Source organism: Triticum aestivum, chromosome 1D (genome assembly GCF_018294505.1).
Source record: "Triticum aestivum cultivar Chinese Spring chromosome 1D, IWGSC CS RefSeq v2.1, whole genome shotgun sequence".
In the NCBI taxonomy this organism is placed as follows: Eukaryota; Viridiplantae; Streptophyta; class Magnoliopsida; order Poales; family Poaceae; genus Triticum; species Triticum aestivum.
The window spans coordinates 490,153,263-490,281,856 of record NC_057796.1 but is presented as its reverse complement, the minus strand read 5'-3'; the positions used below and the strand labels follow the sequence as shown (position 1 = coordinate 490,281,856).

At 45.5% G+C, this 128,594-nt stretch overlaps 3 protein-coding genes, 2 long non-coding RNA genes and 1 pseudogene across 7 annotated transcripts in view; 1 reads left to right on the top strand and 5 right to left on the bottom strand.

Annotated features, from left to right (window-relative positions):
- Positions 1 to 7,615: 7,615 nt before the first annotated feature.
- On the bottom strand, positions 7,616 to 8,324 carry LOC123178855 (calmodulin-like protein 3). The gene has a single exon (XM_044591508.1). The coding sequence runs from the start codon at positions 8,281 to 8,283 to the stop codon at positions 7,723 to 7,725; it is 561 nt and encodes a 186-aa protein (XP_044447443.1). The 5' UTR covers positions 8,284 to 8,324; the 3' UTR covers positions 7,616 to 7,722.
- A 23,217-nt stretch (positions 8,325 to 31,541) lies between these two features.
- On the bottom strand, positions 31,542 to 35,218 carry LOC123183361 (uncharacterized). The gene is made up of 3 exons (XR_006492502.1): positions 35,141 to 35,218; positions 34,867 to 35,032; positions 31,542 to 34,770 (listed from the first exon to the last, which is right to left on the bottom strand). It is a non-coding gene; the product is annotated as an uncharacterized lncRNA (long non-coding RNA).
- Positions 35,219 to 40,442: 5,224 nt separating this feature from the next.
- LOC123178830 (uncharacterized) lies at positions 40,443 to 41,490 on the bottom strand. 2 transcript variants are annotated; one of them, XM_044591504.1, is made up of 2 exons: positions 41,169 to 41,490; positions 40,443 to 40,848 (listed from the first exon to the last, which is right to left on the bottom strand). In XM_044591504.1, the coding sequence occupies exons 1-2, from the start codon at positions 41,397 to 41,399 to the stop codon at positions 40,600 to 40,602; spliced, it is 480 nt and encodes a 159-aa protein (XP_044447439.1). In that variant the 5' UTR covers positions 41,400 to 41,490; the 3' UTR covers positions 40,443 to 40,599. The 2 variants fall into 2 exon arrangements, with proteins under 2 accessions (XP_044447439.1, XP_044447440.1); XM_044591505.1 differs by having other exon boundaries at positions 40,443 to 40,845.
- Positions 41,491 to 66,409: 24,919 nt separating this feature from the next.
- LOC123178815 (probable esterase D14L) lies at positions 66,410 to 68,440 on the top strand. Its single transcript, XM_044591502.1, has 3 exons — positions 66,410 to 66,703; positions 66,782 to 67,017; positions 67,713 to 68,440. The coding sequence occupies exons 1-3, from the start codon at positions 66,500 to 66,502 to the stop codon at positions 68,275 to 68,277; spliced, it is 1,005 nt and encodes a 334-aa protein (XP_044447437.1). The 5' UTR covers positions 66,410 to 66,499; the 3' UTR covers positions 68,278 to 68,440.
- A 17,681-nt stretch (positions 68,441 to 86,121) lies between these two features.
- Positions 86,122 to 89,406, bottom strand: LOC123161486 (stachyose synthase-like; annotated as a pseudogene).
- A 36,941-nt stretch (positions 89,407 to 126,347) lies between these two features.
- LOC123183360 (uncharacterized) overlaps positions 126,348 to 128,594 on the bottom strand; it is a 3,606-nt gene continuing 1,359 nt past the window's right edge. For both annotated transcript variants that reach the window (XR_006492500.1, XR_006492501.1), the window contains exons 2-3: positions 128,449 to 128,547; positions 126,348 to 127,616 (exon numbers count right to left, since the gene is read on the bottom strand). This is a non-coding gene — a long non-coding RNA (uncharacterized lncRNA). The remainder of the gene's footprint in view (positions 127,617 to 128,448; positions 128,548 to 128,594) is intronic.

Genomic DNA, 128,594 nt, shown 5'->3' with positions numbered 1-128,594 from the left:
AGAGCTGCACGGCATGTTCTGGCCGGCATACCTGAACCTCTACTCCACTCTTATTTATGTATAAACATAAGATACGTATATACAATTTCAGGTGTGGGGTACAAAGTCAAAAAAAATACAGTATAAAAGCTGTTCAATTTATAAGTTAAGAATGGAAGAAGCTAGATTTTTTCTTCATAATTGTATATCAATATTCAACCAAAAGTTCCTTCCTGCAAACTTGATTTCAAACTATTAACACTTGGTTTAGATGATTTTGGGTCAACTGCTCTACCTCTCAAGGTGGCCTTGTATTCATATATATAACAAGGTTACATGTACATATACGAGTTGTATTCAGAGTACAAGTCATATATGAAGTCTAATACCCTCCCTCAATCTCAACCGTGTTACACAAGTTGGAATGCTGACAATGCTCAAAAAACAAAGGTAACGGCAATGGCTTGGTGAAGATGTCCGTAAGTTGGTCTTTAAAGGAGATGACCTTGCTCTGATGTAGATTATGTGCAACATGTTCTCTGACAAAGTGGTACTCAACTTCGATTGTTTTATCCGTGCATGAATTACCGGATTAGAAGAAAGGTATGTAGCACCAATGTTATCACACCGAAGAACCGGTGGCTGTCTTTGAGGTACTCACAACTGACGAAGCAGAGACTATATCCAAATAAGTTATGCGGTCGCATTGGCTACAACCTTGTACTCAACCTCTGTACTGCTGCCAGATACCATGGCATGCTTGCGAGCACTCCAGGCAATCAAGTTAGGACCAAGAAATACCACATATACCTTCGTGGATCGCCGATCATCAGCTTGCCTGCCCAGTCTGCATTTGAAAAAGCTGAAAGAACACGGGAGGGAGCAGGCCGAAGATGTAATCCATAATAGGCTATAAGGCGAACATAACGAAGAATGTGCTTGATAGCAGATCGATGTTAGTCTCGAGGTGCATGTAGGTACTAGCAAACACGGAGAGCACTGGCAAGAAGCGCATGCCAAACACGAAGAGCCTGCTTGCTTTAGACCATATAGTGCTTTGTCCAAGCGACAAAGGTGATGAGGATGATCTGGATCAATAAAACCTGGTGGCTGCCTCATGTAAACTTCCTTCTCTAACACACCATGAAGAAAGGCATTCTGGAAATCCAACTGTTGGAGAGACCAACCATGAGTAACTGCCAAGAATAGCAAGAGACGAATGGTGGTGGGCTTTGTTAGATGATATTGTATAGAGGTAGGAGAGGTGTTTTAAACTTGTATCTTTCTATCTCTTCTTCTATTGTAACCTCCCTGATCTCATGTAACGATCGTGATCGATCTCTCTCGATCTCTTGTAAGCCACGGCACACATATGATATAAATAGAGATGCGGCCCGAGCAAATGGTTCAATGCTTCCACCAAAGTTTACAGGCTTGACAACTGGACTGAATTTATCCTCGTAATCAAGACCATAGTGTTGCTTAAGACTTTTTGCAACCAGGCGTGCCTTCTAATGCTCAATGGAGCCATCAGAATGCTTCTTCACTTTAAATACCTATTTGGAATCAATGATATTAACACATCTAGGAGAAGGAACCAAATGCACTGTTTTATTGGGAAAGAGAGCACGATACTCTTATTCCATATATAGCAATCCGTCAGGTGGAATACTCATAGTAGCCTGATAATGACGGGTTCAGAGGTTGGATCCGAGATAGCATACAAGCTGCAAACCAGGCAACTATGCCATCAATACATTCCAACAGACAGACTATGCCACTCCGCAGGAGCGGGAGCGGGCGGTGGTGATGGTGCGCGAACAGGAGGTGGCATACGTCATGAGCGGCGCTGAAATCACCGGTGCAGATGGGACAGACGTGTCCATGACGCCCCCAGCAGCTGAGAATCCCACGGCAGGTCGCCTGCCGCCGTGACAGCTAGGACTCCCTCGCCTGGGCCACTAATACAAACACTAACAAACAAAACTCTGCAAGTTAGTTATACTTGTGTAACCATCTCCTTGAGAGTTTACTGAGTTCCCTCCCAACAGAGGCTATGGATTTCACATGAACTTTTCACATGAAGCAGTCATTAGAGTATCTAAAGCCGGACTTGGCAAATCCAGTGACCTATCACATCTCAAATAATCATTTCCACAACCGGATACCTCAATTATGAAATCTCAAATCCATACAATTACATGCAACGTGAAACTTAATCTAAACGACGTCTGACTCTGCCGTGCCCATGTCCGGCGGCCGGCTACCCCCCTCGCGTATTGCTCTAGTGGCCGGCGAGAGAGAGTAGGGCATGGGGTACACACCGGCTCACGGGACTCGATGCACCGCTATCTAGCATATATAATTGAAGTTATATATTTTCTATTTACATAAATGTGTATAATAATAATGGAAAAAAGAAAAACAGAGGTTGTCAGAGGCGATCGGTTCTTCTATCTCGTTGCTGGCCAGGCAACGCACTGCCCTTTTGCCGGGCTATAGTGGTAAGCCCTGAAAAAAATACAACATATGCTAGATCATCTTATCCAACCTGGCAAGCTCACATGCCTGATCATTTCCAGCTACAACAGTCGTACATAATTGCCAATGCTCAGGATCGAGAGCTTTGTCTTTCTTATAGCGGGATGGAAGTAGCTATCGCGTCAGGCGTAGATGGAGAAGGCTGGCCTATTAGCGGGATTCGTTTGCTATAGGTTTGCTCTATCTGGTTTTCTCTGATACTTTTTATTTTTTCTTTTCTTTTGTTTTTTCTTCGGTTCTTTTAATTTGTTCACCAATTTTATTCAGTTTTTCCTTTTCCCTTTGTTATAACTTATGTTTTCCTGATTTTTTGATTTCACTATTTTTTCTTTTCTTTCTTTCCTTTTGTTTCCTTCTGTTTTCTTCATTTTCCCTTGGTTTTCACCATTTTTTCTTTTCTTCTTTGTTCTTCTGTTTTCATTGATTTTCCCTAGTTTTCTTCACTTCTCTTTCTTTTTCAACGTTTTTCTCCGGGTTTCTCTCTTTCTTCTTATATGTATTTCTTTAGGTTTTCATCAGTTTTTCTTTGGTTTTAGAACCTTTTCGGTTGACCTTTTTTCTTTTCTATGTGTTGGTTTTATCATTTTCCCTCTATTTCCTATGTACATTTCTCATGTACATGTGAAACAATCTTTTTATACACGTGAAATATTTTTGAAATACACAACTAACATTTAAAAAAATAAATGTTCTTGATGTCCTTTTTCGTATGCATCAAGAAGATGTTTAACATTTTTCATACATTATTATAGGCATTTTTAAATACAAGGATTAACATGTTTGATGTCTCTTTTTCATAAATATTGTACATTTTTCACATATTTGTGAAACATTTATTTGATATACTTTTAACATTTGTTAAAACTCCAAGTGCATTTGTTAAAATTTCGATGCATGTGTAAATGTATCAATTGAACATTTGACTGTAGAATTATTGCAAAATGAAGAAGACTAAAGACATCATGTTTTTGAATTTCAAATTAATTGTGAATTTTGTATACTTGCAAGTTTTTAATGATATATCCTTTTGTTAAACTATATAACAGTATAAATTATGTTTCTATTTGTGGCAACAAAATGTGGATTTGCCTAATTCTCATCTAACACGTATACCATTTGACTAATCAAACAAAACAATCCACATGAATCTCCACATCAGATCAAATGGGTTAGGAGTAAGAGAAGACTTAGTTAATTTTCATCTAGACGAGAGCTATCCACACCAATATTATTATTTTTGTTTATTGGACCACCCTGTTTAAAATTCCTCGCCACGTCACTGCCCTACGTACCTCTCTATCAGCACATCTGAGAGACTGACCCAACATACCTTGAGATTGATTTAATCATCACAAACACTTCGTATAGTTGATGAAGTATACCATCAAAATAATACCATTGAAAAGCTTAAATAAATCCAAGAAATATGGGCATCTGTGCCAAGTCTTAACCGAATGGCTAGTATTGAAAATATGTTAGCTAAAATTTCTTGACAGAGCTCATTTATTCCACTCCAACTTACCTCCTAAGAGGTAAGAGCACTGAACAAATCTAGACTGTTTTTTTCTTTTGATTGGTGGGACCATGTTATTTTGCATGTGTGTCTCTCTTTCTCTCTCTCTCTCTCTCTCTCTCTCAATCATTTCCATAGTAATAACTAAATAAACAATAATTGACATGTTTCTTAGTTGTGTTCACTGTCCGAAACTTTCTTACCACTTTGATCAATATTACTTGTTTTAGATTTGTCTAAATACGGATGTATCTAGATATGTTTTAGTGTTAGATACATTTGTATTTAGAGAAAACTAAGACAAATAATATGTATCGGAGAGAGTAATTGCATCCAAAGGAAGGCATATCTTGCAACAACTTTATGAGTTCTTTGACGGCCACGTGCCATGTGGCTTTCACTAATTTCAATCTTCTCTTACTTAATTAAAAACACACTAGTTATGTCAGTTCGCTGGACTTTCACCCAACCATACACTTATTTCCTATTCCCTTCTCCATTTTGCTTTTCTTTCTACCACGCCTGATTTTTTACACTGCCTTTTTATGAAAACGCTTCAACTGCCCCCACCTCTTATTGATATATCGCATAGAATTATGTTTACTTTGATGTGTCAATATGTGTTTACCAACTAAAATTATATATTTAGTTAAAAAAATACATTTTACACAACACTTTAATATGGTCAAATCACACTAATAAGTGCAGGTAAATCATGGTCTAAACTACACGTCTCTTCTCTTCAATTTTACTTTTTTTAGAAACACCTGTAACTTTATTGATCATAACAATTACAGGTAAACCGATTTGGACCTAAGATCCAAGAAAATACAAAATAACTCCCATGACTAAGAATTACAATGAAATCTCTTGTAAACACCTTCTCCGCGATAGCAATCTTTACTCGAAGAGATACTCCAAAGACTTCGGTAAAGAGGCTGCAATTAAACTGGAGAAACAACGTTGTCACTCTTTCACCCGCACGAACGTTACCAATAATGGTTTTTGAAATCGCCTTGAGTTGCCCATCTTAAATAGATGGGAAGCCTTGACCGATGAACGTACTTGGGCCCGGGATGATCCCCTAGAAGCGCAGGCCGCCGAATCACTATATCTTCACCATGGTGTCGATGAAAGATTTCACCTCCGCAAAGAATCAAACCAACAAAAAAGCTTGAAAATAGCAATATAAACTTATCAGATCCGAATAATCGAATCCGCGAGGACGGAAAACTTTCTAACCTCATGGCATTGTCAAAAGACTGAGAGGAAGTTTATTCTCACAAAACTATGATGATCACTAGGCATTGACGAAGAACATAGAGGTCTTGAAGATCCGAGGTCCCCCCACCTCTTAGCGCCAAGATGGCAGTTGGAGGCGAGGGGACCAAAATTTCTCAGATGGCGGCGACAACGGCGGCACGAGAAACCCTGATTTTTCTCTCTCTATTCTATCCTACTTTAAAATGACGTAAAAGTTCTATCGTCCGCTCGCCCTTTGTTGAACCTTACTTACCCCCCCCCCCCCCCACCACCCACATCCATTCATTTTGAGTTTTTAACCTCCCACCACTGATTTTTCACACCAGTTTTTCATGAAAACCGCTTCAATTGGCTCACTTCTTATTGACTTATCTTATCTCTTCCTATCCCACTTAAAAAAATACGTAAGGTTCTGTTAGTCGTCCAACCTTACCTTCACTCACGCTCTCCCTTTGTTTTGATTTTTTCCCTCCCACTTCTGATTTTGTGCACCGGTTTCACACGAAAATCACTTCAACTGCCTCACCTCTTATTGACTGACCAAATCAAATAATATTTTCTTTGGTAAGCCACTAAATACTTACCCAATAAGTGTTTAACAAATACAATAATGCCCATGTTGTAACATACGTGCAATTATCTAGTAAATAAAATGGGTGCTAACACTTGCATGCGTACACCTACCTGACTCGTGTAAATATCATTTGATACATGTTTATTTCGTCCTAGTAATATAATTCACTACGAGTTTGAGTCGGATCAAATCCATCAAATATCTCTCCTACTTAAAAAAGACGCAAGGTCCTGTTGTCCGCTTGTTCTTCGTCCAACCTTATATGTTTAAGGGTGAGGAAATTCATTGAACACATTGTGGATCCAAAGGCGATGCAAACTAGAGGAAGTGGTGGCTGGTCGGGGAAGGTCCAGTGAGCTCGGGAAGTATAGTTGGGAGAGGTGGTCGGGTCAGCGTGTAGAGGCGGCCTGGCGAGGCGGCTAGGATTACGTGGCAGTGGGGCGAGATGCTGCGATGGCGGGGCTACAGAGAGTTGAGGCGGTGCGGCTGGTCGGGGAAGGTCCAGTGAGCTCGGGAAGTATAGTTGGGAGAGGTGGTCGGGTCAGCGTGTAGAGGCGGCCTGGCGAGGCGGCTAGGATTACGTGGCAGTGGGGCGAGATGCTGCGATGGCGGGGCTACAGAGAGTTGAGGCGGTGCGGCCGGGAGGTGGGGCAAGGCGGTGGACTGCCACCAATAAAGATTTGGGTCGTCTGCTGGGCCGCGGCTCGCCCACGGGCGTGGAGGTGGACGTGGTTCAGCTGTTGCCTCCTGCCAGTATGAGGGGAAAGTTATGGACGGCCCATTTCCCCTAGATAGAGGCGAGCTTGGGTTGATTATAAGTGGTCCTCTGATTTTTATTTCTCGTTTATGGGATATGTTGGAGCAGGTTTTTTGGCCCAACTCCCTCTATGCCAGTTTTTAGTCAGGGAAAGGGGATTTATTGAAGATGCTCTGATGGCACATTTTACTTCAAATATCGTTTGACACATGTTTCTTTTGTCCTAGTAAGACGATTGACCGTGAGTTTGAGTTTAATCACCTTCATCAAATATGTTGTGAAATCACAGGTTATGGGATGGCAGTACATAATAATTACCAGGTAGAAATTTCTTAATTTTCAGGCCAAAAGGTCGATTCATGTCCTACTGAAGTATCCATAACTTCATTTCCTTCTATTAATTTCTATACAGTCGATGCATGTAGAGCAAAGCTTTTCCATATAATGAATTGACACGTTTGGCATAACTGTTACCTTTCGTGCTCTTAGATAGTGACCTATAATTTCTCTTTTCCATTTCTTGTTGGACTGACATAGGGGGGCGGCAACATGCAGGTAAGCAAATGCATGTCCTTTTCTTGGTTTGTAAGCGCCGCATATACTCATGCACATTCACACATCATGCACCATGTGCCAAAGAACAGGAATTGGAATCCAAATTCTCTTCTATGTTTTTAATCCGCAGTTTACTTCTTTATTCACAACATAAACTACCCTTTTGCTTCATTAGATTTACCCTGCAAATTATCAATGCCAGATCACATCAATCTACGGCACTAGTTCTGACAGTGTTTTTTTACATAGCATCCCATACACTTGGAGGGGTAAATGGACAAAACCAAAGGCTATCGAGACAAACTCGAAACTTTAGAGAGTAAAACGTTGGCGTTTTCCTACTTTATGTATGAGCTGTTTGGTAGCGAGATGCAATGTTTGATACTTTACATATTTGCCAAATTGTTTGGCCCAAAATAGTGCGAACAAATAGTGAGGTCAAAACCTTAATTAAATGCCAAAAAGTTGCATACTGACACACATTGTTCATACAACTGTTTATAACGGCTTATTTTACACAAACAAAAACATTCTATTTAACTAAACGGCATTCTCCATCATCTTTCTAAACTCTATGAAGCTAATCTTACCATCTCCATCCTCATCGAAGGGGCGGATCATCCTCACACAGTCCTCATACATGGCCCCTTCTTTCAACCCAAGCCTCCTCATCACGTTCCACAACCCACCGGCGCATATGAACCCGTCCTCATCACGGTCGAAAACACAGAAGGCCTCCTCCAGCTCACCCTTGCTCGCTTGCTTACCGTCCAACAACTCATCTACGACACTAATTCCTTCACACCCTTGGTACCTCCAGCCGGTAAGACCTAGCCTCGCCGTGACAAATTCTATGTCACGAGATGTTAATCCTCCACCGCCAGTTACTTTCGCCGGCGATGCGGGGCTATCATCAAGCACCACAGAGTCGACGACGAGGGTGTCATCATGCGCTAGGTATTTTGTAAGTGTGTGCAAGAAGCTCCAGATCTTTTTGCTTACCAGGATGACATCTATGATCAATGGCCCCAAGATCAACATCAGGAGAGAAGACACCAGCGTGATTAGGACGTTTTGATCCATCATCACCATCGCCCACATGAAAAAAGAGAGAGAATGCAATCTATGTAGCTTGATATAGGCTGTGGTTTCAAATGGAACATTTTCCAGGCTCATAGGCATTGGCATGTATATATAGCCGGCCGGTCCATGACTACTTGGGATATGTATCATTGGAAGACCATTTCATCATCAATTGGGAGAAATTCATAGGAAGTTGGATATCTTATTTATTGTTCTTCTTGTCCTTTCCTGAGCACTATTTCACATATACCAGAGATGACTTCAGAAGGCTAAGGTTTGACCCTGTGAACGAAACTTCCTGGAAATCTCTTGACATATAGGATAGCACCAATGAAACTTCCTTGAAATTTCATGGCCTATAGGTCACCACCGAAAGTTGTTGGTTCATCACCTCCAACAAGAATGAGACGTTGGGAGTATTAATGCTACAAAACAAATGGCCATAGCATTTTTATGATATGGTGACATTATGAGCATCACAATATTTATTAATTAAGAATAAAATGTACTCCCTCTGTTCCTAAATATAAGTCTTTGTAGAAATTTCACTATAGACTACATACGGAGCAAAATGAGTGTATCTACACTTAAAATGCATCTATATACATCCGTATGTGGCTCATAATGAAATATTTACTGTTATGGCCGGTTTAGCTAGGCCCATAGGGCAGTAGTTAGGGGCTTGGCCCACAAGTTATCTTAGGTTAATTCTTATGCAAGTTATCTTAGGTTAATTCTTATGCAAGTTATCTAGGTTATAAATATAGGTTGTAAGACTCTTTTGGAATTAAGCAATAAGAAGAATATTATCTCTATTGCCTGGCTCCCAGAGGAGCCGGAACCCTAGCCGCCGCCGCCATCCTCCTTCCTCGCGACGGCGCCAACGCGCCGGAGCTCGCGTCCTCGCCCTCAACCTCCGCTGTTCTGCCCTTATAACCCAAGGAGTAGAGCCGGTAGGAACCCTAGTCCTACCAATTTGGTATCAGATACCTGGGTTTCGACCATGTCATCACCACCATCGCCGTCGCTGCCCCTTACCACCACCGCCGCCGCCGCGTCATCTCCGATCGCCACGGGGCCGCTGGCCCTTCCGTCGGCGCCGCTGGATCTCATCTCCGACGCGTCCACCGGCCTGCTGCCGCCCCCCGTCAGCACTATGCCACCAGCTCCATCGACTTTGCCGGCCCAATACTCCCGGGAGGCCATGGCCGGTGTCCTCAATGACCTGGTCGTCGCGGTCCAGGGCATCCGGCTTTACCTGGCCAGCCCGTACGGGCCGTCACCGCCGCTTCCGCCGCCCGTGCCCTCCGGACCGCCGGCTCTTCCGTGGTACGCGGTGCCCGCGGCCCTCGCCGGAGGCTACCCGACGCTACCGCCGCCGTCCGCTCCAGCGCCGGCCTGGCCGCAGTGGCCCGCGCCAGCGCCCGCGGCGCTACCCACGGCTGCCGCGCCCGCCCCAGCCCCGTGGCCGGTCTGGCCCGCGCCGGTTCCGTCCGCGCCGGCTGTGCCGGCCCACACGGCCGCGGCTGCTGCGCCCGCCCCAGCCCCGTGGCCGGTCTGGCCCGCGCCGGTTCCGTCCGCGCCGGCTGCGCCAGCCCACACGCCATCACCGCCACCCAGCGCCGACCTGAGTCAGGCCACTCCAGGCGGGCTCCCGATCCAGTAGGTGCGGTTTCCACCGTCGCCTTCTCCGATTCCTGCCTGTCTCACCGGGACATCGGCACCGCCAGTCTACACGGAGGCCGGGGACCCACCGGTACCCACGCTGCAGTCTGGGGCCTCGTCCGGCTCCGCGGGGGCCTATGACGGTCTCTCCACCGTTGACCGGGCGCCGTCATCATCACTGCAACGCACCGCCGAGCCGGTCGGCCATGGCGCGCCGACCCAGACGCCACCACGGTTCGCCAAGATCGACTTCGCCACTTACGACGGCACAGAGGACCCGCTTAACTGGCTCAACCAGTGCGAGCAGTTTTTCCGTGGACAGCGCACACTCGCGTCGGAGCGCACTTGGCTAGCATCCTACCACCTCCGCGGTGCAGCCCAGACCTGGTACTACGCCCTCGAGCAGGATGAGGGCGGCATGCCCCCTTGGGAGCGCTTCCGTGAGCTCTGCCTCCTTCGTTTTGGGTCCCCGATCCGCGGGAGCCGCCTGGCGGAGCTAGGCCGCCTTCCCTTCACCTCCACGGTTCAGGACTTCGCCGACCGTTTCCAGGCCCTGGCATGCCACGCGTCGGGCGTGACGGCGCAGCAGCGGGCCGACCTCTTTGTCGGTGGACTTCCGGATCACATCCGCGTGGACGTGGAGCTTCAGGGACCCCAGGATATCCAGACGGCCATGTACTATGCCCGCGCGTTCGAGCGCCGCGCGGTGGCCGTCCAGCGGGAGTCACCGTCCCGGGACACTGGGTCGCTACCCTGGCCAGATCCCGCTCCGGGTCGGCCTGTTCAGGCTTCAGCGGCACCCCTCGCCGCGACCGCGGCGCGCCCGTTCCACCGGCTCACCTCGGCCGAGCTACTCGAGCGTCGCCGCCAAGGGTTGTGCTTCAACTGCGACGAGCCCTACACGCTCGGCCACGCCTGCCCGCGACTCTTCTACCTGGAGGTTGCAGACTACATTCCGGAGGACGCCGTCGCCGCCGACCTTGCCGCCCCAGCTGTCGCGAAGGTGTTTGACGCTGGTTGATCATCTCGAGCAGTTCAGCAAGCGCTTCCCCACCTTACAGCTCGAGGACGAGCTGTTTGTGCAGGCGGGGAGAAGTGTTATGGCCGGTTTAGCTAGGCCCACAGGGCAGTAGTTAGGGGCTTGGCCCACAAGTTATCTTAGGTTAATTCTTATGCAAGTTATCTTAGGTTAATTCTTATGCAAGTTATCTAGGTTATAAATATAGGTTGTAAGACTCTTTTGGAATTAAGCAATAAGAAGAATATTATCTCTATTGCCCGGCTCCCAGAGGAGCCGGAACCCTAGCCGCCTCTAACTCTAGCCGCCGCCGCCATCCTCCTTCCTCGCGACGGCGCCAACGCCGGAGCTCGCGTCCTCGCCCTCAACCTCCGCTGTTCTGCCCTTATAACCTAAGGAGTGGAGCCTGTAGGGACCCTAGTCCTACCAATTACAAAAACTTATATTTAGGAATGGAGCGAGTAGTGATCATGATATCTTTTCAAGATATTCTTGGGCACCACTCACCCGGTCCACTTTATTTTTAGAATCCCCCAGTCCACCTGTAGAGGGTACAACTCCATTCCATCACAGAAGAAAAAGAAGTTTCTCCTTTTTGTGTGTGAGTGTGTGTGTGAAACTTGTAATTGCTCAGAAACAGGCCGGATGAAACTCGGTCCAACTTTTCGGCTCAATCGCAGTCTGCTACTTCCCACCCAATGTACAACAGATAACAGTGGATGTTCACTTTTCAGAGTCGTCAACCGCATGATTGACCCGCTTTCTGGCCGCCTTAAGTCCTTCAACGATTAATATTGAGTAGTTCATGGTGTGTGAAGGCCACCGTGTTGCTCCAACATAAATATACAAAATGAGATTTTTTTTAAATAAAAACGTACTTTTTAGTAATATTTATTATGCACGAAAAATTTCGAATTTTTTTCCCACATTCTCACCCACATTCTAGTAAGAATGTTTTGTTGAGCTGCCAAATTTGAAGTTCATATGCTGTTTTATATGGGAGAAACAAAAATGATAAAAGTACCTGCACGAATCGCGATGCAAAAATAAGTGGCTAGAAAAGGGGGTGTCCTAAAGGATGAGGATTTAGAGCTCTCGTGTGCTCCGCACCCCTATACGTACAATACCAGAAAAAAATACCAAGAAATTTAAAAAAAAATTGGGATTTGGGGATATCAAACGTGGGTACCCGATGTACTTCCGTCTGAAATTTGATGAAAAAATACCTGAAAACGTATTCGCGGCAAAAAGACAAATTTTTTTATGTATAGCAAAACATTGTTTGGGTACATTTTTTTCCGGGCAGTAATTCCTTCGCCACTGATACGTTTTTTGGTATTTTTTCACGAAATTCACATGGAAGTAGATTGGGAAACCAGGTTTGACATCCCGAAATTTTGGATTTTTTGATTTTCTGGGAATTTTTTATGAATATTTTTCGTATAGGGGTGCGGAGCACCTGAGAGCTCCTGTGTATTTTCCATGTCCTGAAGCCTATGCTCTACAATATGTTTATCAGGCCATCAGGGTTAGCATTGTACTTTCGGTGTGCTTCGTTAACTAGTTTTTTTTAGCCGATGCTCCTCAGTAACGATAGTGTATGACTGACAGAAACGTCTTATATTGCTTCTGCAGCTATCAATTTAACAAATAATGGACATTGAAGAAATATGCGAAGAAAAGCCCAATTCGTTGTTTAAGGATGCTCGCGTACTGATGCTGCAAGGTGATTATATTGAAGAGGGACTTCAACTTTCAGTTGGGATGTTGCATGACAATGGATGCCTGTTGTCGACTCGCTCTCAGGTTGGTTGGCAAGGACCGTACTTTCTTGTCCTGAACCTGATGGCACTCGTACATGTTTCTGCATATACACACAAGTCTTGAACTCAATAGAAGAGAAGAAAATAGAGAGAACTGACAAGGCAATAGCAGCATATAGGAAGGAAGGAATGCAGATTTAACAAGATGGCATTGTAGCCACAGCACTGGGCCGCAATAAGCGCAACTCACCAGATGGCTGAACTTAATCCCTCAAACCTTCTCCCTATCTCAAAAACACAAATGTTTTGAGGTATTAAAGTTTTCTTGAGCTAGCAGATCCCCTAAAACTTAAACCCCCATATTTATATTTGGCTCACACAATTCATCAAACGCGTACACTACAACATACACATAAGCAGTTATCGAGGAAACTAGCTCTAGCAAAATGCATTGGACAAGCTGGCCGTGCCCAAATTTACTTTTCTGAAACAAAGTAACCGTCGACCCAACTAGTTGCCAGGGAATGCACTGGATCTCTTTCAGTAAAAGCAGCAGGATCGCAGCCATGTGTAAGGATCAGTTTGAGTTCAATTCAATAGATGATGGCGAGGGCTTCCTTTCCCCTCGCGGGAAAAAGCTTAGAATCATGCTGGAGAGTTATGTTCAGGACGCTTATAGAGGATAGTCCAAAGCTTCATGCCTTGACGGATCGTCAAAGCACCGGAGAGGCGAATCCTTCACCTCCCGATGGATGGTTTCGACTCAAGGCTGAACGCAACGATTATACGCTTCGACTTGCAAGAGATCCAGAAGCATCTACTGGCGAAGCCGCTTGCCAAAGATCGCGTGCTGGAGGCGATCGGCAAGATCACATCTTCCTGGGCTGCTTAGAACAAGGGATCAGCTCCGACCGAAATACAGAGGTTGATGTCCCTTCTTGAGGGACTGTCAAAGATCCTCAATGGCAAGGCAGCCCCAACAGATGAACTGAGCGAGGATACTCTGAAACTTGCTGGCGAAGAAACTCGCCCTTTGGCACCGCAGCTTAAGGATGTATGCTTGAAAGCGGCAGAAAAAATGGATCTTTTTAACCAGGAGGGTCCGCCTTGGAGAAGCAGCTCTTAGGCTAGCCTTCAAATGGACCAAGAGCAAGAGGTGGAGAAGCTCAAAGTGCTCGTGGCAGAGGTGCGGAAGAAAGTAGAAGCGACTCGCGGCGCAACGGTGGAGCCAGTGCTGACCACGTCCAATCTTGATAACGCGGCGACGTGCGTCATGCACAGTTGAAACACAGGGTTTAGGGTTTTGCGTGGGTGGTTGACATCCAGCCTCAAGTCTCAATATATAGATGATCACAATTACAATTACATACGTATATAAATACATGTACAAGGACAATATACTAGACCCTACTTTACATGCCCCCTCAATCTGAACTACATACAAGATTCAGATTGGTTCTAAAACGGTCTAGCATCTGTCTAGTAGCGGGTTTAGTAAATACATCCGCTAACTGATCATCTGTAGAAATAAACCTGACTTCCAGTTCACAAGCAGCTACTCGTTCTCTCACAAAGTGGAAATCAATCTCAATGTGTTTGGTCCGAGCATGAAACACTGGATTCCCGTCAGGAGTGCGCTGCCGTGGGACTCCAAGTTCTGTGAGAACTGAGTCTATCCAAATGGCTTGAGCCGCGTCATTGGCCAATGCCTTATACTCTGCCTCGGTGCTTGATCTCGAGACTGTGGGTTGCTTCTTCGAGCTCCAAGATACAAGGTTAGGTCCAACAAATATAGCAAAACCACCAGTGGAGCGCCTATTGTTGGGGAACGTAGTAATTTCAAAAAAATTCCTACGCACACGCAAGATCATGGTGATGCATAGCAACGAGAGGGGAGAGTGTTGTCCATGTACCCTCGTAGACCGAAAGCGGAAGCGTTAGCACAACGCGGTTGATGTAGTCGTACGTCTTCACGATCCGACCGATCAAGTACCGAACGCACGGCACCTCCGAGTTTAGCACACGTTCAGCCCGATGACGTCCCTCGAACTCCGATCCAGCCGAGTGTTGAGGGAGAATTTCATCAGCACGACGGCGTGGTGACGATGATGATGTTCTACCGATGCAGGGCTTCGCCTAAGCACCGCTACAGTATTATCGAGGTGAACTATGGTGGAGGGGGGCACCGCACACGGCTAAAAGATCAACAGATCAATTGTTGTGTCTCTAGGGTGCCCCTGCCCCCGTATATAAAGGAGCAAGGGGGGGAGGTGCGGCCGGCCAGGAGGAGGCGTGCCAGGAGGAGTCCTACTCCCACCGGGAGTAGGACTCGCTCCCTTCCTTGTTGGATTAGGAGAAGGGCGAAGGAGGAAGAGGAGAAGAAGGAAAGGGGGGGCGCCCCCCCTCCTTGTCCAATTCGGACTAGAGGGGGACGGGGCGCGCGACTTGCCCTGGCCACCCCTCCTCTTCTCCACTAAGGCCCACTATGGCCCATTAAACCCCCGGGGGTTCCGGTAACCCCTCCGGTACTCCGGTAAAATCCCGATTTCACCCGGAACACTTCCGATATCCAAATATAGGCTTCCAATATATCAATCTTCATGTCTCGACCATTTCGAGACTCCTCGTCATGTTCGTGATCACATCCGGGACTCCGAACAACCTTCGGTACATCAAAACTCATAAACTCATAATATAACCGTCATCGAAACTTTAAGCGTGCGGACCCTACGGGTTCGAGAACTATGTAGACATGGCCGAGACACGTCTCCGGTCAATAACCAATAGGGGAACCTGGATGCTCATATTGGCTCCCACATATTCTACGAAGATCTTTATCGGTCAAACCGCATAACAACATACGTTGTTCCCTTTGTCATCGGTATGTTACTTGCCCGAGATTCGCTCGTCGGTATCTCAATACCTAGTTCAATCTCGTTACCGGCAAGTCTCTTTACTCGTTCCGTAATACATCATCCCACAACTAACTCATTAGTTGCAATGCTTGCAAGGCTTAAGTGATGTGCATTACCGAGTGGGCCCAGAGATACCTCTCCGACAATCAGAGTGACAAATCCTAATCTCGAAATATGCCAACCCAACAAGTACCTTCGGAGACACCTGTAGAGCACCTTTATAATCACCCAGTTATGTTGTGAGGTTTGGTAGCACACAAAGTGTTCCTCCGGTAAACGGGAGTTGCATAATCTCATAGTCATAGGAACATGTATAAGTCATGAAGAAAGCAATAGCAACATACTAAACGATCGAGTGCTAAGCTAACGGAATGGGTCAAGTCAATCACATCATTCTCCTAATGATGTGTTCCCGTTAATCAAATGGCAACTCATGTCAATGGCTAGGAAACATAACCATCTTTGATCAACGAGCTAGTCAAGTAGAGGCATACTAGTGACACTCTGTTTGTCTATGTATTCACACATGTATTATGTTTCCGGTTAATACAATTCTAGCATGAATAATAAACATTTATCATGATTTAAGGAAATAAATAATAACTTTATTATTGCCTCTAGGGCATATTTCCTTCAGTCTCCCACTTGCACTAGAGTCAATAATCTAGTTCACATCACCATGTGATTTAATACCAATAGCTCACATCACCATGTGATTAACACCCATAGTTCACATCGTCATGTGACCAACACCCAAAGGGTTTACTAGAGTCAATAATCTAGTTCACATTGCTATGTGATTAACACCCAAAGAGTACTAAGGTGTGATCATGTTTTGCTTGTGAGAGAGGTTTAGTCAACGGGTCTGCCACATTTAGATCCGTATGTATTTTGCAAATTTCTATGTAATCAATGCTCTGCACGGAGCTACTCTAGCCAGTTGCTCCCACTTTCAATATGTATCTAGATTGAGACTTAGAGTCATCTGGATCAGTGTCAAAATTTGCATCGACGTAACCCTTTACGACGAACCTTTTTGTGACCTCCATAATCGAGAAACATATCCTTATTCCACTAAGGATAATTTTGTCCGCTGTCCAGTGATCTACTCCTAGATCATTATTGTACTCCCTTGCCAAGATCAGTGTAGGGTATACAATAGATCTGATACACATCATGGCATACTTTATAGAACCTATGGCTGAGGCACAGGGAATGACTTTCAATCTCTTTCTATCTTCTTCCGTGGTCGGGTTTTAAGTCTTACTCAATTTCACACCTTGTAACACAGGCAAGAACTCTTTCTTTGACTGTTCCATTTTGAACTACTTCAAAATCTTGTCAAGGTACGTACTCATTGAAAAATCTTATCAAGCTTCTTGATCTATCTCTATAGATCTTGATGCTCAATATGTAAGCAGCTTCACCAAAGTCCTTCATTGAAAAACTCTTATTCAAACACTCTTTATGCTTTCCAGAAAATTCTACATCATTTCCGATTAACAATATGTCATTCATATATACTTATCAGAAATGCTGTAGTGCTCCCACTCACTTTCTTTTAAATACATGCTTCACCGCAAGTCTGTACAAAACTATATGCTTTGATCATTTTATCAAAGCGTATATTCCAACTCCGAGATGGTTTGCACCAGTCCATAGATGGATCGCTGGAGCTTTGCATATTTTGTTAGCACCTTTAGGATTGACAAAACCTTCTAGTTGCATCGTATACAACTTTTATTTAATAAATCCATTAAGGAATGCAGTTTTGTTTATCCATTTGCCAGATTTCATAAAATGCGGCAATTGCTAACATGATTCGGACAGACTTAAGCATAGATACGAGTGAGAAACTCTCATCATAGTCAACACCTTGAACTTGTCGAAAACCTTTTGCGACAATTCTAGCTTTGTAGATAGTAACACTACTATCAGCGTTCGTCTTCCTCTTGAAGATCCATTTAATCTCAATGGCTCGCCGATCATTGGGCAAGTCAATCAAAGTCCATACTTTGTTCTCATACATGGATCTCATCTCAGATTTCATGGCCTCAAGCCATTTCGCGGAATTTGGGCTCATCATCGCTTCCTCATAGTTCGTAGGTTCGTCATGGTCAAGTAACATGACCTCCAGAACATGATTACCGTACCACTCTGGTGCGGATCTTACTCTGGTTGACCTACGAGGTTCAGTAACAACTTGATCTGAAGTTCCATCATCATTAACTTCCTCACTAATTGGTATAGACGTCACAGGAACCGGTTTCTGTGATGAACTACTTTCCAATAAGGGAGCAGGTACGGTTACCTCATCAAGTTCTACTTTCCTCCCACTCACTTCTTTCGAGAGAAACTCCTTCTCTAGAAAGGATCCATTCTTAGCAACGAGTGTCTTGCCTTCGGATCTGTGATAGAAGGTGTACCCAACAGTCTCCTTTGGCTATCCTATGAAGACACATTTCTCCGATTTGGGTTCGAGCTTATCAGGTTGAAGCTTTTTCACATAAGCATCGCAGCCCCAAACTTTAAGAAATGACAACTTTGGTTTCTTGCCAAACCATAGTTCATAAGGCGTCGTCTCAACGGATTTCGATGGTGCCCTATTTAACGTGAATGTAGCTGTCTCTAATGCATAACCCCAAAACGATAGTGGTAGATCGGTAAGAGACATCATAGATTGCACTATATCTAATAAAGTACGGTTATGATGTTCGGACACACCATTACACTGTGGTGTTCCAGGTAGCATGAGTAGTGAAACTATTTCACATTGTTTTAACTGAAGGCCAAACTCGTAAATCAAATATTTTACCTCTGCGATCATATCGTAGAAACTTTTATTTTCTTGTTACGATGATTCTCCACTTCACTCTGAAATTCTTTGAACTTTTCAAATGTTTCAGACTTGTGTTTCATCAAGTAGATATACCCATATCTGCTCAAATCATTTGTGAAGGTCAGAAAATAACGATACTTGCCGTGAGCCTTAACACTCATCGGACCGCATACATCAGTATGTATTATTTCCAATAAGTCAGTTGCTCGCTCCATTGTTCCGGAGAACGGAGTCTTAGTCATCTTGCCCATGAGGCATGGTTCGCAAGCATCAAGTGATTCATAATCAAGTGATTCCAAAAGTCCATCAGTATGGAGTTTCTTCATGCGCTTTACACCAATATGACCTAAACGGCAGTGCCACAAATAAGTTGCACTATCATTATTAACTTTGCATCTTTTGGCTTCAGTATTTTGAAAATGTGTATCACCATGATCGAGATCCAACAAACCATTTTCATTGGGTGTATGACCATAGAAGGTTTTATTCATGTAAACAGAACAACAATTATTCTCTAATCTTACATGAATAATCGTATTGCAATAAACATGATCCAATCATATTCATGCTCAACACAAACACTAAATAACATTTATTTTAGGTTCAACACTAATCCCGAAAGTATAGGGAGTGTGCGATGATGATCATATCAATCTTGGAACCACTTCCAATACACATCATCACTTCACCCTTAACTAGTCTCTGTTCATTCTGCAACTCCCGATTCGAGTTACTACTCTTAGCAACTGAACCAGTATCAAATACCGAGGGGTTGCTATAAACACTAGTAAAGTACACATTAATAACATGTATATCGAATATAGCTTTGTTCACTTTGCCATCATTCTAATCCACCAAATACTTGGGGCAGTTCCGCTTCCAGTGACCAGTCCCTTTGCAGTAGAAGCACTCAGTTTCAGGCTTAGGTCTAGACTTGGGCTTTTTCAATTGAGCACCAACTGCTTGCCGTTCTTCTTAAAGTTCCCCTTTCTTCCCTTTGTCCCTTTACTTGAAACTAGTGGTCTTGTTAACCATCAACACTTGATGCTCTTTCTTGATTTCTACCTTCGTCGATTTCAGCATCGCGAAGAGCTCGGGAATTACTTTTGTCATCCCTTGCATATTATAGTTCATCACGAAGTTCTAATAACTTGGTGATAGTGACTAGAGAATTCTGTCAATTACTATCTTATCTGGAAGATTAACTCCCACTTGATTCAAGCAATTGTAGTACCCAGACAATCTGAGCACATGCTCACTGGTTGAGCTATTCTCCTCCATCTTGTAGGCAAAGTACTGTCAGAGGTCTCATACCTCTCGACACGGGCATGGGTATGAAATACCAATTTCAACTCTTGGAACATCTTATATGCTCCGTGGATTTCAAAACATTTTTGAAGTCCTGGTTCTAAGCCGTAAAGCACGGTGCACTTAACTATCAAGTAGTCATCATATCGAGCTTTTGTCAAAACGTTCATAACATTTGCATCTGCTCCTGCAATAGGGCTGTCACCTAGCGGTGCATCAAGGACATAATTCTTCTGTGCAGCAATGAGGATAAACCTCAGATCACGGATCCAATCCGCATCATTGCTACTAACATCTTTCAACTTAGTTTTCTCTAGGAACATATAAAAATTAAAACAGGGGAGCTAAACGCGAGCTATTGATCTACAATATAGATATGCTAATACTACCAGGACTAAGTTCATGATAAATTTAAGTTCAATTAATCATATTACTTAAGAACTCCCACTTAGATAGACATACCTCTAATCATCTAAGTGACCACGTGATCCAAATCAACTAAACCATAACCGATCATCACGTGAAATGGAGTAGTTTTCAATGGTGAACATCACCATGTTGATCATATCTACTATATGATTCACGCTCGACCTTTCGGTCTCAGTGTTCCGAGGCCATATCTGCATATGCTAGGCTCGTCAAGTTTAACCCGAGTATTCTGCGTGTGCAAAACTGGCTTGCACCCATTGTAGATGGACGTAGAGCTTATCACACCCGATCATCACGTGGTGTCTGGGCACGACGAACTTTGGCAACGGTGCATACTCAGGGAGAACACTTTTATCTTGAAATTTAGTGAGAGATCATCTTATAATGCTACGTTAATCAAAGCAAGATAAGATGCATAAAAGATAAACATCACATGCAATCAATATAAGTGATATGATATGGCCATCATCATCTTGTGCTTGTGATCTCCATCTCCGAAGCACCGTCGTGATCACCATCGTCACCGGCGTGACACCTTGATCTCCATCGTAGCATCGTTGTCGTCTCGCCAACTATTGCTTCTACGACTATCGCTACTGCTTAGTGATAAAGTAAAGCAATTACAGGGCGATTGCATTGCATACAATAAAGCGACAACCATATGGCTCCTACCAGTTGCCGATAACTCGGTTACAAAACATGATCATCTCATACAATAAAATATAGCATCATGCCTTGACCATATCACATCACAACATGCCCTGCAAAAACAAGTTAGACGTCCTCTACTTTGTTGTTGCAAGTTTTACGTGGCTGCTACGGGCTGAGCAAGAACCGTTCTTACCTACGCACCAAAACCACAACGATAGTTTGTCAAGTTGGTGATGTTTTAACCTTCGCATGGACCGGGCGTAGCCACACTCGGTTCAACTAAAGTTGGAGAAACTGACACCCGCCAGCCACTTGTGTGCAAAGCACGTCGGTAGAACCAGTCTCGCGTAAGCGTATGCGTAATGTCGGTTCGGGCCGCTTCATCCAACAATACCGCCGAACCAAAGTATGACATGCTGGTAAGCAGTATGACTTATATCGCCCACAACTCACTTGTGTTTAACTTGTGCATATGACATCTCCGCATAAAACCAGGCTCGGATGCCACTGTTGGGGAACGTAGTAATTTCAAAAAAATTCCTACGCACACGCAAGATCATGGTGATGCATAGCAACGAGAGGGGAGAGTGTTGTCCACGTACCCTCGTAGACCGAAAGCGGAAGCGTTAGCACAACGCGGTTGATGTAGTCGTACGTCTTCACGATCCGACCGATCAAGTACCGAATGCACGGCACCTCCGAGTTCAGCACACGTTCAGCCCGATGACGTCCCTCGAACTCCGATCCAGCCGAGTGTTGAGGGAGAGTTTCGTCAGCACGACGGCGTGGTGATGATGATGATGTTCTACCGACGCAGGGCTTCGCCTAAGCACCGCTACAGTATTATCGAGGTGAACTATGGTGGAGGGGGGCACCGCACACGGCTAAAAGATCAACAGATCAATTGTTGTGTCTCTAGGGTGCCCCCCTGCCCCCGTATATAAATGAGCAAGGGGGGGGGGGGTGCGGCCGCCCAGGAGGAGGCGCGCCAGGAGGAGTCCTACTCCCATCGGGAGTAGGATTCCCTCCCTTCCTTGTTGGATTAGGAGAAGGGGGGAAGGAGGAAGAGGAGAAGAAGGAAAGGGGGGCGCCGCCCCCCCTCCTTGTCCAATTCGGACTAGAGGGGGAGGGGGCGCGCGGCCTGCCCTGGCCGCCCCTCCTCTTCTCCACTAAGGCCCACTATGGCCCATTAAACCCCCGGGGGGTTCCGGTAACCCCTCCTGTACTCCGGTAAAATCCCGATTTCACCCGGAACACTTCCGATATCCAAATATAGGCTTCCAATATATCAATCTTCATGTGTCGACCATTTCTAGACTCCTCGTCATCTCCGTGATCACATCCGGGACTCCGAACAACCTTAGGTACATCAAAACTCATAAACTCATAATATAACCGTCATCAAAACTTTAAGCGTGCGGACCCTACGGGTTCGAGAACTATGTAGACATGACTGAGACACGTCTCCGGTCAATAACCAATAGCGGAACCTGGATGCTCATATTGGCTCCCACATATTCTACGAAGATCTTTATCGGTCAAACCGCATAACAACATACGTTGTTCCCTTTGTCATCGGTATGTTACTTGCCCGAGATTCGCTCGTCGGTATCTCAATACCTAGTTCAATCTCGTTACCGAAAAGTCTCTTTACTCGTTCCGTAATACATCATCCCGCAACTAACTCATTAGTTGCAATGCTTGCAAGGCTTAAGTGATGTGCATTACCGAGTGGGCCCAGAGATACCTCTCCGACAATCAGAGTGACAAGTCCTAATCTCGAAATACGCCAACCCAACAAGTACCTTCGGAGACACCTGTAGAGCACCTTTATAATCACCCAGTTACGTTGTGACGTTTGGTACCACACAAAGTGTTCCTCCGGTAAACGGGAGTTGCATAATCTCATAGTCATAGGAACATGTATAAGTCATGAAGAAAGCAATAGCAACATACTAAACGATCGAGTGCTAAGCTAACGGAATGGGTCAAGTGAATCACATCATTCTCCTAATTGTGTGATCCCGTTAATCAAATGACAACTCATGTCAATGGCTAGGAAACATAACCATCTTTGATCAACGAGCTAGTCAAGTAGAGGCATACTAGTGACACTCTGTTTGTCTATGTATTCACACATGTATTATGTTTCCGGTTAATACAATTCTAGCATGAATAATAAACATTTATCATGATTTAAGGAAATAAATAATAACTTTATTATTTCCTCTAGGGCATATTTCCTTCACCTATCATCAACACAGCCTGCCCAGTCAGCATCGATGAATATACTCACTCCAGTAAATCTGGACTTACGAATCCGTAGTCCCTTGTCTAGCGTACCTTTGACATATCTCAGAATACGCTTGACTGCTTCCCAATGATCCTCCGTTGGCTGAGACGGGAACTGACACACTTTGTTCACTGCGAAGGAGATATCAGGACGAGTGAGGGTCAAATACTGAAGTGCCCCAACCACACTGCGATACCGAAAGGAGTCATCTCTACCCAGTAGTGCACCACTATGACGTGAGAGACTCTTGGATGTAGCAAGCGGAGTGGAAGTGGCCTTGCAGTTCTCCATGTTGACGCGATGAAGAAGATCTAAAGCATACTTTTTCTGTGTCAAGGTCATGCCCCCTCAATGAAAGGACGCTTCCAAACCATGAAAGTACTCGAGGCGACCCAAATCTTTGATGGGAAAGCTAGCAGACAACGACTGCACAAGACGATCCACCACGGCGGGGGTAGAGCCAGCAATCACAATATCATCAATGTACACCAGCATGTATATCTGTATAGTACCCTGGGAGAAGATGAACAGAGATGCATCTGATCTGGAAGCAACAAAACCGAGCTGCGAAAGGCGCTGACTCAAACGAGCATACCAGGCACGGGGTGACTGCTCGAGACCATAAATAGACCGTTGAAGTTTGCAGACATGAGAGGGATAAGTGGCATCCTCGAACCCAGGTGGCTACTGCATGTACACATCTTCGGCCAAGAACCAATGTAAAAAGGCATTGCTCACATCAATCTGTCGGAGGCTCCAGCCACGAGACACAGCAAGAGACAAAACCAAGCGAACCGTGGCGGGCTTCACCACTGGGCTAAAAGTATCTCCGTAGTCAATCCCGTGCTGTTGAGTGAAACCACGAGCAACAAGACGAGCTTTGTGCTTATCAACAGACCCATCCGGACGGTGCTTGGTTTTGAAAATCCACTTGCAGCTCACAATATTAACACCAGGTGGCCGAGGCACCAACACCTAGGTGTTAGTGTGACGGAGAGCAGCAAACTCCTCGGACATGGCGGCACGCCAGGCAGGTTCACCCAGAGCATCACGATGGGAAACCGGCGCGGCGAAGAAGGCACGACAGCGAGAGTCGTACCGAACCGTGCCATCAGTGTAAGACTTCTCCTTGCGCGTATGATCACGATGGCGTGTAACCATAGCATGCGCCGGAGCTGCATCGCTAGTAAGAGAAGACGAAGGCGACGAGGGCTCGACCGAGGGTGTCGCGGCTGAGGGGACCTTAGCAAGAGGCGACACGGGCCAAGAGACGATGGTGTGCTGGACCGGACCAGGCGAGGGCGGTGGCCCGGGCAACGGACCGGGCGAGGGTGGCAACCCAGCCGCGCCGGGCGAGGGTGGCGACCCAGCCGCGTCCGCGGTCACGCCATCAGGCGAGGCAACCGCGCTCGCCTCGGGCGGCGGGACATACACGTCGGGCGCATCAGGAGGCGTCGGAGCAACAACATGTACCTGGGGGGAACTCAAAGCAATATCACCTGGAAAAGACAAGTTAGATGACAAATAGGACAGGTCATATTTACGCACATGGACATCCGGAACCGGTTCATCGGAGGGAAAAGTGAGTGCATGTTTAAGAGAAGCAGGATCAACCGAAACGCCGGGTTGAGAGTAAGGGAACACAATCTCGTCGAAAACAACATCACGAGAGATGTATATTCGTCCGGAGGTACGGTCAAGACACTTATAGCCCTTATGCAAAGGACTATAGCCAAGGAAAACACACATCTTGGACCGAAACTCAAGCTTGTGAGCATTGTACTTGCGGAGACTAGGCCAGCAAGCACACCCAAAAATCCGAAGGGAGGAGTAGTTGGGCTGAACATGAAACAGACGGAACAAAGGTGTGTCCTTGTTGAGAACCGGAGTGGGCATATGGTTGATGAGGTAACATGCCGTAAGAAAAGCCTCATCCCAAAACCGAAGTGGAAGAGAGGAGTGCGCAAGCAAGGCAAGACCGGTCTCGACCAAATGTCGGTGTTGCGCTCGGCAATACCGTTCTGCTGAGAGGTATGCGGACATGACACTCGGTGAGAGATGCCCGTGCGTTGAAAGTAGCGATGGAGTTTGTGGTATTCACCACCCTAGTTGGACTGAACGGCTTTGATTTTATAATCGAGAAGGCGTTCTACATGAGCCTGAAAGTTGTAGAAAACTTGCTCAACATCAGACTTGTGTTTAAGCAAATAAATCCAGGTGAAGCACGTGTAGTCATCAATAAAACTAACATAATATTTGTACCCTCCCGGTGAAGCAAGAGCGGGACCCCAAACATCTGAATGTATTAATTCAAGAGGTACAGTAGTGATGTGAAACGAAGTAGAATAAGGTAGTTGATGACTCTTAGCACGCTGACAGGCATCACAAACTAACGATGAATTATTTGAACTAGAACACGGAAGTTCATGACTCCGAACAATGGAAGTGACCACATTATTTGTAGGATGACCAAGACGTTGATGCCATTGCGACGACGAAACTCGAACACCGGAGGAGGCACGGTGAGACGATGAAGATGACACACGAGCGAAGGGGACCGGATAGACCCCCCCCCCCCGTAACTTCTACCGTGAAGGATGACGCGCCTGGTTGCTTTGTCCTTAACAAGGAAAAAACGACGGTGAAATTCAACAAACACGTCACTATCACAAAGAAGACGATAAACAGAGAGAAGATGCTGGCAGATGTGTGGAACATGAAGGATGTTACGCAGTTTAAGAGATGAACCGGGTAAACGCGAATGACCAATGTGTGAAATAGACAAACCTGCACCATTGGCCACCTGAACCTGATCCTTGCTGTCATAGCGCTCATGAACCTGGAGGCGCTCAAGATCATTAGTCAAGTGATCCGTAGCCCCGGTATCCAACACCCAAGGAAAGTCGACGGTGTTGGTGGAGGCCGAGTTGGCGGAGCGGGAGTTGTGATCCTGATCATAGCGCTTGCGACAGTCGTCGGCTTCATGGCCCCAGTTCTTGCAAATTTGGCACCGGGGACGCCAGCGGTTGCAACGCCCACCGCCTCCGCCGTTGTTGCCGGCGTTGCCCCCTCCACCTTGCCGGCCGTTGCCGGCATAACCAGCGTTGCGGTCACGGCCGCCGGTGTTGCCGCCATTACCGCCCTGGCAGCTCTGCCCGGGCTGGCCATGTCCATCAGCCGGGCGTCCCCCCCCCTCCCGTGGGAGGGATAGGGATCGGAGTAGGGCGCGCGTCCGCCCGCGCCGTACGAACCCGAACAGGCCACGGCGTTCGTGGAGGGAGACCACCCCTCCACCGCACTCTGTTGTGCCTGCAGCGCCTCGAAGGACAGAACCAATGAGTAAAAACTGGAGTAGGGCATGGGTGCGTTACTCACGCCCAAGGAGGCGGCGATGGAGTTGTAGGCGGAGCCGAGGCCGGTGAGGATGTGATCGATAAGCTCATCATCACGGATCGGAGAGCCGGTGGCGGCCATAGTGTCGGCCAGGGCCTTCATCTTGTGCATGTATTCCGCGGCAGACAGATCGTCCTTCCTCAGCGACTGAAGTTGCCGCCGGATGTGGCGGACATTGGCGCGGCTCTGGGCGCCGAACATGGCGACGACGACTGTCCAGACCGCATGGGCCGACTCGCAGCCAATAAGTTGGCATGCAATATCCTCATCCATGGAGGTGAGAAGAAGCCCCTTGACGCGCTGATCTTGAACCCACCATTGGTGGTACTTCGGGTTGGCGACGGTGGTAGCAGCGTCGCCGGTGCCGACAACGAGTGTTTTGGCCGGTGCCGCCTTGGTGCCATCGAGGTGTCCGTGGAGGTTGGCACCGGCAAGAACCGTGTTGGTGATGCCCCCCCAGAGCATGAAGTTGTGGCGACCGAGGCGGACGAAGATTGTCGGGACGGCGAGCGTGGTGGGGATCGAGGCAACGGGAGAAGAGATGATGGCGCCGCTAGTTTGGGCGACGGACATAGCGGCGGACGACATCGCAGCGGCTGTTGGGGATCGTAGCAGAAATTAAAATTTTCTACGCATCACCAAGATCAATCTATGGAGTCATCTAGCAACGAGAGAGATGAGTGCATCTACATACCCTTGTAGATCGCGAGCGGAAGCGTTCAAGAGAACGGGGTTGATGGAGTCGTACTCGTGATCGAAATCACCGATGATCCTAGCGCCGAACGGACGGCACCTCCGCGTTCAACACACGTACGGAGCAGCGACGTCTCCTCCTTCTTGATCCAGCAAGGGGGAAGGAGAGGTTGATGGAGATCTAGCAGCACGACGGCGTGGTGGTGGAAGTAGCGGGATTCCAACAGGGCTTCGCCAAGCGCAAGTGGGGAGGAAGAGGTGTCACGGGAGGGAGGGAGGCACCAGGGCTTGGGGTGCTGCTCCCATGCGCCTCCCCACTATATATAGGGGTGGAGGGGGCTGGTTTCTTGCCCTCCAAGTCCATTGGGGCGTTGGCAAAGGTGGGGGAAAGAAATCCCATCATTTCCCTTCCCCACCGATTGTTATCCCCCTTTTTTAGGGATCTTGATCTTATCCCTTCGGGATATGATCTTATTCCTTCTAAGGTGGGATCTTGGTGCGCCTTGACCAGGGGTGTGGGGCCTTGCCCCCACTACCCACGTTCATGTGGGTCCCCCCATGCAGGTGGGCCCCACTTCGGAACCTTCTAGAACCTTCCCGGTATAATACCAAAAAATCCCGAACATTTTCCGGTGGCCAAAATAGGACTTCCCATATATAAATCTTTACCTCCGGACCATTCCGGAACTCCTCGTGACGTCCGGGATCTCATTCGGGACTCCGAACAACTTTCGGTTAACCGCATACTAATATCTCTACAACTCTAGCGTCACCGAACCTTAAGTGTGTAGACCCTACGGGTTCGGGAGACATGCAGACATGACCGAGACGACTCTCCGGTCAATAACCAACAGCGGGATCTGGATACCCATGTTGGCTCCCACATGTTCCACGATGATCTCATCGGATGAACCACGATGTCGAGGATTCAATCAACCCCGTATACAATTCCCTTTGTCAATCGGTACGTTACTTGCCCGAGATTCGATCGTCGGTATCCCAATACCTTGTTCAATCTCGTTACTGGCAAGTCACTTTACTCGTACCGTAATGCATGATCCCGTGACCAAACACTTGGTCACATTGAGCTCATTATGATGATGCATTACCGAGTGGGCCCAGATATACCTCTCTGTCATACGAAGTGACAAATCCCAGTCTCGATTCGTGCCAACCCAACAGACACTTTCGGAGATACCCGTAGTACACCTTTATAGCCACCCAGTTACGTTGTGACGTTTGGCACACCCAAAGCACTCCTATGGTATCCGGGAGTTGCACAATCTCATGGTCTAAGAAAATGATCCTTGACATTTGGAAAAGCTCTAGCAAACGAACTACACGATCTTGTGCTATGCTTAGGATTGGGTCTTGTCCGTCACATCATTCTCCTAATGATGTGGTCCCGTTATCAATGACAACCAATGTCCATAGTCAGGAAACCATGACTATCTGTTGATCAACGAGCTAGTCAACTAGAGGCTCACTAGGGACATGTTGTGGTCTATGTATTCACACATGTATTACGATTTCCGGATAACACAATTATAGCATGAATAATAGACAATTATCATGAACAAGGAAATATAATAATAACCATTTTATTATTGCCTCTAGGGCATATTTCCAACAGCGGCGGCGCGGAAGGGACAACGCGCGGCGGCAGCGGAGCAAGTCGCGGAAGATGGCTCGCGCGGCAGCTGCGATCGGAAGCGGCGGCGCGGTTAGACGTCTCGCGCGGCAACAGCAGCGGGCGGATGGATGCCGATGGATAGCTAGCTACGCGGCGCTGATGGATGGCTAGCTTGCAATCGGAAGCAGTGGCTGCGCAGAGAGTGGTTCGGGCGGCGGCGCGAGGTACTGGCGGCGGCGGCGGCCCGACCTGGCTGATACCAGGTTGAAACACAGGGTTTAGATTTGCGTGGGTGGTTGACATCCAGCCTCACGTCTCAATATATAGATGATCATAATTACAATTACATACGTATACAAATACGTGTATAAGGACAATATACTAGACCCTACTTTACATGCATATGGCCGTTCCATGGCTTGGACAACGATAGCTTGGACGTGGCATGGAATGACCACGTACGTGCACATCGCCGCGTCTTCAAGATCGGACGCGATCAGCACCGGCTCCGACGCGAGTCTCTTCCGCCTTCTTACGTGCCTCTGCAACTAGCGCTTTGAGCTTCTCCACCTCTTGCTCTTGGTCCTTTTGAAGGTTGTCCATCTGTGAGAGATGCTTCTCCAAGGCGGGGCCCTTCTGGTTAAAAGGATCCGTGCTTTTTGCTGACTTCGTGCATGCATCCTTAAGCTGCTATGCCAATGGGAGAATTTCTTGGTCGACAAGTCTCAAAATATCCTTCTCAGGTCATCTGTTGGGGCCTTGCATTCTAGGCTCTTCCACAGTCCCTCAAGAACGCACATCAACCTCTGTAATTCGACCGGAGCAGATCCCTTGTTCTGAGCAGCCCAGGAAGATGTGGTCATGTTCTCAGAATCCCCCCCCCCCCCCCCCCCCCCCGGCTCCCGTGTCGTCCCCAGCGGGCAACCCAGGGGCGACTAGGGTTTCCCCCCGCCGCCGCCACCCCCCAACATCCCCTCCCCTCGCCGCCACCTGAGGGACGCCTGGCAAGCCCCGGCGGCTGCCGATGAAGGTGGCGGCGAGGCCTCTCGTCGCTTCGTTCCCGCGCGAAGGACCATGGACACCGGGGCGGCGGCCCCGGACGGCGAGGCGGCGCAGCCTCTGCGACAGGCGGCGTGCGCGGGATGTGACGGCCGGAGTCGTCGGCTGCTCGGGCGGCGCGGATTCGGCGGGTGGTGGTCATGGCGCGGTCCCTCCGCTCCAGATCTGAAGGTCGAGCTCCTCCTCCTCCTCTGCTCACTCCTCCCCTCCGGCTGTGTCCGATCTGCAGCTTTTGCTGTCAGTTCCGGTGCTGGCGGGGTGCCGGTGGCATATCTCGAGTCCGGGGGAAACCCTTGGTCGGTTCTCCGACCACGGCGGTGAGGGTGCGTGCGCGCATCGCCTTTCTTCCTTCGAGGCACCGCGGAGGTCTCCCGTATCCATCCCCGTCCCAGATCCCGGGTGAAAGCCCAAAACTCGTCTCGGGTTGGGCGGTGGCGGCGTCCTGCACGTCGTTCCCTCCTTGGAGGCGCCGCCTTGGGTTTGTCTGGTTCTACGGGTGAGTGGTGCCGAGACAGGAGAGTGCTCGTCGGCTGCGAGTCCAAGTAGAGGCTTCCCAAGCTTCGACCTTGGGTCCTTGCAGCCTGTTTCTTCGCCAATCCTCCCAGTGGTTTTCCTTCTGCTCTCGGTGACCCCGGGCAGGTGCCAGTGCAGCTAGTGGTGTGCCTTCGACGTGGTGAGGACGGTGTGATATGCCTGCTCTGGGTTCCGACCGGCACCTGCTCTTGCTCTCGGGTGAGCGCCCAACGACCCAACGGTGCGGCGCCTTCGAGCCTAGGTGAGAGGATTGGGGTCCTCTTCGGCGTTGGAAGACAGGTTTCGTGATCCCAACCACACGAACCGGCTGCGCGCAGTTCTTGCTGGCCTTTGGCTGATCCTTGACGCTACTCTGCTCCCTGCCTCTTGGTGCCGATGTGCTATGGGCTTCGACATTACTTGCAGAGCTCTCAGGTGTATATCTATGTGTGCAGTAGTGTGCGTTGCGTTGTAAACTGCTCTATCAGCTCCCTTGTATCTTTCGGTCGCTCTTGCTTGGTGCCTTGTGTAATCCTGGCCGGTTGATGGCTTTGTTAATTCAAAGTCGGGCTCCCCCTTAGCTTTCGTTCTAAAAAAAAAAAGAGATGTGGTCATGTCGATCGCCTCCAGCACGCGATCTTTGGGAAGCCGCTTCGCCAGTAGATGTTTCTGGATCTCTTGCAAGCCGAAGTGTATAATCATAGCGTTCAGCCTTGTGTCAAAATAAATGCATCGGGAGGTGAAGGATTCGCCTCTCCGGTGCTTTGACGATCCATCGAGCCTTCACAAGGGAAGCTTCGGACTATCCTCTATCAGAGTCTGAACGTAACCTCCCTGGATGATCCTAAGCCTTTTCCCGCGAGGGAAAAGGAAGCCCTCTCCATCACCTAAAAAAAGGAAAGCGAGAGCACAATTTAAATTAGGACCCCGATAACCACCGACCGTTCGGTCTTGGGGCATCCCAAACCGAACCTTTTGTTCGGTAAATCAACTCCCTCGCTACGAACGTTTTTGTTCGATCGAAAGAGCTCTGCTTCCTGAACGACCTCTCTCCCTCCCCTCCAGCGGACCAGCCCAGCCCAGAAACACAATTGCCTTCAAGAATTAAAAACAAATTACAATATTTGTAGGCCCAAAAACTGCCATGTTTTTGTACATATTAACTTGCCATGTTTTTTGAACATCTTAATTTGCCATGGCAAGTTTGCCATGTTTTTGAACATACTAAGTTGACATGGCAAGTTTGCCATGTTTTTGAACATCTATAAACTTTGCCATGTTTCTGAAAATCATATCTTGCCATATTAAATTTGCCATGTTTTTCAAATAAAAAGGTGCAACCGCAAATCACATGAATTTTGTCATATAGAGCCTTATACAGTATAAATTTGCTATTGTTTATGAACAAGGACATAGATAAAATTGCCATGAACTTTGCAAGTATCAACTACACAACACCCTGAACCAAGGTATATTATCCATGGCAAATAAATAGTAAAACTTGCCATGGCAATAAAAGTTCAATATTGCCATGGCGATTTAGGTAAATTTGCCATGTTAATAAAAGTCCAAAAAATAGTAAAACTTGCCATGGCAATAAAAGTTCAATATTGCCATGGCGATTTAGGTAAATTTGCCATGTTAATAAAAGTCCAAAAAATAGTAAAACTTGCCATGGCAATAAAAGTTAAATATTGCCATGGGGACTTAGGTGAATTTGCCATGTTAATAAAGGTAAATTTGCCATGGAAAATAAATAGTAAAACTTGCCATGGCAATAAATTGTTAAAATTGCCATGGGGATTTAGGTAATTTTGTCATGTTAATGAAGGTGAAATAATTAGTAAAACTTGCCATGGCAATATTTGCCATTTTTGTTGTTTTCGACAATTTAAAGAATTGCCACGAAAATTTAAAAAATCAAAAGTTGCCATGGCAAGAAAGCAATGAATTCGCCATGATTCGAGAACTAAATTTGCCATGATTCGATAACTATGTTTGCCATCTTACAGGAAGCAAGTTTGCTATGATGCGTAAACTAAATTTTGCCATGATCAATCAACTAATTTTTTGATGTTTACATGGCAAAAAGTATAAGATTAGTTGCCATGGTAGAAAACAGCAAATTTGTGCCATGATCCAATATCGAAAGTTGCCATGGCAAGAAAGCAATGATTTTTTCATGATCCGAGAACTGAATTTACCATCATTTGATAACTATATTTCCCATCTTCCACGAAAATTTTAAAAATATTGTACAATGAGACGGCAAATTTAAGAAAAAATGTATCGTACATACATGTTTAGTCCTGAATCATTCTCTCTAAATGAAAATCAAGCTTTGATTACTCCATATCCTTTTTCAGTTTAATTATCGCTGATGTTGTACAACGAAGATGACCACGAACTCTAAAAATCCCTTTCCCCACTACAGATTCAGCACACATAGCAGCCTGATCAATCCAGCCACAAATCATTTATTTTTTTCTCAAAACTCATAGCCTATCACCACTACAACAAAATCTAGGGACACAAAAAATACCATTCTGTCCTGGAAGACTAGTATGTATCTCTGTTTTGTTCAGATCATACAAAACAAATGATTTTCAGTCAGTAGAGTGGCAAAACTTGAAAATTTGTTATAAGAATAAAATTTTAACTTGCCATCATACCAATACTAAATAATGTCTAGCAATTGTCACGACTATAAACCATTTTACTATCATTTTTGTCAATGAACGATATATCAGCTATGGGATGTTTTCCTCCCCACCTATACATACAAAACAAATCTGAAGTGATGGCACATTTTTTGTTTTGTATTGTTGTAATATAGCATAATGTACAAAATCCCAGAATTGTTAACTTTACATTTCACTGCCCAACTATGCAAATTTGCCATGGATTTTGATTCAAATTGGTTATATTTCAAAAATGCAAGGCAAACAATTTCTAAATCTTGTCATCTGATATTTGCCATTGAAATATAGAACGTGTTGCCAACATTTTGACATGAACTTGGTCGAAAGCCCTTAACTCCACACTCTACCAGACCCAGATGAGCTTCTCACACGCTTAGTAGATGCGCGAACTTGTAATCTCCGTGGTCAAGAGCTATGCACAGTTCGTATGAAAACAACTGAGAAACATGGCATACCTCAGGACACCATTTCTTCGTTGACAGCCGGCTCGGGCGCCATTGGTAGTAGACATGGCATGGCTAGTCCAGCGAGCCGCCCCGTCCTTGCGCAGTTCAAACTCGTGAACGCCAAGGTGGAGCTCCGTGGTGGCCACCAGGAAGTGCGTGGCCAGCGCCGACGGAAGCAGTGCCACCATGCAGCGTAGGTCTCCGGCTGCATCTCGACACCCGCCGCACCTAAATGCGGCAATCTCCAGCGCAGCTCCTTCGCCGCGCCTCCTCTCTGTCGCCCCCGCCGCACCTAAGCGCGGCCATCTCCATCACAGCTCCTTCGCCGGGCCTCCTCTCCGCCTGCCCCCGCCGCACCTAGGCCCGGCCGCCTCCATCACAACTCCTTCGTCCACGCCTCCTCTCCGTCGCCACCGCTACAACCGGCGGTTCCTCTCCACGCTAGCGCTCGGGCTCTCCATCCAGGATCCGTCGGAGCACAAACAGGGGGCCTCCTCAGCCTCCTCTCCCATGGCCGCAAGCCGCAACGCCTCGAGGATGGCGCAGCCCGCCTCGTCTCCGCCGCGGGACACCCCCGATGTTGGGTCCGGTGGAGCTGCTAGACGGCGTTCTTCCAGCTCCTCGTCTCCGTCGTCCCCTAGCTCCTTCCCGACGTCGCCGGCGCAAGACAGTTCTCCGCGAGGCGAGTGTGTGGGATGCGAGTGAGCGGTGGAGAAGGGACTGGGAGAGGATAAGATAGCGACAGGCGTTCGGGACGAGTCGTTGTTCTACGGAACGAAAAAGAACATGACATGGCTGATATCCACGCTATAAGAATTGTGCTAGAAACCAAACGGTTCAGGAGGCGTTCGGGCCAAAACGCCAAAATACGGTGCGTTCGGTACTTATTGATTCCGTTAAATTATGCTTTTGTCAACTTACTCTATACAAAAACTGGTGGGAGTGCGTGTGCGATCACTTGAAGATGGAGATACCTGACGCCCATCGGGTGACATGGGCTGTTTTTCTCCCTTGCAGGTGAGGGTAAAAGCACAGCGTCAGTGTTGGCATTCGGCTAGGGCTCGACGGACCGCGCTCGGTTGCCTACTCCAGCAGCGCTGACTTTTTTGTGGTCAGGGGCTTCGTTAGCTCCTGCACCAACTCATCTTCTGTCATACCAAGTTTCAGTACGTCCTCCAATTTGTCCTGTTCAGGCAGCAAGAAATTGAGAGGAGGACACACACGTGTCTAAGTCCGAATAATCATAACAATACAAGAATAAAAGGTTATGTGCATGCCTACCGACGGGACAGGAAGCTCCATCCTCCGAGGCGAGGTCTTGGATCAGTGGAAGGGCTCCACGGCTCACAAAATTGCCGCTGATGTCGACAGACGCCTTCCGTTTGGGGTCCTGGACTTGGTCGGAGCTGGTCCCTTCCTTCAACTGCTTCTTGCGGCCCATGTTTCCCTGATGTAAAAACATGCAACTACGTGAGCAAATAACGTGGTAAAGGATAAAGAAGGGGTGACGGCTATGCAAGATGCGATGGCAAGGATGAGGAAAGGAGATTTTTACCTCTTCCCTGACGTGTTGCTCGAGCGACGACGACAGAACCTCTCGTACATACGTATGTTACTAAACGGCGACGCAGGGTGATTGGCATATAGGGGAATCTGCCCGGGCGACCCGTATATATGGAAGTATGTTGCGAAGTCCAAGGAACCCGTGACAAGGCTACCCGTGCATTAGGTGCAGGAGTCTAGGGTAAGTTACAACTCGTTTAGCTTTCATATACGTGCACGTACGTACGTACGTCGGCGTAAGAAAAATAGCCAAAGGGTCGACTTGACGGGGACAGGGGCGGAGACAGTGCCCCCCCCCCCCCCCCCCACACACACACACACCCCGATCGGCCCCCCTCAACAATACGTACGTACGTATATGTGTACTAGAATCTATATTGGCTGGCCTGTATAGCTACGTGCGTATGGCTAGAAGCCCACGAACATTTACAGCCCAGCTCGCCGTTTTAATCATACCATCGTAGACATTCCTTCTCCATCCACGCTGCGCTGATCCTGATGGACTGCCGCCTGCCGGCTAGCTCTATCCGCCTCGGTGCGGTGCCCCCGATTGTACCGGCCGTCACAGCATCGATCAAGTAGGTATGAACTTGTAGTACATGATTATTGAACACTCAATTCTGAAGTTACACAATCTTGAGTATAAGGATTATTAGGAAGTATAGGATAACTAGGATTTGGTCCTGCCTTGTCTTATACTCCAAGTTGATCTTTGTACTCCTATATATATGCCCACGAGACTTAAGCAATACAACGAACTATTCCACCAATTCTCTCTCTCCCTTCTAACATGGTATCTATCGCAAGTCGATCCTAAACCCTAGCCACCGCCGCTTCTGCACCCGCGCGCCGCCCCCGTGGCGGTCGGCCTCCATGACCGCCGCCGGGGGCCGCGCCGCCCGTACCTAGGGTTCGTCCGCCGGCCGTGTTGGCCGGTGCCCTAGAGAGTCTTTTTTCCCGATCCTTTGATCCGGGTTTTCTCTCTCTCGCCGGTCGCTTTGATCGGCGTCTACTTTTTGGTTTTCCGGTCTATGTGATCCGGTTTGCGTCGCCCACCGCCGCCGTCGACCCCGTGCGCCTCTACTCCAACACCGGCGCGATCGGCCGGCTTCTTCACCGACCCGGCGGCCTCGCGCGTCGTCCGCGCTTCTGCCCGTCGGTCGCCCCGACCCGGCGGCCTCGCGCGTCGGCCCGCCGGTCGCCCTGCGGCGGCCCTTCGCCGCCGCTGTTCGCGCGCCAGCCCGCCCGTCGATCTACGCCGGCCGTCACCGCCCTGCTCTGACAGGGACTCCTGCATCACCCCGACACGACGGCCTCGCGTCATGCAGCGGCCAATCATAGCCGCCCTGCTGATCGCCCCGCCGGCTTCATCTCGGACTCCACCGCCACCGCGCCTCCACCGAGCGGCATCCCCGACCTCGCGCGCGATCGGATTGACCACCCGCCCGCCGTCGCGATCCGCCTCATCTACGCCGTGCGACCGACCTGGCCCGTTGGTTGCGCGCGCCTCCGCAGGCCCCGTGAAGACCGTCCCGAGTTCAGCACGTCCCTCTACCGATCGAGCAACGGGCTGCCGCTGCGTTGCCCCATCAGGCCGCAGCACCGCCGCCCCGTGGTTCTTCTCCCGGCTGCACCGACCCGCGTCACCGCTGCGTCGTCCCTTCGGGCCGTAGTACCGCGGCCCGCGGTCCACCGCCGCCCAAAGGCCGTCCGCTCCAGGTCGTCCCCGTGGCAGCACCGACCCTCGCGCCGCCACTGCGTCGCCCCGTCGGGCCGTAGCAAGCGTGGCACGCGGTCCACGCCGCCGTCCAGAGGCCGCCCCTTCGGGCTGTCGCGCCGTGGCCCGCGGTCCCCGCCGCCGCCCCGAGGTCTTCCCGCCGTCGCCCCGACCCGCCTGCCGCCGCTGCGTCGCCCCTTAGGGCCGTAGCGCGGCGGCCCACGGTCCACTTCGTCGTCCACGTGCGTTGACTACCCGTGGTATGCACTGCGCCGTCTCCCTTGGCGCGGGAACGCCACCGTCCGCGCCGGTCTTCGTCATGCTGTCAGGGTTCTTCGCCTCCTTCGAGCACCGCTGTCGCACTCCTAACCTAGCCGTCGCCACCGCCTTCAGGCCGCCGCCACCACTACCTTTGTAGCCGTCGCCGCCGCCCGTCCACCCCCTTCGTCTTCGTCCAAGCACCAGCCCGTCCCCAGCGTCACCGTCACCTACACCGATACTTCGTCTACTCCGACCACCGTTGGTGACATCGGCCGCGTGCCGATGGACGCCGCAATCGTCGTCGAGTTCTTCTCTGCTGGCCCCTCCGACTTCTCCGACATGGCGTACAACTCGTGCAGGTCCCTCGTCTACGCATGCCCGGTGCTGGCAACACTGATGCGTGCCTTCATCCACGACGTGTCCCCGGGCCTGGCAAGCCTGGTCGGCGCTTCGTCAACTTCGTCTTCGCCCGTCTACGCATGCCCGGTGCTGGCAACACCGGTGCGTGCCTTCGTCCATGATGTGTCCCCGGGCTTGGCAAACCCGCCGCGACGCGTCATCAACAACATTTTTTTCCCGGCGCATCCCTACTTCGACACCACTGCGCCCATGCATGGTTTCAAGAAGTGGCCAAATCCTATGCCACGGACGCCGATGCGCAAGATCGCCTGGCGCGTCTCGCGATCCACGGTCCCGACGACGACGGGTACGAGCTCTACAAGGGGCTCATCCGCAAGCAGGAGCGCTTGTGGATCGGCAAGAACACGGCCTTGCGTACCAAGATCATCAGCGCTCTGCACGACAACGCAATCGGTGGTCACTCCGGCGCTACGGCCACCTACCAGCGCATCAAGAAACTTTTCGTGTGGGACGGATTGAAGACCGACGTCACCGACTACGTGCGGCGGTGCCCAATGTGTCAGCATGCCAAGCACGAGCAATCCAAGCCAGCAGGCACGCTCGCACCCTTGCCCGTGCCGTCAGCTCCCTGGTGTGACATCACCATGGATTTCGTGGAAGGCCTGCCATCGTCGGAGGGCTTCGATTATATCATGGTGGTCGTGGACAGGCTCACCAAATCAGCGCACTTCATTCCGCTTCGTCATCCATTCAAAGCCCCTCAGGTGGCCAAGGTCTTTTGGGATCAGGTCGTCAAGCTCAAGCTGCACGGCATTCCGAGCTCCATCGTCTCTGACTGCGATCGCGTCTTCACTCTGGCGCAAGCTTTTAGCCAGTGCAGGCACCAAACTGCTCTACTCCACGGCGTACCACCCCGAGACGGATGGCCAGAGCGAACGCGTCAACTACTGCATGGAAATGTACTTGCATTGCGCCGTGCACGAGCGCCCCGGCAATGGCGTCAATGGCTGCCAACCATAGAATTTTGGTACAACTCTCATTCCATTCCTCGATAAAATGCTCCCCCTTGAAAGCTCTTTACAGCATCGAGCCCAACCTGGGCGCCATGGCACTCTGGGACGACAAGACGGTGCCCATGATCGACGGCGAGCCTTGGGACTGGGGCGTGCGCACGGCGCAGCTGCGCGAGCACATTCTCTGTGCCCAGCACAGATTCAAGAAGCAGGCCGATCAGCACCGCACGGAGCGCTCCTTCGAGGTGGGCGACGCTGTTCTCCTCAAGCTCCAGCCCTACGCGCAGTCGTCGGTGGCGAACAGGCCCTGCGCCAAGCTAGCGTACAAGTACTTCGGACCCTTCTCGGTGCTCGACAAGATCGGCAAAATGGCGTACAAACTGGAGTTGCCGACGGACAGCAAGATACACCCAGTCTTCCACGTATCCCAGCTCAAGCCCTTCACCCCCAACTATACTCCGGTCTTCTCCGAGCTGCCACGACCTCCAGACCTCGCCGGCCACGACGACGAACCGGTGGAGATCCTGGAGCGGCGCATGGTCAAGCGCGGCAACAACGCTCTGGTGCAGATCAAGGTGCGATGGCGCAACGACGAGACGGCGATGACTTGGGAGGACTACGACACCCTTCGCCGCCGTTTTCTGCAAGCCCCGGCATGGGACGCACCATCCGCCGGCGACGCGGAGCAGCACGCCGAACCTGAAGACGACGCCTGTTCTGAAGGAGTGGGGAATGTCACACCTACATCACCAGGAGATGATGTGGTGGACGCATGATGGTGGGACCCCTCTGCCATGTGGCATGGACCCACCTGTAAGGCAGAGTGGACAAGTGGCGCGTAGCTATTTAGCCAGCTGTAGGCCAGTAGACAGGGCATGCGAGTTGTGTGTATATGAATCTGAACTCTCACCTAATCTGTACCTCCTCCCTTGGAAGGAAAGCTTCTCTCCCAAGTCTCATTCTCATCCCCTTTCCCCTCCCGGATCCGATCCAGCATAGATGAGTTCGTGACAAGCAGCGGTCGAGGCTGGGGCTGGGCGAAACCCTGCGTCGCCCGTTTGAGGCCGTGAGGAGGAAGGAGTGCGTGTGCTTGTGCGTAGGCTGGCTCCCTCGGGCTGGGCTTTGGCCTTTGGCCCATGTGCGGATGATCGAGGAGCGACGAGCGAAAATCTGGCGTCGGACGAACCTAAGTGGGAAAACGGAACGTTGCGTTTCTTTTAGGTTGTAGAGAAGAGATTAGTTCATGAAAATGTGACACCAAAAAAATTCTTATGTGTAAGAATACAAAGACATTAGCGATCACACTAAGTTGGATGGGAATGGATTGCAACATGGTGCATATAAAAATAATTTTATGGCATACACTGCGATCCGAGTTCATGTGCTGAATTCGGATTCCAATTTATACTGCCAAGGGAAATGCTAATTATGTGCTCCAGGTGAGCATATATGTTCCCTTTGTTTCATAGAATTCTAAAACTGACTTGAAAAGTTTCAAAGACAAAAAAATAAATCAAATGTGTATATATTGGAGTGAGTCATGCACGTGTAACTTGTTTTTGAAAGATTAATCAATTTTCCGGTCTGGGTGAAAAGTAAAGTGGGGAACTAGGGTAGCATTTTCATATTTTGAAAGAAAAAAGTTTGGGTTTGTTATTTTTTTTCTGGCTCACAAATGAGTTGCATCTTTCACGAACCTTTGATACTGTAATCTGTCGGAAGTATAAACGTATAGTTCGGGATTATGAGAGATAGAGATAGATTTGGTTTAGACCAATAATTACTTGCCTTGTACTCCAATCCTTTTTCATGGTGTACTCCTATATATGCCCCATATGAGGGTCAGATCAATACAACATACAACAACACAATATTCTACGCATCTTACAATTTCTACATAAAAAAACTTGATTCATTCGAATGTGAGACATATTTTTGTTGTAGGAAAAGTGAAAGTTATTTTTTGAAAAGGGAGCAAATGCACTCGAAGGGGCCTTTACATTTTTGTGGAAAAATATGTGGACATATATCAATCCGAAGTTCTCAACTTGCAAAGCATGTACAAAAAATTACTAGTATGACAAGTGCCAAAGTTTTTGCTCAGGTTGAAGTTGGGGGCTCTCTTTCCAGCATCAAGTCACTGGTCTTGTCCAGTATCGACCAAGCAGCTGTTGGGAATTGGGAAATCTGCTCCCGCGAGAACTCGCACGTCGAAAACTCGCCGAAACGGCTTGCAAACCCATCGTAAGAATCCCACGCATCATACATCAATGATGCCGTGAGCGTTAGCAGGCAGAGAAGCTTGGCACTAGGCTCCTGATAAGTTGGCGCACTGTGTCCCCCCTTCTGCTGAAACACGATCAATACAAATGATTAATAGCTGGTGTATAACTATAACTTTACTAATAGATGTCTCCCCGCAAGAAAAAGAAAAGGAAAGAATTGCTAGTACTAGATCTAAAAAAAAGTTGTATATATAAGAGATTCGTAGGGATTTTTTAATCTTTTTATTTGTTTGTTTGGTTATTAATCAACGAGTGTAGGAGTTAGATAAGACTTTTATTTATTCTATATTTTGCTCAAATATATTGGACTTTGCAAAGGCATACACATATGTACTTTGGGTATAGATTGATGAGAGATACGTTGGATACTAGGAAATTAATCACCTGGAGGCGGCTGGTGCTCATGTATCTGTTGGACGGGAAGACGCAGCGAGCTGGTCCCATGGACGTCGTCGGCGACGACAGGGCGCCGGCGCCGAGGGGGCGGTCGAGGAGGCTGTGAATCCCCCGAGGTCGCAGAGAGGGGAAGATCTTCTGGAGCGCTGCCCGCTCGCCGCCGGCTGCTGCTCGCCGGAGGAGCGCGATGCCAGCAGCAGCACATCGGATCGCCGCCATTGCTGAATTTAGTCGGAGGTGAATCGATAGATCGACTGTTCGAGCTTTTCCTTTTCTTGCTCCAGTAATCACGTAGCATCATCGCGCAGACGTGTCGTATATAGGTATCTATATCAGCACGAGCGTTGGCAATCCGTACCGATATGGACACGTGCCGGACAGGAAGTTAAAGCCTGTACGAAAAAGATTCCCAAAACTGGACTGGTAGAGAAAAATCAGGCCAGAAGCTCTCTAAAATTAAGAAAAACTGAGATCGGAGGAGCATATGGGCCGGCCCATACGACCGTGGTGTAGTTGTTGCATACCGCTAACACACTACATTTGCATTAAATCACAACTCTCAAAATTGGCTTCTAACCAGTGAAATCACTAATTAAGGAGTACTCGTCACTGTAATTTCCCTAGTTGCGACAAGTGGCGCACATGCAGCGCGCCACTTGTCGCAACATGGAGTTTTCTCTTTTTTCATAGATCCGTTTATTCAAAACGTTTTATCTCTCAAACCATGTGTCCAAACCTCGAACCGCTTTCATCGTTGGATTCCTCGCGTCGAGATCTTCAAAACTAGATCCATTATTGATAGGTTTTGACGAACTTTTTCTTTCACAAAAAAAAACAGGATGAAAAACCGAACCGGGAGCACGGGTTTATTTTTTTTCCGAAAGAGGCACGCCCTGCCTCTCACGACACAAACGTGCCTCTCGCGAAAACAAAACCGTGACTCTCGCGGAAGGAAAAGAAAAGAAAACGTGTTTTTTTCCTTTTCCGAGGAGGCACGGCCGTGACTCTCGCGAAAGCACAACCGTGCATCTTGCGGAAGCAAAACCGTGACTCTCGCGAAAGGAAAAATAAATAAAAAACGCTTTTTTTCTCTTTTCGAGAGGCACGGCCGTGACTCTCGCGAAAGCACAACCGTGCCTCTCGCGGAAGCAAAACCGTGACTCTCGCGAAAGAAAAAAAAACAGAAAACGCGTTTTTTTTTGTTTCCGAGAGGCATGACCGTGACTCTCGCGAAAGCACACCTGTGGCTCTCGCGGAAGCAAAACTGTGACTCTCGCGAAAGAAAAAAAAACAAAAAATGAGTTTTTTTCGTTTTCGAGAGGCACGGCCGTGACTCTCGCGAAAGCAAAACCGTGCCTCTCGCGGAAGCAAAACCGTGACTCTCGCGAAAGGAAAAAAACGCGTTTTTCATGCAAAACTTTTTTTTTGATTGAAAAGCTAAGGAAGACCGGTGGAAAACCAAAACGTTGAAAAAACCCGAAAACCCGTTTAAAAAGCCGAAAACGCGTGCAGAAAAATAAAAAAAAATCCGGAGGAGCGTCCAGAGCGCGACACGTGACGAATGGTTGAGAGCGCGCCAAGTGGTGCTGATCGTTGCGAGGCTCCCGAAGGAGCGCTCGTTAACTAGTTGCTCTCTCTAACCAGGAAGCACACAACCTTATAAAATTTTCGGTATCGCTCCCTTAGGGTCACCACTTGTGGCCGTTAACTCCACATGACCCCTCTTGTATCCCTTTGAATTTTTCTTTGAATTAATAAAGTGTGGGTATTTCTAAAAAAAAGGACAACGCTAACGCCCACATGGGTGGGAGCCAAACCCGCCCGCACACCCTATAACACACAGACTATGCCACATCATCGCATGCATGCATGTGAGAATTTTTTTGGATTTTCAGTTTTTTAAAAGTTTTATCTATTAAATGAAAATTCCGATTGAAGATCCGTTTTCACCATTAAATCCCTCGCGACGAGATCTTCGAAACTAGATCACATATCAATATATTTCAACGAATTTTTTTGGGTTAAAAGTTGCCATGTCTATTGCACATGAATTGTCATGATGTTTACACTGAATTTGACATGATATGTTTCAGATATTTTCTTCTACATTTAAAAGTAAATTTTGACATATTATAAAACGGAAAACTAAGAAACTAGATTCGCCATGAACCAGAAACTAAAATTGCCATGATACATGCACTTAAAATTGCCATGGTTCATACAAAAAATAATTTTCATGATCAAACTACTGGAATTGCCATCATCAAAAAACTAAAATTGCCATGTTCTACAAACTAAAATTGCCACATGGCGACTTTAGTTTAAGCACTATGGCAACTACAATGTAAACATCATGGCAACTTTTGGGCAAAAAAAAAATTCCGTTGCAACATATTAACATGGGGTCTAGTTTTGAAGATCTCGTCGAGAAGGATTTAATGGTGAAAACAAATTTTTAATTCGATTTTTTAATTTGGAGATAAAACATTTTTAAGCCGAAAACCAAAAAGATTCCTGTTGATGTCATCTGTTCATACATGACAAAATGAGTGATGGTGGAGGCGTGTGGGTGATGTGCAAGATGCCACACGTGTGGGCATTAGTTTTTTAAGAAAAAAAGAACTACTTTTGCATAAGCACCGAATAGGGAATACCACGTGTGCACGGGACCTCCTATAAAACACTTTTTTTAAAAACACAGTACAGATGCAGATGCTCATATATACACGCATACACTCCTCTTTATGAAAACCCACATGCAGACCCTGCCCTTGTAAGCATGCATCTCAGAGAGACTGAGCCGCCATATCATCTTGAGATTGACGAAGTCACCACAGGCGCCTTGTAGTCGACTGGAACGTCTCCTCGCACTGAACGAGCATCGCCGAAAATCCTAAAATAAATTTAGAAATAATGCGAGCATCAGGACTTAAACACTGGTGGGATGGAGATACCAATGTCCTCTTAAGGTGCTGATTACCATCACTTAGTAACCCCCTCTTGTTCCTCTAACAAACATGCAACTACTGGTTTAAACAATCGACTATTGGCTGAAAAAGTATTCACGAATTTAGCAAATGTTCACGGACTAAAACTTACTCATGATTAAAAATTATTCACGAATTAAAAAAATGTTCACTAATTAGCTAACTTATTAATTCATTACACGTTGAACTTTAAAATATTTGTGAATATAGAAAAATCTAGATATTTTTATGAATTAGAGGATTTCAATATAAGTTCACAAATTTTCAAAATGCTGATAAATTTTGAAAAGCAAATGAAAAATAAAAAATAAAACAAAAGAGAAAAAGAAAAAACAAACAACAAAGAAAACCAGAAATATAAAACCTGGGAAGCCGTGAATAAAAAACACCAAAAGAAAATGAATAAGAAAAAACTAGGCAATAGAAAATTCTGAAATGTTCCGAAAACCTGGATAACTATATGTTATATGGGCCAGTCTGTTTGATGAAGAAGGAGCGATTCGGGTGTGCACAAAAAAAGAACTATTTGACGCCTTAAGCCTCAAATAGGATATTCCCACGGACACATATGCTTCTTCGAGTCCAATCCCCTAGGTGTCCTACCTCGATCGAGATGAATCACAAATTGTTTGATAACCCATTTCTCACTCATGTTGATAAATTCGGAATCATGCTACACCTACGGCATCTTCTGTTCAATTTTTTTTTTACGTCGCTACATATTAAGCCATCCGTAGGTCAGACTGAAGAGTAGCATAGCGTTGAATTTCTACTCGTACAAGAGTCGGATGAGAAAATGTCGTAAGTGATGTAGTTTGGAATCTACCCTTACGACATCTTCTGTACAATTTTTGTATGCCGCAACGGTGCAAAATCAGACAAAGCTCGCATGTCGATCAACCGACCGACCACCATAACGGTGCAAGATTTGCTTTAGCGAGAAGCACAGCTGTGTTTCTCTAAAAAAAAAGCTTCCGCGAGAAACAAGATTTTCTTTCGCTCCAAAAAAGTGAAAAACCACAACTATACTTTCAGGCTCCGGTTTTCTTCTTTCTTTTATTGGCGAAATAGTTTTTTCGGTATTCATTTTTTTGTTTTTGTTTTTTTATTAAAAAACATTCGTCGAAATCTATTAACATGGGATATATTTTCAAAGATCTTCATGCGAGAAATACACAGTGAAGACGATTCAGTATTTGGACGCACGGTTCAAGCGTTAAATATTTTGAATAAACGAACTTACGAAAAAAAAGAAAATGACCAGGTTGTGACAAGTGATTTCGGAAGATGGGATGACCTTTGCAATGGGTATCCCTTAACCAGTGATTTCGGAAGATTCGATGCAAAGCCCGTCACATAGAAGCTCTAGTTTTTTTTTTGTGAGAAAACATGAAAGCTCTAGGTGTCCCAACGCCCACGTATCAGGCAAACTGGGCTAGCCTGTTGGGAACGTAGTAATTTCAAAAATTTCCTACGCACACACAGGATCATGGTGATGCATACCAACGAGAGGGGAGAGTGTTGTCCACGTACCCTCGTAGACCGAAAGCGGAAGCGTTAGCACAACGCGGTTGATGTAGTCGCACGTCTTCACGATACGACCGATCAAGTACCGAACGCACGGCACCTCCGAGTTCAGCACACGTTCAGCTCGATGACGTCCCTCGAACTCCGATCCAGCCGAGCTTTGAGGGAGAGTTCCGTCAGCACGACGGCGTGGTGACGATGATGATGTTCTACCGACGCAGGGCTTCGCCTAAGCACCGGTATGATATTATCGAGGTGGATTATGGTGGAGGGGGGCACCGCACACGGCTAAGAGATCAAGAGATCAACTGTTGTGTTTCCAAGGGGTGCCCCCCTCCCCGTATATAAAGGAGTGAAGGAGGGGGAGGGCCGGCCCTCTCTATGGCACGCCCTAGGAGGAGTCCTACTCCCACCGGGAGTAGGATTCCCCCTTCCAAGTAGTAGGAGTAGGAGTCCCCTTAGTCCAATTCGGACTAGGCCTTGGGGGGGCGCGCAGCCTCTCCTCTCTCTTTCCCCTAAAGCCCAATAAGGCCCATATACTCCCCGGCGAATTCCCGTAACTCTCCGGTACTCCGAAAAATACCCGAATCACTCGGAACCTTTCCGATGTCCGAATATAGTCGTCCAATATATCGATCTTTACGTCTCGACCATTTCGAGACTCCTCGTCATGTCCCCAATCTCATCCGGGACTCCGAACTACCTTCGGTACATCAAATCACATAAACTCATAATATAACCGTCATCGAACTTTAAGCGTGCGGACCCTACGGGTTCGAGAACTATGTAGACATGACCGAGACACGTCTCCGGTCAATAACCAATAGCGGAACCTGGATGCTCATATTGGCTCCCACATATTCTACGAAGATCTTTATCGGTCAGACCGCATAACAACATACGTTGTTCCCTTTGTCATCGGTATGTTACTTGCCCGAGATTCGATCGTCGGTATCTCAATACCTAGTTCAATCTCGTTATCGGCAAGTCTCTTTACTCGTTCCGTAATACATCATCCCGCAACTAACTCATTAGTTGCAATGCTTGCAAGGCTTATAGTGATGTGCATTACCGAGTGGGCCCAGAGATACCTCTCCGACAATCGGAGTGACAAATCCTAATCTCGAAATACGCCAACCCAACAAGTACCTTCGGAGACACCTGTAGAGCACCTTTATAATCACCCAGTTACGTTGTGACGTTTGGTAGCACACAAAGTGTTCCTCTGGTAAACGGGAGTTGCATAATCTCATAGTCATAGGAACATGTATAAGTCATGAAGAAAGCAATAGCAGAATACTAAACGATCGTGTGCTAAGCTAACGGAATGGGTCAAGTCAATCACATCATTCTCCTAATGATGTGATCCCGTTAATCAAATGACAACTCATGTCTATGGCTAGGAAACATAACCATCTTTGATCAACGAGCTAGTCAAGTAGAGGCATACTAGTGACACTATGTTTGTCTATGTATTCACACATGTATTATGTTTCCGGTTAATACAATTCTAGCATGAATAATAAACATTTATCATGATATAAGGAAATAAATAATAACTTTATTATTGCCTCTAGGGCATATTTCCTTCAGTCTCCCACTTGCACTAGAGTCAATAATCTAGATCACATCGCCATGTGATTTAACATCAATAGTTCACATCACCATGTGATTAACACCCATAGTTCACATCGTCATGTGACCAACACCCAAAGGGTTTACTAGAGTCAATAATCTAGTTCACATCGCTATGTGATTAACACCCAAAGAGTACTAAGGTGTGATCATGTTTTGCTTGTGAGATAATTTTAGTCAACGGGTCTGTCACATTCAGATCCGTAAGTATTTTGCAAATTTCTATGTCTACAATGCTCTGCACGGAGCTACTCTAGCTAATTGCTCCCACTTTCAATATGTATCCAGATTGAGACTTAGAGTCATCTGGATCAGTGTCAAAATTTGCATCGACGTAACCCTTTACGACGAACCCTTTTTGTCACCTCCATAATCGAGAAACATATCCTTATTCCACTAAGGATAATTTTGACCGCTGTCCAGTGATCTACTCCTAGATCACTATTGTACTCCCTTGCCAAAATCAGTGTAGGGTATACAATAGATCTGGTACACAGCATGGCATACTTTATAGAACCTATGGCCAAGGCATAGGGAATGACTTTCATTCTCTTTCTATCTTCTGCCGTGGTCTGGCTTTGAGTCTTACTCAATTTCACACCTTGTAACACAGGCAAGAACTCTTTCTTTGACTGTTCCATTTTGAACTACTTCAAAATCTTGTCAAGGTATGTACTCATTGAAAAAACTTATCAAGCGTCTTGATCTATCTCTATAGATCTTGATGCTCAATATGTAAGCAGCTTCACCGAGGTCTTTCTTTGAAAAACTCCTTTCAAACACTCCTTTATGCTTTGCAGAATAATTCTACATTATTTCCGATCAACAATATGTCATTCACATATACTTATCAGAAATGCTGTAGTGCTCCCACTCACTTTCTTGTAAATACAGGCTTCACCGCAAGTCTGTATAAAACTATATGCTTTGATCAACTTATCAAAGCGTATATTCCAACTCCGAGATGCTTACACCAGTCCATAGATGGATCGCTGGAGCTTGCATATTTTGTTAGCACCTTTAGGATTGACAAAACCTTCTGGTTGCATCATATACAACTCTTCTTTAATAAATCCATTTAAGGATTGCAGTTTTTGTTATCCATTTGCCAGATTTCATAAAATGCGGCAATTGCTAACATGATTCGGACAGACTTAAGCATAGATACGAGTGAGAAACTCTCATCGTAGTCAACATCTTGAACTTGTCGAAAATCTTTTGCGACAATTCTAGCTTTGTAGATAGTAACACTACTATCAGCGTCCGTCTTCCTCTTGAAGATCCATTTATTTTCTATGGCTTGCCGATCATCGGGCAAGTCAACCAAAGTCCATACTTTGTTCTCATATATGGATCCCATCTCAGATTTCATGGCCTCAAACCATTTCGCGGAATCTGGGCTCATCATCGCTTCCTCATAGTTCGTAGGTTCGTCATGGTCAAGTAACATGACCTCCAGAACAGGATTACCGTACCACTCTGGTGCGGATCTCACTCTGGTTTACCTACGAGGTTCGGTAGTAACTTGATCTGAAGTTACATGATCATCATCATTAGCTTCCTCACTAATTGGTGTAGTAGTCACAGGAACAGATTTCTGTGATGAACTACTTTCCAATAAGGGAGTAGGTACAGTTACCTCATCAAGTTCTACTTTCCTCCCACTCACTTCTTTCGAGAGAAACTCCTTCTCTAGAAAGGATCCATTATAAGCAACGAATATCTTGCCTTCAGATCTGTGATAGAAGGTGTACCCAACTATCTCCTTTGGGTATCCTATGAAGACACATTTCTCCGATTTGGGTTTGAGCTTATCAGGATGAAATTTTTTCACATAAGCATCACAACCCCAAATTTTAAGAAACGACAACTTTTGGTTTCTTGCCAAACCAAAGTTCATAAGGTGTCGTCTCAACGGATTTAGATGGTGCCCTATTTAACGTGAATGCAGCTGTCTCTAATGCATAACCCCAAAACGATAGTGGTAAATCGGTAAGAGACATCATAGATTGCACCATATCTAATAAAGTACGGTTACGATGTTCGGACACACCATTACGCTGTGGTGTTCCAGGTGGCGTGAGTTGCGAAACTATTCCGCATTGTTTCAAATGAAGACCAAACTCGTAACTCAAATATTCTCCTCCACGATCAGATCGTAGAAACTTTATTTTCTTGTTACGATGATTTTTCACTTCACTCTGAAATTATATGAACTTTTCAAATGTTTCAGACTTATGTTTCATCAAGTAGATATACCCATATCTGCTCAAATCATCTGTGAAGGTCAGAAAATAATGATACCCGCCGCGAGCCTCAACAATCATCAGATCGCATACATCAGTATGTATTATTTCCAATAAGTCAGTTGCTCGCTCCATTGTTCCGGAGAACGGAGTCTTTAGTCATCTTGCCCATAAGGCATGGTTCGCAAGCATCAAGTGATTCATAATCAAGTGATTCCAAAATCCCATCAGCATGGAGTTTCTTCATGCGCTTTACACCAATATGACCTAAACGGCAGTGCCACAAATGAGTTGCACTATCATTATTAACTTTGCATCTTTTGGCTTCAATATTATGAATATGTGTATTACTACGATCGAGATCCAACAAACCATTTTCATTGGGTGTATGACCATAGAAGGTTTTATTCATGTAAATAGAACAACAATTATTCTCTAACTTAAATGAATAACCGTATTGCAATAAACATGATCAAATCATATTCATGCTCAACGCAAACACCAAATAACACTTATTTAGGTTCAACACTAATCCCGAAAGTGTAGGGAGCGTGCGATGATGATCATATCAATCTTGGAACCACTTCCAACACACAACGTCACTTCACCCTTAACTAGTCTCTGTTCATTCTGCAACTCCCGTTTCGAGTTACTACTCTTTAGCAACTGAACCAGTATCAAATACCGAGGGGTTGCTACGAACACTAGTAAAATACACATCAATAATCTGTATATCAAATATACCTTTGTTCACTTTGCCATCCTTCTTATCCGCCAAATACTTGGGGCAGTTCCGCTTCCAGTGACCAGTCCCTTTGCAGTAGAAGCACTTAGTCTCAGGCTTAGGTCCAGACTTGGGCTTCTTCACTTGAGCAGCAACTTTGCTTGCCGTTCTTCTTGAAGTTCCCCTTCTTCCCTTTGCCCTTTTCCTTGAAACTAGTGGTCTTGTCAACCATCAACACTTGATGCTCTTTCTTGATTTCTACCTTCGTCGATTTCAGCATCGCGAAGAGCTCGGGAATTACTTTCGTCATCCCTTGCATACTATAGTTCATCACGAAGTTCTACTAACTTGGTGATGGTGACTAGAGAATTCTGTCAATCACTATTTTATCTGGAAGATTAACTCCCACTTGATTCAAGCGATTGTAGTACCCAGACAATCTGAGCACATGCTCACTGCTTGAGCTATTCTCCTCCATCTTTTAGCTATAGAACTTGTTGGAGACTTCATATCTCTCAACTCGGGTATTTGCTTGAAATATTAACTTCAACTCCTGGAACATCTCATATGGTCCATGACGTTCAAAACGTCTTTGAAGTCCCGATTCTAAGCCGTTAAGCATGGTGCACTAAACTATCAAGTAGTCATCATATTGAGCTTAGCCAAACGTTCATAGCGTCTGCATCTGCTCCTGCAATAGGTCCGTCACCTAGCGGTGCATCGAGGACATAATACTTCTGTGCAGCAATGAGGATAATCCTCAGATCACGGACCAAGTCCGCATCATTGCTACTAACATCTTTCAACATAGTTTTCTCTAGGAACATATCAAAAATAAAACAGGGGAGCTAAACACGAGCTATTGATCTACAACATAGATATGCTAATACTACCAGGACTAAGTTCATGATAAATTAAAGTTCAATTAATCATATTACTTAAAGAACTCCCACTTAGATAGACATCCCTCTAATCCTCTAAGTGATCACGTGATCCATTTCAACTAAACCATGTCCGATCATCACGTGAGATGGAGTAGTTTCAATGGTGAACATCACTATGTTGATCATATCTACTATATGATTCACGCTCGACCTTTCGGTCTCAGTGTTCCGAGGCCATATCTGTTATATGCTAGGCTCGTCAAGTTTAACCTGAGTATTCCGCGTGTGCAACTGTTTTGCACCCGTTGTATTTGAACGTAGAGCCTATCACACCCGATCATCACGTGGTGTCTCAGCACGAAGAACTTTCGCAACGGTGCATACTCAGGGAGAACACTTATACCTTGAAATTTAGTGAGAGATCATCTTATAAAGCTACCGCCGAACTAAGCAAAATAAGATGTATAAAAGATAAACATCACATGCAATCATAATATGTGACATGATATGGCCATCATCATCTTGTGCCTTTGATCTCCATCTCCAAAGCATCGTCATGATCTCCATCGTCACCGGCATGACACCATGATCTCCATCATCTTGATCTATATCAATGTGTCGTCACATGGTCGTCTCGCCAACTATTGCTCTTGTAACTATTGCTATCGCATAGCGATAAAGTAAAGCAATTATTTGGCGCTTGCATCTTATGCAATAAAGAGACAACCATAAGGCTTTTGCCAGTTGCCGATAACTTCAACAAAACATGATCATCTCATACAACAACTTATATCTCATCACGTCTTGACCATATCACATCACAACATGCCCTGCAAAAACAAGTTAGACGTCCTCTACTTTGTTGTTGCAAGTTTTACGTGGCTGCTACGAGCTGAGCAAGAACCGTTCTTACCTACGCATCAAAACCACAACGATAGTTTGTCAAGTTGGTGCTGTTTTAACCTTCGCAAGGACCGGGCGTAGCCACACTCGGTTCAACTAAAGTTGGAGAAACTGACACCCGCTAGTCACCTGTGTGCATAGCACGGCGGTAAAACCAGTCTCGCGTAAGCGTACGCGTAATGTCGGTCCGGGCCGCTTCATCCAACAATACCGCCGAACCAAAGTATGACATGCTGGTAAGCAGTATGACTTATATCGCCCACAACTCACTTGTGTTCTACTCGTGCATATAACATCTACGCATAAAACCAGGCTCGGATGCCACTGTTGGGGAACGTAGTAATTTCAAAAAATTCCTACGCACACACAGGATCATGGTGATGCATAGCAACGAGAGGGGAGAGTGTTGTCCACGTACCCTCGTAGACCGAAAGCGGAAGCGTTAGCACAACGCGGTTGATGTAGTCGTACGTCTTCACGATCCGACCGATCAAGTACCGAACGCACGGCACCTCCGAGTTCAGCACACGTTCAGCTCGATGACGTCCCTCGAACTCCGATCCAGCCGAGCTTTGAGGGAGAGTTCCGTCAGCACGACGGCGTGGTGACGATGATGATGTTCTACCGACGCAGGGCTTCGCCTAAGCACCGGTATGATATTATCGAGGTGGATTATGGTGGAGGGGGGCACCGCACACGGCTAAGAGATCAAGAGATCAACTGTTGTGTTTCCAAGGGGTGCCCCCCTCCCCGTATATAAAGGAGTGAAGGAGGGGGAGGCCGGCCCTCTCTATGGCACGCCCTAGGAGGAGTCCTACTCCCACCGGGAGTAGGATTCCCCCCTTCCAAGTAGTAGGAGTAGGAGTCCCCTTAGTCCAATTCGGACTAGGCCTTGGGGGGGCGCGCAGCCTCTCCTCTCTCTTTCCCCTAAAGCCCAATAAGGTCCATATACTCCCCGGCGAATTCCCGTAACTCTCCGGTACTCCGAAAAATACCTGAATCACTCGGAACCTTTCCGATGTCCGAATATAGTCGTCCAATATATCGATCTTTACGTCTCGACCATTTCGAGACTCCTCGTCATGTCCCCAATCTCATCCGGGACTCCGAACTACCTTCGGTACATCAAATCACATAAACTCATAATATAACCGTCATCGAACTTTAAGCGTGCGGACCCTACGGGTTCGAGAACTATGTAGACATGACCGAGACACGTCTCCGGTCAATAACCAATAGCGGAACCTGGATGCTCATATTGGCTCCCACATATTCTACGAAGATCTTTATCGGTCAGACCGCATAACAACATACGTTGTTCCCTTTGTCATCGGTATGTTACTTGCCCGAGATTCGATCGTCGGTATCTCAATACCTAGTTCAATCTCGTTATCGGCAAGTCTCTTTACTCGTTCCGTAATACATCATCCCGCAACTAACTCATTAGTTGCAATGCTTGCAAGGCTTATAGTGATGTGCATTACCGAGTGGGCCCAGAGATACCTCTCCGACAATCGGAGTGACAAATCCTAATCTCGAAATACGCCAACCCAACAAGTACCTTCGGAGACACCTGTAGAGCACCTTTATAATCACCTAGTTACGTTGTGACGTTTGCTAGCACACAAAGTGTTCCTCTGGTAAACGGGAGTTGCATAATCTCATAGTCATAGGAACATGTATAAGTCATGAAGAAAGCAATAGCAGAATACTAAACGATCGTGTGCTAAGCTAACGGAATGGGTCAAGTCAATCACATCATTCTCCTAATGATGTGATTCCGTTAATCAAATGACAACTCATGTCTATGGCTAGGAAACATAACCATCTTTGATCAACGAGCTAGTCAAGTAGAGGCATACTAGTGACACTATGTTTGTCTATGTATTCACACATGTATTATGTTTCAGGTTAATACAATTCTAGCATGAATAATAAACATTTATTTATCATGATATAAGGAAATAAATAATAACTTTATTATTGCCTCTAGGGCATATTTCCTTCAGTCTCCCACTTGCACTAGAGTCAATAATCTAGATCATATCGCCATGTGATTTAACATCAATAGTTCACATCACTATGTGATTAACACCCATAGTTCACATCGTCATGTGACCAACACCCAAAGGGTTTACTAGAGTCAATAATCTAGTTCACATTGCTATGTGATTAACACCCAAAGAGTATTAAGGTGTGATCATGTTTTGCTTGTGAGATAATTTTAGTCAACGGGTCTGTCACATTCAGATCCATAAGTATTTTGCAAATTTCTATGTCTACAATGCTCTGCACGGAGCTACTCTATCTAATTGCTCCCACTTTCAATATGTATCCAGATTGAGACTTAGAGTCATCTGGATCAGTGTCAAAATTTGCATCGACGTAACCCTTTACGACGAACCCTTTTTTTCACCTCCATAATCGAGAAACATATCCTTATTCCACTAAGGATAATTTTGACCGCTGTCCAGTGATCTACTCCTAGATCACTATTGTACTCCCTTGCCAAAATCAGTGTAGGGTATACAATAGATCTGGTACATAGCATGGCATACTTTATAGAACCTATGGCCAAGGCATAGGGAATGACTTTCATTCTCTTTCTATCTTCTGCCGTGGTCTGGCTTTGAGTATTACTCAATTTCACACCTTGTAACACAGGCAAGAACTCTTTCTTTGACTGTTCCATTTTGAACTACTTCAAAATCTTGTCAAGGTATGTACTCATTGAAAAAACTTATCAAGCGTCTTGATCTATCTCTATAGATCTTGGTGCTCAATATGTAAGCAGCTTCACCGAGGTCTTTCTTTGAAAACTCCTTTCAAACACTCCTTTATGCTTTGCAGAATAATTCTACATTATTTTTGATCAACAATATGGCATTCACATATACTTATCAGAAATGCTGTAGTGCTCCCACTCACTTTCTTATAAATACAGGATTCACCGCAAGTCTGTATAAAACTATATGCTTTGATCAACTTATCAAAGCGTATATTCCAACTCCGAGATGCTTACACTAGTCTATAGATGGATCGCTGGAGCTTGCATATTTTGTTAGCACCTTTAGGATTGACAAAACCTTCTGGTTGCATCATATACAACTCTTCTTTAATAAATCTATTTAAGGATTGTAGTTTTTGTTATCCATTTGCCAGATTTCATAAAATGCGGCAATTGCTAACATGATTCGGACAGACTTAAGCATAGATACGAGTGAGAAACTCTCATCGTAGTCAACATCTTGAACTTGTCGAAAATCTTTTGCGACAATTCTAGCTTTGTAGATAGTAACACTACTATCAGCGTTCGTCTTCCTCTTGAGATCCATTTATTTTCTATGGCTTGCCGATCATCGGGCAAGTCAACCAAAGTCCATACTTTGTTCTCATATATGGATCCCATCTCAGATTTCATGGCCTCAAACCATTTCGCGGAATCTGGGCTCATCATCGCTTCCTCATAGTTTGTAGGTTCGTCATGGTCAAGTGACATGACCTCCAGAACAGGATTACCGTACCACTCTGGTGCGGATCTCACTCTGGTTTACCTACGAGGTTCGGTAGTAACTTGATCTGAAGTTACATGATCATCATCATTAACTTCCTCACTAATTGGTGTAGTAGTCACAGGAACAGATTTCTGTGATGAACTACTTTCCAATAAGGGAGTAGGTACAGTTACCTCATCAAGTTCTACTTTCCTCCCACTCACTTCTTTCGAGAGAAACTCCTTGTCTAGAAAGGATCCATTATAAGCAACGAATATCTTGCCTTCAGATCTGTGATAGAAGGTGTACTCAACTATCTCCTTTGGGTATCCTATGAAGACACATTTCTACGATTTGGGTTTGAGCTTATCAGGATGAAATTTTTTCACATAAGCATCACAACCCCAAATTTAAGAAACGACAACTTTTGGTTTCTTGCCAAACTAAAGTTCATAAGGTGTCGTCTCAACGGATTTAGATGGTGCCCTATTTAACGTGAATGCAGCTGTATCTAATGCATAACCCCAAAACGATAGTGGTAATCGGTAAGAGACATCATAGATTGCACCATATCTAATAAAGTACGGTTACGATGTTCGGACACACCATTACGCTGTGGTGTTCCAGGTGGCGTGAGTTGCGAAACTATTCCGCATTGTTTGAAATAAAGACCAAACTCATAACTCAAATATTCTCCTCCACGATCAGATCGTAGAAACTTTATTTTCTTGTTACGATGATTTTTCACTTCACTCTGAAATTATATGAACTTTTCAAATGTTTCAGACTTATGTTTCATCAAGTAGATATACCCATAGCTGCTCAAATCATCTGTGAAGGTCAGAAAATAATGATACCCGCCGCGAGCCTCAACAATCATCAGATCGCATACATCAGTATGTATTATTTCCAATAAGTCAGTTGCTCGCTCCATTGTTCCGGAGAACGGAGTCTTTAGTCATCTTGCCCATAAGGCATGGTTCGCAAGCATCAAGTGATTCATAAGCAAGTGATTCCAAAATCCCATCAGCATGGAGTTTCTTCATGCGCTTTACACCAATATGACCTAAACGGCAGTGCCACAAATGGGTTGCACTATCATTATTAACTTTGCATCTTTTGGCTTTAATATTATGAATATGTGTATTACTACGATCGAGATCCAGCAAACCATTTTCATTGGGTGTATGGCCATAGAAGGTTTTATTCATGTAAATAGAACAACAGTTATTCTCTAACTTAAATGAATAACCGTATTGCAATAAACATGATCAAATCATATTCATGCTCAACGCAAACACCAAACAACACTTATTTAGGTTCAACACTAATCCCGAAAGTGTAGGGAGCGTGCGATGATGATCATATCAATCTTGGAACCACTTCCAACACACAACGTCACTTCACCCTTAACTAGTCTCTGTTCATTCTGCAACTCCCGTTTCGAGTTACTACTCTTTAGCAACTGAACCAGTATCAAATACCGAGGGGTTGCTACGAACACTAGTAAAATATACATCAATAATCTGTATATCAAATATACCTTTGTTCACTTTGCCATCCTTCTTATCCGCCAAATACTTGGGGCAGTTCCGCTTCCAGTGACCAGTCCCTTTGCAGTAGAAGCACTTAGTCTCAGGCTTAGGTCCAGACTTGGGCTTCTTCACTTGAGCAGCAACTTTGCTTTCCGTTCTTCTTGAAGTTCTCCTTCTTCCCTTTGCCCTTTCCTTGAAACTAGTGGTCTTGTCAACCATCAACACTTGATGCTCTTTCTTGATTTCTACCTTCGTCGATTTCAGCATCGCGAAGAGCTCGGGAATTACTTTCATCATCCCTTGCATACTATAGTTCATCACGAAGTTCTACTAACTTGGTGATGGTGACTAGAGAATTCTGTCAATCACTATTTTATCTGGAAGATTAACTCCCACTTGATTCAAGCGATTCAAGTACCCAGACAATCTGAGCACATGCTCACTGCTTGAGCTATTCTCCTCCATCTTTTAGCTATAGAACTTGTTGGAGACTTCATATCTCTCAACTCGGGTATTTACTTGAAATATTAACTTCAACTCCTGGAACATCTCATATGGTCCATGACGTTCAAAATGTCTTTGAAGTCCCGATTCTAAGCCGTTAAGCATGGTGCACTAAACTATCAAGTAGTCATCATATTGAGCTTAGCCAAACGTTCATAACGTCTGCATCTGCTCCTGCAATAGGTCCGTCACCTAGCGGTGCATGGAGGACATAATACTTCTGTGCAGCAATGAGGATAATCCTCAGATCATGGACCAAGTCCGCATCATTGCTACTAACATCTTTCAACATAGCTTTCTCTAGGAACATATCAAAAATAAAACAGGGGAGCTAAACACGAGCTATTGATCTACAACATAGATATGCTAATACTACCAGGACTAAGTTCATGATAAATTAAAGTTCAATTAATCATATTACTTAAAGAACTCCCACTTAGATAGACATCCCTCTAATCCTCTAAGTGATCACGTGATCCATTTCAACTAAACCATGTCCGATCATCACGTGAGATGGAGTAGTTTCAATGGTGAACATCACTATGTTGATCATATCTACTATATGATTCACGCTCGACCTTTCGGTCTCAGTGTTCCGAGGCCATATCTGTTATATGCTAGGCTCGTCAAGTTTAACCTAAGTATTCCGCGTGTGCAACTGTTTTGCATCCGTTGTATTTGAACGTAGAGCCTATCACACCCGATCATCACGTGGTGTCTCAGCACGAAGAAATTTCGCATCGGTGCATACTCAGGGAGAACACTTATACCTTGAAATTTAGTGAGAGATCATCTTATAAACCTACCGCCGAACTAAGCAAAATAAGATGTATAAAAGATAAACATCACATGCAATCATAATATGCGACATGATATGGCCATCATCATCTTGTGCCTTTGATCTCCATCTCCAAAGCATCGTCATGATCTCCATCGTCTCCGCATGACACCATGATCTCCATCATCTTGATCTATATCAATGTGTCGTCACATGGTTGTCTCGCCAACTATTGCTCTTGTAACTATTGCTATCGCATAGTGATAAAGTAAAGCAATTATTTGGCGCTTGCATCTTATGCAATAAAGAGACAACCATAAGGCTTTTGCCAGTTGCCGATAACTTCAACAAAACATGATCATCTCATACAACAACTTATATCTCATCACGCCTTGACCATATCACATCACAACATGCCCTGCAAAAACAAGTTAGACGTCCTCTACTTTGTTGTTGCAAGTTTTACGTGGCTGCTACGAGCCGAGCAAGAACCGTTCTTACCTACGCATCAAAACCACAACGATAGTTTGTCAAGTTGGTGCTGTTTTAACCTTCACAAGGACCGGGCATAGCCACACTCGGTTCAACTAAAGTTGGAGAAACTGACACCCGCTAGTCACCTGTGTGCATAGCACGGCGGTAAAACCAGTCTCGCGTAAGCGTATGCGTAATGTCGGTCCGGGCCGCTTCATCCAACAATACCGCCGAACCAAAGTATGACATGCTGGTAAGCAGTATGACTTATATCGCCCACAACTCACTTGTGTTCTACTCGTGCATATAACATCTACGCATAAAACCAGGCTCGGATGCCACTGTTGGGGAACGTAGTAATTTCAAAAATTTCCTACGCACACACAGGATCATGGTGATGCATAGCAACGAGAGGGAGAGTGTTGTCCACGTACCCTCGTAGACCGAAAGCGGAAGCGTTAGCACAACGCGGTTGATGTGGTCGTACGTCTTCACGATACGACCGATCAAGTACCGAACGCACGGCACCTCCGAGTTCAGCACACGTTCAGCTCGATGACGTCCCTCGAACTCCGATCCAGCCGAGCTTTGAGGGAGAGTTCCGTCAGCACGACGGCGTGGTGACGATGATGATGTTCTACCGACGCAGGGCTTCGCCTAAGCACCGGTATGATATTATCGAGGTGGATTATGGTGGAGGGGGGCACCGCACACGGCTAAGAGATCAAGAGATCAACTGTTGTGTTTCCAAGGGGTGCCCCCCTCCCCGTATATAAAGGAGTGAAGGAGGGGGAGGGCCGGCCCTCTCTATGGCACGCCCTAGGAGGAGTCCTACTCCCACCGGGAGTAGGATTCCCCCCTTCCAAGTAGTAGGAGTAGGAGTCCCCTTAGTCCAATTCGGACTAGGCCTTGGGGGGGCGCGCAGCCTCTCCTCTCTCTTTCCCCTAAAGCCCAATAAGGTCCATATACTCCCCGGCGAATTCCCGTAACTCTCCGGTACTCCGAAAAATACCTGAATCACTCGGAACCTTTCCGATGTCCGAATATAGTCGTCCAATATATCGATCTTTACGTCTCGACCATTTCGAGACTCCTCGTCATGTCCCCAATCTCATCCGGGACTCCAAACTACCTTCGGTACATCAAATCACATAAACTCATAATATAACCGTCATCGAACTTTAAGCGTGCGGACCCTACGGGTTCGAGAACTAGGTAGACATGACCGAGACACGTCTCTGGTCAATAACCAATAGCGGAACCTGGATGCTCATATTGGCTCCCACATATTCTACGAAGATCTTTATCGGTCAGACCGCATAACAACATACGTTGTTCCCTTTGTCATCGGTATGTTATTTGCCCGAGATTCGATCGTCGGTATCTCAATACCTAGTTCAATCTCGTTATCGGCAAGTCTCTTTACTCGTTCCGTAATACATCATCCCGCAACTAACTCATTAGTTGCAATGCTTGCAAGGCTTATAGTGATGTGCATTACCGAGTGGGCCCAGAGACACCTCTCCGACAATCGGAGTGAGAAATCCTGATCTCGAAATACGCCAACCCAACAAGTACCTTCCGAGACACCTGTAGAGCACCTTTATAATCACCTAGTTACGTTGTGACGTTTGGTAGCACACAAAGTGTTCCTTTGGTAAACGGGAGTTGCATAATCTCATAGTCATAGGAACATGTATAAGTCATGAAGAAAGCAATAGCAGAATACTAAACGATCGTGTGCTAAGCTAACGGAATGGGTCAAGTCAATCATATCATTCTCCTAATGATGTGATTCCGTTAATCAAATGACAACTCATGTCTATGGCTAGGAAACATAACCATCTTTGATCAACGAGCTAGTCAAGTAGAGGCATACTAGTGACACTATGTTTGTCTATGTATTCACACATGTATTATGTTTCCGGTTAATACAATTCTAGTATGAATAATAATTATTTATCATGATATAAGGAAATAAATAATAACTTTATTATTGCCTCTAGGGCATATTTCCTTCATAGCCCACTTTGGTGTTTGTTTCGTTTGCTACACTTTTGAAGCATTGTTTTTGGTTATTCCTTGTTGATTTTGTTTCGGGTTTTCCTGCAATTTTGTTTGTTGCACTCTTGTTTAAATTATTGTTCTGGTCTTTTGTTTTTGGTCTTCTCCCAAAGTTTCATTTGTTGTGCTGCTTCGACATTTTTTCCTTCTTCTTGTGATTTTTTCCAGCTTTGTTTTTTTGATTTACTGTTTTCTATTTTTTCCTTCCAAAATTTACTTTTCCATTCTTTTTATTTTTAATACATGGTGACAGTTCTATTATGCACGGCGAACATTATTTTAATACATGGTGAACATTTCTGCAATACATGGTAAGCAAAATTTTAATTCATGGCAAACAATTTCTATGAACATGGTCAATACTTTTTTGAATACATAGTGAATTTTTTTATTAAACATGATGAAGATTTTTCAAATATATGGTGAACTTTTTAATACACATTGTTGAACTTTTTTAATACATGATGAACTTTTTAATTTACGGCGAATATTTTTCAATACATGTTGAACAATTTTAAAAAATAAAGTGAACATTTCTAATACACGTTCAACATTTTCTTGAAATACAAATAAGAAAAAAAATTATAAACCCAAATAAAAATGAATAAACCGACAAAAAACCTGTCCAACCCTCGATGGTTACAGAAACAAAGGTAGCACACTTACTGGCCAACTAATTGCGCTCGCGTCAGCGTCACCTTGTCCGTTCGATGCCTTATAACTAGGAAAAATGAATAAGGCAACAATAAGAAAGAGCAAGACCGGCAAAGGTAGTTCGCTATGATGTGTCCTTGTTATTATCAAAATTTGAAAGTGAACCTTCACCTGGTCTTTCTTTCAGGTGTAACTAATAACTTCTCCTAGACTCAAACGTTGCTAGGCCGATGGCCCGTTACTTCTTCTTTCATCGGCCTAGAACAAGAATAAGGGCTGACAGTTTAACAAAAAGAGAATAAAGCGCATGGATGCATGCATGCACCACCACCATGATCTCTAGGAAGAACATCATACGGAAACCAACATTCGGTGGAAACCGGTGAAAACCACGTGAAAACGATGTTTTGAACTTCTAAAAGAACCTTAAAAAAAAGTGATGTTAAGAAGGTGATGTTCTATTTCCATGCTAAATTTCAAGTTCAAATGCATTGTGGGATGTGAGTTATTAAAAATACAAAATCAGCATTAAATAGTGCCAAAAAGTAACGACACTATTCATTGCTGAATTTGTCTTTTTATAGCCCGCATCCCGCAATATGTTTTTACTTGAAATTTCACACGACAATAGAACTTCATCCTGTTAACAACCCAGATATTTTTAGATTTTTTTAATTTACAAACATGGTTTTCGCAAAGTTTTCTTTGAATGTTGGTGTCCGCATGATTTTCTCTCATGATCTCTATATCCAGAGGATATTCGTCGCTTCGATTTGCAAGGTGGTGATCGATGCTATAAAGAGGGAAGTGCATCTACTTATGGTGCAGTGATACATGAAATATCACATTGGTCTTTTATCTTCATGATTTTTTTGTTATGAATTCAGGACCTCAAATGTGAAGGCCCATAGTCTTGCTAAGCACGCTTAAGTTTTAGGGGTCGGCCACCATGTCTGGTTAGACCAACCTGGTGATCTTGTCTTTGTCCCAATAAACATTGTGGCGTCTAAATAAAAGCTTTGCATGTTTTTGCCTAAAAAAAAATCAGAGCATGCTTCGTCGAGTCGAATCAAGCTGAATCATAAAGTCATTCGAATTTGTACTTTCGAGGAAAAACATTAATATTTTCAAACCCACATCTTATCAGATATTACATCCGTTCGGAAATAATTGACACTTGTTCTACGGTCATCGGTGCAATTAACAATCATACAAAAACGCATGCATGCAAGCCGACCGACCGAACGATGGATCCTGCGCCGTAGCCATCGATCGATGACTCGTTGAGATCCTGTGCCGAAAAAATCTTCCGTGCCAGGCTCGTGCGTGCGAAAGCAGGATCGGCGGCATTGAGCTAGCCTTGGCCAGAGGACGGACGTCGACGGGGACAACGGGAAGGCCGGCGCACGCACGGACGTGCCATGGTAGAGACGTTGGCCGGCGCCAGCTAGCCATGGATGGCTTTGGACCAACCGAGAAATGAATGACTCGAGCGACGTCGACGGCAACGGCGACGACGACGCAGAGAGCTCGCCGCGCCACACGGTCTGGCAGGAAGGCCCCAGCCCAGCTCCTGCCAGCCTTCCATGTACGTTTACACCACGGGCACAAAATGAAGATTCTAGAAGCACATGCATGTGTACGCTAGCTGGCTCCGGCGAGCGCGTGTGTCGTCTCGCCGCCGCTGCCGCCGTCGCATAACTGCGCCGTACGTGCTCCGTACGTGTACACATGCATCTGCTCGGGCGCTAATGCTCGATCGAGCAGTCATCAAAATCAATGGGACGCACGCATGCACACACGCAACCATCCCTCTCCTCGTGTAAACAGTGAACTATATAGCGTTTTGACCTTTGCACTATATAGTCGTACGTGGAAAACAACGTATGGATCGGGCATGCAAGTGGAGCTATATAGCGGTTTGACCTATTACCTAGTCATCATAGTATCTAGACGTATTATAGTGCTAGATACATCTATTTAAGCGAAAAGTAATTTCAGATAGAGGTAGTAGTTGTGTGCATGATTGAAACTAATCACACGCATGGAGAACCCAACCCACCTGTTGGATGGACGCCTAGCAGGATGGTATATTTCTCACGATATTAGGGTGTCAGACTAATCAGTCTAGCAAAATTCAAGTTGCTTGCTTTTTTTAATTTGTTTTGGTTGATTAAACGGAGAAGGTAGTAGACGATGAGGCATAGCACCGAGGCCGCCAAAGCCGTAGCCAGCGGCGAGCTGGTGGAGGAAAGTACAAAGGTTGGCAGTTTGGGTAATGGGGGCTGGAGGGGGGCAGGCCGGCTCGTCGGAAAAATCTGGTGGTGCGCCGGTTTAAAGGGATCGCCAGGGGTAGCGCCAACACGTTGATGGGCGGTGATGAGGGGAGGACGGGGCGGCGAGGTTGGCGCAGGAGCACGGGTGACGGAGGTTGACAGAGTTCAGCCGGTGGTCGTGGCTAGTTTGGGAAAGACGATAAACAGAAGAGGGCGGAAGGTGGAACAAGACCAGTTTGCTAACTATTCAGAAAAAATCAAGTGACCCAAATTGGTTTTGAGTTGACTTACCCCTACCCAGGCCCCGAAATAGTTTAATATTTGTTGTGATTTCATCTTTCATTTTGCGGTGCTGCATTTAGCCGTCCGTGTCTAGACCGAGAAGTTATTAATCAGATATAAGCCATATTATTGTATGCGTCGTGATTTTTGAAATTTATATACCCCTATTATATCATGCAAAAGTATATTGATGAGCATTTAGGATTTCTATTTCGTGTTTCTCGCGTAAAATATTTCCATGCCACAGATCATTTCGCTAAGCTTCTAGGGTGTCTAGGCCTATTATACGGAAAAAAAATTGTTGAAGTTGTCCATTATCATGCAAAAACTCAAAAAAGCTCATTACTCGTGATAGAGACTACAAAAAAATCACCACGAAAATCAGGCACGATTAAGTCGTGACGCCCATGGTGGTTGGGAGGATGCATGATTGAGCACTAGCACTACTGCAATTCTTCAACCGTCAACCAAAATGTATATATACGACTGTTGTATGATTGCGACAAAAAACGCTGGCCTGCCGGCCGGCGCCTCTTTAATGCACGAAAAGTTTAGTTTTGGACGAGCATGCATCAGCTGGATAGACGACGGCAACAACTTGGCAACTTGCGGTGACATACAGACAGGACTTGATCCACCATATCTCTCGCATGTTCTCCAACGTCCACTCTCTCCAGCTTTTGTAATCTAATTTATGTGGCTGTACGAGACTCTTATCTCCATACTCAACAACTAATCAGCTAGCTAGCTATTGATTGCTGATTTGACGGGTGCATACCCTTTCCTCCTCTTTGTCTCACGGATGCACATCCATCGATTATCTTCCTTCTTAATTTGTCTCTAGAGATTAGCTGATGATCCTTAAACAAAAAGTGTTAGTACGATTGTGAGCCCGGTCCTGTTCAACTTTTGAAATCAATTACCAGTTGGTTAATTAATGGTCACTTTCTCGGTTGGTTAGCTAGGCACATCGTCTATACTTTTAGAATTGAAACGGCTCGATCCATCGCTCATCATACCCACAAAAACAGTGATCATCGGTTGGTACCTCAATGTCAGTCAGCAGCACTGGACGGCGGTTTCTCTTAATTACTAGATGAAACCTTGATAATCTTGATTTTTTTCCTTACAAAAAGATGGCAACCCTTTCGCCGTCTGCATCGCGATGCACGCTGCCTTTTATTGATTATTTCAAAGTTGATTATCCAAGTGCAATATAGTTCATAAGATAAACTGGCACACATGGTTGCCTCAATGGCAATAAAAGAGAAAATGGATTTGCTATTTCTCATGTGCCTGCAATTCCGTTTCACGCAGTCACTTTTCTCCTTCTTCCTTCCTTCTCCTTCTTTCTTCCCTGTTGGCCAGACCTCGCTGGAGACGAAACAAGCTTGCCCGAGAAGAGGAAGCCCCACCATCTATTTTGGGTGAAGTAATGGCCCCATTATCTATCTTAGGGTTGGGGTGCAGGGGATCGCGGGAGTTCTCCATTGGTGTGGCGGGGTTTAAAGAGATGGCCAGGGTGGCGGCCAGCAACAAAGGTGGGAGGGGGGGGGGGAGGTCGAGGGGAGGGCGGCGCGACGAGCGGTAGTGCCCGCGGGCGGGGGGTGGGGAGGGGGGCGCTGGAGACCGGCGGATGGGGCAGGGTAGGCTGGGGGATCGGGAGGAGGAAGAAGGAAGGGAGGTTGAAGATGAACAATACTAGATTTGCTTGGGGCAGTTGAATGAAGATCAGACGGTTCATAAGTTTTTCCAGTTACCTATGAATAGAGGCTTCCAAAAGAAAAGAAAAAGTAGTAAATAATGCCAAATCCTACTAGTAGGCCGTGAACCAAAATCGGTCGAACAAATCCTGAGAGATCATTTCCCATCAGTTGCACAAAGAATGGGCGCCCCACCCTGTTTGCAAAGTAATGACCATGTATGAATATAGCTTAGGGTTTTGATGAAGATAACTTACAAAACATAGAATTTTGGTCCGGTTTGACTGTTCCAAACTACACAAAGTAAAGTGCAAATTTCCACCCGAATCTGATTAACTAGATTTCTGTTGTGTCAATTGTCGTCGGAGGATGACATGTACGTGTAGGAGAGTACGACTTTGTACCAACCAACGATGCGTTCGTGCCAGGTCTGATAGACGACAAAGAAGCACTTTCCAGGCTAGTGAACGGAATCTCCATTTTCCTACCGTTCTTCTGGATGGTGCCTGCCTGGCTCTGGCTGCCGGTCGGGGCAGACCCAGCGGATTTTGTATACACACGCTGACGCGCACATCACCCACCACATCCACATGGGGACGCGTGGTCTACCTCTATAAGTTGCACCACCGATGGATCTCCTTCTCCCCACATGTGCGCACGAGAGGAGACGCGAGTGGAATCTAGTGAGTTGGAGGTTGAGTTCAGGGAGGCGAGGATGCGGCCGTGGTGCGCGAACGCGAGGGAGGTGGTCGTCGCCGGCGGCGAGGGGCCGACGGTGGTGCTCGCGCACGGCTACGGCATGGACCAGGCGTCATGGGACAAGATCCTGCCCTCCATCACCAAAGCAAACAAGGTACGTTCGTACACACGCATGCACATGTGGTGCCTACGTCGGTAAATCGGCAGCTGACCGGCCGGCCTCTGGACACAGGTGCTCCTCTTCGACTGGGACTTCACCGCCGGCGCGGAGGGCGCTGAGGACGACGACGACGAGGCGAGGTACACGTTCGGCCGGTTCGCGGACGACCTGATCGCGCTGATGGACGAGAGGGAGGTCCTCGGCGCGGTGCTGGTGGGGCACTCCATGTCCGCCATGGTCGGCTGCATCGCCGCCGCCCGCCGACCCGACCTCTTCGCGCACCTCCTCCTCCTCTGCGCCTCCCCAAGGTACGTACCTACGTCGACTCTGCGTCATCCATGCATGCATGCGGCACATCATACATCCACCGCCGGAGATCGACCGATGCGTCTCGCCGGTAGCGGCGAGACGCGAGACGTGAGGCTGGCCGTCCACGTCGGCGAGCCTACATGCATAAGTCACGATCGCCGTAGCCACGGGGAAATCTTTTCTATCCACTCATCTCCCCCCTCATGGCGCCAAATTGTGGACATCACCGCCGGGTGCCGGCCGCCCAATAACTACAGTCGATTGGGACGTGGCATGGCAACACATGTCGCTCAAAAATATCTAGTGCTAGCATACAAAAACGTCTTACATTTGAAGACGAAGGTTAGTACCAGCTAGGAGTATATCCATTTGAGTCTACCTACGTCTAAACAAGTCCACTGAGTTCTTCTATGTCTAAATCGATTCTAAAAGGTGCCGTGAGTTGTAGTACTTTTCATTAAACTAGAAATGTATTTGTCTATTAAGAAATCTATATGGACTTAAAAGTTTCTATGGTGATTTAGAATTAGCAACAAAAGATCTATTTACCCTGAGAAAACTGTGACTACCCGTTGTGCTTGCATGGTTGGACTTTCAACTGCTGTGGATGCTGGTTTCGTGACAGAGTCTATCTGAATGAACTCTCGGCGTATTTAAGTGAGAAAATGAGAAATTCGTTTTCAATGCCTTTCAGGTACATCAACTCGGAGGAGGAAGGGTACGTGGGGGGCTTCGAGGGGGCGGCCATCCACGGCATGTTGAGGGCCATGGAGTCCGATTTCCAAGCCTGGGTCAAGGGCTTCGTCCCCAACGCCGCCGGTGGCGCTGCCGACGACATGGCGGCCGCAACTGTGGAGCCCCTGGAGCGTAGCTTCCTGGCCATGGACCCGGCCGTGGCTCTCGGGGTGGCCAGGATGATCTTCCTCGGCGACCAGCGCCCGGCCCTCGACGCCGTGCCAGCACAGTGCACCATCGTTGGGGTGCGCCATGACTTTGCCGCACCGCCGGTCGTGGCCGAGTACATGGAGCGGAGAATGACGAAGGCATGCACAGACGTGGCCGTGGAGATTGTCGAGTCCGTTGGGCACTTTCCCCAGCTCGTCGCGCCGACGGGGGTGGTAGGCATACTCGACGGCGTGCTGCTGCGGCTGCACCACAAGGGGCTCTCAATCGGGCACGATGGCACGGAGGAGGGAGAAATGACAGTGCCTGTCACTACTGAGGTCGAGATTGATGGTAGCATCGACGTCACGATGTAGGTTGGGTCTAAAGAAGATGTGTATGGAGTGAGATTGATGTTGGCCACCATGCGTCCATGCCCAAGATATGTAGTACTCGTAGGTTGTACATCTACAAGTTGTGGGGGTGAAGATATGCTTTCTAAAATTTAATTAGCACGTGAATAAACATATCTATTGTGTATATCTCTAGTTGGTTTAACATTTTAGGCATGATAAAATCCTATTTTAGAAAGAGTCAATATCTAGTTATAGGAGCTTCAATGCAGATCCAGGCCACAACACTTTCTTAAGCCGCTTCAGAGGGCGCTGCATCAGATGCCTCATCAAGCACCTCTACCGGAAGGATTGCCGCGACCCCATCCACTGCATCATCTGCGAGCTACCGGGCCATTTCAGCAAGGAATGGCCCCAAAATCCCAGAAATCAGTGCCGGGTGGTAGTGCTAAGAATAGGCTCCGCCCAGTGCTTCCCTTGGCTCTTCCCGTGTGTGACCGCCTTCGCTTCCCTGCGCCTCATGCCGCTTTGACCGTGCCTGCTCCGTTCTCGACCATGCTCAACCAAGTCGACCCTGCCTGCCGTCCGCGCTCCAGCCACAAGGTGGCCATGACCTCCTCGGTGGCTGGGTAGGCCATCTTCTTCTTGCGCCACCAAGCCAGCACCATGCGCGTTGTGGATGGAGTATACGCGACATAACCCGTGGCGATGGGAAGGGCTCTCGGGTCAGAGTTGTGTGTGCCCCGACACCAGCTGTGGGTGACGGCGTATCACCCGGAACACTACTTCATCTTCTTCAACCAGCCGGCACATCATGACAACGCCGTCAGGCATGGCTCCATTCGGGTCGACGACATCGTCTTCAAGATCGCATTGTGGCACGAGCAAGACCACGTGGCTTTCGACATATTCAACTTCCACGTCAGGGTCGTCGTCGTGAAGGTGTCGATGCAGTATTGGTCTCTGGAAGATGTGAAGGACATCCTCGGGCGCAAGGTGCACGTGGACCGCCTTGAAAGCTAGACACTGGAGCACGGCCACACCAAGACGTTCGCCTGCTGGCTTTGGGCCTAGGACATCGTCCACATCCCAACCAAGCATACGTTCTGGGTGCTCCTCCGCGGCGCTGGAAGGATGCAGGAGATACAAGCTTACTTCCTGTCAGACCACCATGTCGCACTGCGGCCAGGCGCCACGCCGTACGACATGCTGATCCACGTCAACCGGGTGGAAGATTGGATGCCCACCTCCCCACACTCATCACATTCAACGAACAGTGGCATGCCATCATCGGACTACGTCCAAGATGATGCCCCATTCCCTCAGGTGATATTGTGAACGTGGATGATGGAGGTCGAGGGTGGCCAGCGCACGGAGCATCATCAATGCTAGGCACGCGTGCCCATGGCACATGCTAGCTGCCGCGGCATGCCCCGGGATGGCACGCGTTGTGACCACGATGGCGAGGGCGGCGGCCACCACAGGTCCTGGAAGGATATTGTCTGGGGCGTGGACGCACACCGGCACAATAGGCATCATAGGAGTGTGATGACCCACATGTATAGGGGATCAATCTTAGTCCTTTCGGTATGTAAGAGTGTGTCGAACCCAACGAGGAGCAGAAGGAAATGCCAAGCGGTTTTCAGTAAGGTATTCTCTACAAGTGTTGTAAATAATAGTGATAGATAGTTTTGTTGTAAGATAATTCGTAACAAGTAACAAGTAACAATAGTAGCAAAGGTGTAGCAAGGTGGACCAATCCTTTTTATAGCAAATGACAAGACGTAAAGTTCTCCTATATAAAGCAAAGTGCTCTCGAGGACACACTACTCACGTCCATCATGTTTAGTTGACTCGCGTTCGCTACTTTGATAATTTGATATGTGGGTGGACCGGTGCTTGGGTGATGTTCTTACTTAAATAAGCAACTCACGTATGATTATCCCCTTTCGCAAGGATCCGCAACCACGAAAGAAGAATTAAGATAAATTTAACCATAGCATGAAACATATGAATCCAAATCAGACCCTTAGGAATAATGCATAAACTAGGGTTTAATCTTCTGTCACTCTGGCAACCCATCGTCTACTTATTAGTCCACAATGCCTTCCCTTAGGCCCAAGTATGGTGAAGTGTCATGTAGTCGACATTCACATGACACCACTAAAGGAAGTAACAACATACATATCATCAAAATATCAAACAAATACCAACATCATATGATTACTTATAACAAGACTTCTCCCATGTCCTCAAGAACAAAAGTAACTACTCACAAATCATATTCATGTTCAAGATCAGAGGGGTATTGAATATGCTTAAGGATCTGAACATTTAATCTTCCACCAAATAAACCAATTAGTATCAACTACAAGATTTAATCAACACTACTAGCAACCCACATGTACCAATCTGAGGTTTCGTGACAGAGATTGAGTACAAGAAATGAACTAGGGTTTGTGATGAGATGGTGCTGGTGAAGATGTTGATGAATATTGGTCCACCCGTGATGAGAAGATCATTGGTGATGTCGATGGTTTCGATTTCCCACTCCCGGAGGGAAGTTTCTGAGCGCAAAAGTGCTCCTGCCCAGGTTCCGCCTCAAGACGATGGCGCTTCGTCTTGAACGTCTTCTCCTTATTTTTTTTTCTAGGGAAAATGACTTCATATAGCAGAAGATGAACAACGGAGGCCTGCCAGGGGGCCCACAAGTTTACAGGGCACACCCAGGGGGGTAAGGCGCGCCGCCTGAGCTTGTTCCTCCCTGGTGGGCTCTCTCCTTGTATTTATTACGCCAATATTTTTTATATATTCCAGAACAATTATCTGTAATTTTTTAGGTCATTTGAAGTTGTGTGGAATAGCTATCTTTGCCGTAGCCTTTTTCGGTCCAGAATTCTAGCTACTGGTAATCTCCCTCTTCATGTGAAACTTGCAAAATAATAAAGAAAAGGCATAAGAATTGCATCATAAAGTTAAATAACAATCAAAAACATAATAAACAACATTACAAAAACATGATGCAAAATGGACGTATCCGAGGGCTCGTCGGGTGCATAGCAGCGCAACCACTCACCTCTAGGCTGTCGCCACTCCAGTTCCTTCACAGGACGATAACACGACGCACGGCGTTTGAGCAAGGCGACTGCACCCTTCTGTCAACGCCCAGTCACACCTCCACCGCATCCCCCACAGGCGGCGCTGTCGAAGACGACTGTCGTGGATGTTGGCGGCACCAACATCGACCCAGTGGATGAGTTTTTAGCTGTTGCAAAGAAGCCACTATCGGCGAAGGGTGCTGCTAACTACCTAGCGGCCGAGCTGCATGCCACAGTGGACGCCATGGTGGTAGCACCCCTGTTCTTCGACAATGGTCAACAAAAGGAGAACGTGGGACTGATGGGGCAGCTTGATGTGTTTCGACCAATACTGTCTGGCCCAGACTCCAGCCCGGACTAGTTCAGCCACCACGCACCATCTGTTGCACGCATAATGGAGGTGCAGTTGGGTGCTGTCAACCACCATGTCAGCTAGCTAGAGATCGCCGACAAGGAAGGAACCCAAATGCCTCACCGTGTCTGCCGCAATGCCCTGTCTCGAATCTTCGGCAACACACAACCTCATCGCCCCTTGACCCCACCCAAGTCACGCACCGCTTCGGTACTAGTTCACTACAGTGCTCGCCAAGTTGCAAACACATCCAAGTTCCCGATCATGCAGCATGCCTCACTATGCATCACCAAGGAGCTGGGACTGCTTGGACCAAAAGAGAAGATGATGGCGGAGGTGGTTGAGGCATTGCTTCACCGTTTCGTTGCGTTGCTAATGGACAAAGACATCGCTGCAATTGTGAAGCTCATGCGCCCTGACAAGGATGCACTGCACGACACCACTGGCCTTGCTTGGCCTCATGGAGCTGCCGAGGAGGCTAGGGATCAGTAATGTTAGCTACTCTTTGCATTAGTCTCAGTTGGTGCAGGCATGCTGACGGTTCGAGTTTGGTGTTATTTTTTATCATACATGTTCTCTATGGTTGTTAGATTCATGCTGGCATGCTTTGGGGCCTATTGGTGGATGTTGATGTGCCCCTGTTAGGTTGGTGGTGAACTTCCTGGGCACTAGGGTATTTAATCATTTAGTCATTGGAGTATCTTCCTGTTTCCCCATGAGTGATCCCCCCTATCCGATTATGAGATGGAATGTGCATGGAATGAATATACCTGCGAAGTGTGTGGTTGTGTGCAAGATCATTGCCTCGCAAAAAGTTGCAATCCTCTGTCTTCAGGAAACTATAATCAATGTATGGTCAGGAAGCTTAGTTAGGGAGGTCGAAGGTGCATGCACGACGACATGCATTGTCCTTCCGGACATCGGCTCGAGCGGAGGAGATGTAATCTTCTGGAACAAAGATGTAGCCATCATTGTCTCCCACGCTCTTTTGCGACCATGAAAAAAGTAACATTGTTAAGGCAATCAACAGGCTTCTGGCTATCCACAGTTTACTGTCCTGTCGACGATGCGAGAAAAGATCATTTGCTGGCCGAGCTACCTAGGTTGCCTCCACCATTGTCTGAACTATGGCTGGTTCTGATTTTAACCTGACCTACGAGGCCAGTGACAAAAACAACCTCATTTTCAAGCGCAAAATCATGGCTAGATTTAGGGCAGCACTCGACACTGCTAGTCCAGTAGATATCAAGTGCCGGAAAGTGATGTTTTACCTGGAGTAATGACAGAGAATTTCCCTTACTAGCATCGATGAGTTTTTCTGCAACTACAATTGGGAAGCGCTCTTCCTCTTCTTCATGCTCATGGCGTTTCACACGTCTTCGAGGTCCCATTCCCATGTGTCCCTCCATCATATTTCCAACTACCAAGGTTCACCACCTTCATCATCCATATAGTACCTCAGGCCGCACCAATCATTAGGCAATTGATCCCACTTCCCACCACTCCCCATCTTGGATAGGGCCCCAGTATGACCAACTCCATATTCCATTTCACCATTGTGTCCTTCACATGGTGTGATGTTGCATGATGGTACATGCCAACATCGGCTTTTTTTCCTGACTTCCCATCGTCTTGATTCTTGCACATCTGCAACGTCCATGGGCCTTGAACCCATAGTGAATGCCTTACCTTGAGCCATGGTCGACCACTCTGGTAGCTAAGACCCAACACAAACTCCTCATCTACTATGCTACCCCTCCAACTCCCATGGCCATGGGTCCTAGACTCCTAGGGGAACAAAATGTGACAAAGATTGGGGATAGGGATAGTGTGAGCCATGTTTGGGATATGAGAAGATGGAAATTCTAGTTGTGCTAGGAGAGGTGTACGGATTGGTAACCACTGTCTGATGAATGCTTGTAGTAGCGCCATACATGTTGAAATCTAGGTGTGTCAGCCAAGAAACGTGCTTGACACATCTCCTGATTGGACGCCGAGTAAACCTATCATGACCATGTAGAAAGGGGGCCCATTAGCTTGGGAGGCAGGAGATAGACGATCCACCAGCACACGACATGGTCCAATAGGACCAAGGGCATGAGCCCAGAGACTTTGGTCCAAACAAATGAACAAACATTTTAAATAGCTTCGCTATAGCACGCTACAGCATTTAGAAGAGGTCCGCCGCTAAGAGGCTTAGCGCGCTATTTAAAACTATGACTCTCTAATATTCAACTCATCCCCACCGACCACAGCCGCTGGCAAGGGCATTCATCATGGAGGGCTACATCGTGGACGACTGCTTCGCCGGCCTGTGTGACATTGACGTCATCGGCACCTGGGCGGCGAGAGACCAGGCGCAGATGACGAAGACGATGGCCGATGGGGTTGGTGTGGAGATCACGCGCCAGCTACTGCGAGGACGACTACGAGGGCCTGCGTGAATGCCACGGCGCATCGGGCTGGGTGGAAATGGAGGATGGCGTTGCCACTTCCACGGTGATGCATTCACAGACAAAACAAGAAGTTAGCGTCAGTGTGGCCTTTGGCTGGTTTTCCTTGAGTAATTCTCCGTTAGTTCCATGGTAGGCTGTAACCTGTTCATCTATTTATCTATTCTATATACCTACCTATACTAATTACGGACTCCTAAAAAATTATCATGTTAATCAGAATTTACAAGCCGTTCATCTCCAAATTAATTACCTACAGCCATTGGATGAGCTATCATAGGAGTCCTAGGTCGTTGTCCCACATTCAGCTCTTTTATGAAAAAAAAACATCTCCCTACGAGACTTCTTCCTCCCCCCGATTGAAGATAGTCCTAGCACTCCTCCTCCTCATCGTTCCTCCTCCTCCTCTCCCGTCTGCCATTAGAGAGAGCCCCAGCGCTCAACCTCATTGGAGTCCTCCTCTTGTCCCATCTGCAGTCTTGATGAAACAATCATCTAATGGGATCCAACCAGCCTCTTCCCAATCTCCTTCTTCTACTACCGTATGCATCTCCTCTATCCCAAGTCCCCAACGACGATGCAATTCATGTTGGCTAAGGAGGAGGTCCTTCAATCGCCTCAGCTTCTATGCCCCGACGAAACAGAAATTGACGTTGAACGATGCAGTGGAGAAAATCAAGTTGAGAATAATTCAGTACCCTGGCCGCAACCGCAAGACTCCGATTGGCGAGGCGATCTCTAATGGGAAAACCTGGGCTAATTTGGAGAAAAGATTTTATTCAAAGGCTACGCCATAGACCAACAACACAACTAAGCCTATATCAAGATCGGTAATGAGGTGGAGTTGTTTCCATATCTCTTCTTCTCTGACGCACCATCGAGAGCCGTGTTGTGATGGAAATCTAACTGGCAGCAATCGCCATCTTGGCCGCAATAGACTCCGCTGCCACCGGAGGCCCGATTGTTCCTGCTGTTCCATGGCCAAAACAGGCGTCGCTGCCACCGGATTCCTGGTAGCTCCGGCAAGGCCGGGTAGGGAGCTGCTGATGCCACTAGGGTTCGCACTAGCCTTGCTACTGAACACGAGCTGCGCGGGAACCACCATTCCACCAACAACACGTGTTTGTCGCAGCAAGATCGACGAATGAATGTCTCTGTGTGTGGCCTGTACTGTCTGTGCAAGTGTCTCTGTTATAGTCTCCTCTTGATTTGTTGGGAAACGTAGTAATTTCAAAAAAATTCCTACGCACACGCAAGATCATGGTGATACATAGCAATGAGAGGGGAGAGTGTTGTCTACGTACCCTCGTAGACCGAAAGCGGAAGCGTTAGCACAACGCGGTTGATGTAGTCATACGTCTTCACGATCCGGCCGATCAAGTACCGAACGCACGGCACCTCCGAGTTCAGCACATGTTCAGCCCGATAACGTCCCTCGAACTCCGATTCAGCCGAGTGTTGAGGGAGAGTTTCGTCATCACGATGGCGTGATGATGATGATGATGTTCTACCGACGCAGGGCTTCGCCTAAGCACCGCTACAGTATTATCGAGGTGGACTATGGTGGAGGGGGGCACCGCACACGGCTAAAAGATCAAACGATCAATTGTTGTGTCTCCAAGGGGTGCCCCCTGCCCCCGTATATAAAGGAGCAAGGGGCCCTCCCTTTTCCTTGTTGGACTAGGAGTGGAGGGGGAAAGAGGAGGGAGAGAGGAAGGAAAGGGGGGCGCCGCCCCCCTCTCCTTGTCCTATTCGGACTAGGGGGGAGGGGCGCGCGGCCCTGCCCTGGCCGCCTCTCCTCTCTTCCACTAAGGCCCACTATGGTCCATTAAGTCCGCGGCGGGTTCCGGTAACCTCCCGGTACTCCGGTAAAATTCTGATTTCACCCGGAACATTTCCGATATCCAAACATAGGCTTCCAATATATCAATCTTCATGTCTCGACCATTTCGAGACTCCTCGTCATGTCCGTGATCACATCCGGGACTCCGAACAACCTTCGGTACATCAAAACATATAAACTCATAATATAACTGTCATCGAACTTTAAGCGTGCGGACCCTACGGGTTCGAGAACTATGTAGACATGACCGAGACACGTCTCCGGTCAATAACCAATAGCGGAACCTGGATGCTCATATTGGCTCCCACATATTCTACGAAGATCTTTATCGGTCAGACCGCATAACAACATACGTTGTTCCCTTTGTCATCGGTATGTTACTTGCCCGAGATTCGATCGTCGGTATCTCAATACCTAGTTCAATCTCGTTACCGGCAAGTCTCTTTACTCGTTCCGTAATACATCATCCCGCAACAAACTCATTAGTTGCAATGCTTGCAAGGTTTAAGTGATGTCCATTACCGAGAGGGCCCAGAGATACCTCTCCGACAATCGGAGTGACAAATCCTAATCTCGAAATACGCCAACCCAACAAGTACCTTCGGAGACACTTGTAGGGCACCTTTATAATCACCCAGTTACGTTGTGACGTTTGGTAGCACACAAAGTGTTCCTCCGGTAAACGGGAGTTGCATAATCTCATAGTCATAGGAACATGTATAAGTCATGAAGAAAGCAATAGCAGCATACTAAACGATCGAGTGCTAAGCTAACGGAATGGGTCAAGTCAATCACATCATTCTCCTAATGATGTGATACCGTTAATCAAATGACAACTCATGTCTATGGCTAGGAAACTCTACCATATTTGATTAACGAGCTAGTCAAGTAGAGGCATACTAGTGACACTATGTTTGTTTATGTATTCACACATGTATCAAGTTTCCGGTTAATACAATTTTAGCATGAATAATAAACATTTATCATGAAATAAGGAAATAAATAATAACTTTATTATTGCCTCTAGGGCATATTTCCTTCACGATTTTCTACTGATCTGTGTGTTACGAGAGGTGACTGGGGCTCGCATGCTAGGTTCTCATGATGAGGAGGAGTTGCTGCCATGGACCTGCGGATATGTTGCTATTTGACTGCACGCCTTGCATGTAAGTGTTGTTTTTCTATTTATGTCGTATAAGATGGAACATCACAGAGCTGCCAAAAAAAGGATTGAACTTCCAAGAGAGGATTTACTCACCCTTATTTCTTTGCCGTATATGTGGATTGTAAGTAGATATTCTTTCCCAGGTAAATTTATAATTGTACAATTTACGTAGTTTCACAATGAGGTTTATATTATTGTTCTCCTCAACTTTATAAACTACTAATGTTTATGTGAGAAATATCATGTTGCTTTGAATCTGATAGTCAATTTCCATGAACTTAGATTTATTATTATTATTTGCTGTTTGGATTTGGTTTCCAACTTCCAATGGAGGTTAATATAGTATTTTTCTTGATGCAAAAGGCCGCAGGTTTTACAAACTTGCAGTCCTAATTCACTACACGCTTTACATGTTGAACCGTTTTGCCCATTATGTTGTATGGAATATCAAAGAGTTGTCAACAACAAAATATGGATTATCTAAGAGAGGATGCTGTCACCATTGTTCGCCTTCATATATGAGGGTTGTAAGTGTACTTTTTTTCCCAATTTACTTTTCCAATTGTAAGATATAAGATGTTGCCCCTTGAGGTTTCCCATATACCTTCATTAGTTGTTCTTCTCAAGCATTTTAGATTTGACGAACCTAGCCAATCTTTCCATGCAAATTTTTACGACGACCACGATACATGATGGCACCCAGTATCTTAGATGGGTTTTAGTCTAGAAGGTAATATCTATGAGAAATCGTATGACTTTGAATCGCTAAATCCATTCATGCACTTAGATAATAATAGAAAATTGTTCGGATTTAGATTCCAGTGGAAGCTAATATTTTTTTTGTTGATGCAAAGGACTACAAGATCTACAGACTTGAAATTCTATTAGACTTCATGATTGCATGCCCGTTTGTTCTTGGTGTCCTAAGATGGATTATCCCAGAGCTGCCAAAAAAGACGGATTTTGCAGCAGAGGATGTTGTAACCATTATTTGCCTTTATATATGTGGGTTGTAATTGAACTCTTTATCCCATCGAATTATCCTATTGGAAAATGTAAGATCTGGCCTTTTGATATATCTTACCTGTGTTTTTCATTGAGGTTTCTAATCGTTGTTGCATGTATTTCTTGATTTAAAAGACATGACTTCTGGGACTCCATGGCAAGGCACTCATATCACAAAACTGATTGTGCTAAAACTGCTTCACAACATGTTATAAGGGTAAGTGGGGGAGCCCTTACTTAAATAAAAAATGGCATGCACGATAGGTACGGTGGATATTAACTTGCTTTCAAAAGAGGACACATAACATGAGTATGTACATCAAATCTTGGTGGTTGCAAAATATATTGTAGAATAACCTCAAAAGCCTAGCGGTTAGTATATAGGCATCACCTACATGGGAGCCTAGCTATTGTACCTATTTTATACCTATATTAAATATTTTCATGCAATTTTTAGGCACACTAGATTACAACACACCACATTATTGTCAGCATATCAGTTCACAAGTTGTTGCTTACTCTCAATAAGATTACGATTAGATCTGGCAATATACCTTACATGCCATTAGTGAGTATACTTCTGCATTTATTGAGACTGATAAGATATTATGTTTGTTAATTGTTACTATATAGTTAACTATGTTATTACTTAGTGCTTATAGTTAAATATGTTATCACTTGGTGCTTATAACTAATTCTATAACAAATAAGATATTAAGTATCTGAGCCAACCACAAAAAAAATTGTGAACAATCGTTGCTACCTTTGAAATGTATGTGAAGTAACTAACATTAGGTGATTTATGTAATATAGAGCATCATTATGTGGTACTACTTGGGAAGTGTTTTTGATATGAAGACATAACAGCTTTTTGGAGTATGTGTTTTATGCAATTGGTTTTTTATAATTCAGTTTGTATAAGAAACTACACACACTAGCCCGTGCGAATGCACGGGTTGACGACTAGTTCAGTTAATTTACCTGAAGAGCTCTATTAGCAGTTTAGCCTCATTCTGTAGTCTGCAGCTTTTGTACAGTAGATTAAACTACATGTGCATTCTATTTAGCCAACTAGCGTGCCACTATACTGAATTCGATATATGGCTCGTGATTCTATTTGTCTAACATTTTTTGCTGCACCTATGCTAGGTGTATTGGTTACTGGCAGCTAGAGGGCCTCACTCATATGAAACGATCTAGATCAGAGGTTGCAGCTTATTTCATAAATCACATATTGCTTCACTTCTGAGCTAGCTGCATCTGTTTAATGTGGTTTCTTCTTTATAATTTGAATGCAAAAGAGTGCCACAATGAATGTCTGTCGCTCTTCTTCCACTAAGCTAACTTATTTGGGAAGAAATTGTCACAATGAAAAAAAACGGAAACACTAACGCCCACACGTGTGGGCGTTTGCATCTCGCCCAATCCGCATCCGTTTGTGGGTGCACGAATCTTGCCATATTTGTGGTGCCACGTAGGACTGGACTGGTGTGTGGGCATTAACCCGGTCACCCACATGTCCGTTTCACCACACGGAGGGGTCGGTGTGTGGGCCTTTAGCAGTTCGCCCACACGCCAGTTTTCACTCACGCACAAGGGCTGGTGTGTGGGCATTTGTCATCTCGCGCACACGCCCGTCTCCTCTCCCACATCCAAGCTGCCAGTTGTCATGTGTTTTGCAGTGTATATGGCAACTGCCCTAGTGTGCTTATAAGCAGATGACAACTCTTTTTTTTTTACCCGAACATGTCAGTTGCCATGTGTTTTGCAGGATACACGTACGGCAACTGCCCTAGTGTGCTTGTAAGCAGATGGCAACTCTCTCTTTTACCCGAACATGTTGTTTTGCCATGTCTTTTTGTAGCGCTACACGGTAACTGCCTAGTGTTAGTAGGTGGCAACTCCTAAGGTTTTCAAATCATGGCAACTGTAGTAAACCAGACCATACATGGCAACTGCTTAGTGTTAGTAGGTGGCAACCTCTAAAGTTTTCAAATCATGGCAACTATAGTAAACCAGACTATACATGGCAATAGCTGCAATTGTCCAAAATGGCATCTGGCACTTGACCCGAGATGGCAACTGCAGTTGAGCAACCATGGCAACTGTAGCTGTCCGGCATGGCAACTGTGATTCAGCGACATGACAACTGCAGTTAAACGGACATTGAATAGGGCCCGGACCATGGCAACTGCGGGGACGCGTGATGACTGTCACGCGGGGTGTGCGGGACCATGAGGTAGGTGGCTGAGAGAGGTTGTGTGGGTGTGATGCATTTTGCCCACACGTAGATGTGTGAGAGGGACCACAAAGAAAAAAAGAGGCGTGTGGGCGCTAGTTGTTTTGCCCACACGTAGACGTGTGGGCTAGTCCTTTTAGGCACCACACAAAACGTGTGGGCAGACTCCTTAACGCTCACACGTGCGGCAGTTATCGTCGTAAAAAAAATTGTCACAATGAAGGTCTGTTTATATAGTTCGGATACACATTCATACAATTCAACTTATTGGAACAATTGTTTCATACGAGCATAGTTGCTATTCCTAAATATACTCTTTCCCTTGCAATTCACGATTACAACACTTGCCTACGGGCTATTCCTAAATAAACTCTTTCCCTTGCACTATATTATATTTAATTCATTTGTCATCGGAACAAATAAACTCTTTCCCGTAGAGCATCTCCAACAGCCGCCCAACGCGCGGCTCGCTAAAAAAGCGTTTGCAGCACGCACAACGCCTGTTTTTGTTCGGCGCAGAGCGCTGGCTCCAGCGGCCGTTGTAAACTTTAGCGCGCGTGAGTAGCTCCAGCAAGCGCTGCAAAAATACTGCGCGCGCGCTCTCGCACAAACAACATATGCACTCCGAACTAATATTAAAAAAACATATGCATAGATAAAATAGATAAGAAAATGATACATAGATATTTCACAATGCTTACATAGTTCATCATAGCATAGATAGATAAAAACTACGGTGCAAATAGAACCTACTCCGAGTCGTCATCATCATTCTTGCTGGTGTCGTCCGAGGTAGAGAGCCACGCATCTTCCCAACGAGGATCGTCTGAGTCGAAGAACGACTCCCCACCTACGTTAACGAGATCGCACTGCGCCTCCGCGAGTGCCTTCAACTGACGCCTGTCCGCCCGCTCCGCGTGGCGCCTTTCCGTCCTCGCCGCGCAGAAGGCGTTCTCGTCGGCGACGTCCTGCGGGTAGCGTCGGGGCCACTCCGCCAAGACTCGCTCGTCCTCCTCGGTGATAAGGAGGCGGCGCAGCCGCCGACGGTGTTCCTCACGGTCCTGGTCTGTTATAAGACGAGGCGGAGGGGCGACGGACTGCGCCTGCTCGCGCGTTCAGACGTCGTGGAAATTCATCTGCGCGCGAGGCCTCTGGAGGCGCCACGCCGCCGCGTCATAAGCGCGGTCAGCCTCGTGCGTGGTCTCAAACATGCTGAGGCCGAGGCGGACGTCGCCGGACCTAATCTTCGCGTAGAAGGCGCTGGCGGACGCCACGGTAGCCCGAAGATCCCCGACGGCATGGTGGCGCGTCGGTGGCGAGGCGAGGAAGCGGGGAGAGAGCGCGTGGCAATGTGGATAGCGATGGGAGGCCGCGTGGCGGGCGCCGTAATTTATAGGCGCGCCGGAAGCGGTGTGCCAAATCTAGCGCAAGACCTCCTGCTTTTCTCACCGCGCGCGCAATCGGTTTCCGCGCGCCCTAGTTTCCCGCCTCCGCTGGACCGCGCGAAAACGTCCCGCGCGTGAAAAATTTGCAACCGCGCGCGGGGTTTTTTGCCGCCGCTGTTGGAGATGCTCTTACACTCTGTTCTATTTAATTTGTTTTTGTCATGGGAACAAAGAAATGTCTACACTATCACCCTTCGAGAATTTTAAATAGTTGCCTCCTAACAAGGATGAGCAAAGGAAATCTCTATCTACGGTTACCCTTGCATGTTTATTAGAGCTTAGAGGGAGAGAGAGAGATTTGCTAAGACGAGAACAAGGATAAATTAAACAACTGTATGGTGAAGTGGAAGGGCGATTGTGAGCTGCCTACACCATTGTCAAAGGTGGTACACTTTAGATTTGTATGACGGAGATAGTGGGTCGAGGAGGAAGAAGGAAAGTGATCTAGCGATAAGAAAAAAACCGACAGTGTCATCTCATGCTAGCGGTAAAAAGGACGACACTGTCATCTAATGTGCACACAGATTCTACATGTATATGTTACCCACAATTAGCGTTGAGTCAATAGAATATACGTGTCCCGTTGCAACCCACAGGCACTTACCTAGTAAACCAAAAAAAGAGGAAAAGGGTCATAATCGACTAACACCAGCCCATAACCCGAGAACCAGGAACAAACAACCCGCATGAATCTCTGCGCCTTCAGATCTCGGCAGCGTGAATGAGAAAACTTGGCAGCTCTGAGTTTTAGCAACCGTACTAAGTATAAACATTGTTTTCTGCATCATTATGCGGGAGAGGCCGGGGCACTGAATTGTAAAAAAACAAATCTTGTACCTGTTGCACTTGCTTTTTTACAAAGTCTACATCACATCCATCTTAAAACACTACAACAAGAACCCCCCTTTAGCAACGCATCGATGTGTTGTTGTATGTCCATATATTCGTTGCTAAGGTTTACACCAACGGATTAGAATGCGTTGTCGTTGGTGGCGTTGCAAGGGTCTACAACAACGTATATGCATGCGTTGGTAAACGGCATGTAGATGTGTTGTAAGATAGCAACGCATAGATCTAGAGCCTAACAACAAACCACATGCATTGTTGGCTACCATGCACAAAAAGATTTTCAAATGGAACTTTTTTTAGGAAGAATTTCAAATTGAACTTTGTTAGGTAGTATGAACAATTAATGGCATTTTCTATATTCCATCCAGAATTATTAGGTCAACACCGATAGTGAATAGGAGCCACAATATAATAAACAGAAAGATTCATAAATTAAATCGATTGTGTTGCAATACAAAGATCGTGATCCAAAGATTACAAAATGTAAAACTATCTAGTAGTAGCCCAGTTTTAGACCTTGCAATCTACAACAAGGTTTGAAACATTGGCCCTGGAAATGACATTCTAATTATCTAGTAGTAGCCTCTTTCTCGACCTTGCAATCAACATCTTAGCCGTGAATCGTCAACTTAGCTTGCAATCCACAACAACAACAAAATGAGGTGAGTAAATTACAATAAAAAATCAGGTTAATAGAGGAGGCAAAATATAAACGAGGGGCACCATAGTAGCTCGGTACGCAGATTATATATCCAGTTTCTGTAACCTGCAGATTTAACAAAAGAATTTGTAATTTAGAAGACCAGAAACCTGTACAATATATGTATGCTAACATTAAGTTTGCTCGATCGGATTTTTTTTAACTTTCATAAGCCAATAACAAACTTAGTGAATTGGACAAACAAAATTAAGTTCTAGACTTACAAAACACAATGTAGACTGGTTGCGAGTCGTCAATACATCATTATTCATACACTGGTCACAAGCCCAAATTGTTCATCTCATTTTCTAATTTATTGTATACTGAATATGAACTCTGAGTTAATCTAAAATAATGAGGAAGTGATGTTAGTATGCTGAAAATATATTTAAGAAATAAACAAACATTGTAAAGGGACATGGTTCAATATTTCACGTAAATGATTACTATCCTAATTTGCAAACTGCTTTTTTCAGTAACATTTAGTGTTGTTTGAACCAAAAAATTGGTGCAAAGTAGAATACTCTGCAATCAGTTTCAAGTACATTGATAAATGAGATGGGAATTGCAGAAAAAAGATCCAGGAAGTTAATCATTTTGATTTGCCTAGTACCCGTACGTGCAGAACTTTACCTCCTTTGCCAAACAGTTAACAGTACTAAATCAGTAGCTGCAAGTACACCATATATCAGTATAACTTCTAACTATTGCATCTTGCATGATATTCAGCACAGAGCAGCCGAGCCACTATTGCAGATCAGGGAGCCGCACCTAACACCGCTACTGTCCATCAAGGAGCTATCGTCCCTGACTTGCACGTTGACACCTAAACCAAATTCTAACCCAAAAAACCTATCATGGTGGACGGCTGGAAGTGTAACCAGATGGATGGTATTGGTGTAATTGTCTACTGATGATGCGGACACCAAATAGGTGAGAACTGGGACGACACAGGAAACATACAGAACCTAGAGGACAAGATAACATGTGTATGTGGGGCTCATTCCTTTAGTACAAAGTGTGTCAGTGAAATTAGTGAACATCCATAACACTAATAAGGTGATGTTAATAGTGTTGACCTATTGATATGTGATGGAATGCTCTTTGATGACATGGTCCTAGCTAGGATAAATCTGAGATAATATTGGTACCTAATTGAACGGTTCTGTGATGATCAACTTCACTTGAAAATATTGATTGATTACTCACCTACATAGCAGCAAGAAATAAAAAATCTAATGCATCACAAGAAACAGTTTGTTAGAAAAAGAGGATGCAAATATTCTTCGTAAATTAACAAAGGTATCCATGGTCGCATATATGTAAACCAGTCAGCTTAGAAGCAACAACCTGCACATGGCGAACTGATAGAATTTTTTTAAAGAGGCATGCCCTAAAACTGAAACTCTTAGAATGGAGAAGCGGATGTTTGGGCCTTCCGTGCTCCACAACACCATAGAGGAAAATCCTAGTGCATATACTGAAATAATAAATAGACTAAGAACTAGAGGATCCAACAGAGAAACGTGGACACGTTCGCCAGGCCACTCTGGTGGATCTGATCGATGAAGATGGCGGCTGAGAAAATGTTGGACTGAGAAAAGAGGAGTATTACAGTAGGTATGGTGATGATGTTTTGGTGGCGGAGGAGGAGGGAGACCTCGAAGGCTGCGCTTGAACTGGCACACCATCTTCACGGCTGTTGCGGACGGCGTACCAGACACGAATCTGGGCCGGATCTCAAACTTTGATAGGTCAGTGTTCAAGATGTCCTCGCCGTCCCCCCAGATCATGGTCACCGGTGGCACCACCAGGTACCATGGAAATCAGATCCAAAATTTCCTGCGAGAAAGATTTGGGTGAGGGGCTTCCGCTGGCGTTTCTTATTCCTTTCACGACCCCGCATCTCAGTACCTTGCTCCAGGATAAGCAGGTGGAGGAAGGGGAGGAGGTTAGCTTTTTTTTTTTTGAGTTGGGGGAGGAGGTTAGCTATTCGTGGGGAGGTGGCAGAGGTTGAGGCCACGGCCCAACAACACATGTTGTCTCTCCGTTGCTAACGATGCGTTGGTGTATGTATGTTCTTGTTGTAGTGAAATTGGTCTTGCCCGCGTCTATGATGAGAGAAGACAAGGACAAAACAAGAACAAAATAAAAAAGACGTGAGATGTGAGTTAGCCATGCGAACCGATTGGGAGTAAACTTCCTTCGTCCCATAATATAAGAGCGTTTTTTAAGTTTTTGAGTTCCACCCAGCTTGGACAAGGTTTCCGAAGTTAGAAAGCATAATATTTTAAGTTGGACCAGACTCATAGCAAAAACTAACAACTACTGTGTTGAACCAAATACAATATGAAAATATATCTAATGGTGGATATATATATAGTGATATTGATATGACGGCTTGCTAAAATTTTAACTTAGTTTATACATCATCTATTTGTGGACGAAGGGAGTTTCTTTTTTTCAGATCAAGTGAGACAGTTGCAGTAGTGAGCTGGAAAACAAAGTGTGCTAGTCAAGGCTGCAGTGACATAAGACCATAACACAAGTAAATTCTCATCAATCCAAACATAACCATCTTTTCAACCAATAATATAGTTGCAGTTGCAGCTTCAAAATGTGATATATCTAGAGTGAAAACAAACTTGTACTAATACTGCGTGCGTGCGTGCGCTCATCACACAGCACAATAGCAAACATTATTCATTATTTATTGTGGCTAGTAGGAGAAGACCACTTCAGAGACGCCCTCCTTGTCCTTGTTCCAAGACACAGCAACCTCCAGCTTCCCGCCAACTCCCCATTCGAACGCAGCCTCAGACCCGTCCACCGTGCACCTCTCCGGCCTCGTCGACGAGTAGACCTCGAGCCTCCCCGCCCCCTTCACCTTGACCATCACCTCCGCGCCATCGGCCCCGACGACAACATCAGCAATGGTGCCACCGCAGTTGAGCATGTCGACCACGCCAAGAGACGCAAACTGGGCGGCCCCACCTACCACCATCGTCACCGGAGCAAATGTGAAGAGTACGAGGATGGCTGCAGGGTGAAGTGGATGGGCTCCGACTGAGGGGTCATCAGGACCAGCTCCCCGGAGTGGTGCTTGTACACGGCGAACTCCGCCGCGTCGGCCATGGCTGCCGTCTCTTCCCTCTGCCCCCACTCGACATCAGTTGGGTGGACCTCGCCGGAGACCGGCTTGTAGCAGTGCGCGTGGCCTCGGATGCGGCGCTCTGCCGGGTCCCATCCTGCTCCCTGGCAGTTGAACGCCCCAATCACACCTCCAAACTGCAAAAAAAAACACGCAAAGTTTTAGGTAATTCAGATACAAACAAACTGAAAACTCAATGGCATAATTAAGTCAAAATGGAATGTATAACACCATGGCATAATTCAGTTATACACTTGCTTCAGAATAATTTAGATACAAATCGCCTCCTCTTCTACCTCTTGGTTGCCTCACACAACTCTGTTTTTTTCTCTCATGACGAGAAACCCACACGTACACACGTTCACCATGGAGCAAACTAGCCCTCACGGCCCCTTTTCTCTCATTACTCCAATTAACACCACTAACACATGCCCGTACGCCTATGTCCAACACTGCTCACTATTCCTCAACGGCCGAACACTACCCAGCCGTGTTCAGCTATCAACTTGACTTGATATTCTGCTAGAATCGCTCTGCTAGACACCACGACCAGACCAAAACCATGCATGCACATGCAGCTAACAACTACGGAGTGGTAGAACAGCTTTGTACAGTTTTCTCCCTACTATAATGAAAAGGCAGAGTACTTGAACTACTCCACTAACAAACTCCTAGACTCACGCTAGTACTACACAAGTGACTCAACGACTACGGCCATCTCTGACCACTAACATGCAATAATGCACACATGTCAAGATTTAATTCTAACACAAGTTTGGATGCCATGGCATAACAATTAACTTAAATTAATGTCAAGTGCGGTTGCCGTGGCAAAATTAAAATTTGATGTTGTAATCAATTGAAAATCAAAATTAACTGAAATATAATTTCGTACCTTGTTGAGGTTCCACATCTTGAGGACAGTCTCCTGATCCGAGAGAGGGTTCTTGAAGAGGGCAATGCATAATGGAGGCAGAGCGGAAGGGTACCATCGGGGAACACGAGGGTCTTGAGCAGGGCAAAGTCATGGCAGCCAAGGGAGTCACTGACGTAGATGGGGCTGCCGGAGACGGCGCGGGAGGCGGCGTGGAAGGCGGCGCACACGTGGTCCGACTGGAACATGTCCCAGTCCGGGCGCACGAACTGGCCCATCCACAGGCTGTTGTAGGAGCAGTTCACCATGTGCACGCCCTGCAGCCAGTAGGCGTCGTCGCCGTTGCCCAACCAAAAGTCATCGCCGGCGCGCGCCATGGCCACCTGCCTCGTCCCCAGGAAGAAGAAGTCATTGCACTGCTCCATGCTGGCAATGATGCCCGTGCCCTCGAAGTTGGCGGCGATGGAATCAGAGAGCCCGGCGTAGTAGGCCTTGGCGAGCTCCACGCGGCCGCCATGCTCCGCGCACACGTACTCCAGCGTGTTGATCACGTCCACCTTCACGCCCGTCACCCCGGCGCCGGCGAGGTACGAGTGCATGGCGTCGTACAGCTTGCCGGCGTGCTGCGGCTGCACCAGCCCGATGCCGCCCTCCACGATGCGGTCCACGGCCAGGTCGTCCATGGTGCCCGCCAGGCCAGGGGAGAGACGCGCGGCCTCGACGACGGTGTCCAGTGCCGCCGTGCCCGGACGCACGCCGCCCCACGCGCCGCAGAGCGCCTGCCACACGTACACGTCGTCCAGTGAGGGGAACTTCTGCCTCATGTCCTTGAGGAACGCCTTGAGCCCCACCTCACCGCCGTCGCCGCCATCGCGGTTGCGGAGCTTCTCGAGGACGTCCGCGCTCTTGGCGAGCAGCTGCTCCAGCTCCCGCCGCAGCTGCTCGAGCTTGGCGTCCAAGCTTGACATCTCGGTGGCCGCCGCCTTCTTCCTGGCGTTGACGATGCCCTCGATCTCGCAGGCCTTGCGGACGACGGTCTTGGGCAGGTTCTTGTCGTAGAAGAGCTCCGGCGGGCACCGCAACAGATCGCCCTCCCGATACCGGCGGAACCGCTCGCCCTCGTCGAAGCCGTAGAGGCGTGCTGTCATCTGCTCGCCGCAGAGGACGAGCCCCGGCGTGTCGGCATGTGGCGGGTCGTCGTCACGGTTCGCGCTCTGCCAGCCGTCGTCGATGACGACGAAGCGGGGCGGCACGCCGGCGTCGGTAAACTCCGCGACGCCCTGCCAGACGCCGGCGGGGTCTACGGTGAGGTAGAACGCGTCCCAGGTGCACCACCCGAACCGCTCCGCCATGGGAGGAAGGGCCTTCTCCTCGATGAGCTTGAAGGTGCCGAGGTGCACCCGGGCGGCAACGTAGGCCTCGCGCATGACCTTGTATGGGTCGGTGCCGGCGTGCACGTAGGCTATGCGCCGGAAGTCCGAGCCGGTGACAGCCGGCGATCCGCTCTCGGCGCAAAGCACGAGTCCGTCCTCGACGTCCTCGGAGGGGAAGATGGCGGAGCGGAAGCTGCCCTGCACGAGCGGGAGCACGAAGACACACCCGCCGGGGCCGAGCTCAGGGGCGTCGAGGAGCACCCACTGCGTCTCCGGCTGCACGTCGCGGCCGCGGTCGCCGGCGCGCATGGTGCTCCACCACGTCTTGAAGCGGAACACGCTGAGAAACCTCCGGCCGGCCAACAGGCCGATGCGGCACGGCGCGCGGTCGGTGGCGGCCGGGGCCGTGAAGCCGAGGAAGGCGCCGCGGCCTGCGGCGGCCGTGGCCTGCTCGAGAAGGTGTGCCGGCGCGTCAGAGGACGACGGGTCGAACTGGAATGGGGAGAGCGCAACGTTGGACGGCACGCCGGAGAGGAGCACGGTTCCGCCAACGGTGAGGCTGCCGTCGTGCAGGGAGAATGCGAACTGGGACGATGATGATGCCATTGTTGGACTTGGACTTGGACCAAGACAAACGATGGATGGACAATGTTGTGTTGATGCAAACGAACCAGCCTAGATCATGCGTATAAATAGTTCATTAGATGGAAGCAACCATTGGAATCGGAGCATGGGATCACTTCAGCTTACAAGATCATATCCATACTCATATCCGGGATTTGGCTTCCCCTTGGCATTCTTTAACCCATCTAAATTTTCGGCGCCTACCGACATTCATAAGGCTCTGGATTCTTTTTACCGTCTTACAAGACATCGATCCAAACAAATAAGGAACTTACATCCGATTATATAAAAACAGGTCATATCCATATCCCTATTCATATTCATATTTCGATCACATATCTATTCCTTCCAATCGCTCATGTCTTTATGGTAACCAGCGCCCATGGCATTTTTTCCCATGTAGAATTCTTTGTGACTTTTCCCATGTAGAATTCTTTGTGACTTTTATGGTAACTCAGTTAGTCGCGCTCGAGCCCACCCGACGACTCCCAAACTTACTCATGCTACTGAAATGGACACAATTCGTCACGTGTGCATGCATGGTCAACCAAATGCTGTGGAAAGCCGACAATGTTGTGGTTTATAATTAAAATGCAACTTTAGCTTTACATACCTACTCTTGCATTTGTTTGCATCTTTCGACGCTTTGTTTCGTCGCTTAGGTGAAGCCAACAGTGGCTCCGGCTCTCGAGCATCTTGAAATAAGAAGGATCAACTTTCAGCGCCTGCACCCAACCGATTGAAGTTATAATTGCAAATTCTTCCAAGGGAAAAAGAAAACTACAAATGGAACATCATTTTTTATCATGCATACACTTATACAAACGCTATGCAAAGAGTGCAGAAACTTGATAGATTTTTTTATCATGGCAATTTGAACTACTTTTGTAAAACATGCTACTAGCTGGTGTTGTAGTTCACACTTCACACTCTAAGTTACATCCAAGGAGATGATGATTATACTGAAGGCATCATCGGTGCAGCTCTTGTCTCTTCCCTCGGGCTGCTCCAGGGGAAACGCTACATCTGGGCCTCCCGGATCGGACAATGGCGACGTTCGGCGTCGTTCTACATCCTGGGGACATCGTTTTGGAGCACCTACTGGCTAGTGGGGTGGCTGGGCGGAGGTCTCCGCTTGTTTCTCATGCAATGAGCAAGGTCAAGCGGTGTGCCATCTAAAGTATTGACGATGGCGAGTTTTGATGGCAAGGTGCAGCGGTGTCTCGACGCTGGATACCGTTTGATGGCCGTGCGCAGGAGCTTGTTGCTCTCTGACATCATGTTGGCGTCGACGGTAGACCGGTCTAGCAAGATCAGTGCATTGATTGTTCCTGGAGATTGGATTGTGGAAGAACGTGGTGACGGATTCTTCCGTGTGTGAATGCGGTGCACGCTAGCTCAGGGTCTGCTATACCGGTTGGTGCTCCTGGCTAGCCAGCGGGAGGCTTGGTGAGGCCACCGGATTTCTTTGTGTGTGTGGAGCCCGGTCAGGGCACATCGTCAGCTTGTAGGTAGGGCCATAGTTTTCGCCAGAAAGTGGATTTGGATTGATCTGTGTATTTATTTTGTAAGACCTTGTTGAATAATGAATAAAGATGGATGTATGCATCATTTTGATGCAGAGGCCGAGGGTAATCCTCCATTCCGAAAAAAGACCAACACAATAATGTACATGTGTGTAGAATTCTGATGCATTTGTGTAATCTTTCTTCTTAATTGCTTAAAAAAGTAGATAAACATAATACAGTTCTAAAGCATTGAATAAAAGTTGTTTCAGGTCAAGACTTTCTTTTTCTAGTTAAGAACATAATCATGCTGAGAAAATTCAAATAACTTTAGTCATACAATCAAAAGTTTGATTTGTAGAACAAATAATCAGCTTTCCTAAAGCACATCTAGATGCGCTCTAAGTATTGCACATCTAAGTCATATGTCATTGATTTTACGCTAAGACTCGTGCAAAAAAAATTATTTTATCTTTTTTCCTTTTCATTCTATTTTGATTGAGTCACTTATATGTGCAATAACTAGAGCACAGCTAGATATGCCCTAGACATACCCAACAATAATAAAGTATCCAATTGAGGATTTAAGGCAAGTCAGAGGCATGCCAAACATTTTTTATGGTGGGGAATGGTCATTTATTTTAGCCACGGTGGCATACCTATTGGTGCTTTGGTTGGCCGTCCATCCCGTTGCATCCTTGTCTCCGGCACACTCCGGGAGCTGCTTCCCCTTCCAGCTCCCTAGGCCTATCGACGCCCTTGCAGCTCTAGTCCCTTATCTGCGATCCATCCCAGATTTTGGCTCATCTGGGGCTACAGACATCATCCCCGCCTCTCACTCCGCGTAACCACGCAACTTCGCCTTCCCCTGGAGTTTGCACGTCCGATGGAGCCCGATGCCTCCTTCGGCGTCGCGCGCGGCTCCGCTTCCTATAGTCGCAACTCCATCCTACGACCGACGACCTCCTCTTCGATTCATGCTCAGACGGCTTGGTATTGCTTGGAATTGAACATGGTGAAATCCCCGCACCTTACGCTGGCAGCAGCGACACCCGCAAATGTCGTTCCCTTCTTGGAGGTGCTGCCATGGCCGTTTTGTGGGCCCCTCTTCGAGTATCAGGGGAAACCCAAGGTCTGGTTTTCTGGAACAGACGACGATATATAGCATCTCAGCGTCATTCTCCTTCTTGAAGGTGTTGTCTTGGTTGCTCGCGGCGTCCATGATGCCGGCTTTAGAGTTTTTGGTTGTCAGTTGTTGGTTGGATTGTTTCTCTGGTCGGGTAGTTTAGCGGTGTTTTTCTTTGTTTGGGTTGAGTATCTTATGTGTCTTTCTCTTTTTTGGGCACCATTTTCATGCCCCATGCGTCCGTGTCATATGTTGTACCACCTTCTGTAATCATTCTTTATCTTATTTTGCGAGAAACCGTATGTACTCATTCTAACTTATCCTATCAATGCAATGATAAGCAAGCTTTGCGTATTCCTGAAAAAACAATGCTTTAGAACTAAATCAATCTTTTGTACAAAATTGTACTTCACTTTCACCTTTGCTTCCCATTACATATAGACTTATAAGACAAGAATTGTAAATATTACTGAAAATTTCACCTAAGCATTAGAACCTTAAAACCAAGGCATGTATGTGCAAATACGAATATCTTCGCGATATTAACATATTCTCTTTGTCCAAAAAAATGTGCAAATATGAAAGCATTGATTACACCACTAAAAGAAAGGAAGCATTGAACAAATGCTGATACACATATAGGTTTGGGAAACACTTAGAGCAACTCCAACGCGCCGACCCAAACGGACGTACACTTTCCGTTTGGGTTGGCTGTCCGCTCGCCGTTCGCCCGTTTTTTCATTTGAGTCGGCAGTGCGCCCACCGCGCGGACCCATTTTTGCTAACGCGGCCGGCTTGCCGTCGTTTTTCAGACATAATTCAAATAAAATACAAAGATTTTACATAGTTTCACAAGCCAAATAATAGTTTACAAGCCAAACAAAAATTAAATTGTCTCAAATAGATTTAAAAAAGATACATCTATTGGTTGACAATGTGAGCCCACATATGCTCAACCAACTCATCTTGCAGCTGAATATAAATTTTCCAATCACACATTTGATGATGAAATTAGGTGAACTGTGCAAACGTTGTCGCTCCATGCTTAGGCACAACATTTTCAGCCTGGAACTGAAACCCTTGGTCCTAGATACATTCCGGGCGCTCATCCTCTACGATCATACTGTGCATGATCACACAAACAGTCATCACCTCCCATAACTTCTTGGTGCTCCAAGTTCTAGCAGAACCGAACGATGCCCCATCGAGAGTGAAGAACACCCAAGTCACACTTGATATCCTTCCTAGCACTCTCTTGCTCTTGTGCAAATTTCCAGCCCTTCTCTCCTATAGGGTTGGAGATTACGTTCACAATAGTAGTCCACTGAGGATAGAGACATGCCTTTGCTCTAGTTGTGGCCGTTGATGTTAACATTCACCGGCGGGCAGTTGCCTTCGGCAAGCCTTGCAAACACCGACGAGCGTTGAAGCACGTTGATATCATTGTGCGATCCGGCCTTGCCGAAGAAAGATTGCCAGATCGAGAGATCTTGCGAGGCCACGACCTCAAGAATGATAGTGCAAGCCTTGACATGGCCCCTATACTGCCCTTGCCAACTAGAAGGGCAGTTCTTCCACTCCCAGTGCATACAATCTATGCTACCAAGCATCCCTGGGAAGCCCCTAATGGCATTCATCGCCAACAAGCGGGCTATATCTTCAGCATTTGGCTCTCTCAAGTGTTCCGGGACAAACATTGCAATCATAGCCTTGCAGAACTTGTACATGGAGTCTAGGCACGTAGAATGGCTCATACGGATGTACTCATCAATGAGATGCAAGCATCCGGACAGCTGCAGTGCATTGTGATAATAGGAGAAGCCAATCTTTCCAAGGGCATCCTCCTTGCATTCGAAATACTTATCATATCGGACCACCCCCTCCCGAATATAGTTGAAAACGTGCCTAGCTATACGGAAACAGCAGCAAAATTGATGATGTTTGAAGAACGGGTTGGGTGTCTCAGAGTAGTCCTTCCAAAGAAGGAAATGGCCGCTCTCTCGGTTGCGATTCAACGCCGGAGTGTGCCCCGAGATCAAGCCCTGGAACAACAGCCGCTTCTTACTAAGATGGTCCTGGTCAACCAACACAGCAACCACCATCTCCTCATCATCGGATAAGGAATCATATGAGTCGCAGGGGAATTGTGGAAAAACAACTCGTTGGCGGATTCCATTTGTATCTTGGGGGCAAACCATCGAACAGCTTGCGGGCGTCGTGGAAGAATCTAGCTGACGAAGAGACGTGCGCCTCCCTTGGACCAGGTAGCTGTCCTGGTGATGACCCACAAATATAGGGGATCTATCATAGTCCTTTCGATAAGTAAGAGTGTCGAACCCAACGAGGAGCAGAAGTAAATGATAAGCGGTTTTCAGCAAGGTATTCTTTGCAAGCACTGAAATTATCGGTAACAGATAGTTTTGTGGTAAGGTAATTTGTTACGGGTAACAAGTAACAAAAGTAAATAAAGTGCAGAAAGATGGCCCAATCCTTTTTGTAGCAAAGGACAAGCCTGGACAATTTCTTATATGAAGGAAAACGCTCCCGAGGACACATGGGAATTATCGTCAAGCTAGTTTTCATCACGTTCATATGATTCGCGTTCGGTACTTTGATAATTTGATATGTGGGTGGACCGGTGCTTGGGTTCTGTCCTTACTTGGACAAGCATCCCACTTATGATTAACTCCTATTGCAAGCATCCCATCATCTACTTATTACTTCCCAATGCCTTCCTCTAGGCCCAAATAATGGTGAAGTGTCATGTAGTCGACGTTCACATGACACCACTAGAGGAGAGACAACATACATCTCATCAAAATATCGAACGAATACCAAATTCACATGACTACTAATAGCAAGACTTCTCCCATGTCCTCAGGAACAAACGTAACTACTCACAAAGCATATTCATGTTCATAATCAGAGGAGTATTAATATGCATAAAGGATCTGAACATATGATCTTCCACCAAATAAACCAACTAGCATAAACTACAAGGAGTAATCAACACTACTAGCAACCTACAAGTACCAATCCTAGACTTAGAGACAAGAATTGGATACAAGAGATGAACTAGGGTTTGAGAGGAGATGGTGCTGGTGAAGATGTTGATGGAGATTGGCCCCCTCCCGATGAGATGAGCGTTGGTGATGACGATGGCAATGATTTCCCCCTCCCGGAGGGAAGTGTCCCCGGCAGAACAGCTCCGCCAGAGCCCTAGATTGGTTCCGCCTCGTGGCGGCGGAGTCTCGTCCCGAAAGCTTGCTTATGATTTTTGTTGGGGAACGTAGTAATTTCAAAAAAATTCCTACGCACACGCAAGATCATGGTGATGCATAGCAACGAGAGGGGAGAGTGTGTCCACGTACCCTCGTAGACCGAAAGCGGAAGCGTTAGCACAACGCGGTTGATGTAGTCGTACGTCTTCACGATCCGACCGATCTAGTACCGAACGCACGACACCTCCGAGTTTTGCACACGTTCAAATCGATGACGTCCCTCGAACTCCGATCCAGCCGAGCTTTGAGGGAGAGTTCCGTCAGCACGACGGCGTGGTGACGATGATGATGTTCTACCGACGCAGGGCTTCGCCTAAGCACCGCTACGATATTATCAAGGTGGATTATGGTGGAGGGGGGCACCGCACACGGCTAAGAGATCAAGAGATCAATTTTTTGTGTCTATGGGGTGCCCCCTCCTCCGTATATAAAGGAGGGGAGGAGAGGGCCGGCCAGGGAGAGGTGGCGCGCCCAAGGGGGCAGTCCTACTCCCACCGGGAGTAGGACTCCTCCTTTTCCTATTTGGAGAGGGAGAGGGAAGGAAGAGGAAGGAGGGAGGAAGGAAAGGGGGGGCCGGCCCCCTTCCCAATTCGGATTGGGCTTGGGGTGGGCCCTCCCGTGCTCCTTTCCCCTCCTTTCCACTAAAGCCCATTAAGGCCCATATACCTCCCGGGGGGTTCCGATAACCTCCCGGAGCTCCGGTATTATCCCGATCTCACCCGGAACCATTCCGGTGTCCAAATATAGTCGTCCAATATATCGATCTTCATGTCTCGACCATTTCGAGACTCCTCGTCATGTCCGTGATCACATCCGGGACTCTGAACTACCTTCGGTACATCAAAACACATAAACTCATAATATAACCGTCATCGAACTTTAAGCGTGCGGACCCTACGGGTTCGAGAACTATGTAGACATGACCGAGACACGTCTCCGGTCAATAACCAATAGCGGAACCTGGATGCTCATATTGGCTCCCACATGTTCCACGAAGATATTTATCGGTCAAACCGCATAACAACATACGTTGTTCCCTTTGTCATCGGTATGTTACTTGCCCGAGATTCGATCGTCGGTATCTCAATACCTAGTTCAATATCGTTACCGGCAAGTCTCTTTACTCGTTCCGTAATACATCATCTCGTAACTAACTCATTAGTCACAATGCTTGCAAGGCTTATAGTGATGTGCATTACCTAGTGGGCCCAGAGATACCTCTCCGACAATCGGAGTGACAGATCCTAATCTCGAAATACGCCAACCCAACAAGTACCTTTGGAGACACCTGTAGAGCACCTTTATAATCACCCAGTTACGTTGTGACGTTTGGTAGCACACAAAGTGTTCCTCCGGTACACGGGAGTTGCATAATCTCATAGTCATAGGAACATGTATAAGTCATGAAGAAAGCAATAGTAGAATACTAAACGATCAAGTGCTAAGCTAACGGAATGGGTCAAGTCAATCACATCATTCTCCTAATGATGTGATCCCGTTAATCAAATGACAACTCATGTCTATGGCTAGGAAACATAACCATCTTTGATCAACGAGCTAGTCAAGTAGAGGCATACTAGTGACACTATGTTTGTCTATGTATTCACACATGTATTATGTTTCCGGTTAATACAATTCTAGCATGAATAATAAACATTTATCATGAAATAAGGAAATAAATAATAACTTTATTATTGCCTCTAGGGCATATTTCCTTCAGTCTCCCACTTGCACCAGGGTCAATAATCTAGTTCACATCGCCATGTGATTTAACACCAATAGTTCACATCACTATGTGATTAACACCCATAGTTCACATCGCCATGTGACCAACAATCGAAGGGTTTACTAGAGTCAATAATCTAGTTCACATCGCCATGTGATTAACACCCAAAGAGTACTAAGGTGTGATCATGTTATGCTTGTGAGAGAAGTTTAGTCAACGGGTCTGCCACATTCAGATCCGTATGTATTTTGCAAATTTCTATGTCAACAATGCTCTGCACGGAGCTACTCTAGCTAATTGCTCCCACTTTCAATATGTATCCAGATTGAGACTTAGAGTCATCTTGATCAGTGTCAAAACTTGCATCGACGTAACCCTTTACGACGAACCTTTTGTCACTTCCATAATCGAGAAACATATCCTTATTCCACTAAGGATAATTTTGACCGCTGTCTAGCGATCTACTCCTAGATCACTATTGTACTCCCTTGCCAAACTCAGTGGTAGGGTATACAATAGATCTGGTACACAACATGGCATACTTTATGGATCCTATGGCTGAGGCATAGGGAATGACTTTCATTCTCTTTCTATCTTCTGCCGTGATCGGGCTTTGAGTCTTACTCAATTTCACACCTTGTAACACAGGCAAGAACTCTTTGTTTGACTATTCCATTTTGAACTACTTCAAAATCTTGTCAAGGTCTTTACTTGCTGAAAAAACTTATCAAGCGTCTTGATCTATCTCTATAGATCTTGATGCTCAATATGTAAGCAGCTTCACTGAGGTCTTTCTTTAAAAAACTCCTTTCAAATACTCCTTTATGCTTTCCAGAAAATTCTACATCATTTTTGATCAACAATATGTCATTTACATATACTTATCAGAAAGGCTGTAGTGCTCCCACTCACTTTCTTGTAAATATAGGCTTCACCGCAAGTCTGTATAAAACTATATGCTTTAATCAACTCATCAAAGCGTATATTCCAACTCCGAGATGCTTGCACCAGTCCACAGATGGATCGCTGGAGCTTGCACATTTTGTTAGCACCTTTAGGATTGACAAAACCTTCTGGTTGCATCATATACAACTGTTCTTTAATAAATCCATCAAGGATTGCAGTTTTGTTATCCATTTGCCAGATTTCATAAAATGCGGCAATTGCTAATATGATTCGGACAGACTTTAAGCATCGATACGAGTGAGAAAGTCTCATCGTAGTCAACACCTTGAACTTTGTCAAAAAACTTTTTTTGACAAGTCTAGTTTTGTAGATAGTAACACTACTATCAGCGTTCGTCTTCCTATTGAAGATCCATTTATTTTCTATGGCTTGCCGATCATCGGGCAAGTCAACCAAAGTCCATACCTTGTTCTCATACATGGATCCCATCTCAGATTTCATGGCCTCAATTCATTTCGCGGAATCTGGGCTCATCATCACCCATAGTTCGTAGGTTCGTCATGGTCAAGTAACATGACCTCCAGAACAGGATTACCGTACCACTCTGGTGTGGATCTTACTCTGGTTGACCTACGAGGTTCGGTAGTAACTTGATCTGAAGTTTCATGATCATCATCATTAGCTTCCTCACTAATTGGTGTAGGTGTCACAGGAACCGGTTTCTGTGATGAACTACTTTCCAATAAGGGAGCAGGTACAGTTACCTCATCAAGTTCTACTTTCCTCCCACTCTCTTCTTTCGAGAGAAACTCCTTCTCTAGAAAGGATCCATTCTTAGCAATGAATATCTTGCCTTCGGATCTGTGATAGAAGGTGTACCCAACATTTTCTTTTGGGTATCCTATGAAGACGCACTTCTCCGATTTGGGTTTGAGCTTATCAGGTTGAAACTTTTTCACATAAGCATTGCAACCTCAAACTTTAAGAAACGACAGCTTAGGTTTCTTGCCAAACACCAGTTCATACTGTGTCGTCTCAATGGATTTAGATGGTGCCCTATTTAACGTGAATGCAGCTGTCTCTAATGCATAACCCCAAAACGATAGTGGTAAGTCGGTAAGAGACATCATAGATCGCATCATATCTAATAAAGTACGGTTACGACGTTCGGACACACCATTACACTGTGGTGTTCCAGGTGGCGTGAGTAGTGAAACTATTTCACATTGTTTTAACTGAAGGCCAAACTCGTAACTCAAATATTCCCCTCCACGATCAGATCATAGAAACTTTATTTTCTTGGTACGATGATTTTTCACTTCACTCTGAAATTCTTTGAACTTTTCAAATGTTTCAGACTTATGTTTCATTAAGTAGATATACCCATATCTGCTCAAATCATCTGTGAAGGTAAGAAAATAACGATACCTGCCGCGAGCCACAACACTCATCGGACCGCATACATCAGTATGTATTATTTCCAATAAGTCAGTTGCTCGCTCCATTGTTCCGGAGAACGGAGTCTTAGTCATCTTGCCCATGAGGCATGGTTTGCAAGCATTAAGTGATTCATAATCACATGATTCCAAAAGCCCATCAGCATGGAGTTTCTTCATGCGCTTTACACCAATATGACCTAAATGGCAGTGCCACAAATAAGTTGCACTATCATTATTAACGTTGCATCTTTTGGCTTCAATATTATGAATATGTGTATCACTATGATTGAGATCCAACAAACCATTTTCATTGGGTGTATGACCATAGAAGGTTTTATTCATGTAAACAGAACAACAATTATTCTCTAATTTAAATGAATAGCCGTATTGCAATAAACATGATCAAATCATATTCATGCTCAACGCAAACACTAAATAACATTTATTTAGGTTCAACACTAATCTCAAAAGTATAGGGAGTGTGCGATGATGATTATATCAATCTTGAAACTACTTCCAACACACATCGTCACTTCACCCTTAACTAGTTTCTGTTCATTCTGCAACTCCCGTTTCGAGTTACTACTCTTAGCAATTGAACCAGTATCAAATACCGAGGGGCTGCTATAAACACTACTAAAGTACACATCAATAACATGTATATCAAATATACCTTTGTTCACTTTGCCATCCTTCTTATCCGCCAATTACTTGGGGTAGTTCCGCTTCCAGTGACTAGTCCCTTTGCAGTAGAAGCACTTAGTCTCAGGTTTAGGTCCAGACTTGGGCTTCTTCACTTGAGCAGAAACTTGCTTGCCATTCTTCTTGAAGTTCCCCTTCTTCCCTTTGCCCTTTTTCTTGAAACTAGTGGTCTTGTCAACCATCAACACTTGATGTTTTTCTTGGTTTTTACCTTCGCTGATTTTAGCATCGCGAAGAGCTTGGGAATTGATTCGCCATCCCTTGCATATTATAGTTCATCACGAAGTTCTAGTAACTTGGTGATAGTGACTAGGGAACTTTGTCAATTACTATCTTATCTGGAAGATTAACTCCCACTTGATTCAAGCAATTGTAGTACCCAGAAAATCTGAGCACATGCTCACTAGTTGAGCTATTCTCCTCCATCTTGTAGGCAAAGTACTGTCAGAGGTCTCATACCTCTCGACACGGGCATGAGTATGAAATACCAATTTCAACTCTTGGAACATCATATATGCTCCGTGGCGTTCAAAACATTTTTGAAGTCCCGGTTCTAAGCCGTAAAGCATGCTGCACTTAACTATCAAGTAGTCATCATATCGAGCTTTTGTCAAAACGTTCATAACGTCTGCATCTGCTCCTGCAATAGGTCTGTCACCTAGCGGTGCATCAAGGACATAATTCTTCTATGCAACAATGAGGATAAACGTCAGATCACAGATCAAATCCGCATCATTGCTACTAACATCTTTCAACTTAGTATTCTCTAGGAACATATAAAAATTAATCGGGAAGTAACAACGCGAGCTATTGATCTACAACATTATTTGCAAAATACTATCAGGACTAAGTTCATGATAAATTAAAGTTCAATTAATCATATTACTTAAGAACTCCCACTTAGATAGACATCCCTCTAATCATCTAAGTGATCACGTGATCCAAATCAACTAAACCATGTCCGATCATCACGTGAAATGGAGTAGTTTTCAATGGTGAACATCACTATGTTGATCATATCTACTATATGATTCACGCTCGACCTTTCAGTCTCCAGTGTTCCGAGGCCATATCTGCATATGCTAGGCTCGTCAAGTTTAACTTGAGTATTCCGTGTGTGCAACTTTTTTGCACCCGTTGTATTTGAACATAGAGCCTATCACACCCGATCATCACGTGGTGTCTTAGCACAAAGAACTTTCGCAACGGTGCATACTCAGGGAGAACACTTATACCTTGATAATTTAGTGAGAAATCATCTTATAATGCTATCGTCAATCAAAGCAAGATAAGAAGCATAAAAGATAAACATCACATGCAATCAAAATATGTGACATGAAATGGCCATCATCATCTTGTGCCTTTGATCTCCATCTCCAAAGCATCGTCATGATCTCCATCGTCACCGGCATGACACCATGATCTCCATCATCTTGATCTTATATCAATGTGTCTTCACATGGTCGTCTCTCCAACTATTGCTCTTGCAACTATTGCTATCGCATAGCGATAAAGTAAAGCAATTATTTGGCGCTTGCATCTTATGCAATAAAGAGACAACCATAAGGCTTCTGCCAGTTGCCGATAACTTCAACAAAACATGATCATCTCATACAACAACTTATATCTCATCACGTCTTGACCATATCATATCACAACATGCCCTGCAAAAACAAGTTAGACGTCCTCTATTTTGTTGTTTGCAAGTTGTACATGGCTGCAACGGGCTGAGCAAGAACCGTTCTTACCTATGCATCAAAACCACAACGATAGTTCGTCAAGTTAGTGCTGTTTTAACCTTCTCAAGGACCGGGCGTAGCCACACTCGGTTCAACTAAAGTTGGAGAAACTGACACCCGCCAGCCACCTATGTGCAAAGCACGTCGGTAGAACCAGTCTCGCGTAAGCGTACGCGTAATGTCAGTCCGGGCCCCTTCATCCAACAATACCGCCGAACCAAAGTATGACATGCTGGTAAGTAGTATAACTTGTATCGCCCACAACTCACTTGTGTTCTACTCGTGCATATAACATCTACATATAAAACCAGGCTCGGATGCCACTGTTGGGGAACGTAGTAATTTCAAAAAAATTCCTATGCACACGCAAGATCATGGTGAGGCATAGCAACGAGAGGGGACAGTGTGTCCACGTACCCTCGTAGACCGACAGCGGAAGCGTTAGCACAACGCGGTTGATGTAGTCGTACGTCTTCATGATCTGACAGATCAAGTACCGAACGCACGGCACCTCCGAGTTCTGCACACATTCAACTCGATGACCTCCCACATATTCCACGAAGATCTTTATCGGTCAAACCGCATAACAACATACGTTGTTCCCTTTGTCATCGGTATGTTACTTGCCCGAGATTCGATCGTCGGTATCTCTACCTAGTTCAATCTCGTTACCGGCAAGTCTCTTTACTCGTTCCGTAATACATCATCTCGTAACTAACTCATTAGTCACAATGCTTGCAAGGCTTATAGTGATGTGCATTACCAAGTGGGCCCAGAGATACCTCTCCGACAATCGGAGTGACAAATCCTAATCTCGAAATACGCCAACCCAACAAGTACCTTTGGAGACACCTTTAGAGCACCTTTATAATCACCCAGTTACGTTGTGACGTTTGGTAGCACACAAAGTGTTCCTCCGGTAAACGGGAGTTGCATAATCTCATAGTCATAGGAACATGTATAAGTCATGAAGAAAGCAATAGCAGAATACTAAACGATCAAGTGCTAAGCTAACGGAATGGGTCAAGTCAATCACATCATTCTCCTAATGATGTGATCCCGTTAATCAAATGACAACTCATGTCTATGGCTAGGAAACATAACCATCTTTGATCAACGAGCTAGTCAAGTAGAGGCATACTAGTGACACTATGTTTGTCTATGTATTCACACATGTATTATGTTTCCAGTTAATACAATTCTTGCATGAATAATAAACATTTATCATGAAATAATGAAATAAATAATAACTTTATTATTGCCTCTAGGGCATATTTCCTTCAATTTGTTTCTCGGACGAAAGACTTCATATAGCAGAAGATGGGCACCGGAGGGCCACCAGGGGGACCACGAGAGGCAGGGGGCGCGCCCAGGGGGTTAGGGCACGCCCCCCACCCTCGTGGCCAGGGTGTGGGCCCTCTCTGGTATTTTCTTCGCTCAGTATTTTTTATTATTTCCAAAAATAACTTCCGTGGAGTTTCAGGACTTTTGGAGTTGTGCAGAATAGGTCTCCAATATTTGCTCCTTTTCCAGCCCAGAATTCCAGCTGCCGGCATTCTCCCTCTTTATGTAAACCTAGTAAAAGAAGAGAGAATAGTCATAAGTATTGTGACATAATGTGTAATAACAGTCCATAATGCAATAAATATCGATATAAAAGCATGATGCAAATGGACGTATCAACTCCCCCAAGCTTAGACCTCGCTTGTCCTCATACATATTTAGAGAGCAATTTTTATTGCTTGCACCAATGACAACTTACTTGAAGGATCTTACTCAATCCATAGGTAGATATGGAGGACTCTCATGGCAAAACTTGGTTTAAAGATATTTGGAAGCATAAGTAGCATCTCTACTTGGTGCAAAGAATTTGGCTAGCATGAGGGGGAAAGGCAAACTCAACATGTTGGATGATCCATGACAATATACTTTATTTTGGATATGAGAAAACATAACCCATTACGTTGTCTTCCTTGTCCAACATCAACTCTTTAGCATGTCATACTTTAATGAGTGCTCAAAATCATAAAAGATGTCCAAGATAGTATATTTATATGTGAAACCTCTCTTTCTTTGTTACTTCCTATTAATTGCAACGGTGACCAAAACTATGTTTGTCAATCTCTCAACAACTTTTAACCATCGTACTCTTTATATGTGAAGTCATTACTCTCCATAAGATCAATATGATCTCTTTGTTTCTTTTTATTCTTTCTTTTTCTTTTATTCACTCAAGATCATAGCAAGATAATCAAGCCCTTGACTCAACACTAATCTTTATTATGTATAGCTCACGGGCTCAATTACATAGAGGGGTCATAAAGCAAAACTCAAAACTCAAAGCTAAATCATACTGAAACTTTATTCTACTAGATCAAGATATTACTAAAAGGATCGAACTAAGAAAAACGGTAAAGATAGAGATGTGATGTGATACGATACCGGGGCACCTCCCCCAAGCTTGGCAGTTGCCAAGGGGAGTGCCCATACCCATGTGATTATATCTCCTTTGCTGGTGAAGAAGATGGTGGAGTTGTTGATGATGTGGGCTTGTCGTCCATCTTCCAAGGCATAGGCTCACCATCATAGAAGGATGATCGAGTCTCCGGGATCCTCAAATCTGCAGCCAAACTCATCCTCTTGAATCTATATTCATACTCACAGTTTTGGTTTTGCAGGTCATAGATTTGGGCTTGGAGATGCTCGATCTTCTCGTGAAGCTTGAAGATGGTGTCCCCAATGTTATTGGCATCCAGCTTGTGGTTGTTGGTGAACTCCGCGATCATCATGTGGTTGGCGTTGAGTCCACGTTCCACCATCCCCTGGCACTTGAAAACTTGTTGCTCCATTGCTTTGAGCCTCGTCTCCACGCTTCCGGTCCTCCTTGGTCCCTCAACATCACGGATGTGCAGCAACCCATCACGCATCTCAATGGTTTGAGGGTGTTGCAGCACTTCCGCAAGGTAGGGGTTGATGACCTTCTTGAAGAACTTGTCCTTGGGGGCGCTTGGAGACGTCATGATGATCTAGATCTGTCAGGAAAACAGCTCGAAATGAAAACAGAGGATATTTGTGTGATACAGGAGTCAAAACCTTCGGGAGATTATATAATGAATTTTTACCGGCCGAAAGAAGTATCGTGCAAGAAAACGGAGTCCGGAGAGTGCACGAGGTGCGCAAGAGGCAGGGGGCGCACCCAGGGGGGTAGGGCGCGCCCTCCACCCTCGTGGAGGCCTCGTGTCCTTCCCGGGCTGCTTCTTATTTTCCTATTTTTCTAATATTCCAAAACGAAGAAAAGTTGCCATTAGAACTGTTTTGGAGTCGGTTTACTTACCGTACCACATACCTATTCCTTTTCGGAGTCTGAAACGTTCTGGAAAGTGTCTCTTATGTATTCCTCCGGTGTTACGGTTTCAATAACATTAGTTTCAATATTTATGGGATTACCTGAGATATAATGTTTGATTCTTTGACCGTTTATCACCTTCGGATTTGCGCCTTCAAAGTTGTTGATTTTTATGGCACCGGAACGATAGACCTCTGATGACCCACAAGTATAGGGGATCTATCATAGTCCTTTCGATAAGTAAGAGTGTCGAACCCAACGAGGAGCAGAAGGAAATGATAAGCGGTTTTCAGCAAGGTATTCTCTGCAAGCACTAAAATTATAGGTAACAGATAGTTTAGTGATAAGGTAATTAGTAACGAGCAACAAGTAAAAAAAGTAAATAAAGTGCAGCAAGGTGGCCCAATCCTTTTTGTAGCAAAGAACAAGCCTGGACAATTTCTTATATGAAGGAAAACGCTCCCGAGGACACATGGGAATTATCGTCAAGCTAGTTTTCATCACGTTCATATGGTTCGCGTTCGGTACTTTGATAATTTGATATGTGGGTGGACCGGTGCTTGGGTTCTGTCCTTACTTGTACAAGCATCCCACTTATGATTAACTCCTATTGCAAGCATCCGCAACTACAAAAGAAGTATTAAGGTAAACCTAACCATAGCATGAAACATATGGATCCAAATCAGCCCCTTACGAAGCAACACATAAACTAGGGTTTAAGCTTCTGTCACTCTAGCAACCCATCATCTACTTATTACATCCCAATGCCTTCCTCTAGGCCCAAATAATGGTGAAGTGTCATGTAGTCGACCTTCACATAACACCACTAGAGGAGAGACAACATACATCTCATCAAAATATCGAACGAATACCAAATTCACATGACTACTAATAGCAAGACTTCTCCCATGTCCTCAGGAACAAACGTAACTACTCACAAAGCATATTCATGTTCATAATCAGAGGGGTATTAATATGCATAATGGATCTGAACATATGATCTTCCACCAAATAAACCGACTAGCATCAACTACAAGGAGTAATCAACACTACTAGCAACCTACAGGTACCAATCCCAGACTCGGAGACAAGAATTGGATACAAGAGATGAACTAGGGTTTGAGAGGAGATGGTGCTGGTGAAGATGTTGATGGAGATTGGCCCCCTCCCGATGAGAGGAGCGTTGGTGATGGCGATGGCGATGATTTCCCCCTCCCGGAGGGAAGTGTCCCCGGCAAAACAGCTCCGCTAGAGCCCTAGATTGGTTCCGCCAAGGTTCCGCCTCGTGGCGGCGGAGTCTCGTCCCGAAAGCTTGCTTATGATTTTTCTTCGGACGAAAGACTTCATATAGCAGAAGATGGCCACCGGAGGGCCACCAGGTGGCCCACGAGGCACGGGGGCGCGCCCCCCACCCTCGTGCCTAGTGGGTGGCCCCCTCTGGTATTTCTTCCGCTCAATATTTTTTATTATTTCTAAAAATAACTTCCGTGGAGTTTCAGGACTTTTAGAGTTGCGCAGAATAGGTCTCTAATATTTGCTCCTTTTCCAGCCCAGAATTCTAGCTGCCGGCATTCTCCCTCTTCATGTAAACCTTGTAAAATAAGAGAGAATAGGCATAAGTATTGTGACATAATGTGTAATAACAGTCCATAATGCAATAAATATTGATATAAAAGCATGATGCAAAATGGACGTATCAACTCCCCCAAGCTTAGACCTCGCTTGTCCTCAAGCGGAAGCCGATAACGATAAATATGTCCACATGTTTAGAGGCAGAGGTGTCGATAAAATAAAATACGGACATGAGGGCATCATGATCATTCTTATAACAGCAACATATATGGATATCGTCATATGATTTCTTATGCTTAAGTAATAATCTATTCATAATGTCAATTATGAATCTGAAACTTCATTGAGAACTAACAAACTACAATCTCAGTCACTGAAGCAATTGCAATTTATCATAACATCAGAAAGAGTCAATATAAGAGCTTTTCAGCAAGTCCACATACTCAACCATCATTTAGTCTTTCACAATTGCTAACACTCATGCAATACTTGTGGTTACGGAGTTTTAATCGGACATAGAGAAAGATAGGGGCTTATAATTTTGCCTCCCAACCTTTTACCTCAAGGGTAATTTCAACAATAATAGTTCATGCTAACTTACATCCAATTGGCTATATGTATCAGGATCTTTCCAACACACTATGATTGCCAAAGGATAAAATGTAAAAAGGAAAGGTGAAGATAACCATGACTCTTGCATAAGGTAGAAGATAATAGTAAAAGATAGACCCTCCGCAGAGGGAAGAAGAGGTTGTCATGCGCTTTCATGGTTGAATGCACAAAATCTTAATGCGAAAGAACGCCACTTTATATTGCCACTTGTGATATGGACCTTTATTATGTAGTCCGTCGCTTTTATTTCTTCCACATTACAAGATCGTATAAAGCTTATTTTCTCCCACACTAATAAGTCATACATATTTAAAGAGCAATTTTTATTGCTTGCACCGATGACAACTTACTTGAAGGATCTTACTCAATCCATAGGTAGATATGGTGGACTCTCATGGCAAGACTGGGTTTAAGGGATATTTGGAAGCACAAGTAGTATCTCTACTTGGTGCAAAGAATTTATGGAGTCTTCTAGCAAGGAGAGGGAAAAGAGTGCATCTACATACCCTTGTAGATCGCGAGCGGAAGCATTCAAGAGAAAGGGGTTGATGGAGTCGTACTCGTCGTGATCCAAATCACCGATGATCCTAGCGCCGAATGGACGGCACCTCCGCGTTCAACACACGTACGGAGCGGGGACGTCTCCTCCTTCTTGATCCAGCAAGGGGGAAGGAGAAGTTGATGGAGATCCAGCAGCACGACGATGTGGTGGTGGAAGTAGCGGGATCCCGGCAGGGCTTCGCCAAGCGCAAGCGGGGAGGAAGAGGTGTCACGGGAGGGAGGGAGGCGCCAGGGCTTGGGGTGCTGCTCCCATGCGCCTCCCCACTATATATAGGGGTGGAGGGGGCTGGTTTCTTGCCCTCCAAGTCCATTGGGGCATTGGCAAAGGTGGGGGAAAGAAATCCCATCATTTCCCTTCCCCACCGATTGTTATCCCCCTTTTTAGCGATCTTGATCTTATCCCTTCGGGATATGATCTTATTCCTTCTAAGGTGGGATCTTGGTGCGCCTTGACCAGGGGTGTGGGGCCTTGTCCCCACTACCCACGTTCATGTGGGTCCCCCCATGCAGGTGGGCCCCACTTCGGAACCTTCTAGAACCTTCCCGATACAATACCGAAAAATCCCGAACATTTTCCGGTGGCCAAAATAGGACTTCGCATATATATATCTTTACCTCCGGACCATTCCGGAACTCCTCGTGACGTCCGGGATCTCATCCGGGACTCCGAACAACTTTCGGTTAACCGCATACTAATATCTCTACAACTCTAGCGTCACCGAACCTTAAGTGTGTAGACCCTACGGGTTCGGGAGACATGCAGACATGACCGAGACGACTCTCCGGTCAATAACCAACAGCGGGATCTGGATACCCATGTTGGCTCCCACATGTTCCACGATGATCTCATCGGATGAACCACGATGTCGAGGATTCAATCAATCCCGTATACAATTCCCTTTGTCAATCGGTACGTTACTTGCCCAAGATTCGATCGTCGGTATCCCAATACCTTGTTCAATCTCGTTACCGGCAAGTCACTTTACTTGTACCGTAATGCATGATCCCGTGACCAAACACTTGGTCACATTGAGCTCATTATGATGATGCATTACCGAGTGGGCCCAGAGATACCTCTCCGTCATACGGAGTGACAAATCCCAGTCTCGATTCGTGCCAACCCAACAGACACTTTCGGAGATACCCGTAGTGCACCTTTATAGCCACCCAGTTACGTTGTGACGTTTGGCACACCCAAAGCACTCCTATGGTATCCGGGAGTTGCACAATCTCATGGTCTAAGGAAATGATACTTGACATTTGGAAAAGCTCTAGCAAATGAACTACACGAGCTTGTGCTATGCTTAGGATTGGGTCTTGTCCATCACATCATTCTCCTAATGATGTGATCCCGTTATCAATGACATCCAATGTCCATAGTCAGGAAACCATGACTATCTGTTGATCAACGAGCTAGTCAACTAGAGGCTCACTAGGGACATGTTGTGGTCTATGTATTCGGACATGTATTACGATTTCCGGATAACACAATTATAGCATGAACAATAGACAATTATCATGAACAAGGAAATATAATAATAACCATTTTATTATTGCCTCTAGGGCATATTTCCAACAGTCTCCCACTTGCACTAGAGTCAATAATCTAGTTACCTTGTGATGAATCGAACACCCATAGAGTTCTGGTGTTGATCATGTTTTGCTCTAGGGAGAGGTTTAGTCAACGGATCTGCTACATTCAGGTCCGTATGTACTTTACAAATATCTATGTCTCCATTTTGAACATTTTCACGAATGGAGTTGAAGCGACGCTTGAATAGCCTGGTCTTCCTGTGAAACCTGGGCTCCTTGGCAAGGGTAATAGCTCCAGTGTTGTCACAGAAGAGAGTCATCGGGCCCGATGCATTGGGAATAACTCCTAGGTCGGTAATGAACTCCTTCACCTAGATTGCTTCTTGTGCTGCCTCTGAGGCAGCCATGTATTCCGCTTCACATGTAGATCCCGCCACAACGCTTTGCTTGCAACTGCACCAGCTTACTGCCCCACCATTCAAAATATACACGTATCCGGTTTGTGACTTAGAGTCATCCAGATCTGTGTCGAAGCTAGCATCGACGTAACCCTTTACGACGAGCTCTTCGTCACCTCCATAAACGAGAAACGTATCCTTAGTCCTCTTCAGGTACTTCAGGATATTCTTGACCGCTGTCTAGTGTTCCATGCCGGGATTACTTTGGTACCTTCCTACCAAACTTACGGCAAGGTTTACATCAGGTCTGGTACACAGCATGGCATACATAATAGACCCTATGGCCGAGGCATAGGGGACGACACTCATCTTCTGCCGTGGTCGGGCATTGAGCCGTGCTCAACTGCACACCTTGCAATACAGGCAAGAACCGCTTCTTGGACTGATCCATATTGAACTTCTTCAATATCTTGTCAAGGTACATACTTTGTGAAAGACCAATGAGGCATCTTGATCTATCTCTATAGATCTTGATGCCTAATATATAAGCAGCTTCTCCAAGGTCCTTCATTGAAAAACACTTGTTCAACTAGTCCTTTATGCTTCCCAAGAATTCTATATCATTTCCCATCAACAATATGTCATCCACATATAATATGAGAAATGCTACAGAGCTCCCACTCAATTTCTTGTAAACACAGGCTTCTCCATAAGTCTGTGTAAACCCAAACGCTTTGATCATCTCATCAAATCGAATGTTCCAACTCCGAGATGCTTGCACCAGCCCATAGATGGAGCGCTGGAGCTTGCATACCTTGTTAGCATTCTTAGGATCGACAAAACCTTCCGGCTGCATCATATACAATTCTTCCTTAAGAAAGCCATTAAGGAATGCCGTTTTGACGTCCATTTGCCATATCTCATAATCATAGAATGCGGCAATTGCTAACATGATTCGGACAGACTTCAGCTTCGCTACGGGTGAGAAAGTCTCATCGTAGTCAACCCCTTGATCTTGTCGATAACCCTTAGCGACAAGTCGAGCCTTATAGATGGTCACATTACCATCCGCGTCTGTCTTCTTCTTAAAGATCCATTTATTTTCTATGGCTCGCCGATCATCGGGCAAGTCAGTCAAAGTCCATACTTCGTTTTCATACATGGATCCTATCTCGGATTTCATGACTTCTAGCCATTTGTCGGAATCTGGGCCCGCCATTGCTTCTTCATAGTTCGAAGGTTCACCGTTGTCTAACAACATGATTTCCAGGACAGGGTTGCCATACCACTCTGGTGTGGAACATGTCCTCGTGGACCTACGAAGTTCAGTAGTAACTTGATCCGAAGTACCTTGATCATCATCATTAGCTTCCTCTCTAGTCAGTGCAGGCACCACAGGAACATCTTCCTGAGCTGCGCTACTTTCCGGTTCAAGAGGTAGTACTTCATCAAGTTCCACTTTACACCCACTTACTTCTTTGAGAGAAACTCTTTCTCTAGAAAGGACCCGTTCTTGGCAACAAAGATCTTGCCTTCAGATCTGAGGTAGAAGGTATACCCAATGGTTTCCTTAGGGTATCCTATGAAGGCGCATTTTTCCGACTTGGGTTCGAGCTTTTCAGGTTGAAGTTTCTTGACATAAGCATCGCATCCCCAAACTTTTAGAAACGACAGCTTAGGTTTCTTCCCAAACCATAATTCATACGGTGTCGTCTCAACGGATTTCGACGGAGCCCTATTTAAAGTGAATGTGGCAGTCTCTAAAGCATAGCCCCAAAATGAGAGCAGTAGATCGGTAAGAGACATCATAGATCGCACCATATCCAATAGAGTGCAATTACGACGTTCGGACACACCATTTCGCTGAGGTGTTCTAGGCGGCGTGAGTTGTGAAACTATTCCACATTTCCGTAAGTGTGTGCCAAATTCGTGACTCAAATATTCCCCTCCACGATATGATCGTAAGAATTTTATTTTCCTGTCACGTTGATTCTCAACCTCACTCTGAAATTCCTTGAACTTTTCAAAGGTCTCAGACTTGTGTTTCATTAGGTAGACATACCCATATCTACTCAAGTCATCAGTGAGAGTGAGAACATAACGATAGCCACCGCGAGCCTCAACACTCATTGGACCGCACACATCAGTATGTATGATTTCCAATAATTTGGTTGCTCGCTCCATTGTTCCAGAGAACGGAGTCTTGGTCATCTTACCCATGAGGCATGGTTCGCACGTGTCAAATGATTCATAATCAAGAGACTCTAAAAGTCTATCAGCATGGAGCTTCTTCATGCGCTTGACACCAATGTGACCAAGACGGCAGTGCCACAAGTATGTGGGACTATCATTATCAACCTTACATCTTTTGGTACTCACACTATGAATATGTGTAACACTACGTTCGAGATTCATTAAGGATAAACCATTAACCAGCGGGGCATGACCATAAAACATATCTCTCATATAAATAGAACAACCATTATTCTCGGATTTAAATGAGTAGCCATCTCGAATTAAACGAGATCCTGATACAATGTTCATGCTCAAAGCTGGCACTAAATAACAATTATTGAGGTTTAAAACTAATCTCGTAGGTAAATGTAGAGGTAGCGTGCCGACGGCGATCACATCGACCTTGGAACCATTCCCGACGCGCATCGTCACCTCGTCCTTTGCCAGTCTCCGTTTATTCCGCAGCTCCTGCTTTGAGTTACAAATATGAGCAACCGCACCGGTATCAAATACCCAGGAGCTACTACGAGTGCTGGTAAGGTACACATCAATAACATGTATATCACATATACCTTTGGTGTTGCCGGCCTTCTTGTCCGCTAAGTACTTGGGGCAGTTCCGCTTCCAGTGACCACTTCCCTTGCAATAAAAGCACTCAGTCTCAGGCTTGGGTCCATTCTTTGGCTTCTTCCCGGCAACTGGCTTACCGGGCGCGGCAACTCCCTTGCCGTCCTTCTTGAAGTTCTTCTTACCCTTGCCTTTCTTGAACTTAGTGGTTTTATTCACCATCAACACTTGATGTTCCTTTTTGATCTCCACCTCCGCTGATTTCAGCATTGAATATACCTCAGGAATGGTCTTTTCCATCCCCTGCATATTGAAGTTCATCACAAAGCTCTTGTAGCTCGGTGGAAGCGACTGAAGGATTCTGTCAATGACCGCGTAATCCGGGAGATTAACTCCCAGTTGAGTCAAGCGGTTGTGTAACCCAGACATTTTGAGTATGTGCTCACTGACAGAACTATTTTCCTCCATCTTACAACTGAAGAACTTGTCGGAGACTTCATATCTCTCGACCCGGGCATGAGCTTGGAAAACCATTTTCAGCTCTTCGAACATCTCATATGATCCGTGTTGCTCAAAACGCTTTTGGAGCCCCGGTTCTAAGCTGTAAAGCATGCCGCACTGAACGAGGGAGTAATCATCAACACGCTGCTGCCAAGCGTTCATAACGTCTTGGTTCTCTGGGATGGGTGCGTCACCTAAAGGTGCTTCTAGGACATAATCTTTCTTGGCAGCTATGAGGATGATCCTCAGGTTCCGGACCCAGTCCGTATAGTTGCTGCCATCATCTTTCAGCTTGGTTTTCTCTAGGAACGCGTTGAAGTTGAGGGCAACATTAGCATGGGCCAATTGATCTACAAGACATATTGTAAAGATTTTAGACTAAGTTCATGATAATTAAGTTCATCTAATCAAATTATTCAATGAACTCCCACTCAGATAGACATCCCTCTAGTCATCTAAGTGAAACATGATCCGAGTCAACTAGGCCGTGTCCGATCATCACGTGAGACGGACTAGTCAACATCGGTGAATATCTTCATGTTGATCGTATCTTCTATACGACTCATACTCGACCTTTCGGTCTTCCGTGTTCCGAGGCCATGTCTGTACATGCTAGGCTCGTCAAGTCAACCTAAGTGTACTGCGTGTGTAAATCTGGCTTACACCCGTTGTATTCGAACGTTAGAATCTATCACACCCGATCATCACGTGGTGCTTCGAAACAACGAACCTTCGCAACGGTGCACAGTTAGGGGGAACACTTTCTTGAAATTATTGTGAGGGATCATCTTATTTAAGCTACCGTCGTTCTAAGCAAATAAGATGTAAAACATGATGAACATCACATGCAATAAAATAGTGACATGATATGGCCAATATCATTTTGCTCCTTTTGATCTCCATCTTCGGGGCGCCATGATCATCGTTGTCACTGGCATGACACCATGATCTCCATCATCGTGTCTTCATGAAGTTGTCTCGTCATTTATTACTTCTACTACTATGGCTAACGGTTTAGCAATAAAGTAAAGTAATTTACATGACGTTATATGTTGACACGCAGGTCATAAATAAATTAAGACAACTCCTATGGCTCCTGCCGGTTGTCATGCTCATCGACATGCAAGTCGTGATTCCTATTAAAAGAACATGATCAATCTCATACATCACATATATCATTCATCACATCCTTTTGGCCATATCACATCACACGGCATATGCTGCAAAAACAAGTTAGACGTCATCTAATTGTTGTTGCAAGTTTTTACGTGGCTTCTATAGGTTTCTAGCAAGAACATTTCTTACCTACATAAAACCACAACGTGATATGCCAACTTCTATTTACCCTTCATAAGGACCCTTTTCATCGAATCCGATTCGACTAAAGTGGGAGAGACAGACACCCGCTAGCCACCTTATGCAACTAGTGCATGTCAGTCGGTGGAACCTGTCTCACGTAAGCGTACGTGTAAGGTCGGTCCGGGCCGCTTCATCCCACGATGCCGCCGAAACAAGATAAGACTAGTAGTGGCAAGAAAATTGACAACATCTACGCCCACAACAAGTTTGTGTTCTACTCGTGCATAGAAACTACGCATAAACGTGGCTCATGATGCCACTGTTGGAGATCGTTGTAGAAATTAAAAAAATTTATACGCATCACCAAGAACAATCTATGGAGTCTTCTAGCAACGAGAGGGAAAAGAGTGCATCTACATACCCTTGTAGATCGCGAGCGGAAGCATTCAAGAGAACGAGGTTGATGGAGTCGTACTCGTCGTGATCCAAATCACCGATGATCCTAGCGCCGAACGGACGGCACCTCCGCGTTCAACACACGTACGGAGCGGGGACGTCTCCTCCTTCTTGATCCAGCAAGGGGGAAGGAGAAGTTGATGGAGATCCAGCAGCACGACGGCGTGGTGGTGGAAGTAGCGGGATCCCGGCAGGGCTTCGCCAAGCGCAAGCGGGGAGGAAGAGGTGTCACGGGAGGGAGGGAGGCGCCAGGGCTTGGGGTGCTGCTCCCATGCGCCTCCCCACTATATATAGGGGTGGAGGGGGCTGGTTTCTTGCCCTCCAAGTCCATTGGGGCGTTGGCAAAGGTGGGGGAAATAAATCCCATCATTTCCCTTCCCCACCGATTGTTATCCCCTTTTTTAGGGATCTTGATCTTATCCCTTCAGGATATGATCTTATTCCTTCTAAGGTGGGATCTTGGTGCGCCTTGACCAGGGGTGTGGGGCCTTGCCCCCACTACCCACGTTCATGTGGGTCCCCCCATGCAGGTGGGCCCCACTTCAGAAGCTTCTAGAACCTTCCCGGTACAATACCGAAAATCCCGAACATTTTCCGGTGGCCAAAATAGGACTTCCCATATATAAATCTTTACCTCCGGACCATTTCGGAACTCCTTGTGACGTCCGAGATCTCATCCGGGACTCCGAACAACTTTCGGTTAACCGCATACTAATATCTCTACAACTCTAGCGTCACCGAACCTTAAGTGTGTAGACCCTACGGGTTCGGGAGACATGCAGACATGACCGAGACGACTCTCCGGTCAATAACCAACAGCGGGATCTGGATACCCATGTTGGCTCCCACATGTTCCACGATGATCTCATCGGATGAACCACGATGTCGAGGATTCAATCAATCCCGTATACAATTCCCTTTGTCAATCGGTACGTTACTTGCCCGAGATTCGATCGTCGGTATCCCAATACCTTGTTCAATCTCGTTATCGGCAAGTCACTTTACTCGTACCGTAATGCATGATCCCGTGACCAAAAACTTGGTCACATTGAGCTCATTATGATGATGCATTACCGAGTGGGCCCAGAGATACCTCTCCGTCATACGGAGTGACAAATCCCAGTCTCGATTCGTGCCAACCCAACAGATACTTTCGGAGATACCCGTAGTGCACCTTTATAGCCACCCAGTTACGTTGTGACGTTTGGCACACCCAAAGCACTCCTATGGTATCCGGGAGTTGCACAATCTCATGGTCTAAGGAAATGATACTTGACATTTGAAAAAGCTCTAGCAAACGAACTACACGATCTTGTGCTATGCTTAGGATTGGGTCTTGTCCATCACATCATTCTCCTAATGATGTGATCCCGTTATCAATGATATCCAATGTCCATAGTCAAGAAACCATGACTATCTGTTGACCAACGAGCTAGTCAACTAGAGGCTCACTAGGGACATGTTGTGGTCTATGTATTCACACATGTATTCCGGATAACATAATTATAGCATGAACAATAGACAATTATCATGAACAAGGAAATATAATAATAACCATTTTATTATTGCCTCTAGGGCATATTTCCAATAGGAGAAAGGCAAGCTCAACATGTTGGATGATCCATGACAATAAACTTTATTTCAGATATAAGAAAACATAACCCATTACGTTGTCTTACTTGTCCAACATCAACTCTTTAGCATGTCATATTTTAATGAGTGCTTACAATCATAAAAGATGTCCAAGATAGTATATTTAAATGTGAAACTTCTCTTTCTTTATTACTTCCTTTTAATTGCAACGATGACCAAAACTATGTTTGTCAACTCTCAACAACTCTTAATCATCATACTCTTTCTATGTGAAGTCAGTACTCTCCATAAGATCAATATGATCTCTTTGTTTCATTTTATTCTTTCTCTTTTCTTTTATTCCCTCGAGATCATAGCAAGATAATCAAGCCCTTGACTCAACACTAATCTTTATTATATAGCTCACGGACTCGATTACATAGAGGAATCATAAAGCAAAACTCAAAACTAGTTCATACTAAAACTTTATTCTACTAGATCAAGATATTACCAAAAGGATCGAACTAAGAAAAACGGTAAAGATAGGAGTGGGATGGTGATACGATACCGGGGCACCTCCCCCAAGCTTGGCAGTTGCCAAGGGGAGTGCCCATACTCATATGATTATGTCTCCTTTGCTGGTGAAGAAGGTGGTGGTGATGATGGGTAATCACACATCGAGCGTAAGAGATCCTCCAACTTGCGGATAATGCCCTTGAGTGCAACGATATGCTCCTTCAACAAAATATTTTCACGTGTGAGATACTTGTTTTGTATACGAGCTACCTCAATCATCTTGAAAGCTTCAATCTCAGTTGGGGTAAGAAGATTGTGATCAAGTTGAAGGATGTCTTCTGCTGCCGGAGCTTGGTCCTCCGTGGCCTTCTTGATCCCTTCATCCTTGTTGATCTCCATGAGTTCTTCCCTCTTCAGCTCTATCTTAATTAGCCAAGCATCGTTGTCACCATTGTTGGAGGAGGGGGACGACATGATGCCTGACCTTGACAACCCTGACAGAAAACAGCTCGAAACAAGAACAGAGGATAATTGCATGATACGGTGGTCAAAACCTTCGGGAGATTATATAATGAATTTTTACCGAGCAAAATACGTATCGTGCAAGAAAACAGAGTCCGGAAAGCGCACGAGGTGCCCACGAGGCAGGGGGCGCGCCCAAGGGGGTAGGGCGCGCCCTACACCCTCGTGGAGGCCTCGTGTCCTTCCCGGACTGCTTCTTATTTTTCTATTTTTCTAAATATTTAAAAACGGAGAAAAAATGCCATTAGAACTGTTTTGGAGTTGGTTTACTTTCCGTATCACATACCTATTCCTTTTCGGAGTCTGAAACGTTATGGAAAGTGTCTCTTATGTATTCCTCCGGTGTTACGGTTTCAATAACATTAGTTTCAACTTTTATAGGATTACCTGAGATATAGTGTTTGATTCTTTGACCGTTTACCACCTTCGGATTTGTGCCTTCGAAGTTGTTAATTTTTATGGCACCGGAACGATAGACCTCCTCGATAACGTAAGGACCTTCCCATTTAGAGAGAAGTTTTCCTGCAAAAAATCTTAAACGAGAGTTGTATAGAAATACATAATCACCTACATTAAACTCATGCTTTTGTATCCTTTTGTCATGCCATCTTTTAACTTTTTCTTTAAACAACTTGGCTTCTCATAGGCTTGGGTTCTCCATTCATCAAGTGAGCTCATGTCAAATAGGCTCTTCTCACCGGCAAGTTTGAAATCATAGTTGAGCTCTTTAATAGCCCAATATGCCTTATGTTCTAGTTCGAGAGGTAAGTGACATGCTTTTCCATAAACCATTTTATACGAAGACATACCCATAGGATTTTTATACGCAGTTCTATATGCCCATAATGCATCATCAAGTTTCTTAGACCAATTCTTTCTAGATCTATTAACAGTCTTTTGCAAAGTTAATTTGAGTTCTCTATTACTCAATTCTACTTGACCACTAGACTGTGGGTGATAAGGAGATGCAATTCTATGATTAACATTGTACTTGGCAAGCATTTTACGAAAAGCACCATGAATGAAATGTGAACCACCATTGGTCATTAAATATCTAGGGACTCCAAACCTCGGAAAAATAACTTATTTAAGCATCTTAATAGAGGTGTTATGATCAGCACTACTAGTTGGAATAGCTTCTACCCACTTAGTAACGTAATCAACACCAACTAAAATATGTGTATATCCATTAGAGGCAGGAAACGGTCCCATATAATGAAAGCCCCAAACATCAAATGGTTCAACAACAAGTGAATAGTTCATAGGCATTTCTTGACGTCTACTAATATTACCAATTCTTTGACATTCATCACAAGATAAGACAAACTTACAGGCATCCTTGAAGAGAGTAGGCCAATAAAAACCGGATTGCAATACCTTATGTGCAGTTCTATCTCCAGCGTGGTGTCCTCCATAAGCCTCGGAGTGACACTTGCGTAGGATCTGTTCCTGTTCATGCTCAGGTACACAACGTCTAATAACACCATCTACTCCTTCTTTATAAAGATGTGGGTCATCCCAAAAGTAATGTCTCAAATCATAGAAAAACTTTTTCTTTTGCTGGTATGTGAAACTAGGTGGTATAAATTTAGCAACAATGTAATTAGCATAATCAACATACCATGGAGTAGCACGAGAAGCATTTATGACATTTAATTGTTCATCAGGAAAGCTATCATCAATAGGTAGTGGGTCATCAAGAACATTTTCTAACCTAGACAAGTTGTCTGCAACGGGGTTCTCAGCTCCCTTTCTATTAATAATATACAAATCAAATTCTTGTAGCAAGATAACCTATCTAATAAGTCTAGGTTTAGCATCTTTCTTTTCCATAAGATATTTAATAGCAGCATGATCAGTGTGAATAGTTACTTTAGAATCAACAATATAAAGGTCTAAACTTATCACAAGCAAAAACAACTGCTAAGAATTCTTTTTCAGTAGTAGCATAATTTCTCTAGGCATTGTCTAGAGTTTTACTAGCTTATTGAATAATATTTAATTTCTTATCAACTCTTTGCCCTAGAACAACACCTACAGCATAATCACTAGCATCACACATAATTTCAAAAGGTAAATTCCAATAAGGTGGCTGAACAATAGGTGCAGAAATTAATGCTTTCTTAAGTATTTCAAATGCTTGTACACAGTCGTCATCAAAAACAAAAGGTATATCTTTTTGTAATAGATTAGTCAGAGGCCGAGAAATTTTTTGAAAAGTCCTTAATGAACCTCCTATAAAAACCGGCATGACCAAGGAAACTTCTTATACCTTTGATGTCCTTGGGACACGGTTCTTTTCAATAGCATCAACTTTAGCTTTATCAACTTCAATACCTCTTTCAGAAATTTTATGCCCCCAGACAATACCTTCATTAACCATAAAGTGGCACTTCTCCCAATTCAAGACAAGGTTAGTTTCTTCACATCTCTGCAAAACTTGATCAAGGTTGCTTAAGCAATCATCAAAAGAGGATCCATAGATGGAGAAATCGTCCATGAAAACCTCACAAATCCTTTCACAAAAATCAGAGAATATAGCCATCATGCATCTTTGAAAGGTAGCAGGTGCATTACATAAACCAAAAGGCATATGTCTATAAGCAAAAGTGCGGAAAGGGCAAGTAAATGTGGTCTTTGATTGATCATCAGCTGACACAGGTATTTGATAGAAACCAGAATAACCATCTAGAAAGCAAAAATGTGTATGTTTGGATAGCCTTTCTAGCATTTGATCAATAAAAGGTAAGGGGTAATGATCTTTTTTAGTAGCTTTATTTAATTTGCGGAAATCAATTACCATCCTATAACCTGTAATAATTCTTTGCGGAATCAATTCATCTATATCATTAGGATCGACAGTAATACCTCCCTTCTTAGGGGCACAATGGACAGGACTTACCCACTGGCTATTAGCAACGGGATAGATTATACCTGGCTCAAGGAGCTTTAGTATTTCCTTTCTTACCACTTGCTTCATCTTAGGATTCAGCCGTCGTTGATGATCAATAACTGGTTTGGCATCTTTCTCCAAATTTATTTTGTGTTGGCATAGAGTGGGGCTAATTCCCTTAAGATCATTAAGAGTATATCCAATAGCTGCACGGTGCTTCTTCAGAGTTTTCAATAATTTTTCTTCTTCCTTCTCTGAAAGGTTAGCACTAATAATAACAGGATATATCTTCTTTTCATCAAGATAAGCATATTTAAGAGTATCAGGCAATGGTTTAAGCTCAAACACGGGATCACCCTTGGGTGGAGGAGGATCCCCTAGGATTTCAACAGGCAAGTTGTGTTTCCGAATAGGTCCCTGTTTAAAGAACACTTCATCTATTTCCCTTCTTTCATTCATAAACATAACATTTTCATGGTCTAGCAAATATTGTTCTAAAGGATCATTAGGAGGCACAGCAATAGAAGCAAGACCAATAATTTCATCTTTACTAGGCAATTCCTCTTCATGATGTTGACTACGAAATTTAGAAAAATTAAATTCATGAGTCATATCACCTAAACCAATAGTAACAACATCCTTTTCGCAGTCTATCCTAGCATTAACGGTGTTCAAGAAGGGTCTACCAAATATAATGGGACAAAAGTTATCTTGTGGGGAACCAAGAACAAGAAAATCAACAGGATATTTAGTTTTCCCACACAAGACTTCAACATCTCTAACAATCCCAGTTGGTGATATAGTATCTCTATTAGCAAGCTTGATGGTAACATCAATTTCTTCTAACTCAGCGGGTGCAATGTCATGCATAATTTCTTTGTATAAGTCAAGAGGTATTGCACTAGCACTAGAACTCATATCACACAAGCCATGATAGCAATGATTTCCTATTTTAACAGAAATAACAGGCATGCCTACTACAGGTCCATGTTTATCTTTAGCACCAGGTTTAGCAATTCTAGCAGTCTCATCACAGAAATAAATAACATGCCCATCAATATTACCAGCCAAGAGAACTTTAACAATAGCAATATTTTGTTCAACTTTAACTTGCTCAGGAGGTGTATAAGTTCTAATATTACTTTTACGAACCACAGTTGAAGCTTTAGCATGATCCTTTATCCTAACAGGGAAAGGTGGTTTCTCAACATAAGCAGTAGCAACAATAGGATCATTTTAAGTGATAGTTTTTTCTTCAACTTTAATAGGTTCAACTACTTTTACTTCTATGGGAGGATGATATTTAAACCACTTCTCCTTAGGGAGATTAACATGAGTAGCAAACGATTCACAGAAAGAAGCTACTATCTCAGAGTCAAGTCCATATTCAGTGCTAAATTTTTTGAATAATCATTTCTCTTGAGAGCTCATGATTGGGCATGAATATAACATTGACTTAAGCCTCCCCACAAGCTTGAGCGATGCTTTCTCCTTCGCGAGGACAAAAATTATATATATAATTACGATCACGATGAACAAGATGCATTGGATAAAACTTCTGATGAAATTCCCATTTCAATCGTTTGTAGTTCCATTATCCCATATCATCACATAGCCTATACCATCATCGGGCATACCTGCAAGCTTAAATAATGCACAAACTTCATCCACATAGATTAGGTGCTCATCAAGATGTAATGTTCCGTTTCCTGCAAAAGGATTAGCTAGCAGTTTTTCTATCATACCCGAAGGAATTTCAAAGTAGACATTTTCATTTTCAGTAGGTTCAGTAGGTTGAGGAGCAACTCTTTGCTCTACTGGTTGAGGTGAAGATACCCCGAACAAGCCCCTCAGAGGATTACTTTCCATAGTAACAAGTGATAGTAAATTTCAGCACACTATATAAATTTTTCATTACCAAATTCCACCTACCAAAGGCGCTTCACTCCCCGGCAACGGCGCCAGAAAAGAGTCTTGATGACCCACAAGTATAGGGGATCTATCGTAGTCCTTTCGATAAGTAAGAGTGTCGAACCCAACGAGGAGCAGAAGGAAATGATAAGCGATTTTCAGCAAGGTATTCTCTGCAAGCACTGAAATTATCGGTAACAGATAGTTTTGTGATAAGGTAATTTGTAACGAGCAACAAGTAACAAAAGTAAATAAAGTGCAGCAAGGTGGCCCAATCCTTTTTGTAGCAAAGGACAAGCCTGGACAATTTCTTATATGAAGGAAAACGCTCCCGAGGACACATGGGAATCATCGTCAAGCCAGTTTTCATCACGTTCATATGATTCACGTTCGGTACTTTGATAATTTGATATGTGGGTGGACCGGTGCTTGGGTACTGTCCTAACTTGGACAAGCATCCCACTTATGATTAACTGCTATTGCAAGCATCCGCAACAACAAAAGAAGTATTAAGGTAAACCTAACCATAGCATGAAACATATGGATCCAAATCAGCCCCTTACGAAGCAACGCATAAACTAGGGTTTAAGCTTCTATCACTCTAGCAACCCATCATCTACTTATTACTTCCCAATGCCTTCCTCTAGGCCCAAATAATGGTGAAGTGTCATATAGTCGACATTCACATGACACCACTAGAGGAGAGACAACATACATCTCATCAAAATATCGAACGAATACCGAATTCACATGACTACTAATAGCAAGACTTCTCCCATGGCCTCAGGAACAAACGTAACTACTCACAAAGCATATTCATGTTCGTAATCAGAGGAGTATTAATATGCATAAAGGATCTAAACATATGATCTTCCACCAAATAAACCAACTAGCATCAACTACAAGGAGTAATCAACACTACTAGCAACCTACAATTACCAATCCCAGAATTAGAGACAAGAATTGGATACAAGAGATGAACTAGGGTTTGAGAGGAGATGGTGCTGGTGAAGATGTTGATGGAGATTGGCCCCCTCCCGATGAGAGGACCGTTGGTGATGACGATGGCGATGATTTCCCCCTCCCGGAGGGAAGTGTCCCCGGCAGAACAGCTCTGCCAGAGCCCTAGATTGGTTCCGCCAAGGTTCTGCCTCGTGGCGGCGGAGTCTCGTCCCGAAAGCTTACTTATGATTTTTTTTTCTCGGACGAAAGACTTCATATAGCAGAAGATGGGCACCGGAGGGCCACCAGGGGGCCCACGAGGCAGGGGGCGCACCCAGGGGGTAGGGCGCGCCTCCCACCCTCGTGGCCAGGGTGTGGGCCCCTCTGGTATTTTCTTCGCTCGGTATTTTTTATTATTTCCAAAAATAACTTCCGTGGAGTTTCAGGACTTTTGGAGTTGTGCCGAATAGGTCTCCAATATTTGCTCCTTTTCCAGCCCAGAATTCCAGCTGTCGGCATTCTCCCTCTTTATGTAAACCTAGTAAAATAAGAGAGAATAGGCATAAGTATTGTGACATAATGTGTAATAACAACCCATAATGCAATAAATATCGATATAAAAGCATGATGCAAAATGGACGTATCACCTGGCGGCGTCAGAAGAGCGTGGCGGCGTCAGACGAAGTAGCTGGCCGGGGCACTGGGGGTGGAGAGTTCGTGCTCGCGACGACGTCGGGGGAGGGAAGCTGCAGTTGCCCAGGCGTAGAGGCGGTGGTGGCGGCGACGTGGGAAGGTGGCGGTGTGCGAGGGAGGTATGTCGGTGCGGACTGCTAGGGCACCAGAACTAGGAGGCGGCGGCAACGGCGTCGGGCGGGTGGGGGCTTGCTGTCGATGGGGGAGGAAGAGAATGGCCTATGTGCCAACGACTAGCGGGCCAGGGGGAGGAGTAGGCGGGTGTCGCGCGTGTCGGCCTCGTGTCCGCGTCGACGCAAGTGAGGCCCAAATTTGGAACTGGAATGGGTCACCCGGCAGACGAAAAACGGACGCACGTCTATTTGGGTCGGCGCATTGGGCCGACTTTTGTATCTGTTTTGACCCAAACAGATACGCGCGGACAAAATGAGTCGGCGCGTTGGAGTTGCTCTTAGTATCGGGTCTGGCTCAACTGCTGGGATCCCTGCATCCATTATGGTGTAGGGCCAACAAATGAACAACACCTGTCCTATATGGCCCACACCTCTAAAAATATATTTTTATATTAAAATTACTAAAATCCCCTTATTTCCTTTCTCATGGGGTAGCAGCCATTAGAGCTGGGTGAGAGGATTCATGTCAGCTGCTCCACCAGCTCGTAGCTCCCATCACTTGGGGCCGTGGCCATGGCTTGTAGCAAGGCGTCAGCTACGGCATCCGGCGCTGCTCTCGCCTATGCCGGCGATTATTTTTGAAACTAGGCAAAAGATTTGTCACTTTCATTGATTAAGAAGAAGGTTTAGAGTTTTTGGCCAAGGCCGAATTACAAAACGTTACTCTCGAGGCACTACAATACTCAAATACTTGGCCCCTACAAGGCACCAAAGCTTTGAAACATCTTTGATTCTAGCAGCAAGAACACCAACCGGCACCGCGGTGTTACGGAAGACGCGTGCATTCCTCTCGTTCCAAATTTTCCACGAGATCAGCAAAATAAGAGACATCATCGCCTGTCAAGATTGCGATGCGTTGGAGTCAATGAGGTTCCACCAGGTTTTCACCGAATGGACCGCCACCCAAGCTATAGGATTCACATCAACCAAGCCAAGCCAAGAGGAGAAGTTGAGAACTGACTACCCGCCAAGGTCCATCACGAAGTGCCGGACATATAACTCAGCCCCCATGTCGCTTCAATATTTGTTTCTCGTTCATGCACTACAAGAAATATGTCAACTTGTGACCTTGACTATTGGTCACTGAAAGGTCATTGTTTTTCATTTGCGACCTTTTTGTGACCAAAAACAAAAGGTCAAAAGCTGGCAGTCGTAAACTGAAATTAACGACCTTCTCTATGAGAAGGTCGTAGACGTTTACGACCAAAACAAAAGGTCGTTGAACCCATGACCTTTTGTTTTGGTCACTAGCTATCTGCCCAGGCCACGTCGGATTCGACGTGGCAATCTGACGTGGCAAAATTGCGACCAATTGAATTGGTCGTTGGTAAGATTCAGCCCGGTCCAATTCGGTGTTCTACATGGGCCAAGCCCATTAATTCAGCCTTTTATGATATTTTTTTTGCTTGATGTTTTTGGGCCTTTTCTATAATGGGCCTTTACCTTTCCACATAGTTTGTTTCCTTTTTGTTTCTATTTTCTATCTGAGTCGAGGCCTGCTTATAATAATTCTGAATAGCTTTTCAGCCCAGGTTATTTTGGGCCATGGCATCTTAATAGTACAAGTATATTTGGGCCGTGGCCACTATCAGGTCCAGTAAGAACATTTTTTTGGAGAATTTAATGTTCAAGTAAAATGTACACAATACATTACAGCAAAATAGCACATGCAACAACAGATACATTTTCATTTCACTCCTACTATAGCTCACTACAACATAGACAGTACATGACACTTCATCCTTCATTTTTTTGCCAGGCACTAGACGAGTACATCTCACTTCAAATAAACAGTACTGTTCTCGGAAGCAAAATACGCCACCACACGCCATGGTGCGCCATCTTACTCGATCTGGCCTCAAGGAACTAGCAGCGCTGCTTGCTCCTTTGGCCGAGAGCTCCTTGCTGTAGAGGATGGCTGGAACTCGGATACAGAGCTCCCTGCACATGACATATTGTGTCAATGCTTGTAGCAATAGAAAGAACTCACATACCATAGAACTTGCACAGTAATGTATCAACCACCAAGCAGTATGAAGCAAAAACAAACAAGAGGGGGAGGAGTTTATACCTGATCTTCTTGAGCCTCTCCTTAAGCAAAAGCATCATCCAAGGTAATCGTATAAACAAGAACACTCCTTACGATTCTGGAAATGGACCAACACAGTAGTAGTGAAGCTATGCGGGGATCTTTGTGAAGCAGTTTATCGCTTCCTGGAGACACCAACAGTCTTTCCTCTCCTGCCCCAGTAGTGACGCAGACCACGATGGTTCCTGGGAAAGAGAGCAAGGTTTCAAGCATAAGTGATCGCTCATACATCTATGCACTAAGGAAAAATGCTACTGCAACAGTGAAGTTTTAAGGAATAAGCCATCAGGCATCAGCATACATCTATTGGAAACAGAGCATTGATATACAGATCAGCTGGGTCACATACAAGGTACACTAGAAAGGTATAAATGAATACATTGACAATCATCAATACCAGATTGCAAGACATAACAATTATGTACCTAAGCAAGTCGACAATGGCATAGGGCAGGATATAAAATCTGGATACAAGTAATAGACAAACTAGTTCCAACAGATTGACTGAATTGAACTACTATATAACCAAGTTAGAGCTGGCAGAAGTTGCACGTAAATAAACATCCATAGAGCTAGCAGTAGCAAAAGATGACTTCGGTCTCTGCTTGACTAATGAATCAGTACATCTTCAAGCGAAAAATCATGAAGATCACACTACGATGTCCCTAACAACAGTAGAAGCTCAGAGGTGTGACAATATTTCGTAATATATAAGCCTTGGCTACAACTTTCCGCTTAACATGCAAATAAAAATCAGCCACTTATTGCTTATTTCATGCTTCAATTTTTATTTTCAGTTTTGTTAGGATAATCTGTATGCATAGGTACAGTCCTATACTTGTTTGGGAAGTCAAGATATTCATGTCAACAATTATATAGAGCCAAACAATCATTTAAGCATAGAAGGCACGTCATTTCTATATATAACTAAAGCATATTCAGCAAGCTACCGAAGCCAACAACTATGATTACTTAAGAAGGAAAATAGTCATCATAAGCCTATATTTCTTCAGGTTGGGCTCATGCACCACGAAACAACTTTAAAAATATAGAACCAATCCAGTAGGGGAAATTGATATGTAGTAGAGTTGCCTCAACTAATATATTGTGCTAGCTAGTGTAATGAGATGGATGCAAACTCAGAATCTTTCTTAGCTTAAATAAGAGAAGATGGAAAAAAGAGCAGAGCCGAAGTAGGGGTTGATTGGAAGAAGTATCGCTTTGTTGAAGCGATGCGAGGCTTGGCTTGGGTGACTAGCAGGTCCAATGCTGAAATGTTATTGAACATGAGGAGCGACAGCAACAGTCCCACTGAAGAAACCACATATAGTCCTTTGTTGCGGCATCAGAAAACATGTAAGTAGCGAGCGCAGCATCCTGTAAGGATGAGGAAAACAAAATTGTTACAAAATTCAGTACATACGAACGAGATATGCATCCTTGAGAGGTCAGAAAGGCAGACACAGAAATAGCCTGGCGTATGTATGCATCTATGTAATGTATAACAAGAAAATAGCAAGGGCGGATGTATCTGTACTTGTGCAATGCAGATGCAGATGTGCAGACTGAATTTTTTCCAGAGTAAATACATACAGACAGATAGACGGTAAATAATGCTAGATGGGATGGGACCGACCATGAGAGTAGTTGATTCATTCCGTTGTAATATATTAGCTAGTGTAATATATGAGACTGTCAACCATCGAATTACAAAAGAAACAACATGAAATTGTTGTTATGGCCAAGCAGAAGAAATCTCCTACTAATAAATAGTGATATATAAGGAGAATTATTAAAGCATAGAATTATCCACAATGGCCATATGAATATACGCATGTGCAATGGCTAGGAGGATCAGAATATTGGCTTGGTTTCTCTGAAGAGAAATAATAGCGTTCATGTGTGTGTATATTCTGATGAGCCATTACCATCTAGCCAACAACATGGAGATAATACACATTCTGGAACTAAATCAACATTTTTTATTTTGTTTATGAAAAAATGCTGCTGATAATATATGCCAACGGTATCTTTACCTACAAATTAGGCGGTGAGCTACATGAGGTAAAAACTGAGATGAGATTCAATCATCCGGTAGCAAAACAAGCTTACTAGCTAGCTAGTACACTAGAATATGACCATCCAACATGCACACACGCATCATGCAGGAACATGTATGAACATTTTTCTGTAAGGGGGACATAAAGACCCTGTTTTGGAAGGACAAAAGAGCTCTTGAACGAGTTCTGGTCATCAGGTGCTTCTTCACCATCAGGCTCATTTGCTGCTGCTCATCCTCCTACTCCATCTACATGAACAAGAGAAAGTTAGTTGTTTGCATGGAATTCACTTAAT

Bases quoted from the DNA above. Each gene is read 5' to 3' on its own strand.
- LOC123178855 (XM_044591508.1), bottom strand. From the start codon at position 8,283: ATGTGGGCGATGGTGATGATGGATCAAAACGTCCTAATCACGCTGGTG.
- LOC123178830 (XM_044591504.1), bottom strand. From the start codon at position 41,399: ATGGCGGCGATCCGATGTGCTGCTGCTGGCATCGCGCTCCTCCGGCGA. The intron at 40,849-41,168 runs GTGATTAATTTC...ATCGTGTTTCAG, and splicing joins TGAGCACCAGCCGCCTCCAG to CAGAAGGGGGGACACAGTGC.
- LOC123178815 (XM_044591502.1), top strand. From the start codon at position 66,500: ATGTGCGCACGAGAGGAGACGCGAGTGGAATCTAGTGAGTTGGAGGTT. The intron at 66,704-66,781 runs GTACGTTCGTAC...CTCTGGACACAG, and splicing joins CCATCACCAAAGCAAACAAG to GTGCTCCTCTTCGACTGGGA. The intron at 67,018-67,712 runs GTACGTACCTAC...AATGCCTTTCAG, and splicing joins CTCCTCTGCGCCTCCCCAAG to GTACATCAACTCGGAGGAGG.